This window comes from Blennius ocellaris, assembly GCF_963422515.1.
Source record: "Blennius ocellaris genome assembly, chromosome: 9".
NCBI classification, from domain to species: Eukaryota; Metazoa; Chordata; class Actinopteri; order Blenniiformes; family Blenniidae; genus Blennius; species Blennius ocellaris.
Genome location: NC_137658.1, coordinates 20,776,550 through 20,920,728, shown reverse-complemented (window position 1 = coordinate 20,920,728; position 144,179 = coordinate 20,776,550). Strand labels below are relative to the sequence as shown.

At 42.4% G+C, this 144,179-nt stretch overlaps 5 protein-coding genes across 7 annotated transcripts; 1 reads left to right on the top strand and 4 right to left on the bottom strand.

The window, feature by feature from the left end:
• Positions 1 to 35,547: 35,547 nt before the first annotated feature.
• slc7a11 (solute carrier family 7 member 11) lies at positions 35,548 to 51,566 on the bottom strand. The gene is made up of 12 exons (XM_080502340.1): positions 51,205 to 51,566; positions 48,416 to 48,542; positions 46,113 to 46,228; positions 45,092 to 45,217; positions 44,856 to 44,955; positions 44,576 to 44,620; positions 43,206 to 43,329; positions 41,493 to 41,596; positions 40,979 to 41,075; positions 39,110 to 39,259; positions 37,769 to 37,946; positions 35,548 to 36,011 (listed from the first exon to the last, which is right to left on the bottom strand). Exons 1-12 carry the CDS (start codon positions 51,482 to 51,484, stop codon positions 35,956 to 35,958), a joined length of 1,503 nt encoding a protein of 500 aa, XP_080358466.1. The 5' UTR covers positions 51,485 to 51,566; the 3' UTR covers positions 35,548 to 35,955.
• Positions 51,567 to 62,662: 11,096 nt separating this feature from the next.
• On the bottom strand, positions 62,663 to 79,776 carry trappc11 (trafficking protein particle complex subunit 11). 2 transcript variants are annotated; one of them, XM_080502806.1, is made up of 30 exons: positions 79,483 to 79,776; positions 77,934 to 78,162; positions 77,667 to 77,836; positions 77,121 to 77,191; positions 75,509 to 75,623; positions 75,313 to 75,412; positions 75,151 to 75,224; positions 74,262 to 74,358; positions 73,897 to 74,030; positions 73,669 to 73,810; positions 73,482 to 73,575; positions 73,297 to 73,376; positions 72,760 to 72,838; positions 72,599 to 72,653; positions 71,445 to 71,590; positions 71,275 to 71,336; positions 71,028 to 71,160; positions 70,800 to 70,930; positions 70,566 to 70,691; positions 70,278 to 70,471; positions 69,991 to 70,139; positions 66,950 to 67,071; positions 66,756 to 66,875; positions 66,607 to 66,672; positions 65,111 to 65,267; positions 64,922 to 65,033; positions 64,750 to 64,841; positions 64,177 to 64,310; positions 63,009 to 63,176; positions 62,663 to 62,918 (listed from the first exon to the last, which is right to left on the bottom strand). In XM_080502806.1, exons 2-30 carry the CDS (start codon positions 78,135 to 78,137, stop codon positions 62,874 to 62,876), a joined length of 3,372 nt encoding a protein of 1,123 aa, XP_080358932.1. In that variant the 5' UTR covers positions 78,138 to 78,162; positions 79,483 to 79,776; the 3' UTR covers positions 62,663 to 62,873. The 2 variants fall into 2 exon arrangements, with proteins under 2 accessions (XP_080358932.1, XP_080358931.1); XM_080502805.1 differs by having other exon boundaries at positions 73,482 to 73,810.
• Positions 79,777 to 82,991: 3,215 nt separating this feature from the next.
• Positions 82,992 to 97,536, top strand: rell2 (RELT like 2). The gene is made up of 6 exons (XM_080502259.1): positions 82,992 to 83,081; positions 88,926 to 89,135; positions 89,252 to 89,314; positions 90,993 to 91,056; positions 91,984 to 92,163; positions 92,790 to 97,536. Exons 2-6 carry the CDS (start codon positions 88,940 to 88,942, stop codon positions 94,393 to 94,395), a joined length of 2,109 nt encoding a protein of 702 aa, XP_080358385.1. The 5' UTR covers positions 82,992 to 83,081; positions 88,926 to 88,939; the 3' UTR covers positions 94,396 to 97,536.
• A 2,317-nt stretch (positions 97,537 to 99,853) lies between these two features.
• On the bottom strand, positions 99,854 to 112,599 carry LOC308134147 (F-BAR and double SH3 domains protein 1-like; the record flags this gene model as incomplete). Its single annotated transcript, XM_080501777.1, has 20 exons — positions 99,854 to 99,966; positions 100,664 to 100,784; positions 100,867 to 100,989; positions 101,923 to 102,020; positions 102,343 to 102,481; positions 102,548 to 102,631; positions 102,914 to 103,042; positions 104,465 to 104,620; positions 105,225 to 105,329; positions 105,711 to 105,827; positions 106,024 to 106,119; positions 107,849 to 107,971; positions 108,438 to 108,566; positions 108,667 to 108,724; positions 109,286 to 109,428; positions 110,201 to 110,357; positions 110,436 to 110,509; positions 111,590 to 111,635; positions 111,801 to 111,898; positions 112,579 to 112,599. 20 exons carry the CDS (start codon positions 112,597 to 112,599, stop codon positions 99,854 to 99,856), a joined length of 2,130 nt encoding a protein of 709 aa, XP_080357903.1.
• Positions 112,600 to 131,056: 18,457 nt separating this feature from the next.
• Positions 131,057 to 142,138, bottom strand: mmp17b (matrix metallopeptidase 17b). 2 transcript variants are annotated; one of them, XM_080502113.1, is made up of 12 exons: positions 142,117 to 142,138; positions 139,097 to 139,297; positions 138,183 to 138,315; positions 137,895 to 138,051; positions 136,972 to 137,080; positions 136,704 to 136,881; positions 136,222 to 136,398; positions 135,489 to 135,591; positions 135,024 to 135,097; positions 134,798 to 134,947; positions 133,823 to 134,083; positions 131,057 to 133,380 (listed from the first exon to the last, which is right to left on the bottom strand). In XM_080502113.1, the coding sequence occupies exons 2-12, from the start codon at positions 139,223 to 139,225 to the stop codon at positions 132,983 to 132,985; spliced, it is 1,869 nt and encodes a 622-aa protein (XP_080358239.1). In that variant the 5' UTR covers positions 139,226 to 139,297; positions 142,117 to 142,138; the 3' UTR covers positions 131,057 to 132,982. The 2 variants fall into 2 exon arrangements, with proteins under 2 accessions (XP_080358239.1, XP_080358240.1); XM_080502114.1 differs by having other exon boundaries at positions 137,934 to 138,051.
• Between the last annotated feature and the right edge of the window lie 2,041 nt (positions 142,139 to 144,179).

The window sequence follows — 144,179 nt, the reverse complement described above, 5'->3', positions numbered from 1 at the left end:
GAGACCTCTGTCCTGGATACACTGGTTGTGGGTCAACAAAGATCCCCTCTGGTCCTTTCCAGTCTGTCTCAGGTAGGAGTGGATGAGACCGTCTTCTACCGGCAGCAGAGCGCTCTCTCATCTGGATGGTTGTGGTTGCATGGTGAGTCATGTTTTCAGATTTCCCTAACCCGTTCAACACATCCAGCCACTTCTACTGAGGAAGAAGCTGCTCATCATGGGGGTCAGCATATCGACTGTCTCCTGGATGGTAGACTCAGACAGCTATTTGAGAACTATGTATATTTATTTATCCATTTATTTGTGTTTAGGAGTACAATACCAAGCCTGGGCACAAACTACAGAAAGTCTGTAGGTCAAATAAGGCTGAGGAGTTGTGATGTGCAGTCGGGTGGATTAGTGTTTAGCAACATTTCCTCCCTGCGGGAATAGTTCCACTTCAAGTCCTGTTTGGGTCCTCTGGTTCCACAGTTTGGTTGGTGGAACCAGAGGTCGGCGAGCACCAAGTCACCCCCAAGGACCAACTCACAAATGAGATGCCTCTAAAGTCTAATTTTATTCTGTTGCTATTCTTTTTTAATCACACTTGTATTTATAAGGGTTTAAAAAGGACAATATCTTAAAAAATATAGTAATTAAAAATATGTTTCTAAATACATGAAGTTGAGATCTCTGGTGCGCTGTGTGGAGGAACAAAAGTGATGAAGGTCCTTCACTTACTCATCACCTCCACAGACAGCGGCAATCATTCAACTTAATGTTAAATATACCGGATTGACACAACAAGTGAATGATCTTAGCCAGACAGCTTTCACTCATGGTTCTAAAAACCCTGAACTCTCACATATGTGCACAGATTAACTAATATTGTAGCGGGCGGCGGCGGCAGTGGACGGACAAGCCATAACACGGAGAGCGTGCTGGTCAATCCTGGGTGGGTCAGGAGCTTTTGGGTTGGTAAGGAGCCGCCACCCAGTGAGGAGGGGGTGCCTTTGTAGGAAGCCTTTTCAGCTATGACGTCACCGTTGCCTAGTGACGCTCACTGGCCCTACGTGGTGACGCAAGTTCGAGACCTAACCGGTTCACTGATTGATTCATATATGTTTAGTTTGTTTTAAGGATGCACTTTTGTTTACTCTTTATATTTTTGATCCGCCATGTCTTTGTATTTTTCCGTAGCATAGAGGGTAAAATCTATATCTGCAGTGTTCGCTTCATTTTTATGTCCAGAGGATTTTGTGGCTCCAGAGTGTCTGTTCAGTGGTAAACAGGTCCAAATGGCTCTGAGTGTTGAAGGTTGCTGACCCCCGTGCCAGTGAAAATGGGACGTTTTTGTCTATGAAATGTTGTTTTTGTTGTTTTTCATAGAAAAGGTGTCCCATTTTCACTAAACCAGGGGTTTTAATCTCAACAAAAACAACGAAAACAACTATGAAATGTTGTTTTCATTGTTTTTGCTGAGATTATTAGAAATAAAGTGTTGAATATTGATATTATCTGTTCTCTACCTCATTAAGTAATTGTTGATAATAATTGTGAGAAATCGTCAATGTGATCAGTGTCTTCAGATAGATGAGCATCATTTATGATAACACATAACTAAAGGCACACTGAGCAAATTTGTTTTTTCAGAGGAATGTGTCAAACTGGTAGGCCTTTGCATGACTCAGAGAGGGACTGTTTCATTCAATAACTCCATCAGTATTAATTTAAAAGTGTGTCTGATGAACAGGTCCTGCACAGAATAGATCACTGCTGGTATCTATGTACTTGTATGTTAACAGTCAACAAGGAAGTGCATGTGATCAGGCGCTCCTCGAACAAGCATTTATTATTCCTTTTGAAAGAATGAGTCAGGTTGCTCTGGTTGGAAGCCATCAAGATACTGTCTTTTGTGTTGATTACCACAATTTCACAGTTCATGTGAAAGTCATCTAAAAACCAATTAAAACAGGTTCACGCTACATTCCTCCCCATTTCCACAGATCACAGGGAACTGCCGGCAGAATTAAAAGGTAAGATCTGGTAATTACCTCCAAACCGGCCCAAAAATATCTGATCTATTATGTGATTCCTCCACTGGGCTTATCGCAGCCTTATCAGAGAGCAGGCTGACTACCCAGCGAAGCCGGCTGATGGAAAATAAGGGAGGAATAGCAAAACGGTGTGTAAAATAACAGAAAACCGCACACACATGCATGCCAGCCCCCCTGGGAATTGAGGTGATTGTGGATTCTGGATAAAATCTCCCGGGCTCCCTCCTCCTGGCAGCAACAGACGGACAGAGATGAAAGGACTCATGGAAGTGTGGTGAAATGAAAGAGGGAGGAATAGATGAAGGAGAGGAGGTCAAGTGTGAGAGATTGGGCGACAGGTTTTTTATTCTATCGGGTTTTTTCTTCTTTAAAAAAAAAAAAAAAGTGGGTAAATGGCCCATCACCTCACAGCCCTGATTAGCCTGGTTTACTCTGCTTATTGACGATAGGCGACAGCACATGGGTGACATGGTGCACATCTGGAGGCCACCAAAAGATAAAGGGATGGAGGAAGCTGCAGACTGAGATGAAGGGATGTGATCAGCGTTGCATAGACAAAAATGACAACAAATGTCTCTGCTTCAAAGGCTTATTGTGAGTCTAAGCTCCGTGCTGAGATGTGAGGCCATCCGTCCATCCATCTACTGTACCTTTGAAGCGATGTCAGACCCAACCAGGCCTCGTGTCAGGGAATCTGAATTACATTTAAAGAAAGACCGGAACAATCACTGTTTCACATGTATCACAATAATAATCCATAAGTAGTAGAAATGTTGCAGACACAAGACATTTACGTGCTCGTAAATGTCTTGTGTCTGCAACACTGAAAAAAACTGGGTGAAAAAAAAACATGATTTGTTACAAAAATAAAATCTTAATTTTAAGTTTAAGTTTGCGAGTTCAAATTGCAATGTGTTTAATTAAAAGAAAGCTGTGGCTCAAGCACAAACCTTAATATTTATAGCTGCTGACACATTCTATTTGTTTACCCTGAATGGTCGTTATATCTGGAAGCTTGTCTGATAATTTACCATGAGTAAACTCCATCACTTTTGTTTTCTTTTTATTCAAGACCAGCTTCAATTTGTGCAGGTGATATTGGACAACATTGAAAGTTTACTGTAAAAACTCAAACGCCCGAGCACGGATGAATAACAACAGTAAATACAGTATTTTCCACGTAGAGGTGGTATGACGCATTTGGAAGAGTACACATAGGTCATTTACATAAATGGGAAATAAAATGGGTACCAAGAGTGGGTCCTGTGGCACACCATGAGTGGCCTCTATAAAAGAGGAATTAGTGCCCCTCATTTGAATAGACCGCGATCTGATTGATGCCAGTCTTAGTGAGCAGCTGATGACGTCACTCTCTTGCACTGTTTGCTGAATGGTCTTTTGAAAATTAAAACGTAATCGTCATTTTCTTTTTCATTTGAATTAAGGCTCAGAATAAGCGGCCTTGTATGTGAAAATGAAAATGCAGTTTGGATGTTTGATCACTCTTTTTTATTTATGAGTAAGAACATGCAGTTTAATCTGAAAATGAAAAAGTATTTCTGTTAATACATTTCAAATTGAGTTTTGAGCCACATTTGCTTCCATAGCTACTCTGCTTCACTAAGTACAATTCTAATTATCTACGTACAGTACATATGAGAGACCTGAATTACCGTCACAGAAACATTTTTTGCAGTGTACAGACTCAATGGTTGGATGGACTTCCAGAAAGTTGTGAAAGTCAGAACACACAGATTGTCAAAGTTCCTTACAGGAAGTAATGAGGTTCCAATTATCTGAAGAATGGCTCGTCTGATAAGAAAAAATGAATCACAGTGACTGATACAGTGAAAGTGGAGATTAAGCAGCGAGGAAGACAGAGACCCAGCAAGAGATTTACAGAAGAATATTCCCAACATCTGTTGCGGAAGCCGAGGACAATAGTTCATTAGTCTATCATGAGGGAAGCATAGAGGAAATATCATGCAGCCAGAAAGAGAGGGGGGGAGAAAGCAAATACATGAGGCTCCATGTGAGTAAAGGAAAAGACAATGTGAGGTTCACATGTGTTTAGTTTGTTCAACAGAAAATGTTTTACCATTTTTAATGATAGGATCAACCTTTATTGATCCTTGTGGGCAAATAGACTTTGTGCAGCAAGTTATTATGGTATAAGTTTTGCTTAAAGTAATAATGAGGCAATAAAAGCAAAGTCAATAGCAAACCAAATATTACAGGCAAATGAAGTAATTGTATGGTATAAATAAAGCCTACTCTGTGTGCGCGCGCGTGTGTGTGTGTGTGTGTGTGTGTGTGTGTGTGTGTGTGTGTGTGTGTGTGTGTGTGTGTGTGTGTGTGTGTGTGTGTGTGCGTGTGTGTGTGCATGCGTGCGTGCGTGCGTGTGTGTGTGTGAGTGTTAGGGAGGGTGAGCTCTAAAAAGGTTTGGAAAGAGATAATAAAATCATAGTATATTATAAAATTATAAATTGATCCAACTATTGTCCTCACAGATACAGAGGACAAAGACGACCATGGGCCAAGTGGAAATAAGAAATTAGTACGGTAGTTGTTTTAAAATGCTATATGAATATAGGTAATTTGATTTATGCTTAATTTATGTGAGAATGTCTTTTGTGAAAATGTCATGTGGTGGGAGACAACAGACCCTTGTTAATGCTATATATACTATTTACAGTTATCATACCAATTCAAACATGTTCCAATCGTTGTTAGATGAAATGAAATGAAATGAAATAGAGCAGTACTATCTATATTTTAACGGGATTTTTGAGCGGGTACATGAATTAACCTGTGAGTGTTTTAAGTTTACATCTCTCTGTTCAAAATGCACACAGACTGAAAGACAACAAATTTTCCTCTCAATAATGATAATTTTATGAAAACATTTGCCCTAAAACTGGATTCTGAGGAGTTGTTTCCAAATTACGTTGATAAAATCCATCCTCTTCCCCCAGATGACATCACTAACTGCAGCTGCGTCCATCCGCGTTGCATCACTCACACAAAGAATTAAGTGGCCACTTATAACGCATGTCCTGGCTTTCCAAATAAAAGACCCAAACTCCTTCAAAATAAAAGTCCCTGCTTATCAAAAATTAGAGATGGGCAAATGAAGCTTCAAAGCAGATTCATGAACCACTTTGTATATTTTCTGACTCCACCAGGTGGCACTCTTGGTTTGAAGATAGAGGCTGAAAGACTGTCAATGAAGTGTGTTTTCAAACATTTATTGAACAGACAGTGCCATCTAGTGGCTTCAAAACATATAGAAAGTGGTTCATGAATCTGCTTTGAAGCTTCATTTGCCCATCTCTATCAAAAATCACAATGTTGACTTCAAAATAGATATCAAGTCTTTAGTTAGGCTAGGAGTGAGATGACTTTCAAAATAAAAGCCCTCCATTTTCGAAAAAAAGAGGTGCTTTGTTTTGTGTTTGTCTTGCTTGAGACCTTATTGCGGAGGTCTCCAACTCTGGTCCTGCTTCAGCAGACCTGAATCTAATGATGATGTCATCACCAAGGTTGTGAGAAAGTCCAATACCGAGCCCTTCATTGCCACCAGGTGTGCTCCATTGCCACCAGGCGGCGCTGCTCCCTACAGTGTGCAACAGGCGCAGTTTTACTTTGTCATTGTCTGTGTGCCTTCACTGTAAACTGTTGTTATAATTTAGTGTACATTCTGTTTAGTTGTTTGAATTATTGCTTTCCCAGCTTTCGTTTCTTCGTTTTCTCTGTATAATTTCATATTTCTGAATTTGCTTTGACTCTCTCCTATTTCTTATTTTTTATTCTTTTTTTACTGCCTATTGCTGGTTGTATTGACTGTTTGTCTTGTCTTTGTGCCTGCCAGGAGCTGTGGTTCCTTGGTGCGTGGCAGCCAGACCCACCGGTGGCGCTGTTTTCCTTTTCTTTTGCAGCGCAGTACTCGAGGTGTCCTTGGTTTGGTGTGTCACCTGGTGTTTTAGGTAGAGCCACTTTGTTCCTGCTGGCTGTCACAGTAAGACCAACCACATGCGTCCTTGACTGTCTTTTCTTTTCTCCCTCCCGGCAACAGTAAACCCCACCTGTTCACTGCATTACTTTTTAATGGTTTTATGGATTGCAGTGCCCATTTTAACTGGACTATTAACATAAAGTGTCTGTCTTTGGGAAATCGCATCTTCGTTTGTTATTTTAGAACTATGTCCTGGAGTGAAATTCCCCAGGTGGAGTCATCTGCAATGTTTATAATAAAAACATCCTACCACACTGCCACATAATGAGGGATTAGGGATTTGGAGCAGAGGAATGGGATTGTGATTGTAGAGCCTGCATTCTGCAGATGTTGGTAATGCCTTTGGTCGAAGAAATAGACTTGCAGGGTTGAAACAAGGTTTGGAAGTGAGGATAAATTACTGCGAGGGGAACCCTTCAAAACCAGATTAAAATCCCATATGTGCCAGGTATCAGTGGGATCAGTCCCTGAACTTTATTTGAAGTCCTCAATCTGTTATGACAGAAGACAGAGGAGCTGGAGTGAAGAACACACACTTTCTGATTCAGCTGTGCAGTCGATATAGCAAGGCACTCCTCAGCACGGGGAGAAGTTCATGCCCCAGCTTCCTATAAAATCCAGCTCAGCTTCAGAGCAGCACAAAGCTGGAGAGTTTGTCACAGGGGGAATTGCAGTGAACTGTGGAGTTTCAAACTGAGCTGAAGTCTGAGCCAGTCTTTCTCCACTGCCACGCAGACCTGGCGAGCAGGGAGAGGGAAACACAAGTTCCAAATCAATATGTCAGCTCCCTGGCCCTCACTATAATGGCTCCCAGAGGAGTGATAAGGAGCTTACTGTTTCCCAATGAGGGAGGTAAGTGTGGAGGAGAGGAGCGGAGTGGCAGTGTGTGAACTCATATGTAACATCCATCAAATCCTCCCACAACCAGCACCAGCAAACCAAGACATGTGTCCATCCCCACAGAATGTTCAACATAGACTCTCGGTGAAACCAGGTCACATGACCAGTCTTCTTACCTGAATTCAGGACAGGTGAATAACAGTCGCAGATGAACATGCTGTAGTACTGATTGGAGTCCACCATTTGTTGGGGGATGGGACTTCCTGCCATTCGGTCTTTTTATTAAAGAAAATTCCAAAAATAGTGTAACATCTCGGAAGTTGTGTTATCGTTGTAATGATTCAATGATGATGTTCTGTTGGTTCTTATTATTTTATGGTACTTGAACGCACCGTTAGAGTGAGGTGGCCTGTGATGAGCTGAGAATGGAGACAGACTGCCTGTGTGTGTGTGTGTGTGTGTGTGTGTGTGTGTGTGTGTGTGTGTGTGTGCGTGCGTGCGTGCGTGCGTGCGTGCGTGCGTGCGTGCGTGCGTGCGTGTGTGTGTGTGCGTGCGTATCTGTGTTTGTGTGCATGTGCAGGGATCAGAGTTGGCACACATTCTTTCAAGTTAATTTTAATAAATCACAATTTTGTTTGGGAAGTGGTGTGCATATCTTTTAGGTTCTGTTTTGGGTGTAAACAATGTATTTAAATGAGGCCCCTGAGCAGCCAGGTCAGTGAATGAATCCAGGATTAGTTCATTGCACTGGGCTGGAAGCAGGACACCTCCCTGCTGTCAGTTGTGTTGATTTGGTCTCTTGGTTGGGCACACTTACAGCGAGGCTTCAGTGCCTGCTTTGATTTCACAACAACGCTTCTGTGGTTTACTGGTGTCCTCTTTGTTTGTCAGAGGTTTTACAGTGCAATAAACATCTTCACCAAAACAATTACCAGTGTATGTTGCTTTCCTTGAACCCTCAAGAAGTTTGGTCTGCGATAAATCTTCATTTGCTTTTGTGTGTGTAGGGTTGCTTGTTGCAGCTCAGTCAGCAAGAGAGCTGCCAGACATCTGTAAGAAACCATTATGATGATGTTCTACAGGACCTATCAGACTTACACTTCCATGTCTGAATAAAACAAAATGGAATGTTTTCACCACTGTGACTGGAGAGCACCATTCCACTCGTGCGCTGGCGGAGCCGGGAGTGGCTTCCTGTTCCCAGGAAGAGGAAGAGGAGGGTGTGCATGTACCGAGGGTGGTGAAACCAACTCGCGTAGCGTGGAGGAGGATGGGCGCTCCAAGGCTCTGTGGTTAGGGTTAGGGTTCGGGAGGCTGCTGGCGAGTAATCACTACAACTTGGCTCACCTGTGTTTTTGAGTTGGAGCTCATTCATCTGATGATGTGCCTCTCAACTTAGATCACGTTTACACCTGCCTGGTTTGAACAAAAACGGATATTTCCTCTTCTACCCATACAGAAATCTTCATCGACAGACTGGCATATACACCAGGTTCAGAGCTACTATGAGCAGCCAAACCTGTAGGGGGCAGTTTAATGAGTAGTATGAAGCCATGACAGCCAATCAGAATCCTGGATAAAAACATGGTGTCACAAAATGTGGCGTAAATTTCCCCCTACCTCTCTAAAGCTGCAAATGGAGAAGTTGAGTTTTTCTGAATCTCCACTGTGGCCGGGGTTTTCAGGAATCATGGTTTGTGGTGACTTGCAGCTGCCTTTATGTGTAAATGCACACTTTTCTTTTTCCTTGACATTTTATGTTTATAAAGGTTTTTATTAGCACCACATGAGAAGAGAAACGAGACGTAATGTACAGTATTGTTTACACGATTGTGTTTAACCTGACAAAAGCATTGTGTATTTGGAAATCGAAGCTAACTGTCTCTGTGTCTGAGAAAATTGCACCCACACAATGAGAGTTTACGATTCACTGCCAATCCTTCTGTCTTTTTTATCTCACCATTTCCAATCAGGTTTTTCAGTATCCATCTTGCAGTGTATGCAAAGTTTATTGGTACATTTTTTTTCCACCTAAATCCCTCCAGTTCACACAACCAGTTTCATGAGCTAATCCCTGAGGGAAACTAATCACTCTTTCTTTCCAATACAGGATTTCACTGTCATGGTGCATCGCTTTTTGCCAGCGTAAGCATAATATTGTATCAATGATGGATTTGGTATCTAAACAAAAGCTTTGAAATAATGACATAATTGAGCTGGATTACCTGTGGTAATCCAATATGCAACCTGACAGCTGTGATGGAGGTTGGGGGTTGTAACGTGATCCGTGTGGTCTTGTTACTGTAATCATTCAATCAATTAAATATAGAAAATTGTCTACATTCTAATTCTAAATTCTAGTTGCTACTACTACTAATGACCCATTGAAAAAGCAGAGACAAAACCCCAAGAGAATCTACTGACAAAGTAAACGGTATCAAGCTCATTGAGAGACCAATAACTGCATCTTATGACTTACAGAAGCATATTTCTGGTCTGAAACCTTTGAACCTCTAATAGTTTCTCAGGGTTTCCTCAAAGCATTGCTCTTGACTTGTGTAAGTGTTGTAGGCTGTCCTCCATGAAGAAGTAATTCCTTTTCAAGGTGTTTCAAATGAAACCTCACCGTCTCTCACAGCTGATCCTTGTTCGTGTGCAGCACGTGGTGGCAGCAGGCCCGTCATGGATCCTGCAGCTGAAGCTTATTTCTCTGCATTCAGTGGAAGTGACTCACCAGAATTGAGGTTTCAGCAGAATGTCGACAATGTAAAATGTAAATGCAACCTCAAATCACACATTTTTTTACTCCGTGTCACTGTACTCCTCTTCATGTTTTTTTTTTCTTCTCATCGCCCAACATGTCAGCAACCCTCTCGCTACACCCTTGATCCTCTCCCTCCCTCCCCTCCTCCCCCGCCTCTGCCTTCCTCGCCTCATTCTGTTAAAACAACGGAAAGCAAGTCGATGGCAGTGACAGGTGATGCTCCAGATGAAAGTCCCTGACTGCAGCGGCTGTCACAGTGCTGAGCACAGACGACAGAGAACCGAGGGGAAGAAAGAATTTAGTTGGAAGGGAGCGGAGGAGGGGGGGGGCGAGGAAGGAGCGGAGGTGGAGACGTGAACTGAAGTTGTGGAGTGTCACCCCCGGGGCTCTGAGCTTCTAATTGACTGCACTGGGTTGACACGGGCTCTTTGTGACTGTCACTTCCAGCACGCGCACACACACACACACACACACACACACGGTTATCTCTGAGGGAGGCTTGTTACTTTCATTGCCTTGTAACACTGTAACACATCCCCTCATAGCAACTTGCCTGGGATTAACCCTTCTTAACTCTTGCCCACAACTTTTTGAAAGTCGACTTTCAGAAGTCCACACAGACATTTCCTGTTTCACGCAGAATTCATCAAAGTTGAAGGGAAAGGACACGCATTAAACATTAAAGGGGACCTGCAAGGCAGTGCTTTTCCATATTCTCTGTCACATGTACTTTATAACAATACGATATTGGCCGTTCATATTAAACATTGCCGGTGGCACAAAGAGATTGACCACATGGCTCAGGAACTTCTCTTTAGAGGAAGGTTTGAGCTTCTGACTGCTGTAACCATTCAGTGTAGTTATGCTAAAACAGGAAAGAGGAAAGATAAGACAGTGGTCTCCTCATGAGAAGTGACGGGCACATGAGGGAGAGAGAACCCACCATTATTTCATCTGTTTCACTAAAAAAAGAGATATGTCATTTTTTCCTTGATTCCTTGTTGTGCTTGTGACATTGTCACTTTGACACATCACCACCTTCCATCCATCCATCCATCCATCCATCTATCCTTCCATTCAACCATCCAAGACAGGATACACACACACCTTTGACCATGTTTTCTTGCCCCAACCAAAACTTCCAACTGTTGCACCTGCAGGCACACAGGTTTTCATCGACATGCATTAAATCCTCATCTCAGATGTAATAAAACCTGAAATGTAACAACGGTAACTGGTCAATAATGTAACAAGGTGATTAGCTCAAAATGTAAAACTTGTTATATTTTGTGTTCCTTATTACCAGGGATGGACATGCCTTTCAGACCTATGCTTTCAGTAGTTCTCAGTCTGAATCAATCCACTCAATAACTATCTTATGGCCATAAAAAAACACGTTATGATGCAGAAATGCAGTATAAAGAGCCGTTGCATCGCAGATAGATACTCGTACTGTAGCCAGAATAAATGCCTATACTTGAGAAATACAGTAAAACCTCTTATGTAGGGACGCCCTACAAGCTAAGGACCAGTTGATATTGAACAAACCAAACATTAAATATGTTAATGTTATTTAAAAGCATATAACAGAACCAATAAAAAGATGTATACATCCTCTATAGACACATGTATATAAGATGTATACAAAATAATTATAAAATAAGCTTTCATTTACTTCAGGGACCATATACAGTGCAGTTTCATCTTAAGTGGAACAGACTGGTATAAATATTGCTATAATAATCTTTAAATTTAAACTTCAAAGTTTTTCTTTGTTGTGGTCACAGTGTGCGTAATGGAATTGTCTGTATTTTTGCAAGATCGAACAGTTTGTACTGAAAATGATTACAATTTCAACATGAAGTCAATTTTAATGAAACATTCTGGTGCGAAATACCCCCCCCAATTTTTTTTTTAAATCTTAAACATCATAAATGATAATCATAAAAATAATCATAAACTTCCCTGCTTGGTGGGACTAGATTGGAGCCTCTTGGTCAGCTTACGTTCTCTGCTGTTAAGTGAAAGTGAAACATTTGTGAGCGCAGAGTACGCGTGACGTCAAAATCCCAAATTTTGGGACGTGCGAATCTGTGTGCGCCGACAGCGCATGCTCCAGAGCTACTGGACGCTTGTGTGGGGAGATCCTCCGACTCCCCGTCTGAACAATCACAATTTCAAAGCAAATAAAGAGCCAGACGGCGCAGAACTCCTGGAGTGAAACATAAACTGCTTGAGAAAAGGTGGAGAACACCGCTCAGCAGAAGTGGAGATAGCGTTGGGATTGTTACGTTATGTTATGCAACACTCACGGAATCATGTATCACCAGCGGCCCGCACACAGTTTACTGACATGCAATGCGGATATCATGGAGGGGTTGACGGAGAGGAGCTTCACAGCACAGCACTGTGCTGTGTGGAATCTCAAAATTAATATCTTGACACCACAATGTCTGAATATTCTAATAATCTGGTCCAGCCCAAGTATTTTGGCCACTTCAGTGTTGTAAAAAAAATTGATGCGGTCACATAAAACTGAGTTCTCATGTGGATGGGTCCTTGATATGCATGTTTGTGTATTGTCAATCATTCGTTATCAATCGTTATTATTGTTATTATTGTTGTTGTTCACCTGTAGCCAAATGAAAGCACATGTTTGAGGATGAATCGTCGTCACGTCTAGAGTGCCTTCTGCCTCAGTGCACAGTTTAGATAAGACGCCACATTATCTAATCACCTGCGAAAGTACAATAAAGTTTCCAAAGGAAAAGATTTCAGTGTAAATACAGGAGGTCTCAAACACCATAATATTCATTTTCTGCAGACACAAATTAACCCTCAGTTTACTTTTACTTGTTTGTGTATGACAGGGACACATACAGTACATACAACATGTGTGCACTGTGGTGAGTTGAGGATTATATTGCCCGTGGATTACTTGTGCATTTTTACTTAAAAATACCAAAATACTGTGTTTTACATCTCAAAACTTTCCAAATAAACACAAATAACATCAAATGAATCCGAGCTGGTCTTTTACTAACTTTGTATGATATAACCATTTTCTATGAACTTATTTATTCAATAAACATAAACTTTCAAACAAAATACACACTCTACATATATTAACTTAAACGTGCATAAGCTTAACTGTTTATATGTAAATGAGAAATAGGTGACAGATGCACAGGCTGAGGCTTTCCCAGTCTTTTATTAAAAAAAAAACAAAGCTCCATGGGGACTAAGTCTGAGGCACTGCTTTGTGAAAAAAAAAAAAAACATGTTGCTAATGGCCACATCACATAGAGCTGGGACAGCGGAGCAGAGGGGACCGAGGTCAGTGGTGGGGTAGAAGTATTTGGATGACTGGATGGGCGGATGAATAAATGGCTTGATGGAAAAATGGTATATGTATGTATATGTGTATGAGTGTCCAGGGAGAATGAGCAGTGGTCTTCACTGAGTTCCCCAGAGGTGCTTTTAAGACCAGATGGCATTAGCCTGAGGATCTGTGACCACACTGTGACAGTAGGGAAACTCACATGCACACCCCCAACGGAAAAGAAATGTAAACTAGTAAAAGTAGATCACAGGCCACATGCGGTGTGACTGAATAAGGTCAGGTTTGAACATGGCTTCACACGGCATCAGCATATCAATATAGTGAGGATTTGATCCACAAATCAAACATGAACTTAATCACAATTTCTTGTTCAATTCCATCTCCTTGTTTTCAGATGTGCTCAGTTTTAATTAGATCACTCTGCCAGATGTCCAGCAAAACATCGCAGTGGGTCTCCTGAAATCTGAAGAAGTGGTCCATTGGTCAAGACAGGGCTTCACAGTAAAAGTAAAACTTTCTTGTGAAATTGTGATCAAGCTGGAAGAGCAAGTCAGGTCAGGTTAAACCAGGTCATGTGTGGAAGCCGCCACAGCACTTTGCTGTGCTTGTTTTTCTCTTCAGCCTTATGGTCAGATAGCAGTCTCTCAAGCAAACTTGAGGATGATTGGCTCGTTTAATTTTCACTTGACAACTGAAACGGACGGGCCAGGTTCTGCTGTCCCACCCACCACCCCTACAGTGGATGCAGTAGATGCAGTGGACACAGTGGATTCAGTCAATGTAGTGGATGTAGTGGCTGCAGTGGGTTTTCCATGAGTGGGAGCCTCTCCGTTGCCCATCGCTCAGACACAGATGTCAGACTGTCCAGTTCTATGTCCACAACAGGACCTGCCTTCCTCACTATTTGCATTGTTGCATTGTTGTTATTGAAAATGTAATCTGATCGGATACCTTGGGAGCACCACCTATTTAACAGGACATGATGGCCAATTCAGTTATATCAATCTCATAAGATATACTGAACAGTTAATTTAGAATTTGAATGAATGGTTGAATGAATTACAATTACCAGAATGAACAGTAAAGCTTGAAGGATTTTGGAGTTCTTGACAAAGAAGAGGTCGAGATTTCATTCACCTTTGTGCTCATTAATAAAACACCAGAGAGAGAGAGTGGGACAGAGAGAGAGAGAGAGAGAGAGAGAGAGAGAGAGAGAGAGAGAGAGAGGGATAGGGATTTGCAGAGGTGTGTGCATAACGTGTGATTGAACTACAAAACAAGATGGCAGATCACAATAAACTGCATTCCAAATGGTGGTTATCAACAAGCAGGAAGTCTGTTGGAAAAATGTGGTTTCGCTGCAGTCCCATTGAGCTGTTTGTGCCAAGATGGGATAGGATGGGACAGGATGGGACAGGATGGGACAGGTTTTTTCGTGGCCCCACAAACAAAAGTTGTGGATAGTACCGAAAGAAAAACATAACCAAAGGTTACCATTTTTTATCACACGTCCGTTGAGGTACCTAACACAATGGAACAGGTCCCATAAGGAGGAGCGACAACACAGCTGTCTGCTGATTGGTAGTGACGATCGTCACTCTGGACAAACTGCAGTTTTTAAATATTTAATCGGCTGTAAACCATCCCATTGTTGCTTACATCTGCCGCTTTACGCACACTGGTTGTTTTGTTAACTCGTTTTATTGGAATGTCGGCACTCCAGATGAGGTTTCGTTGATTTCTGATTATTCTGGCCATGAAGGAAAGTTCTCTGCTTGAGACCAACTACTGGCTCATCTGTGGAATCTGCACTGAGGAATAGAAGCATTACTTATATTAGAGCCATTAGAGCCTCCTTTAAAGTGCTCTTGCACACTTTCATTAGATATTCCATATAAATAAATCAGTGCACACACCCTCAGACGCCACGTGGTCAAACACACAGCTGCACTCACTCACGCACTCACACACACAGAAACATGCAACACACACTGTCAACATCCTGGTTCCGTTGCCCTCTACACTGATTTCACTCCCATGAATAAATCATCAACTAAATACTTAAGTTGAATTATTAGGATGTTTAATTCATGAGCGTGCTGCGGATGTCTCCTCCCCCATGTTCAGATCGGCATGCTGTGTGCTGAGTGGTGGCGGGTTAGTGGGGGGGCCAGAGTGGGGTTGGCAGGGGGTAAAAGTCCTAAATGCTTGGGCACAGTGGAACATGATTTGGATTAATTAGTAATGTGAGGTACTGGAGATGTAACATTAAAGCAGACATGAAGGCGGAGAGTTGCTCTGCTTTCTCCGATCAGTGAGGATGAAGAGGACACGCAAGTCCAGGCTCATCTTCAGGTCAGTAGAACGCACACTGCTCAGACTCATGTCTCCATGACGGACACTCTGATCAGTAATAACCCAGACACTGAACAGAATGTCAGAAGTACAGTTTGAAAGATTCACAACACTGAAGAATTATCAGGATCTCAAAATATAAAATCTTTTGTACTTAGCTAAATACATTCAGTCCATCAGGAAGTGTGTTTTAATAGAGTCCAGGGAGGATTATTAGTATATAACTTATATAACTATACACAGGGGAGAGAAAATGTTGGCATGTCCTCTTAAAATAGAGTATTTATAACAACAAATATTTATTTCATATTCATCCACAAGCACTAAGAGATCTGTGTCATTGATGGTTTCTGTTGATGGAAAATGTTTTCTTGGACATTTGTCTGTGAAAAGTCTCCTGCATGAAGAAGCTGAGTGCCAACAAAATGAAAACACTGAACGCCAAAGACTGAAGACTGAAGAGTAAAGACTGAAGAGTAAAGAGTGAACACTAAACACAAACACTGAACTCTAAAGGCTAAAAACAGAACCCTAAAGACTGAACACCAAAAGCAGAATACTAAAGACTAAAGACTGAACATTAAATGCTAAAGACTGAACATTAAATGCTAAAGACTGAGTACTAAATGCTAAAGACTGAACTCTAACGACTAAAGACCAAAGGCTGAACACTGAACACTGAACACCAAACACTAAAGACTAAAGACTAAACACTAAAGACTAAACACGAAAGACTGAACACTAAAGACTGAACACCAAAGACTAAAGACAGAGTGAAAGAGAAAGCTCTCTGATCGCTCTGTAAGACCAACTCCTGCCAGACAGCTTTCATGACAATTAACAGGCCTTTTGTGTGAATGAAATACTAATTTAGTTACCTGACTAGTCTTTCTGGTGCAGACTGGAGATTAATTCACTGTTCAGCTGACTGATCATGTGCATCAATACAGGTGAGTTGATGTTTATTGACTGTGGGTCCCAATATATCCAATAAATTAAAACCATTTAATAACATCACAACTTTCCTGACATCATGACTTTTTTGTACTCCACTGCTAAGCGTAGCTTTGATGTTTACTTTAGTTGAATGTATTTACTTAAAATTGTGTGTGTGTGTGTGTGTCACTGACTGTAAGGCCTCAGGTGTCACTATGTCCAGCTGCCCTAATTATCCATTGCACAAAAAGCTACAATTAACAGATTAGCACAGAGTGTGACCACACACACACACACACACACACACACACACACACACACACACACACAATCTGTTGCACGTCTCACAACATGGGAAAGCACGCCTCCCCTGTGTTTGTGTGTACGAAGTTGTTGTCGGTCCAACAGATGGTTAAATCAGCACAGCATATGTTCGACCTTCATTCTTCCTGTAGGGGCAATTAAAACACATGACTATATTTACACCACAGCGACGCAGCTCACCTGGAGGTGTCCTATTTCCTCTCTGGCACATGCTGCACACTTCCGGTTATTGCAGTTTTTAATCACATTCCTCATCATCAGCTCTGGAGGGTATTGTTGCAAGACGTTGCATATTAAAGCTGCATTTCAGAGGAATTGAGAACACGATCGCAACTATTTGTTCAGTTGTTCACGGAATCCTGATCTGTGTGACTGTAAGACACAGCTCTCCATCTGGGGAGCAGGTCGGAATACGGCATCACACCATGATGAAAAATACAGAACAACTTCAACACCATCACAGAATATAAACAACGTGCACTCAGTGGAGCGCATACCTTTGCCAACGCCATATTTATTTCCGGAACCAACTTACAATCACGAGCATGTTAGCTGTTAGCCCATATCGAGGCGAACTAGCATGCCAGGTAGCAACATCACTGTGCGAAGCACTGAACATGGGCACACAGATAAACTAACTACCCGAATCAATGCGCTCACACCGGTGTTTCGAGATACTTGACGAACTGAGATATTGGCTGCGAGCTGCGAGCTCAGGTCAAACTCAAAGTTTATGTTGTGTTTTTTATGCTTGACACTTTTTTTTTAATGCCTGACACTGGATTGATGTCCTATAGAACACTTGTATGGAAGCAGACACACTCGCCTCTTCAGGAGCAAAAACTAAATTTAAAAGCTTAACAAAAAGTATCCTTTCATCCTTTTACTTGAGTCAATTGTCCTGTTTTTCAAAATTACCCCCTCAATTTTAGCAATTATAATTTCTACCCATTTCCCATCCTACATGGCCATCACACATTCTTATTTTGGTGCTGGCAGGATCAAACCAGACAGACAGAGGGGTCCATGTAGACAGAGGGGATATCGCAGAAGGGACTCCTGGCAGCTTATCAAGGCAGTTGCTCGGCAACTCGGCACATGGCCCTCCAGGCCTCCACCTGACAGTCAACACTCCCAGCTGGATTGACAGTTTGGCCACAACCCATAAGAAACTCGAGTGTTCCTGATCTGGCCAGGCGGGTGAGAGCTGCAGAGCCAGGCGGTGGCTGGAGAGCCAGGTGAGGGCTGCAGGGCCAGATGGGGGCTGCAGGACCAGGTGAGGGCTGCAGGGCCAGGTGGGGACTGCAGGACCAGGTGGTGGCTGCAGGGCCAGGTGGGGACTGCAGGACCAGGTGAGGGCTGCAGGGCCAGGCGGGGGCTGGAGAGCCAGGTGAGGGCTGCAGGGCCAGGTGGGGACTGCAGGACCAGGTGGTGGCTGCAGGGCCAGGTGGGGACTGCAGGACCAGGTGAGGGCTGCAGGGCCAGGCGGGGGCTGGAGAGCCAGGTGAGGGCTGCAGGGCCAGGTGGTGGCTGGAGAGCCAGGTGAGGGCTGCAGGGCCAGGTGGGGACTGCAGGACCAGGTGAGGGCTGCAGGGCCAGGCGGGGGCTGCAGGGCCAACTGGGGGTGTTCACCCGGAGCTGCTGTGGGCCTCCCCGGTGTGCATCTTGGGACGATTATGCTCTCTTAACATGTCTGTATGTCAAAACACTTGGTACCACATGATTGCCTGAATGTGTATTGCCATTGAAGCTGATTGAAAGCTGGTGAGGGTTTTATGGTGAAGCTAATCTTTTAGTTATAGAATGTTGATGAAAATGCAGCTGGAGACAATAATAAGAGAATATTATCTGGTTTAAAACTTTCTTCTTGATGTTTATTATGAATGAATTTGAGCATGTAGCAGCCTGACATTGCCACCATCCGGTCAGCACAAACACTTCTAAAACTATTGTTGGGTCTGCACTGTAGGGCCTCATGCTGCGCGTGTCTTTGTTATCTTAGCTCCCATTTCCAATTAGTTTCTCCTGACTGAAGCTCCAGACTGAGTTCTCTTGCTGAGTAGGGCTATAGTGCAGCCATGCTTCATTATGAATTACAACACCATCTCAATCTGCTTTCTCTTTGTACATAAATGGTCTTGGACCATTAATCAAGATAACTCTAGCTTTTGTAGATGTTCCTTTAAGCACATTTTTAAAGCTCTTTGCAGGCTCCTCATGCAGAGGCACGCTGGTTCCAGGCTGCACTCTTGATTTGATCACCATGGGGTGTCCACTTTGAACATATGACCACACTGCTGCTGGGCTCTGTCTTGCCATACATTTCATCATTATTATTTTGAAACTTTGAAATGACTATTTAGGAGTCCTAGTCCAGATTGCACCCCACCTGAATCTCCCCACTTGACAAACAGGAGAGGTCTCAACATGAAATAAGAAAAATAGAACTTGTAGTGCATCTTCTGTGAAGAGAGGAGTGTAGTAAGTTATGTCATAATGTCAGACCTGGCAGTTCAGCAGGCACCTGAGGAAAACAGTGAGCCTGCAGACACTGAAGCCTTGCTGCTTCTTTCATTTGGCTTTTTTCATTCCCAAGGACTGCAGCAAAATAATTCTGCACACAAACAAGTAAACAAACACAAAGAGGGACAGAAATATCTGCTGAGTGAAGATAGCTGTTTGAAAAGCTGCATTTCCCTCAACTGCTTCTTCATCATCTTCCTCACAAATAATCATTACTGCAGTCATCAGACTGACAGGTATGGCTGAGTGCTGCTGCTGCAGCTGCTGCTGCTGCACACACAGCTGTACTAGGAGTTCTCTTATAACCTGGATCAATTCAGGATGAGGCAAGTCAATTCATCTTCAGGCTCCCACAAACAATTTTCGGCCGCCTGAGATAAAAGATCGGCTTGTCAGAGAATCTTTAGTATAGTCTGTGGTCGTGGCTCAAATTGTTTGGGCTTTGTGCACCGTTGTAGGTCCGCCGAGGTATCAATCAGCAGCCTGTGACCACTGTGTGTCGGATATTTGGGGAGTCATAGCGGCAGCCGAGATCATGTCAGTTGCTGCGGCTGCTACCTGGAGCCTGCGCATAACAAAGTGTTTCATTTACATTGAGTGCTGGAAAAGTGTTGGAAAATGACCAGTATCTACAGAAGAAAGTCCTGCTCATAGTTATTGTACTTGTGGGGTGTGGCTTACTGTCCATGGGAGGAAGGGAGAGCATTATTCAGCAGCCAAAATCCATACGTGAAAACACTGCTGATGACACGGCTGTAAAAGTTCACCGGCAGCTGTTTCGGGATCCTGGTGTTGCTCATTTGCCTCAGATAGTAGAAGCGTGACTCTGATGGCCGTTTCCACTTTCTTCGCCCGACACACCCCCTTGTCGTTCACAACCCCGCCTACATTATACTTTCTGAGGTGGGACCGCATGACAAAGTTGGGTTTGGATGCGTACCGTAGCCTCCTGCTCCACCCTGCTCGGCACGTACTTCGTGGTGGAACAGCGGCTATATTTGTTCAACTATCAAAATCTTGTAGTCCTGCATCTGTTGTTGCTCTTTTGCTAATTTATGTACCGGTTTGATAAACAATTTATGTTAATATCTCGAGAGTGCTGGTCAGGTTGTTTTGATCTCACAACGATTGGAAAGTGTTTGGATCGGTATGGTAACTGTAAATACTATAGTTAACCTCAACAACGGTATTGTCTGTTTGGCTTCAAGCCCCACTTGGCATCAAAATCAAGTGAACTGAATGAACGGAGCCACAGCCTGAGCATGCGCACTTGCACTTTACTGCATGCAATACACACTGCATGGTGATGGACGGGCGAGCCGTCAGTATGGGTCAGAAGGAAACACAGCCTGAAGCAGCAGGAAGAGACCAATAACCATGAAAATAAAATCCTCACACACAAATGATGTGCAATTAAGGAGGACATTTTAATTTACACCTGCCCCAAATGACGGGTCACCCCTGCATCCAACCAAATGCCAGCAATGGTCACCATGTACCGGCCTGGCTATATTTCTTGTCTTCCTATGTTTGTTAAATTACCTTTACATTGCATCAGAAGATTTTATTGATGAAAACTCAACGACAACAAACAACAAGGTTCAAAGATATGAGGCAGGCTTTAGATTTCAAGTTTGTAGAATATTTGCTGTTGCACGTGTATGTGTGTGTGTGTGTGTGTGTGTGTGTGTGTGTGTGTGTGTGTGTGTGTGTGTGTGTGTGTGTGTGTGTGTGTGTGTGTGTGTGTGTGTGTGTGTGTGTGTGTGTGTGTGTGTGTGTGTGTGTGTGTGTGTGTGTTGCCCAGCTGAAGCCTGTGAAGCGGAGGACTGGGCTGATCCCATTGTCTGATCTGAGAAGGGCTCGCCATGTGAGATGATGCAAAGATGAAAATCAGAGAGAAATAGCAGGAGAGCCCTGTGGGAAGAGAGAGACAGCTACACTGCTCCAATACAGCCTGAACACTGCAGCAACTCACACTCCTAACAGCAGGTTTTCCATATTTTGCTTTCTTGACATTATAAAATTGCAGTTGTGTTATGTTTGTTTTTAATTTGAGATACTGGTTTTCTTTAACTTGTTTCATTGTTCCAACATCTAAAGGCGCGGTTCCACAACACTTTCTGTTGCGGAGCATAGCGGGGCGGGACGGGTTTTTGTGCGGTCCGCCTAAAAGTGGTGGATGGTCCGGAGAGAACCCATATATATAGTGTGTGCTATAGAAGTGTACTATGGAACAGTGATTTCTAGTTTTGAACACTAGTCTTATTAGGTGTCCAACTGTTGTGAAGATATGTGAAGATGCTTGTTTGTTTTCGTGTGTGTGTGTGTGTGTGTGTGTGTGTGTGTGTGTGTGTGTGTGTGTGTGTGTGTGTGTGTGTGTGTGTGTGTGTGTGTGTGTGTGTGTGTGTGTGTGTGTGTGTGTGTGTGTGTGTGTGTGTGTGTGTGTGTGTGTGTGTGTGCCAGAGCCCAGTGTCACTGAGGACTCTGGAGACACCAAAACCTTTCAAGGGCCAGAGTGCTACTGTTCAAAGATCTCCATTACCTCCCTCGCTCTCTGTGTTCCCATCACATGATGGTTTTCATCTTCAAGCATCCTCTTCTTGTTTGTTTTCTCTCCTGGGGTCTTGGTGCCCTTTCCCCCTTCATCACCAAACAACATTTGTCTGCCATCTCCCACAGGCTTGAACTTCAAGCACATTGCGTCCTTGACGGGCCACAGCAAGCAAACAACTATATTGCTGCTGTTGCTAAAGCATGGGAAGTGACGGAAATTACTGTCATCTCAGTGCTTCAGGCTAATGCTTCATTAACACATACACACACACACACACACGGGGGAGTGGACTTGTCCAGGGCATGGTGGCGGGGGCCTTCCCTGCTCTGTGGGATTGGGGGGGGACTATATTGCAGACTAACTCTGAGGATCATATTCAGCTCAGCGTGGAAGCCACTGCTCCGTCTGGTTCCGGCCTGGCAGCTTTGGTGAGGCATTTACCAAGTGAGCAAAAATAGCAAATCTACAAGTAAAGAATCAAAGGTGGTGCCTATAGGCCTGCTCTTTCTGCTTTTATTGTTTTTGTTTTGTTTTTTCAGTGCAAGTAATAATAAAAGGGTTCAAGTGGTTAAACTATTTTTCTACAGACACCCTGGAAACACACGACATCAATGAAGATTTTGTTTGTAAATGTGTAGGAGGGAAATATATTGTTTTTGTAAAAACCCAGGTACGTCTGGCCTGAGAGGGGAGGTGATTAGTCCCTGATGGGACAAAGACAATCTGGCAAATGAGGCAGTAGATGTGGAAGTTCTCAGTTCTCATTTTCATAATAACCACAGCTACTTAAAGACACAATGAACCTACACATCTATCTGAAGTCATAGATATTATTGACTTTTTTTTACAGAGCCGATAATGTATAGTCAATTGCACTGCAATGTCACAAAAATATGAGTTTTGTGACACAAATAAGTTGAAGTTACCACATAAAACTAGTTTAGCTGAGGTCAATACGTAAAAGAGAGGATCAAATTGGAAAAAGCGCTGATTGATCGTATAACTTTATATTTGTACACACATGAATGCTCTCTCCAACTGATGATAAGTGTGTCCCGCCAGAAAAACATCACAACTCTATTTCCATCACTCCAACATTCCTTCCACTTTTTTGTTGTCCATCCTACACTTCCCCCTACGCTCCCTCCCACAGCCAAATGTGTTTATCTCTAAGTGACTTAGAAACAGCAGTCCTGGCTTGATCGCAGCAGCAGAGACAACCAGCTGCCATTGTACCCCACTTGAAAGAAACACCATCTACTGAGAGCGGGTGTGTTTGTTTTTGTGTGTTTTTTGGGGCGATATGGGCTAGTGAGGTGCTAGGTGATGGAGAATGGAAAGTGGGTGGTAGTGTTGGTGGTTAAGGACAAGCAAGGGGGAATAAAACAGGATGAAAAAACTAAGTATTGACAGTAAGCATGTTGAGCCCATGGACCCTGCTGGAGTCCAGCTTTCATGGGATTTAAAGCTCTAGTAAATATATAAAAGGAGGCAGAAAAATTAAAAGAGAACAACAAAATTCCTAAAAACACACTCATGTAGCATACATTGAGTCACTGCACACTCCATTTTAGTTTTTGATGATGACTCTGATGATGGCTCTGATGTTGGCGCTCCAGGTCAGGTGGTCCTCCTGTACTCTGCCTCGTCTAACACCCATGGGTGCTCGTCCAGGAATGTTGAATTGTTTTCTCAAACCAGGTATGTTTGGGCAGTGTTGGCTTTGTGTAGTTCTTGGGTTGATCAGAGTGAGAGGATTTTTTTGAGTTCAACAGAGAGCAATGGCTCAGCTTAGTTCGCAGTAATTTCTGGTGGGTCCTTCATTAGAACTCCTTGACCACTGCAGGAAGGACGACTTGGTACAGGTAGCAGCACACTGTGGAATAATGCATCCTCAGCAAAGGAAAGGAAAGGAATGAAAGGCTCTGATTGTGGATGGAATGTGTGACAAGGAGATTATAACATTTAACCCTTGGATGCACAACCTACTAATGCCTACACTCTTCCACAAGTGGGGTCAAAAATTACCCCAATTCAAATCAATGTGTTTTGGCAATATACTGGGTTGTTATTCTCCAAAATCTTTAAAACAAAGAGTTGTAATATTTTCATATTCTAGGTATTCCTCATAAAACATGTTTGTGACATGGGACCATTTGAATTTGTATTTATTTCTTTAATAATTCTAAGAAATTGCAGTTTTTGTATCATGACCCCACTGTTCCACAAGTGGGGTCAACAGGGGGTGCCAAAGCTTTTATTTCCAGTCATTTATATTACAGTATTGTACAGGTTGAAGTGATGTGATTCAACGATCACATGAGCGCCTCTGCAGCCACAGTCCAGGAAGAGATCAATCATTGTGCCAAATACATCTTCGTCCAAATTGTTTGGAAGGATCTGGAGAAGTTAGCAGGAAGTTGGTGTGTGAACTGTGGCAGACTGTCCCAGAGGACGCTCTCTGGAATGTTTCTCCTCCAGAAGCTGAACCTGCTTTTTCAGACTCTTCATGTCTTCCATCCTCTGGCTTCTCTTTTGGGAAGAGAAAAAGGGAATAGGTTTGTTCCCAGTGCTTTGCTGTGTCATCACTTCTGCCTTATTTGAAACTTGACAACTTCATCACACGCACGTGAATTTTCTTCTCCATTCAGACATGCACAGCGAATCCTGCCGTGAGCGGCCGCGCTGCCGGCTATCAGCCTTCGACATCAAACGCCACGGAAAAGTCCAGCCCTTATTTCTTTTCAGATATTCCCTCAACCTGAAACCAAGAAAACAACAACTTCACTGGAGGCACCGACGCTTCTGAGGGAGCTCTGATCCTGCTGCCGAGTCCAAATGACAAAGATTTTAAGATGAAATATTTGGGGAAAAGAAAAATAAGTTCCAACTTTGCGGCGGTGTGAATATGCGAAGCCCCTCTAGGCAAAGCTCTTGACTGTTGTCAGCGGAATCCTCCGGTCTGCAGGCCTGTTTCAGCCAGAGGCCTATGCCTTCATGACGGGAGCCAATGAATCTTGAAAAGGCTTTTGGATGTGCCTCAGGCAGTGAGGGGAGTTTTAACATTTAATCCTCAGAGTTAGTCTGCAAGCGTGAAATCCAGGAGAGATCCCCGTGTTTAATGGCAGAGTGACAAGCAGACGTTTTAGCTGCTGATTTGACGACACAGGAGGTTCATTGTAAAAGTGAAAAAAACACGTTTTCCTGCACAGTGACTCTTGTTCTGCTGTCCACCTAGGATGTCACATTAAATTTAAAAAGACAGTGTGAATACAATCGTATAAGAGAAACTAAAATAAAAGGAAAAGACAAGTAAAACAAAACAAAACAATATATGTACAGTGTGTAAGCAAGAAGTTGTGCAGCTTATGACAGGAACGACTGATGTGCAAACAAACCAAAAGCAATCAGCAGCATGAGGGTGTCCCGATACCAGACCTGAAGTACAATGTTGAAATAATGAAATAAAATGTTGAAATAATGAAATAAAATGTTGAAACAATGCAATAAAATGCTGAAATAATTAAATACAGTATTAAAATACAATGCAGTACTAAGGTGCTCCTCAACATAAACGGACCGAGCACTTTCATTTGAGGATAGTAAACGGAGAGAAAAATGGACTGTGAACTCTGGATACAAACCAACATGGTGGGGTTTTATAAACTCCACTCACACAACAGAGGGGGTGACCTGCAGTGGAGGATTCTTCATGTTGCTATAGGTGTGAATACTTTCGTGGCCAAAATAAAGCCTGCGCTGTCAAGAATGTTCCTTGTTGCTGTGAAGCAGTAGAAACGATTTTTCAGGGTTCAAGAGAACTTGAGTGTTGTTCATCATTTTTATTCTACGTCTTTTTAAGGGGAAAATGGTATGGGTGGGCTTTTATATTTGATGCTGGATACGAGAGGAGAGACGCTACACTGTGGCTTCCATTGAACTTTTCTGGTGAGTAAAGCCAAGATGGCCTTCTATCTGAGCATTCAATGTACATTCATGTGAGACTTTACAGTGTTCAGATACAAGCCCCCAGTACCCAACTGTGTAACTCTTCATAATGTCAGCATCATCCTAAGTGAGTGTGCTTGTTGTTGTGTGTGGTCTGACGCTGAAGTGAAGCTGGATGATTCAGCGGATCAGTCCCAATGCTCCCACCGGATGGATGGCCAGACGGAAAATGGATGGATGGATGGACATTCAGTGTTTGACTTTATTACCATCCCCACTGTTTTTCATTACATTATTTCTATCTAGCTATCTATCTATCTATCTATCTATCTATCTATCTATCTATCTATCTATCTATCTATCTATCTATCTATCTATCTGAGGTCAGTACAACGTGCAGTTTAAGTCAGAAGAATATAAAAATAATGATTGATATTCGTACTCACGAGTATACAATAATAGTATTATTAAATTATTATTACTTCAATCACTTTTTGTTTGTTTCAGATGCTGGTCTGACACTAGAATTGGCTCTGCCCCGACTCCTCATGCAATATCACACTGAGATAAAGATTTCGTGTGAAAATGAAATGGTTATTTGGTGAGCTACTTCATTGACGACGACTCGTTTCTTTGAGGCAAACCGTTGATTTTTCCCTTCTTTATTGTCATTCTGTGTTCCGACCAGCAGGTGGCGATGGCCCAGTATGAACTTTTCACACCAAAAAAAAAGTCTTCTCATTTTCACTTAGTTTGAAAAACAAGTGTACAGTGTGTATAATTCATCACTCCCACTGTTCTGACAGTTTCCCACTTCACTTTCCTCTTGCTTTATTGGTATTTTGAACAGACTTACAAACTTTTAAACTAGTGTGTCATCATAAATTGTCACGTCAGTTGCCCTCCAGCTGACGGGCTCCGGAGATTTCGCGCTCAACATCCATCTTGTGATTGCACTTCAGCAGAAAGAAAAAAAACAGGAGCTGTCAGAAAAGAAAAAAAATGCAGAAAGAAACAATGTGCGATCATATTCTGAATGGTGATCATCAACCCTTCTGAGTTTACAGTAATACATTGTTGTTTTATAGAAATGGGTGTCCTCTAAGGACTGCAGGGTGTCTGCTCTTTAGCCTTAAAAAAACAAACAAACCAAAAAAACAACAGTTTTTGGCTCTCAAAACACTGCCTCGTGTGGATGATCGGCCAACAATGGTGCGAAATGGCATTCTCCTGTGAACCGCCCCTAAGCCTCATCAGACCTCACACTGCCTTGTGGGAATTGTTGTCCAGACAATGCAATCATTCTAATGTGTGAGGTACGCTGTAGGAAGCGCTGATGTGTGTGATCTGGACTGTAAGGCATGACACACGCAGTCAGCTGTAAGTCGTCACCGAGAATAACAGATGGGTGTAATGTACATTCACTCCAGTATGGAGGCCGTCATTACTCACAAAAAGCAGATTAATGCTTCTGTGTGCCAGTAGACTAAATGAACAGTGGGTGGAGAGGCATTCAAATCCTGAAACAAGGAGATGCAGCCCCAGGAGCTCGGAGTGAACTGACAAAGGGACTGAGAGAAATAGATGCCAGAGAATTCTATCAGCCGCCCTCGCTGATTTCCCTGAAAAACATCTTAGAGAAGCCTCCTCTGATTACCCAGCCAGAAAGTCTGAAACAATCACAAGCACTGATCCAGAGGCGAATGCGTTCCTTGAAGCTTCTTTTCTCCTTTCTCTCTAAAAGCCGACAACAGCGACAGTCAGGGCAGAGCAGCCACTGCAGTCATGTGGCAAATATTGAATATTGGCCGACGGCGTCAAAACGCCATCAAACTTGCGTGACGTCTGGAAGGCCGGGCATTTGTCAGGAAACCCAATCAGCCAAATCAAATGAGCCGGAAGTTTTGTGCAGATTTATCCCTCTAGTGTCACATTGCCGCCGAGCAGCACATTTGTTCTACAAAGCGCCGCCCACACACAGAAAGTGATACTGGCTGAGAAAACATCTGCACGTTGTTTGTCTCAACACTGAAAATTCCCCTGCCAATGTAGTGAAAGAGACGCAGGCCTCGCTCCCTCCTGCTCACTCAAGTCATTGTCTACTATTTACGCTGGCAGTTGCCATGGTGACACAAATTTACTTTCGCGAGAAGAGGAACAGCAGATGGTTTGACGAGTTTCTCCACTGTGGGTTTTATATGTGAAACTATGTGTTATTATTATTGTCTTCAGCTGCTGAATGCCTTTTTTCCAGATGTGATGCAGCTGAAAATTTCTTTTGCAAAGCAAATGCAACTTAGAGTCAGGAACAAAGTGGCTCCTTGGAGACTGGCAGAGCGCTGATTCCTATTGCGCATGTCCAGATGTGTAATTGGCGGGACTGGATGTGAATCTCAAAGTGGAGTCCTGATGGTTACCATACAAAGATGTGATTGAAAGTGTGATGAAGAATGGTTCTTCTGATTTAGAAATATCAAACCATCTGCAGTTCGAATGTGGATTAAGCATTTGCCGATTTTGCACCGAAAATAGTATAAGCAGACAGAAGATAGGTGATTCCAGACTGGAAGTTGAGATGGCAAAAGCAGTTAACGAGATGAGCCAAAGTCAAATGGATTATCATTATATTATATATTATATACAGTTAACTGAAATCATGTAGTGGAGACTGCTGGCAATCCTTGAACTGAAGAAAACTGAAATAAAAAATGAGTTAAAATCTTTTCCTGGACTGAAGAATTAAACTGAATTTGTTTTGACCCTGAAGCTTCATCAGCTGTTATTCCATCCATCCATCCATCCATTCATCCATCCATCCAGCCATCCAGCCATCCATCCAGCCATCCTGCTTATCCAGTTCAGGGTTGCAGGGTAATGGAGCTGATCTCAGGCTACTGTAGGCGATGGCAGGGTACATCCTGGACAGGTCACCTGTCTGTCTCAGCTGTTATTTGTTAAGGAAATGTCTTTCTGAGATGCTTGATGGATACTACAATATCCTAATGTTCTCCATCAAAAGGAGTTTGAACTTCCACATCACGGCAGGGCTCCACAGGAATTCAAGCCAGCAAAGTGCTCGAAGTGGAACATACCTGGAAGATGTGGGTGATTCTCTTAGTGTGCATGTCAGTTAACTTTAATCTTACTCTCTTGCTTCTAAACGCACAAAAGTCTCAATTTTGTCACTAAAAATCCCTGTGAGTGGAACACCATTAAAGAAACTTAAACAATTATTCAACAGCAGTCTCCAGACTCTCCCAACAGGGTAAAGCTCATGACATGGCAGCACATTCCTTGTTTATGTTGGAAACACAGAAACACAGAGAAAATGAAAACAACTCTGATGCGGAACTGTCTGTGGTGCTGAAACCACTCCTGTAGAGCTGTCTGTGCTTCTGAAACCACTCCTACAGTGCATCCCCACCCCCATCATATGAAAGTACAAACAATTTTCTGAGCTTTCCTTTGCTGAAAGTCTGGTATCTCAGGTGTTGGTCTCCCATCTTTTAAAAGCTGGTGTTTTTCCTCAAATCAAAGTTGTGAAAATGTCTTTATCATGTCTCGCACTGCCTGTTAACCTGCCAACTAGCTAGAGAACATAGCAGCGCTGTATCAATTCACTAATGCACTGTGAACGTGCGTTTAGCATTTAGAATAGCACAGTTATGTCCAAAAGCACAGTAGCAATCCACCTTTTTAAATAAAGGATTTTCATATTGGGGAAGTGACGAATGAGCAAACATCCATACCCTGGATATAACCGGCAAAGGCACAGCAGCAGTGTGCCTTCAGGAGGGTGTGTGGCCTTCAGGAGGGGTGTGATCTTTGGGAGAGGGTGTGGCCTTTAGGAGCAGGTGTGGCCTTTTGGGGGGGGGGGGAGGCTTTAGGAGCAGGTGTGTCCTTCAGGAGGGGGTGTGGCCTTTGGGACAGGGTGTGGCCTTCACAGTAAGACAGTGACACAACAATCAATGTCACACTATGGGCAATTATTAGATCACTATGTGTCTATTAAACTCATACTAAACTTGATATAGTGTCCACATTTTTCAAAAACACTTTAAATGGGATTGATCTTTCAATTTAACATGTTTGTCTTGTATGAATGCAGCCAAATATTGAATTAACAAAGATATCTTAAACTGTACTTTCTTAAAGACTTCAGGCTCAAACCAAACTTAACTATTGGGTAAATCAAAGTTGCCCAAGTTATCCAGGTTAGTTATACGAGGCCCCTATCAGTTATATTATCTAAACTAAACCTAAATCTACAATTTAGTATGTATGTGTGCATTCATATGCACATGTACATGAGTCTGGGGACACGCTTGCTCTGCTGCAAGAAGACTGGTATCCGTCGGGTTAAAATCTTGTGGTGTGAATGTGTGGAGCCGTTGTGTGATGGAGAGGCTTCGTCACAGACTTCAAGCAAGGTGAAACACATTTCCCCTATTCATGGATTAATTTAAAACTCCATATATGGAACTGTTTGAGAGGTCAGCCTTTGGATGTAATCCTGATTTCATACCTCTTCACGCTCTTTGTGATGAGAGCCTTTTGAAAATCTGTTTCCTGTACCTCCTCCTCTAACCATCAACTAAATAACACAATATCTGCGTTCAACAGTTGACCCGTGAAACAGCAGTTACAAAGCACTGCAGCACCCCCAAGTGTCCATCCAGGAAATCGCATGTGTGTGTGTTTTTTAATTTTTTTTTTGTGCGTGCGTGTGTTTTGGCCAATTCACTGAAGGTTTGTGCAGACGAGGGGAGGAAGGGGCACACTGGGGGTGAGGAGGTGAGAAAACAATGCAGTGGAGGTAGGGAGGAGATGAAGACATGCACCGGGGGTCCCTGAGCAAGACCCCCCCCCCCCCCCCCCCCCCCCCCGTGTGGCTGCTACCAATGGGTCAATTCAGGTAGGAAATTTCCCTCTGGTGATTAATACAGTGCTATAAAGTAAAATTTAAATATAAATGAAAATGATGAGGGGAGAGGACAAGAGGAGATGAGACAGAGACAAGGAGGCCATGAGGAGGAGTTTATATGAAATGCAAGAGCGAGAGAGAGAGAGAGAGGGAGAGAGGGAGAGAGAGAGAGAGAGAGAGAGAGAGAGAGAGAGAGAGAGAGAGCATTCACCCCACCTATGTCTCCTGTGCATGCTGGGAAAAGGCTTCCACAGTGTGAACAGTCTCAGGACCAAGGACTGCATAAATATTCCAGAAGAGTCCCTTTCCATCCACGACTCCTCGGAGGAGGCGACAATCATGTCCTCCACGGTGCTTAACGGAATCAGCTGAAATACATTTGCAGCACATATTTTAATATACAGACAAACTAATATTATAAACTGTACACACAACAGAAACTTTGAAAAATGTCTCTCATTTATTCGCTAACATTTAAAAAAAGGCAAAAAATAAATAAAAATAGGGGGTACCACAAGAAATGGAGGTGAAAAAATGATAAAATGGTATAAATAAACTGACATGACTAGAATTTCGAAAAGAAACATTTGTCAAAAAAAAAAAACCACACAAAACTTCAGAAAGAGCCGAAATGGTTAAAACAGATAAAATGTTGGAATTGCCTGCTAAAGGGAAAGTGTTCAAATCAGACACTACAACAAGTCAAATGTAATGAAAACTTCACTTTAATGAATTGTAATTGAAACTTCGTAAATGAAGCACGTTTATCGCAAGTATATATGAAACTTTAAAGCTGTGTCTGCCCCACATTAAAGGTTAAACATGTTCTCCAGTTACACTTAAGTTGGTGTAAAGTCACAGAAAAGGCTATTTTATCTGGAGATTGCAGACCCCTGGTGAAGGCCCTTACCCTGTTGCATCTCCTTCTTCTCCTCCTGTCCACGTCTGAAGGCGTCGACCACAACATTGCCATTCCTCTCATGTAAGCTCTCATCATTGTTCCTTCAAGCATTATGTGTTCCTGCAGGCAAAACCGGAATCATGCTAGTACAAAAAGTATGACCACATTTGTAACAACCCTTTTCTGCATTTCACCGGCCCTCACTCTTGTGTGATGACGTCACATGCCTGCGTCGTTACACGGCGCTCACCATCCCGCCATATTGGATTCCTCACCAGCTGCCTCTCGAAAAAATGATGTGAAAGATGGGCACTGATGCTCACCAAACACCAGCCACTTGGGCGACTGCTCTGTCTTTAAGCTTTCTCGTTTGCTTGTTCTTATACACGGACACATGTGAATGGATGCTCAGGTTCCGTAGAATGAGGCAAGATTGCATCTTATCTATTGGTTCAAAGCTGGTTTGAATGCATCTAAATAAAAGTTCCCTCTCAAGCAGGAGCGATGTCACCTCATGAAGCAGTGTGGCTACAGCTCGCAGCTCACAAGGCAGAGTTGAGGCCAGCACAATTTTTTTTTTTTTTTCATTTCGTTTTTTTTATGGCTCAATGCAAAAGGGAAAGCTCCCGGGCATTTTGTCTCCATCCTGCCATCCTCTCATCAGCAGTAAAAGCCCTCCATTTACAGGACACAGCTGAGAGGATGCTGCACTGTGCCATGGGGCTGCGGTTACAGACAGATTACCTGCAAATCCCACCCAGGGGGAATGGAGAGGAGCCTCATCAGCAGACTGCACACACCCACACACATAGAGTGAGACTATAGCCACACGGTGGCTGCTGATGCGGTCTGACTGGCAAATGTGAAATGAGCCAAGGGAACACAAAGTCCACATAAGGTCAGAAAAGTAATGGAAAATCATAATAATGACTGAGTCCCATTGCAAAGGTCCTGCTGCTGTTGTGGCTGGACCGTCTGCATTCTAATACCAAACGGGTAGAAGGGCACATGTCGTCAGGTTGCAGCCTGAATGAAGTCACAGTGAGCCACTCACATGAACTTCCACATTAATGAACATGCTTCAGCATGCGTTTTCCTGAGCGTTCATCTCCAAGCGACCTCTTCATCCAGTTCTTCAACCTCTGGTCCGCTCAACAGGACGAATCAGCTAATTGACTGTGACTACACCAACATGCTGTGTGTTCACTGTAATGTCTTAATAGTCACTGGTAGGTTTCTTGGTCTTTTATTGTTCCCCTCAAGATCCTAGCCAGATGTCTTTGCACTTGTATGAGACCACATGCATCAGTGAGCATTGGTCACGTGTAACCCTGTCGTCACCTCAGCTTCCCCCTGGTTTAGATTGATACTGGAAAAGCATCATGAGACCTGCAGATTCTAAGATGCTCTGATGCAGTCAGAGGGCAGTCAGGTGGCAGAGTCCAGGCCCGATGACCTCGTGTCCCCGGGTGTTGCGGTAGACCACCCCACATGTTCCAACCACAAACACGCTCTTGTATATAGCGTTCCCTGTTAGTAGGTTAGATCTCCGTTTGCTCCTTAGATGTGTTGATTCATAAAATGACTTCAGAATTATTTGTGAATTAATACATTTTTGTTAATAAACACTGTTATGGACAAAGTAGGTGCTATTGAAGAATTCTGTTCTTCTCTGTATCCTGCTAAAATGTTTTTATTTTTGTCTGTGTGACTCCGGCCTTACAGTCTTATTTACCGACTTAGCGGACATGTTTTCCCTTTTGTTTCAGTGCAGCTGCGTCAGGACGGTGAGAGCGAGAAAGGTTTCTCACCCACAGGCGTGGGAACCGCATGTAGGCTCTCACCCCTGTGTTTTCGACCTCTCCGTCCTGGTGTAACCAGGATCCTCAGCCCCGCCTCTCCACATCCCTTAAAATGTTAGCTCGAAGGCTGACTGGGGCACATGCCCAGACCAGATTGATCAATTGACTTGTGATGTCTGCATTGTGTACGTGTCTGCTGAAGCTTCAATAAATATTCCTGACAGAAGAACTCTAGAAATCTACAACACCTTTTAGCTGATTTGATCGATTCCTGGTGATTATTGTTGACATTCACTAGTTCGTAACAGTCTGCGCTCGGATCTCACGCCTTCCCTTTTGTTTGATTGTTATAATTTTACACAGAAATATCAACTAACTTACATAAACCCTTTTTGAAATTGAGACTGATGTTTAGGCAATTGGCTATTTCCAGATTCTCTCGTGGTGCCTTTTATCAATGAATAAATAATTAATTTATTAAAATTGATCATTATTAATTACTCATTGTTAATGAGAAAATGACAGTTGACTTCCATTAATCATTTACATTTTCCATAAGATTACTTCTAGTGAATTACCTTCAGTAATCTATTACTTCAAGTAATTTAATGCTGGTGACCAAACAAAGTGTCACAGTTCACACAGACTCCGGTGCGGACAGAAACAGGGCAATCAGAAATACTCAGAACACTTTATTAGTAAGAGACTAGGCAAAGAACTCAAACCAAATACACAGAAAAACAGAACTCCAACGAGACAGAACTAAAGACGAACCCAGGTACTTCAAACTAGAAAAACTAAACTCAGATACCAATACAGGCACACTACTCCAGCTAAGAACCAGCCAACAAAACTAGAAGGACCCAGCGGGAGACTAAAGGAGCACACTGCCTGGAACGAAGCAGCACATGCTGAATGGCGTGGACGGCGGTGGAGAACAAAGGAGGTGACGTATGCTGCAGCCTGAAGGAGGTTGTCAGGGAGTCTGGTTGTGCTGAAGCCGTTGTAGGGGGAAAAGAACAGAGTCAACAGGCAGGAGCTTGGTGCAGCAGGGTGGGTCCGGTACTGCAGCAGAGGAAAGACAGATTTAACACATCTGATGCCAGCTTTATAGAGAGAGAAGTGCATTGTTGAGTGAAGCCACACCCTGCCGCAGGTGAGTGCACTCAGGAAATCAGCGACTGCACTCCTCCACACCTCACACAGCATGCAGCACACGCCCACCTGGGAAAAGGAAAGGAGGGAGGGGGAAGAGGAAAATGTTGCCACTAGGCAGAGCCAGAGGTGGAGGTCATGACATAAAGCCCAACAAAGCTCTCAAAAAGCAGGCTCCAGTATGTTTGAGCCACAAAAGAATCATCACCTTTGGCTCGGAGTCGTATTTCAAGTGGCGGCTGATAACAATGTGATTTCCGGATGTGCGACTCCCAAGTTGGGAAACAACATTAGCTGAGAAGTGTGGTATTGTGTGGCAGTAGAACCCTCTTCTCCCTCAGGCAGCCCATGGACGCAGATGTTTTTTTCCTCCTGCTTCCGTCTTCCAGATCTGACAACTTTGCCTCTGCGGCTGTTAATGATTGAAACATCCATTTGTATTCGTGCTCTACTTTTTCTGCCTGCACCATTGTGCAGTGGGTTTGTTTCTTCCTAAAGCGATGATATATCTGTCTGCAAGGCATCCAAACATTGCTCAATGCATGCAAATCTCTCCTGGGAGATGGTCTCAGCCTTGAGAAATGTTTCTCCAGTGCTGTTAATGTGTTTAGCCATGTCCATTGTTGACGTGCTCTCATGAACAGGTTGTTGGTGTATTGTTCATGTGCCGTGGGCGACCGGAGGTGATTTACACGTTTTTAGAACTGCTGCTGTTAATTTTACAAACCGCTTCCGGTTTCTCATTTGCCAAAGTATCAGATCACACTTGTTCCAGGTATGAGTTGGGGGGGGGCACACTGCTTGCCCCTACACCGCCTTCAGAAGTGGCCCATAAAGTCTAAACTCTACAATATTTGTTGGTTTATTTCACATTTCCATGCTTTTCATTCCTCACATCCATTGATAGAAAGGTCTGTGACACTGCTCAACAATTATCAAGTACAACAGTTATAATTAAGTTACTCATAACTAAACTGTTTCTTAAAAAAAACAAACACTGAATCACACATCTAAAAGTTGAATTTGTAAAAATAGACACAAGATCATTTGCACTGTATTTTAGTTCTTTATTGTTTTGTTTTGTGTTTTTTTGTTTTGTTTTGGGTTTTTTTGTTTTGTTTTGTTTAATGAAATTCAAACAGAAATCAAAGCTTGTCTACAGACATACTCACTCTGTGATGACATAGTGGGACAAAGGCATCCAGAGAGGATGTGGCGATGAATTCACATTAGAGCTGATGGTGATTTAGTGATCCAGTGTAGCTGACAAGGTTTATCGTAATCTTTAATCTTTTTAACATCCTATTTAAAAAGTTCTCAAAAATGCAATGACAAATACACAGTTTAAAAACAGGAAACAAGTTGTGTGAGCTCACACTGAGCAGACACACGTACAATCTTTAAAAGATGGTGAAACCAGTCATTTCAGGCTCAAATCAGTGTGTGATTTGAACTGATTTCAAGACATTTCATTTCATTTTATTAAGATCCCCATGAGCTTCTGAAATCTCAGTCGGATGATGGAATGGTGTCTGTTACTGGTCCGCTGGGACGACCTCCAGAAGGATCTGCAGAGATCTGTTCATGGAATCTGAGGGCACACAGAAGAGCAGATAAAAATCTCTGGAACTCACGAATGAGACTGAACAGTAGGAAAAGGAGTCCATCCACGCAGAGCTTTTACAAAGCTGCACCCATGTGCACATTTTGAGCGTACAACCACATACATGAGATTCTATTAGCAAAAATGTTTCATTAGCATATTAGTAAAACCTTATTATTGATATAAAATGAGCATACTTTGCTGGCTATACTGCCATTACCTGTGCTTGATTCCCGTCATTATTATGTTTGAGTTTATATTTAGGGTGAAATGGAACCATTGAAAATATCCAGACCATACAATGAAAATGGAGTACTCTGATGTTCAAATGAGTGTGAACTACAGAGATGTAAAGCATCAGCATCCTACTCACAAGAAACCTGTACTCACAAATTGATCCATAGACCATAGACACAACATATCATGTCTATAGTAGCAGTATTTTGGTTGCTAAAGCCAGGTGATCGCAGAAGTTCCATTTCTCCTCAATAATAATAATAATAATAATTTGTTTTGAAGATTTGGTGTGCTTTGTGGCTCCAGTTGAATTGTATTTATTGAACTTTAGAATAATCATCATCCCTGGAATCCATGTGAAACAACTGCACTGACCAATCAGGAAAGGGCATCATGTCCTATTGGTGACACCTGGTGGGAACATAATTGTAATGTCTACAATAAAAACAAACAAAAAACCACACAAAAAAAACCGTGTCTCCTGAAGGATACCACAATAATAGGAAGACACAATAACACCATGCACTTCACTGCTCCCTGAACTGGTAAGGAATGGCGAGTTAGATCAGTAGTTCCCACTGCTGACGGATCGATGTATGGCCAAACAATGGCCGGCACACTTACAAAACAAAACATGAGCTATCAAGGACATCCGACAACGCTTCATATGGTTTCATGGTTGTCTGTGACATATGTAAATCTGATCCCCCCCTCCTCCGCATTTCGATTTAAATGTAGGTCTTTTGATTTTGTGCTTACCAATCGTTGCATTAAAATAAAGGAAAACATTGCGGGTTTGAATTATTTGAACAGTGTGACGATCTGTTCAGGCTGAATTGGGTCGTTTGTGGCCACTCAACTCAAATTGATGGCAATTCTCTTTGAAACGGTTCACACATACAAAACGGAGCACACAAACTTCATATTAGCTTGTTCTGAGGGAGCTGATGCAGCTATTAAATGAATTTAATCACATCTGCATTGAACTTTCCTCTTTTTGCATAATTATTGCATACAAATGACTTCACTTGGCATTCAATGGAATTAAAAACTCAAGAAAAAAAACCTTCAAATCATTAGATGTTCCATTTGAAAAGTCTTCAACTGATTATTATTTTAACTGATTGACATTCTTGATTGAGTGATCATTTATTTTGTAAAATGTCACAATGTAATTAAAACATGCCAATCACGAGCTACTACAGAGCCCATGTGACATTTCCAAATGTCAACGCCGTGCCACCTAATTATAAATAGAGCAGTTCGCCGTTAGTTGTTCTTCATTGTTTGAATAAACTAATCAACTTACAGAGAAAATAGTGCAATGCTAATGTGATGAGAGGCGGTGAGAGAGAAATGGTGCTGTGGTTATTTATCCCTACTGCAGCAGTCTCTCAGGCGAGTTGGCGTGTTCTCCCTGTGCCTCTGTGGGATTTACATTAAATGTATATCGGACACAGAGACAGTGAGTATAAAAGGACAGAGAGTTGCTGTTAGTGAGGATTTACCAAATATCCTCTGAATCCACTGTGGCCTGCGGTTGAAGTGAAGGAGGATGTAGTATGCTGGGAAGCCAGTCAGGGAAATGGCAAACCCAATTCCAGTGTTGAAGGGGTCGGAGTAGAGAGAGAGGAAGACCATGCAGAAACATGTCAGGCAGAATATGATAGGGATGAAGAGAGGAACCTGTGAATGACACACACACACACACACACACACACACACACACACACACACACACATCATGTTACCAGGTGCTCATTATGGAACTATCAGACCAGAGAGCACAAGAAGTTATTATATTCTGAAGGGTAGTGATTGGACACTAATCATAACCCGACTCGTCATTAAACTGCGTGAACTTTGGATCACGACTGAAAGAATGAGATGATCGCAGGCAAAATTTGCCAAAATGAGTTTTATTCCGCGTGATGATGAGATTCACATCAGATTGAGGTGTACTGAAGCTGGGAGAGCGCTAAAACGTGCAGAACACCGGTCCTCAAGGCACGGAATTCAAGACCCCTGCTTTAGAGGTTGACCAGCTACGTTCGTCGAGCAGAAGGGGCTGCGGTGGGTCTGAGACTCACTTGAGAGACTCTATCGCTGGTCTGCGAGAGGCTTGGGCTCCCAGATACATTTTTTGGGTGTTGGGATGACAAGTCAACATAAAATGTCTCCTCATGATGACATCAGGTCAATGTGACCGCAGCAATAAAAGCATGGACAGAGAACAAACGTGAATGACACAATGAGGCCTGTCATGGACGAGGAAACTTATCGAGTGTTTGTTCTTTTCCCAAGCGAATTAACTTACCACTGAGGTAAACCACTCACTTTAGTAAATGCACTGTTGTCTCATCACTCTTCACGACTTCGCTCTATTGTGAGGCAACTGGAGCGTGACATAAAAGGAATCTAAGCCTTTTGCTACTGGATACACAAGGACGGCCGTAAAAAAAAGTTGTTAATTCATATTGTATCGTTTTTTTATTCTGAGCGGCCTCCGTTCAGGGTGTGCTCTTTTTTTTTGCAGGCATTTCACAATCCCTTTGTGATCCACGTATCTAAATAATTATTTGTTTTAGTCTATTTATTTTGGGACAGTTTCTATCATATAATAACTTGAAGGTATGCACATGGTAACACACAGGAAGTGGAGCCTTCATGGTTTATAAAAACTGTGCAGACTGATACAATCACACACTCATGAGAAGGTCAAACCATTACACACTCTACCTTTTTCGAATTATTGATCACAAGTCATACAGAGGACATATATCATTGCAGAAATGCATCAATTACTGCACACCTGGCCAGGGTGGCACTGGTACAAAGGAGATACTGACCTTAAAGGGTCGAGGGAGGTCAGGTTTTTTATACCGGAGGTAGATTAGACCCAGAACCACCACACCGATGAAGAGCCAGCGCAGGAAGCTCATGAAGTTCAACAAGCTGTAGATGTCCCCCACAAACAGCTGGAGCATGGTCATAGGGTACTACACACACACACACACACACACACACACACACACACACACACACACACACACACACACACACACACACAGAGTTTTATTTACTTACAATGGCAAGAATTATGAACAGGTACCGCAATACATTCCTTTATTTATTGTGACACAACACAACCCAGGAGGCATAAAGTGTTTCTATAGCGCCCTCTGCTGTATACTGAAATTAAGTGACTCATGAGATTATAATTAAAATCAGTTTTCACAAGGTGATCATTAAACAGCGGGACTCTAGCAAAGCTGACAAGATATTTACAGATTTGAACTTCCAGCATCAATGACTCTTTGACAAAAACATCATCAACATGCAAACAATGCTGCTCTCCCATTGGTGTGAGGTAGGCAACATGCTCAAAGTGCATTTATGTCAAAAGAAGCAGCAGAAATAACATTGATCTCAGTGAGCAGCAGGCTGTGCTAAATGAAGAACAGCAGCAACAGTGAAGATAGAAATTACATACTATATATCAATATTAAATGAAAGTATGTAGTGTGATCAGCAGGAGACAAGTAAAGGCTGCAGTGAATACCAGTGATGTTAATAGACATTTTGAAGTGATCTAAATCTAAATCTTAATCTAAAAATCTTTAGTTATTCTACAGAGAGAAAACGAGTAACTGGGCTGTGTTGCAGACATCACAGCTTTTGATGAACACCAAAGGGAGGAAGTCATCTGTGTCCACTTAAGTTTGAAACTCCAGGTCTTTGGCTTGATTATTCTTGGTATGGTCTGTCTGAAGAAGACACTGTTGCTGGATGGATGGATGGATGATGGATGATAGATAGATAAATTCTGATATCACGAGTTATTTCTCCCTTTTAAGTACTGAAATGTCCACTTCGCCCCTCCTGGTACGTTTAAGGATTCATGTGTCTGTTCAGCTCTCTAACTGCCTCTTTCACTGAAACCATTACCTTTCTGAAGTGAGTTCCCATGTGAACAACACTGCTGTCCAAATACAACATTTGGATTCTTTTGTAACGTGGGAACTGGCCACACCTGAGAGTAACTTCATTTCTGAGTTAATTATCAAATTACCTGCACGTGGAAGCATGTCTGTAGATCCAAAATAAGCAACCCATTAATGCCATGTGTAGATGTACAGAAGTAGAAATTATACGTAATTTCTTTTGAGATTGACTGTGTGTTAATTATATAATGGAACAGCTATTTTTTTTTATTGATAAAACATGTTTTATGTATGACATAAACCATGAAACTAGAATTGATTGAAAAGGCACCCTGTTGATTATCTTGAAAAATAGCAAACAATGAGGAAAAAATGTAAAATCAGAAATTGAACCAAACTGCTGCTGTTGAATTAGACATGCTGTGTTTTCTTTTTAAGTGGAGCTTTTATCTTAATGTTCACAAAGTCTCTGGTAAAACTTGCACGTATTTAACAGTCAGCACTGAAATGCTGCATTCCATTAGTTCATCACATTAGGGCGTCATCAGATTGACCCCCATCAGCGCTCACAGCTCATCAGCTGCTAATACTAACACTACAAGGGAGACAGCGAAAAAGAAAAGCATGATATAACAGTTACTTTAGTAAAAAAAATTACTCGACCTTAAGAGCATCTCCTGATTCTTTGAAGGAGTAACATGTACAAGAAAAAAAATTCAATTCACTGAGCTAAAGAATGCTGAACACACAATGTTGTGAAGTGTTTGTACTGACCATGATGAGCACAGCAGCCAGAGGAGTGTTTCTGCGAATGTGGATCATTGACAAAACTCTGGGCAGCTGTCCTTCACGGGAAGCGACGTAGAACATCCTGTGAAGAGTCAATAATTATGCTCACACACATACACATACAAGCACAAGTAGATATTTAACACAGACTGGTTTTGTGGTTTCTTTTATAATTTTCAGCGATCATTAAAAGAACTTCAAATGTCCTGACCGCATGTGATTTTTTTTTTTCTTCCTTTGACTGAGGCACTGAGGCAACGTGACATTGAGAGTAGATGAAACTGCAAACACACTATACCCTCAGTTCGATCTCGTGATCTTTGAAAAACCTTAAATGGTGACACTTTGTGTCAGTAATATTTAGCTTTAATTAATAAATCCTGATGCCCAACATACTAAACCACCAGAATCAGGTTATTTGAAGTGTGGGCTGATGATTAAACTACATTTTTCATGCTTCTGCACTCTTGGTCTGTGACAGAAGAGAAAGGAATGTTACCTTGACAAGGCAAAGATGCAGCCATTCATGGAGCCAAAGCAGGACAAGGCTACAAACACTGGCACCACAATGGAAAACTTCCCCATAAGCTTCTCTGCAAATGTCTGGAAGGAGAGAGCAAAATTCAGTGTTGCAAAAATATTACAGGGGAAGTACTCCAGTAGTATTCTGTTTGCAGGCAGCTGGTTGGGACAGGACTGCACGGTGTCTGTCTGCTGCATCTTTATACACCGAGGTCCGGCGCATTCAGAGGGTTCAGAGCGGCTTTTCTTTCATTCACAGTCACCATTTTAAGAGCCACATCAAATCTTTGAATTTTGTTTTTCTTCTGAGGAAGCGAAACACGCCATGAATACAGAAATGCACCAAATGAACCAAGTTAAGAGGTGAGAGAATTTGGCTCCCAAATTGGGGGGGACACCCGCCACATCTAGTGACGCTGGTCAGTATGTGTCCATCCATTTTAGAGTGGTTGTGAATTACAAGCTGACCAAAATCAAGACAGCAAGAGGAGGGAAAGCACAGCTTTTAACATTTTGGCGGAGCTGCTTCCTCCGGCACGTATCGGTGACATCAGACATACGTCATTGACGAGGCAGTCGAATGTAGAAAAATATCCAAATTGGTACCACATACGATCGAGGCTTGACTCTGGTGTGGAAAAAAGCGGGTCACTTGCGGTCAAAGCGGCTGGCCGAGACCAATATGTTCAAGGTTCCAATCTTTAATCACAAGTCTACGTTTCTCATGTTCATTCCACTTGAGAGCAACTTGATGAGTGCCGTAGCTCTCGTGATGTGGCACGTCAACTCTTTCTGCCTCTTACTTTTCACAATCTCACCTTATGTGAACACACCTCTAACACAGGCAGGCTGAGATTGTTAATTAAGGCTGCCTCCTCAAGACATCAGTTAAACTCTGCAATTAACTTTAAGATATAGTCTAATAAGGTCTGGGAGCTGTTATTGGGGGATGTGATGTGATTAGCATTAACAGGGCTGAGCTACAACAATCACATTAACCGCTGCTGAGAAGCACAGCTGTCGGAGGCTCTAATAATGACATGATAAGTGCAGAAGCACCAGAAACCCCCCATCAGTCTGACTTCAGCTCGATGCTTCAAGCACTGAACCACTTCCTGTAGCAACCTGCTAATGACAGTGAATTTTGATTCCAAAATTAATTGTTCTTATATTTAATTTCACTGATTTTTTTTTTTAATTCAAGTAAATTAATAAACATGTTTCCCTTTCGAGGCCCTTAATTTTGTGAGCTCCATCAGACACACCAAGAAGGATCTAAAGTTTTTAATTATGTTGTAATAGAGTTTAGGTACTCTGATGTGTAATAAAATACACCATATGATTCTATGCTGTGATTTCACAATATTCTGAAAGGTCTGAAAAACACTTCTAAATATCTTCACTTTCAAACATTAATGCTGTCACGAAAACTTTTCAAGATACCTCAATTCTAATGAAAAGGTTTGACCTGATTTTGGCGCTAGAGGACAGGACAACTCACTCATAGGTTTCATTCGTGATTTATGTATTCAGCAAATAAAGTGTTTGACACAAAAAGGAAGCCAATTGACCGCAAGGCTAACGAGCTCGCCCCCGCTACCAGATGTGTCATCTCTTCGTTTTACACAAAAACGTAGACAAATTTAGGTGAAGCTGCATTTAAGGACAAAGGCTTTTTGTCTGCACTCACCACAGCGACAGCGTCTGAGTCCAGCAGCTCCTCAGCTGTCATCACAGTGTAATACGCCACGTTTGCCAGCACATAGCAGGCCGTCACGATGGCCATGGAGATACAGATCGCTAACGGGACGGTCCTGAGACAGCAGGTAACGGAAGAAACGGTCAGGCATTTTTCTTTCAACTGTCTTGAATCACCAGGACTACGGATCAAATCTATATCATCAAAATCCTTACAAAATCAACTCGAAAGCTTTCAATGTGTAAACCCTGATAATTGTTTCTGTTGTTTAACGATAATGAGAAAAAAGATGCGTCTCGGAGCACAAGAAGAGCTGCTGGTAAAACTGTTACTACAAACTTCAATGACATTGACAGGAAGCGTAAATAGATTCAGGATTATTTACAGGGTTCAGGTTCAGGTTAGGGTTGGAAACATAGGTGTGGACAACAGAAATTTAAAAAAAGATATAGACATGACTCTCATAAGACCAACATTTTCTCTTGCCTGTAACATAAACAACATATCAAGAGTGTGGTACTAGTTTTGTGTTTAGCCGAGTATTTGGCACCTGTGGCTGGGTTAGTAGAGCGGTTATTCAATTCCCCATGAGCCGCTTTTATTGGTGTGAGATCATGATTAATGGTGTAAAGCACTTTGGAGCTGCTCAGGCATAGATTCAGGTCGCTGTATACGGTCTTTACGCATCTCAATCCCCTATATGATCACATAATGAAGGCTGAGGAAAGACAGACTTATGTGCACAAACATACTTTGAACATTTTATTTGCAAGTGGGATGAATGGATGGATGGATGAATGGATGGATGGCATTTGCTGAAAGGATACATATTTTTATTGCGAAGAAACTCTATAATGTTTTTTTGACTGAACCAAAAAAAATTTAATTGTTTATTATTTACACATTTAATAAAATGTTCTCATGTAATAACAACTTTTTTTTTTCATTTTAGTTAGTTAATTCGTTCATTAGTTAGTCTTTAGATGCTTCAGTTTCCGTTGCAAATTTGTGTTTGTAATTAGCAAATTATTTCATTTAGTATTATTTACATGTATTTACAAGCACAGTCCAGAACAGGATTCTTAAACCATTCCAGGAGGAACCCGTCCTGCACCTTGAAGATGTCTCCCAGCTTGAACACATTGAAGATTTATCATCATGTTGTCAGCGAGCTCCTAAAAAAGCCCAATGATGAGTCCCCATTGCATTCAGGTGTGTTGCAGTAATGAAAGAGCCATAGATTAAAGAATGTAACGTAAGTGAGTAGTGGGGACTGAAAGGATTCCTACAGCCATATACTACGTAAACATAAGCATTAGCATTAGCTTGGCATTATGAGCCAACACAAGGAGTCAACTCACCTCTCTGGGTTCATCACCTCCTCTGTCACAAAGTTCAGGTAGAACCTGTAAAATGAAAATAATCAAACCATCAAGAACCGAAATGGAAACAAAACAAACGATACATGACCAACTTTCAATGCTGGAAGTGTGTGTGTGTGTGTGTGTGTGTGTGTGTGTGTGTGTGTGTGTGTGTGTGTGTGTGTGTGTGTGTGTGTGTGTGTGTGTGTGTGTGTGTGTGTGTGTGTGTGTGTGTGTGTGTGTGTGTGTGTGTGTGTGTGTGTGTGTGGACCATACCTACCACCCAGCATATGCATACATCCCTGAGTAGAAAGCTAAAGGCATGCCAGAGAGTTTCACATTGCTCATCACAAAGGCATTCTCAAAGTTTTGGGTCTCTCCTGTAAACACATACACACACACACACACACACACACACACACACACACACACACACACACACACACCCATGGTTGGAGATCTATTAGAGGGGATGTGGATGACGATGCTGATGATAATTCTGATGATGATGGTTACCTTTGAAGAGCTGGTACAGCCCAGGCACTATGATGAGGGCGATGGCCAGCAGCTTGCTGATGGTGAGGACAATTTGGATCCTGGCAGTCCAGGTCACACTCATACTGTTTAGGTACATAACTGAGGCTGCAAACAGTAACGACAGCAAGACATCCATTAATACACTGTGAGTGGTGAGGAGGAAAGGAGTAATCCACACACACAAAAATCGCATTCAGTTCCTGTACATAGTCTCTGTTAATATGATCACGACTTGAGGATCACTGTCTTCTCCCTGGTTAATTATGAGCTTTCTGTATCTACTTAAGTACTTCAGAGTTTTTGTCAATATTTTTTTATTCATTCCCTGCACATAAAGACATTAATGAATTTGATTATCTATTTGTTCATAGTTTTGATTAATCGATCTGTGGATGCTGGTGGGACACTGGCAGTGCATTTCGCAGCACCGTCTTCATTTTTGGGGGTGAATGCAACACCTGAGCTATGTGAAGTGGTGACGGGGTCTTGCATGCGTCTCCGGTGAGGCCTCGTTCACACCTGCACACGCCCATATCCAATCTGTTTTGCGGCTGTGTGAAAGCGCTAATTCCAATTTGTTTCTCACCAGACCGAGGCCTCGTTTCTATGCGGCACCCATTCAGATATTTTATCTATGACAGTGTAATGAATTCAAAATAATCAGTCTGGTGTCCTGTGCTGATAACATGAAAACCTAATGGATGCAGTTTTATTCCGTCTGACACTGCTTGGTGCTGAGGGGGATTTGATTTAAGCCTTGAAGCTGCAGTCTCTTCTACACATGTTTTCCACTATCCACTGTCCTGTATAGCTTGGCGCTTTTTTTTTTTTTTTTTTTTTTAACAACAAGACAGGTTTGATCAGGTACAGATCAGCTGCAAAGTTTGGCTCCTGTTGGCTCCAGCATACCTCCATCTCTGTCATTTCCAGAACACGTTAGCACAGGTCACAGACACACTGTCACACTAATGCAGTAGTAGAGCGGTAAGGTGGGGCGTACTTATCCCGATGGCGGTGGCGAGCTTGACAGCCATGGGAGGGATGTGACACGGCATGAACAGAGGCTCCAGGATGTACTGACCAAAGGCCAAGGAGATGACAGCCATCCCAGCAGGCCTGTAGGACCAAACACAACCACATCAATTTTCAATAATCACACACACACACTGCTGGTGAATGAGCAGATTAACGGTAAAAAATAAAACTCAATTCTGAACATGTTGAGGTCAAATTATGGCACCCCCCCCCAAAAAAAAACAAAAACAAACAAAAAAACCCTGTAATTATATACTATATATTGAATTCTATCAGAATATTTTACTCTATGTTTTACAAGTCCTTAAAGGCACAGTGATTCTAAATGAAGGCACTTATTCCGTACTAAGTGGTGTTGATTTACTGCAGGATTTACTGTTCCTCCTCAGTGTTTTTGTTTATTATCCAAATCACCATATTCTTCTTCTTGTCCTGTTGGAATAAAGACGGAAAAATGACCTGACAGACTGACGACACCATTGCTCGGCATGACTTTAGGACATATCCTGCTTTTAAACATGATGGCGATTAACTCATCACTGTTGATTTCTTGCATTTTAGTGATTGTGTGAGGTTTATATCATTTAGAAAAACATGCAGAATTATGCTTGACCCAAAAAGAATAAAGGTTTATATGGTAATAGATCGGTGTCGTTCAACAGTATTTATGTACGTAGGGCTTGACATTCCTCTGTGTGTGCGTGTGTGTGCGTGTGTGCGTGTGTGTGTGTGTGCGTGTGTGTGTGTGTGTGTGCGTGTGTGCGTGTGTGCGTGTGTGTGTGTGTGTGCCTGCGTGTTGGCCCAGAGGCTCATCTTATGGCTCATCAGTATTTTCTCTTCATTTCCCACAGCAGCGGGGGAAATCTCTCTTTGTGCCTCTCGCTCTTGTTTTCATTCTCTTCTTCTGTCTCTGTTCATTTCACACGGTCTCCCTTCAGGTCACTCACTGGAGCAAATGTTGTGTGGTTCGGTAGAACCACAGGACTGTTTGCACAGCTTTGTGTTGGCTGTGTACACATGCAGCTACATCTGGAGAATTTTCTCAGCTCACTGGTCAAAACTAAACAAAATTATCTTTCCAAGATCACAGCCAGACTGGTCAATTTCTGTGTTATTGTAGCAGCGATCCCTTTGATATTAACTGATCGAAAGGTTTTTAACACGGTCACACTTCGTGTCAGAAACAGGTAAGAAACTATTGTCTGTCACTGTGTTAGAGTTTTGTTCAATGGTTAATGTTTGAAGCTTTTTGTTTACTGGGGGAGTGCTTCTTATATCTAGAACTGACACCAACATGGAATGTCCATCATCCACAGTAGCTGTGGTTTCTTTACACCCTGAAGTGAGCATGAGCTTTGATTTCCAAAAGTTGCCTCCTGCTGTCTGCGTGGGAATATCGTATCTCAGTTGCTTTGTTACAGCTCCTAATCACTTTCAATAGGCTAAATATTATTTAGCTGATGAAGACCACAATACCGTGTGTACCACCTTCATCCCTTCACTGACTGATGTACCTTCAGCTGACATCCAGAGAATAGAACATCTTCCTCCCACTAACTGATGTAACCTCTGACATTCAGATCATAGAGCATCTTTGCACAATTTATTTAACAAATTCCCTACAGTCGAACACTGGTTTGATTATTTGTCCCTCTGAAGCTAAAAGCTAATGTTGGGCTAAAGGAGGTGTTCACTACAGGAAACCTCCAACCACTAATCTCCTAACTCCTTCCAGAGCGGGGATCCACACAATGAAGAGCTGGTGGTCATAATCGTGTGACTAATCACTGCATGATCATGTAGAACGACAAGGAACTTTTATGAAGGTCATCGAAAACTACCAAGATAATTAAACTAGACGTATAAAGCATCCAAACTAGTTTCTAAGTCGTAGAACTTTGAAGTCACACATTTCCACTGCAAAACTAACCAGTATACAGAAATGTGTTGGCTGTGGTGCTCTATGAATAAAGTTGAAATAATTAAAGTTAAAAACAGAAGAACTGTGTCTGCTCTCAGCTTCTTTGTAGTTTTACAATCACCAGTAACATGTTTAATATCAGATACAGTGAAATCATACAAAATAAAATGTTTAATATGCATGGTTTAGTATGTCGTATCTTTGATCATTTCTTATTTCTCTATGTACATGTGTGTTCTTGTCTATATGGACCTGTGTCTGCAATAAAGATTACATAAATGTTCCACTTTAACCCCTAATATATAGATCGTAGCACTTTTGAGCTAAAAGTCAGTGGCAGACATTACCGTATTGCGATGAGATCACTCCATAGTCTTATGAATGCCATCTGAGGTCCAAATGCCTCCATTATGTATGTGTAATGTCCCCCAGACTTCTTGATGCAGGTTCCCAGCTCGGCGTAGGACAGCGCTCCTGCAGAGAAGACACATGACATCTTAACACATCCGCCTGGGACCCACGAGCTTTACAATATGTGAACCACAGGAGCCGCTCTGGGGTCCAATCCATCACTTCAGAGAGCCAGATTTAGTATGGATGAATTTTAATTACAAGTTTAGGCAACGGGATTTAAGGAGGGTATGTAAGGATCTTGTGCTCAGAGGTTTCATTAAAGGAGCAAAACTAAAGGATTTAAGGATGTTAGCATGTTGTCCATCTTATACTACTGTAATGCAAAAGTACATTAAATGTAATATTCTTTTTTTCTATTTTTAACATTTTATTAACATTCTATCCATCCCTCATGTTTACCTAAGATTTGGAAAAGTTGTGAACCTTTGTTATGGTTTCAGACATGAACAGCTGTCAAACACAACCACAGCGGTTTAGTGTCAGCCCTGAGAAATGGGCCCTTTGTTGTTGGTACACTGATGGAGGAGCTGCCTTGACAGAGATAAAAGAAGAAAAAAAATGTAGGAAAGTAGCGGAAAACCATGTGAAAGTTGTTGACCAGGCGGACCTGAGGAGGATTGATTGTGCAGGGCTGCTTCACACACATTGGACCCACTCTGATCCTGTGCTCTCCCTGACTGTACGCTTACTTTTCTTAGTTACTTTTATTCATTATATCATAATGAATAGGAAAACTATTACTAACTATCATAACATTTCCTATATTCTTAGTCTATTTATGAAAAGCAGTTTGGCGTCAGCGCTTGTTTTAAATTGCTCTCTAAATAAAGTTGAGTAGAGTAAGATTTCTTATTTGTAGAAAAGGTCAAAACAACATCTAGGATGTTGTTTCTTTCTGGAGTGCTTCAAATTAGTGCGTTGTTTGTAATTGTATCTGTCAAGGTATATATATATATATATATATATATATATATATATATATATATATATATATAATGAAATATGTGTGATCACGTTGATATTTTACATTTACAAAGAATTTTCAAACGAAATGACAAAAAAGTATTTTACAGTCAATAAGTGTTTGTGCGTGTGTGTGTGTGTGTGTGTGTGTGTGTGTGTGTGTGTGTGTGTGTGTGTGTGTGTGTGTGTGTGTGCGCACTCGCCAAGTACCTGAACAGGTCTCCAGTCCATCACAGGACAAACACAATGAGACTGACGACCACAAATGTATTGATCCTGTTTGTTTACGTTGGTCCAGGACCGCTCGGACAGATCCATAGATCCAATAGAAGTAGCACGCAAAGTCACATGACTGCTGTAGACTGACAAGGGAGGCATCACGTGGAATAGCAACTGAAAAAAAAACTCCTCAAGTGTTCTTGCTGTTTACGTCCACCTGGTCCGGGTCGTGGGGAGAGTGTAGGACTGTACGGGATCTGGTCCTACAGAATCCAGTGTGTTTGCGGCTTGCTTTGTTGTGAGCTTGTTGGAGGCAGTTTCAGGTCTTTCATCCTGAGGCAGGATCACTCTATAAGTGCTCCCGATACTTCAACGATAGTTTCAGTTAAGACATGTTGGTTTTTCATTCAGACTATTCATGGGTCTGATTCCAGTGGGTCAGGTTTGTCTGCTTCCTCTGACATATACAGGCCACACTCATATTACCTGACTGGGAGTTTTTTCATATATGATGTGTCATGACATGAAATATGAGCAGCTGCCTGTGAATGAGGTCTTGCTGAAGGAATCAGTTTCTAATAATTTCTCTAATAGAGTCTAATGATTCAGACTAACACTTGTCAGGGTCAGTATGTCTGCTGTGCCAGCCCACACACACACACACACACACACACACACACACACACACACACACACACACACACACACACACACACACACACACACACACACACACAGACACACACACTTCCAAGCCAAAAGGGAACTGTCACACCTACCGGATCATGTTTTATCAAGTCCGTTCCTCTTGTTCTCTTTGTTTCATTTGATAGCTCCACAAGCTTTTATGAGCAGGATGAATCAAGCCCTGTCATGTTTAACAAGTCATTGGGAAAATGATGCAACACTGAGAGAAATGCAGAGATGTAACGTCACGTGTCGCAACTGTACTTCAGACACTGATTCAGGCTTATGATCATAACACAGCTAGAAATTCTCATCATTTTACAAAATTACTGAATATCTTGAATATCTTTATACTTTAAGACAGTATTGGAAAATATGAAGTCCCAAGTTATAACAATACAATTTTCTAAACTACAAAATAAAATAGACATGGTTGGAATAAAATAACAAAACTCCAAAGCATGTAACTGTCTCAGCTGGATTCCGTTAGCCTGTAGCTGAGAGGATCTGGGTCTAAATTCTGGACAAATAAAATAAATCGCGAGTCACTAAAAACTAACCAGTCCAGGTCAGGATAAATCCAACTGAGAGGACTTTATATTCACATATCAATGTTTTCAATAAAGATTAAAGAATCCTAGTACCAGACCAAAGTGTATCTATCTATACAGCACTACAGTCATAATTGGAATAAGAGCTTTAAGGAACCCCTGGTCTGCAGGAAGAACAGGACCAGAACCTTTGACCCTTTGAATGTGTTTGTAGACATGAAAACTTTGCATTCGCCACAGTGTCACCCTCCACCTCCACCTGCATCCCTCAGCAGAGAGACAGGTCTGCCAAACACACTCACCAAACAGTGACAGCACCCCACAGGCAATCCACACGATCAGGGACATTCCCACACTGCCTGAGTGTCTCAGGATCCCCTTCGGTGAGATGAAGATCCCAGCTCCGATTATGGTGCCAATGATGATGGAGATCCCTCTGAGCAGGGTCACCTTCTTCTTCAGCTCCACTTTCGGTTTCTCCGCCACGTCCTGCACTTTGTCACCATGATCAGCCGCACAGAGTTTGTGTCCCCTCGCTGCACTTGTTCCATTAGTTTGAGCTGAAGCAGACCTGTTGGTCATGTTTTAAAACTCAGTCAAACTCTTTCTCTCGCTCTTCTTATTTAGTTTTGTTAGAGTTTGAATGGAGTGTGTTTGATCTGGGATGAACCTACTGAACGCTGGAGTGGAGCAGGAAAAGTTCCAACCAGAGTAAACTGAAGTACGGAGAGGAAAGCCCTCCTCCTTGTGTGTGTGTGTGTCTGTGTGTGTGTGTGTCTCTCTCTCTCTCTCTCTCTCTCTCTCTCTCTCTCTCTCTCTCTCTCTCTCTCTCTCTCTCTCTCTCTCTCTCTCTCTTCCCCTGTCTCTTTCTCTGTGTGTATGGTGCCTCCATCCCCCCAGCAGACTAATTCTCACCCCTCTGGCATCACATTAGTTTCCTGCCACCTTCTTTCTGGTGTGATATTCTGTGTCATCCTGTATTTTGGGTGTCCCCCCCCCCCCCACAGAGGTGAGGTGTTGCACGCATTGCTGCGAGGTGATCATGTCACAACAACCTGTTTTCAGAGCCACCTTGCCTCCTCCCTTAGCCTGCTTCCTCCTCAGTAGTCACATTATTGGCCCCACCTGTGTAAATAAAAAAAAAGCAATTTTGCTTGTTCAAAGTTTGTTTCATCATGACGACAGAGAAATAAATGCTGTCACCATGAGAGAATAATGTGCTCGGAGGAGGATCGGCTCATCAGAAGGACCACATTTTAAAGGACACAATCTATGTGGGCTGCAGAATTCTGTCCACACACTGTTCACCCAACATAATGACAGGAAGTTACATCAAATGCAAAATCAACTGAAAGTGCTTGTCTAAACATATTGGCATGATATACAATGATCAAAAAAAAGACATTGGTACCACAAGGTAACACACTGATCACAAAAGAAGTGACAGAATTTAAATAGCTCGATAAGATTTGTATTTACATACATGGTTTATGGCATTTTAACCAAAAGACTGTTGCCAAATCTGAAGTTTCACAATCCGATCTTTCTTCTACCACCATTCTCTGCTTATTTCTCTCAAACAAAACTCGTAGCAATGCCAGGGTTATATCTGACAAGGAGGTGATGTATCCCTTCACATTAGCTTGGATGAAAGTCAAGGTGAACTTTTTTTTTCTTAATTTTTTGCCCTAAAAATTGTATTTCCATTTGCAAAATGACCCAGACCAGTCAGTCTTTGAGTGATCAAAAAACAAAACAAAAAACCTGTCAAATATCATTAAATACTCGGTAATGATGGAGACAAGCATCACAAAGACCTGGGTTTTGTGTGTCAGCTTGCTTACACACAACACGTAATCGTAAACAGACAGATAGATAGAATGACAGACAACAGATAAAAGTAGGGCAGCTTATTTTGTGCCATTTTAAACAGTTATTGCAGAGGGGATGAAAGATTTCTTGTAAATTTCTTGTGTTCTAGATGTTTCTTTAATGAGACGTTACTACTGCATCAGCAGCCCGATGTTCATTTGTTTGTGACTTTCATCTTCAAGTGATACAGAGCAGGAGATAGAACTGCTACTATATACAATAGTAAACACATAAAAGCAACTCTTGATGCTCCAGAGTAAATGCCATGATTTAAATATAGTTCACTAATATGAATAAATGCATTTTGAACACAAGTCCTGGAGTGAAATATTGCTGAGCTCCTCTCAGGTTTCACCGTTTCAGTTTATATATTCCGAAAACTTTGTTTGTATTGCAAAGCAGCAGTGAGGCAGTTACTAGAGCAACAACCAGCAGGATACTGGGACTCCTCAGGGCTGTGTACTTTCCCCCTGGCTCTTCTCCCTGTATACAAACTGCTGCACCTCCAGTCACCAGTCCGTTAAACTGATCAAGTTTGCGGACGACACCACCCTCATCGGGCTCATCTCTGACGGTGATGAGTCCACCTACAGGAGAGAGGTGGACCGGCTGGCGTCCTGGTGCAGCCACAACAACCTGGAGCTGAACGCTCAGAAGACAGTGGAGATGGTCGTGGACTTCAGGAAAGACACAGCCCCTCCGTCCCCCCTCACCCTGACAGACTCCCCCACCCCCATCTCCATTGTGGACTCCTTCCGTTTCCTGGGTACCACCATCACCCAGGACCTCAAATGGGAGCCAACCATCAGCTCCCTCATCAAGAAGGCCCAGCAGAGGATGTTCTTCCTGCGGCAGCTGAGGAAACTTAAGCTGCCGACCAAGATGCTGGTGCAGTTCTACACGGCCATCATCGAGTCCATCCTCACCTCCTCCATCACAGTGTGGTGCCCCGGAGCCACAGACCGGGACAAGTACCGACTGCAGCGCATTGTGCGTGCTGCTGAGAAGGTGATTGGCTGTCAGCTCCCATCTCTCCAAGTCCTGTTCATCTCCAGGACCCGGAGGCGTGTGGGTCGGATCACTGCTGACCCTTCTCACCCTGGACACGGACTATTCACCCCTCTCCCCTCAGGCAGGAGGCTGCGGTCTATCAAGACCCAGAGATCCCGCCACTTGAACAGTTTTTTCCCCACCGCCGTCAGACTCATGAACAATACAGAGACTTAATGACTCAGTACAGACTGTAACCTGCTCTATTGCACTTAGATCCACTGCACCACTTATCACTGTATCACTTTTTATCACTCCATCACCTTATGCACCGTAAGTAATTCCATCCTGTTGTTCCTGCTGTTCTATGTCCATTGTTGTCATGTACCATATTTTACCTCTTATTTTTAGCTTATTTATTTTATATTCCTTTTTATATTCCTAAAGCCTTATAGCTTAAAGTTTTTAGCTATTTTTATCTAAACCATGTGTATATGTTTTTATGTTTAATGTTGCACATCTCACCAAGAAAAATTCCTAGTTTGTGAACCTGTTTACAAGCAATGGCAATAAAAACTATTCTGATTCTGATTCTGATTCTGAAAACATCTGTAGTTGTTCTCATCGGGGTATATGGCTCCTCTCAATCTCATCCAATGGATTCTAACAGTTTGTTTAAAGGAACTTTAATTTAAATATGATATTGAAGTTGTATTATTCCATATCAGTTAGCTCAGCATCATGAACCGGCTAACACCAGTCTGCTTGGTCAGTTAGCTGGAGTAATATTCAGAATATGATGCGGGACTGTTGTAGGTAGAGTTAAGTTAGTTAGTCCACAGCAGACTAACAGTGGGTGAAAGATAAAACTTCACAGTGAGTGGTGGTCTATACAGCAGAGTCCAGCAGGGCTGTGGCTGCATTCAGAGCCCCAGTTGTTTGTTTGTGCAATGATGTTTCCGGTGTCTACAGTCCCTTTTAACTTCTGAACTGCTTTATTCTAGGGCCCATGTCTAGTGTCAAATGTATCTGCACACTACACTGTTGCTTCCAACATGCCTGCTCAATGGTTGCTGATTTGGGGTTATGTTAGAACTGGTTAGGCCGAGGCTTTGGTGGTGGAAACAACAAAGAACTGATGCTGAGTCCAGCCCCAAACTCGCCCTGCAAACCGCTTGGTGAAAAATCCTATCGGTACACAACCAGGTATGTTGTCAGGACGCGGAGCTTTACGGAGGTTGATCCTGCTGAGGGCTCTGCACACTGGGGACAGTGTCAGCACCTGTCCACGAGGATGGAATGTGGACTTATGTGCAAGGGTGTTATTGTTTACCTGAAAGAAGCCAAAGAAGTCATTGAGCTCATTAAGCAGAGGAGTGGTGCTATCAAGGGTTAGCTGTGGGGGCCTGAAGTCAGAGATGGTTTGTATGGAATGTTGCTGAAGTGATGAGCTTCAGTATTTTCTTGGAGTGCTGCCTCTTGGCTACTACGATGCTGCGGGACAGTTTGGTTCTAGCTTTTCTCAGGCCCGCCTCACCTCCAGCTCTGAAGGCAGTGTTTTCGACCTTCTTGAGCCTGTGGTCCTCTCCAGTCATTCACGGCTTATGATTAGCACAACCCATGATGGTCTCAGTCACCATTACATCATCAGTACACTTGGTGATGTAGGCAGTGACCATTTCTGTGTACTCCTGGAGGTCTGCAATGTTGTTGTAGGGTCAGTCTGTGGTGATAAAACAGTCCTGACGGACCTCTGAGGACCCTTCTGGCCGCATTTGTACCTGTTTCTGAACTGGTTTGCTGACTTTAACCAGTGGTCTGTGTGCTGGAATGAGCATAACAATGATGTGTTCCGAGGCACCGAGACGCCCTGTGAGCTCCTCTCTGGGTAGTGGAGACAAGATCCAGTATGTTGCTTCCTCGAGCAGGACAATCTATGTGTCAGTGCTCCCCTGAGAAAGTAATCCAGTTGCTATACAGATTACTAATTTTCAAAAGTACTTTTAGTTACTTTTCAAAAACATGATGCACCGCCTGAATATGCTACACTATATAGAATTACTGTATTTTAATTTGCAAAAGTAATCCCTTAATATCCCTTAATATACCCGTTATTTGAAAAAAAGATTACAGTAATGGGTTACTGCCTATCAGTGGTCAGAAGTTAATGGACAAAAACCTTGCAGAAAGAAAACCATAAAAAAAAACAATTCCAACAAAGCAGAATGAAACTGGAATCGTCTCCATTTTGAGGCACAGCCATTTAAATGAACAACCACATTCCTTCTGGATCGTTTACAAATTGTCAAAAAGAAAAAAGAAAGAGGAAGGAAAAGAGCAAAGACAAGTTGAGTTGAAAACGTGCTTTTTTTTCTTCAAATCATCATAAAATGGGTTTATCTGTCATGGTCAAGGTTTTGCTTCGGAGGATACATTTGGCTCAGCAATATTTCCACGAATTAAACTGAATGGGACGTGTTTATAACTTTGTGTATGGTGAGCATTTCTTTTAGTGAGCAATTGTTTTTCACAATGTCAATAAGCACAACACAACCCAATAAAGTTTGTCAGACAGTTTTTGTGCCGCAGGAGAAAAGTTCACGAAAAAAGCACAAAGGTGAACCCAAACCCTAACCCAGAAGTTCAAAAAAGCAAAATGCCATGAAAAAAACGATTTAATTAAAGGAGAAAGCACACTGCTTCGATAGATATAGAAGTTACAGAAGATAATATTGGTAATATATATCCCTTTAAGAATAGTAAAATAAAATGTGCAACTTCAAGTTTGTATTTCTGCTGTGGTCTTGTGAATCAAAACAAACAAGTGGAGTAAAGCAAGGAGAAAGACACTACTTTCACTTCCCACAGCATAAATATAGGAGCATGTCAGGCAGGAGATGTGTTGACTTCACTACAACTGGTATGTCCACATTTCACAGCTGACACCTTTGAAACCTCCCTTTCACTGTGGAAAGATTACAGACAGACTCGCATATCAAAACAAAAGAAAAGTACAATGATTTGAAATACCTCACACACGTTTGTCAAGCGGGAGTACCGGTAAATAGCTTTAATTGGCCCTTTGGCTATCTTTGAAAGGAAACAACTTCTCGCAGTACTCTTCACATCCTCCAGACAAAATAGTTTCCGTCTCTGCATAGCCTGGAATCAACATAGAGATTCCAGGCCAGAAAATCCACAAAAATGTCCGTAGCTCGCTCGCTGGTCCACGTAGCAACAAAAATCATATCTCATTTCAATGCTGAGGAAAAGCTCTATCCCTTGGAAACCTCATGGGAAAAGGATTGGGAGAGGGAAAAGAAAGGTTTTCCCTCCCGTGATTGTTCATTTCTCTGGACGTGGACGTGACTCAGTTTATGGCCTATAATACTGTTGTAATTCAGCTCTGAGAGGGACACATAAGTTTCAGTCCTACACTTCAACTGGAAGTGTAAGTAACGAGCAAGACACTTGATAACTAACTTTTAAGTGCAGCTTTGCAGAAACGGGCCATCAGCAGGGCCAGTACGGTTCGTCAGTCGGGATCAAAGCTCCAAATATATACCAGCAGAGTGAGTCTGCCTTGTTATAACAGAAGCAGCGTGCAGAACCTGTCGGGTCACCGCTGGATTCACCAGACAACTGTAGCCTGCGGCAGCTTCAGTCTACACATCGTGTTCGTGTATGAACGATTAGATCTGTCACAGCGTGGTTCCTCCTGGGATGTTTGATCATATCTCTTCGTGTTTCCACAGCTTACAGGTAACAGGCAGGTTCACTCCGACATGGAGAATCTTTGATAGTGTAATCAGACTCGTGGTGCGTCAGCATTCGTCTCACTGCTCGAGTCTCCAACTGCCAAAACAATGATTAAAGCGCTTCTTGTGTGAGTAATGACACAGCAAAACAATTTTATTGCTCCTGTGCCAGACCACAAGATGTGCTGACTCAATGAAGCACAAGGTCGTGACAGAGTCGTTCCTACACACACATTTATTGCCATTTGTTGAAATAGGTGCTGTTGTATCGATGTCAAATGATACCAGTGCAATAGGATCAAAACGTAATTTGAGTTTCTCTCCCGTTTTCTCCTGCCAAACAAAAGTTTCAATTATATATGAATGATGCTTAAAAATGAATGAGATTTGTTTGATTTTATACAATTGAACAAAAAAATGTACTCACCAAGAAGCCATCCACATCACAATGTTAGTTAATTGCATTTGTGCATCACAAATGGTCTATTCATTGATCAAATGAAAATGTTTCCCGTTAGATCCACGGACAAATTCATCACGTGGCGGTGCTTTATAATGTATGCGCAGTTAAAAAAAAATGCAAATTGTGCTTTTATATTGACCAGTTCATCACCAGCGGCCTCATCTATAAAGCTTGCTTGTCCACAAAACTGAAAAGATGGAGAAAACATAGAGTGACAGGCTGATCTTTACAATTACTGGTGTTTTTTTACCCGATGATGTAGTTGTAATATGTTGTTGCACTATTTATCTATTTGCAATGTGTTTTCTATGCTACCTTATAGTTGCCCCCTGGGGACAAATAAAGTCTGTGATTAATTTATTGAAAAAAGGAGAGGCTTCCTGCCAATATATCTTTTTACTCAGGAAAATTACAAAAATCGTGTACCGTCTCTGCAGTTGTGTTATTCTTTACTTGACTTCCTTCCCATCAGTAACGCACGGCGACTTGGAGGAGTAACTTTAATCTGATTACTGGTTTAGAAATAGTAACGCGTTGGATTACCCGCTAGTGGAAAAAAGTGGTCGTATGAGAGTGACGCGTTCATCACTGGTCACTGGTCACCAGACAGTTGGCCACCAAAAAAAAAAAAAAAAAAAGTCCTTTCGTCATGGTTATATTGAAAGAAGGAGCATATACATACTGTCCAAATATCCCGTTTCAAGTTGACCTCTGTTCTGCGGGGACAGGAACAGCCGCCACTGAGGTAAAAACAGCCCACAGTTTACCACACCAAGTTTGAGATAAAGACACTGGAGCGAATTCAAGGCCAAAGTCGTGTATCTCTGTTTAAAGACACACTGGAGACTCCAGCAACGGTGATAAATACAGACTCCATTACACTGCACAGTATTCAGCTATTTTCTGTGAAATGATGTAGAGTTCGCTTGTAAAAACCACTCTGGGGAAATGCTCTGGTGTAAATATTTGTCATACATTTTGTTCAGGTTTGTGTGGCTGTAAAAGATAAGGGTGATGAATGTTTCTTCCCGTGTGCCAGTGTCACTGATTAAACCCTCAGCTTTTCTTGTGGTATGCTGCAATTTCCTCGTGACCAAGGTTCTTTAGTCAAAGCAGCAGGAGCCAGACTTCAACCAGCGGTCTTATCTTTCAGCGGCGGTTTTAGGAGTGTGATACTATGAAACGAATCGAAGGATTTTGCTCACTAAACAGATGGATGTATTTCTTGAGACCCGTCATCACTCTCTATTCACACAGAGAGCAATTGTAAAGCTTAGGACATTTTCTTTTAGGTACTTTGTGTGGAGATCCAACCAGAAAATCCACCAGAGAGCAATCACGGGTCAGAAAGAGAAGGTACAGTAATGTTGACATATATGATGAATATCCAGTTTAATCCAAGGCTTACCGGCCACTTTATTTATGATAACATCATTGACCACAGACATGAGGGTTGAGCCTCCTTGTTCTTTCTATCCATCTTTCAAACACCACTGGCCGAATGCAAAGACATGTTACGTCGTCAGGGTGCCTCTGCAAACATAAGAAACTTCCACTGGCAAAATTTAAATAAAGTTTATTTAAAAAAAAGAAAAAAGAAAGAAAGAAGCTGCCAGTGGAGGTCCTGGTCCTCCCGATTAGCCCAATTAGGCTGCGTCCAGATTACGGCCTGGACGGATGGACAAGCCTTGAACGTCTATGGACGTTGCTTGCTCAGTGGGGCTCTGCATAGATGGGGACACAGACAGCTTAGTCCATTTAAAAAATGGGGCATAAAATACTTTTCTATGTTAATTAAGTTCACCAACTCACAAATAGGGCACATAATATGATGATCTTCTAGATACTGCGTCACCGATCAGTGAACAACAGTTTCTTTCCTGCACACTCTGCATTTATAGACAAACAGAATCAATGCCCTCATGTGTTAAACAACATCTCTGTGTCTGAAAACAGAGGTGTCAAACCTCACCATGCGTATGTGAGCCCTCAGAGACATGCTGGTCGATCTGCATGTGACATGTGAGGCACCGTCTTACAGGATTCCGAGTGTTTGTTTGTAGGTGACAGCCACTCAGTTGAGATGTTTTTGTCCTCCTGGGGTCTGAAGAGAGCTCGACCCTGCAGACTGCTTGGTGTGTTTTCACACAGGGGATCAGGCATTCGCCTAGAATGTGCACCAACTAAGAAAACAATGTCATGGTGACTTAAACCGGGCCTCAGCACACATGTGCACTGATAAAAGGAAAAACACGAGAAGGCTCTGTAAATTCTGACCTTTTGCATTCATCCAGCACGAGTTATTTTTCCTGAATGAATTTTGCTGAATGAGTGTTTATGGTCCCAGAAGAGCTGAGTGTCATCCTGACACCCATTCAGGGCAGAGGCAAAAGCTGCTTATTATGTCTACATGTGGCTTTCTTCTACCCTCAGCCAACTCGATACATTTACAGGAACAGTGCAGCTGTGGCTATGTACGTAGTTTACCACCATCGAGTATGGCATGAATGAATAATGCAATGTAAATCGTCTTTGAGTGCCAAGAAAAGCATATAAAAACCAATGCATTATTATTATAATAACTTTACAACTGGGGGCCACACTTCCACCCTCTTCTGTTTGTGACCCAGAACGGGCATCCACGACTCCCAACGTTGACGAGGCCGAGGAAGTCGAGGGTGCGGGCGAATCGTCCAGGTCAGCACTTTCGACACCAGACAGTAGAGTAGTAGTGGCCCGGTGAACGGCCCCACAACTGCTGGCAGAGTTCAAAATACAGCAGTCCCACTCTGCCGTGTCCACTCTTACACCCAGTGTCAAATGCTGCTTGGTATTTCCTTCTGACCGCCTTCAGTTTCATTGTCAGGATGGTCGTCCGACTCGCATCCACCTGTCAATGAAGGGAATCCTCTGAGGTCTCTGCCGAGTGCTGCTGCCCGAGCATCACTAATATGTTGCCACAGTTTGAATGGCACGACTCCCAGTCGACACCTTGTTGAGCTTTGCTCGTTTTATCGTGCAATGCCACGTTTGAAAAGGAGTTCTGCTTCACTGTCACTTACAAACAAATGAACCGTGTGCCAAAGATCAGGAAACAACCCGCGCCATTCCGGACGTGTATTTTGCAGGACTCCGAGCACTCTCTCAAACTCTTCTTCTTTACTAAAGTCTTCAGCTACCGCTGAACAGTGTGACATGTCAGAAACTATTTCTGTTTCTTTGCTTCTCTGCGTCCGACGCTGTGTTTTCAGCCTGGCTACTGGTACTACCGGTAACATTGTCGCCATTTCAGCTCGGAGCGCTGGACAGCCGTTGTATGTGGATGGCAGCTGAAACGTTGGGCCACAAGTGTGTCCGATTGGCCGCCGTGCTCGCCCTTCCAAGGCTGTGAATGTGATTTCAATTTGTTTAAAGCAGATGACATCGGACCCCGTTGTGAATCTCAGCATCTCCCGGAGGCTTATGCCATTCAACCCCCTCATGTACCGATATGAATAGAGCAATCTTTAGTTCTCTGCAGAAGTGGTGTGAGTGGCAGTGATCGGCTTTAAAGAGAAAGAACGAAAGGTTGAATCCTAATTGCACTTCACATCTTTGACCCGAGCCTATGGCTCATTTTTGATGAATCAACAGCCAAGAGCCAGGTGGTTGTAAGGACTCAGTTTAGCTGTACTTTATCTCACTGCCCAAAGTCTGCACTTATTTGCTCTGGTGGCGCCGGTCAGTAGCATTGAGTGTATTCGGCAGGGAGGGACTTCCTGTGGGTGGCAGTAGATTTTGCACAGCAAATATACAGCAGGGAGTTTGTAGGTGAGATGCGTTGATTATGGCCGTTTCATCCTCTTTATCGTTTGAGGGAGATTCTCCCGTTTTTATACGCACATCGATTCTCTCCTCCTATAAATTGTCTGGCGTATTGAATTCACAGAGCTCTTGTTCAGTGTTTCAGATCAGATCGTTGCAGCTCCATGGGCAATAAAAAAAAGATAAAGCTCAAACTAGATAGTGTGGCGATGGATGAGCCAATACTCAAACCTGCCGAGATCACCACACAAAGAATTGAGTCAGTAATCACAGCTGAATGAAGCTGAAATTGTCCGTCCCCAGTCTCATCCTTCTCAGCTGACCCCTGGCTTACCTCCAGAACAAACACACACAATAACACATACATTCATGAATCATGAGCACACACTTTGGCACAGTCGCACTGTGTAAGTAAAATTCTGAAAAGAAAATGGGGCAAAAGGCAATTTATAGGAAGAGATGGCTAAAATAAGACACGGTTGAGAACGAACACACACACACACACACACACAGTAGGAGTCTGACACACTGTGGGTCGCTGAAGGCAGAGAGGATACACAGAGAAAGGAGCTGACTTTTTATTAAAGGAAAACAATGCTCTGGGTAGGAGACCATTCTAATCTGCACTGTCAAATAAAAGAGATTAACGCTCGAAGAAAACCACCACTCAACTGTGGTTAGCTGGGAAAAGAGATCTTTGGTCATTTAGCCAGAGACACCAGGAGATTAGTGACCAGGGGCGGCAGGTTCCCAGAAGAGTTCAGGTCGAGACCACACACAAACCAAGTGATCAACACTGGCGATTGAACTCCGTCAGCATAGGATGTGTTTGGATGCAGAACACACGAGCGGACGCGAAAAGGTTTACATCACTTCAATTTAATTAAACCTTCATCACATTCAGTTCTAGCCAGGCCTGTGCAGAGCTGTTAGATGACCATCAGTGTCAACAGAAGCGTTCATGATGTGGTGTTTATACAGAACAATGAGAAAACAATAGTGTTAATATCTCTGAATCATACATCTAGAGCAGTTCCCCCGCTGCCTTCTGCTGCTATGTACAGGAAACTCCTTCAACTGCTCCTCAAGCTGCGGCGATGGAGGCGTCGTCCAGCTGTCGTCCCTGAGGCTGGGGGGAGGAGACGGAAGGATGCTGGTGACAAACTCCAGGGTGGACCAGGGTGGCTGCTGGCTGTGTGTGTGTGTGTGTGTGCGTTACCTTTACGAAGATCCGCTGGGGCAGGAAGCGTCTCAGTGCCTGTGTGTTGGAGGTTTGGCAGCGCGGCAGACTGATGTTGAGCTGTGGTAGTGTTTGGTAGCCGGCCATCAACGGGTAATAGTTATACAGCATCTGCTGCTCTGAACCAGGGAGGATACGGAGACGGACCTGCACACACACACACACACACACACACACACGCACAGTGGAGAGTGGTTAAAACTACTTCCTGGCGGAGTTGAACCTGACAAACTCTGAAGAGGAAGAGTTGTGAGACCTGAGGGATCTTCTCAAGCCTTCAGATCCACACTGAAGATGTGGCTATAGTGCCATGATAACCTTTAAATCAAAGTTTTTCTTTGTTGTAGCAGAGTTTACATGATGACATTGTCCAGATTCTTTTTCTCATTTCACAAGGCCAAAACAATTACTTCAGAAAACGACTTCAAACTCAACATGAAGCCACGTTTAAGGGACCCTTCTGGTGAAAAGTACAATGAAATGTCAAAAAGCTTTTCCTATAGCTGTTGCATTGTGGGTGTTTTTAAAAACGCCATCGCTGACAGCATGGCTTCGAAGCTAGTTTGATAGCAACAAGGTCGCTAGCTTACATGGCAGCATCACTGAATATCTCAGCTCAGGTCTCAGTATTATGTTGTGTCGTTACTCTTAAGAAATTTGTTAAATAAATGAATGTTTTTCTTTTAAATTTAAAGTATTTCTTGGTTCCTCTGCCTTATTTTGACACCCTTGATCAATACGTTTTACACTCTGAGCCAGAGTTAACCATCATGTTTGACACGACTGTCTTAGAAAGCAGGTTTGTGCCTTTCAGTCCAGCTGAAGGCTCCTGGTACACAGATGTGAAGCAGGGGCGTCAAACATGTGGCCTGTGGGCCTGGAAGAGTTCAACCCTGCCTGAACCTAGAGCACATCATCTGCCTTCTTTCTATCAATCTACCTGCTGTTCCCATTTTGTCCACCGGGGGTCTGTTTCACTGTTTCAGGAGGAGTGGAGGTCATAAAGCAGCTCCGAGATGAACTGACCAAGAAGAAGCGAGCGAAACTCCAACAGAGAAGCCTTTTCACATTGGATTCCAGAGCCTCTGTCGGCCGTGATGCAGGATTTTACCGAAGTGGATCCTGAAACCAATCAGTGAGTTTGTACCTGTTTGAGTCCAGAGAACATGAAGGCATCAGACGGTTCCACGGCCATTTCCACCTCCTGCACCAGAGCCGTCCTGTTCTCGATGCGGTAGCGCACTGGAAGAGACTCTCTGACTCTCCCGAATGACGGCAAGTCTGCACCACAACAACAACAAGCGACAACAATTCAGAGCGCATATGAAAACATGCAACACCATTAACTGTAAGAACAGAAGCGACAACTGCTGTATATCCCCGACTATGAAGCGCACCTGGATAGAAGCTGCACCGCAAAATTTAAAAAGAAAAAAAAAGTATGTATATAGGTCACACTTATATATATATATATATATATATATATATATAGGAGGGAGAGAGAGAGAGAGAGAGAAAGTACACAATCAGAGAGTTTTATCTCTAATAAAGTATTTCATCAGTTATTCGCCGATTGTGATTCTGAGCAGGACGAGTCCAGCGGGGCGGCTTTACGTGATGCACCTGAACGGAGGTGCATCACGCGGTGCAAAGAATTTAATCCTCATTGTTCATCTTGAGCTGGTAATTTGACACCAGCCTCAGTGACGTGAGCACTGACCAGCGTGGATGTAGACGGGGACGGGCTCCAGGATGACGTGAGGTAGAGTGACGGTGGTCTGGATGAGCGGACTGTCTGGACTGGAGGACTGCCTGCATGAGGAGAGTTCACATGTTTAGAGCCAACCGTCACTCTGCAGCTTCCTGCTCGCCCATTAGAGAGAGAAAAGTACCTCCTCCAGGAGATCAGGTACTGTCCTGTAGCCACCGTGTTATTGCTGTTGGTCTGGGGGGGGCAGCGCAGGCTGAAGCACTCGCTGGCACACTCGCCTGTCTCCAGAACCACTGAACACACACAGGACACCTGAGAATCCACACGTCAACATGGAGGACATCTGCAGTGAGTGGAAGCGGTCTGGTACCTTCCTGGATCTGGGACTGCAGCTCTGCTGTGGTGCTGGTCATCGCAAGCAGCGTCAGGGAGGAGGAGGTGAGAAGCAGAGGCCACGGAGACGACGACAGGATGTCCGTCATGAGGAGGAAGGGGATGTCCAGAGCCACACGCTCCAGAGGCTCAAACTGCACAGGAACAAACACAGAGCGGAGATAAGATGCAGGATTATGATCCGAGAGGTTGAACTGTCACGGTCCCCACTTCAGTCGGGTGAGGAGTGAAGGGAACAAACACACACAGGTATGATAAAAGGTCTGAAATTGTACAGTTAAAAGCACTTTATCGTTTAGCGTGTCAGCCATCTTGGATGAGGACCTGCTCCTCCTCCATCCCTGTTATACACAGGAAAGAATCTGCAATTTATTTTCACACATTCTACCAAGCTTTTTGGAGCTTGAGAAGTGATTCAATATAATATTAGAGTATAATATGGAGTATGTATAATTGAATTCTTTCAATCATGACATTAAGTGAAAAATATAGATTGAACCACTCGGGGCATATTTTAGTCGGTGTTATGCGGTGATGGCCAAATTAAGCTTCAATTCAATTTAATTCAATGGACGAACCCCGTACTGTATTTTATGACTCCACCAGATGGCACTCTTGGTCTGAACATAAGAGGCTGAAAGACTGGGGATGAAGTGTGCTTTCAAACGTTTGTTGAACAGACAGTGCCATCTAGTGGCTTCAGAAAATAAAGAGAGTGTTCATGAAGCTTCATTTGGCCATCACTAATATTATGTGGTGAATCAGGATTATTACTACACAGATGTAGAAATGTGTCCAAGTTATTCTGGTGGTAATCTCAACTAGCTGCCTATATTTTTGGCCAAATGCATCATGCTTTTTAAGATGTAAATAGTGTAACAAAATCTTGTAAAGCTGATGGTGAACTGAGACATGTTATTACTGAAAGTGGAGTTTCTAAATGACATGTTAATACTTTGTTGCACAAAAACGAAGAGAAATTTGGGCAAACTACTGCTTAGGATGATGACAGCAAACATAAGATCCAGCTCCTTTATAAAAAAAAAACAAAATGGAAAAAAGTTTGTACTCAAGTCATTCACTGATGAGCTCAACAGTAAAAACATATACTGACAATAAATACTGAACAAGTTGAATCTTGTGTGTTTTGACCTAAATAACTGATATAAAAGTACCATTGTTACGTGTGTACGTGTAAACATGGCCTGAGTCTAATTATATTCTGCTTTTGGAGGGAACCTATCAAACATATACTAGTTTCAGGGTCGGCACATTGAGCAGCTGCACAATTTAACTGGAGCTGAATTGATGCTCTTACTGCCTATGAGGTGCAGTACTTTAACTCAGCTACTAGTGCAGCAACATGCTGTCTTTCTCAGGGAGTGACCCAGTTTGGTTTTTTTTAAGTATGTGATATCTTTAAAAAGCTCTGAAGGCTTTGTGACAGAGTAAAACACACCGTCAGCTACACACCTTGGTGGATACAAACTTGACGGACACCTCGAATGGGACCACCGTCTCTATGGCAACCGTCTCATCCTGGAAGGGGAAGGAAACCAGTGAGATTAAAAAAGACAACTGAGATTTGACATCTGCGGGCCGGGTTGAGTGAATTTCTCCACCTTGTGGCACCTGCAGACGATCTGCCGTCCCTCCACGCTGGTGTCGATGCTGTAGGCCACGTGGAACAGGAAGACCCTGGGCCCGGTCGACACACACGTCACGTACACGCACTTCTCCAGCTGCAGGTGAACGCATGAAACACAAAGTGAAGGGTGATGGTTTCACACAGAGGGAGAGACGGTAGTGGACGTACCTTCTGGCCGGGGTTCAGGTCTCCCAGAGGGATGTCGGGTATCAGAGCGGGGCTGCTGTCGTCACACGCTGCCGAGCCGTCCAGGGTCACCTGGGTGGTCTGGCTCAGATTGGCGTCCTGACCTGAAGGGAGCACGAAGACAAGCGCACACACACACACACACACACACACACACACACCTGTGAAGCAACCGTGCTGCGTTCTTTTCTACTCTAAACTTCAGAACAAGTCTTCAAAACAAGTGCTTGGTTCATTTCTGTGACAAGAACAGTAGACAAAAAAAAAAAAAAGTCTACATCAGGGCGTCAAACATAAGGCCCGGGGGCCAAAAGCGGCCCACAAGCGGCTGCAATCTGGCCCGCCACAACCACCAAGCACATTTTTTTTTAAATAAGGTTTGTTAGAGTAGTGGACACAACACAACACAGACCGGCGCTGCCATAAAAGCCAACGACCTTGTTGCTCTCAAACCAGCCTCAAAGCAGCACTGTCAGGAGGAGTTTGTAAAAACACCCATAATGCAACAGCTTATAGGAGAAGTTTTCTGGACATTTTACTGTATTGTACACCTTTCTATTAAAGATGGCTTTATGTTGAGATTGAGGACATGTTTTGTCATTTCCTTGTTTTTGTGATAATATCGATATTTTCGTATACACTCAACGCCACAACAAAGAAAAAGTTTAAAGGTTAAATAAAAAGGTTATTATGGCACTATTTTACTGGTCCACCCCACTGAAGACAAAACTCGGCCCCTGAACTAACGACATTCCTAAATGTAGAACAAGAATAAAACTCAATGAAATTTACAACAACAATAACACTGAATGGACTTAAGATGAATTAAAGGACTTGATCCAGATGAACATTCAGGGCGGTCAGCAGATGTTAACCTGTTGCTAAGCAACCATACATTTACAACTTTATAATTTTAAATGTTGAGCAACTTCAGATCAGGTAGTTTTTATGAATGGATGGATGGGTGCAGAAGAGAAGATGTTTCAAGTGGATCAGGAAACTCGAGTCTGTTCAGAGGTTTGCTATTGCTGCTACTGTATGTATGTTACTGTTAAAAGCCATTAATAGTTATACAGTGGGCAGATTGACGTTGTCTGAAGGAAAACTCATTATTGCCCCTATTATGCCATTCATCGTCTCTCGTGACCTCAGACGCGGTTTCAGCTGGTTCTCTTCCACCCTGGAATACTTTTGTAGCCCAGGCTCTAAAATAGCACATAGAATAATAATTATCCCCTAAAACGATGCATTAGGAAAGCAGTCAAACGCTTAAAACATTTGATATTATTTTGAAATGAATAACCAATCCATACAAGTAGCTTTACATGCAGGTAAAAAGAGATAAAATGTGATTAAAGAATATATATTGTGTAAATAGCATTGGATTAAAGCTCAATTTAAATCCTGACATTATTATGATTAAGTATAGTTGGAAAGTACTTTGCCAAAAGATTAAGTAAAACCTCATGCATCTTCTTGTGAAGGGCCAGATTCGACAATCCTCTGAGATAAACTCTGTGTCCCTCCTTCCACTAATACTCCTGATTAGGGAAAAGATGTGAATGCTGCCTCGTGTTGATCTGGATGCCCGGTAAAAGTTGAGAAGGCGTGTAATCCACAACCATCTGCCGGGCCAGAGATGAATATGAACTTGAGGGTGAAGTTATAATGATTGATGAAAGTATTTAATCGTTGCTGATCATCATATTGTTAAATCAAACTCTGTGGAGCAGCATGAGTGGCTGGATGACATCCACTGGTTGAACGAGGTGAACCAATCACATCAGTCCTGTGCAAATGCATGGAGAGAGTGGTGAGTGACTTAACGTCACACATGTTGACCAATAAACCGGATCCTCTCCAGTTTATCAAGCAAAATTAGGTGTAGACGATGCAAGCCTGACTCTTTTCAACACAGCATCGGAAAACATGGACTCTGCATGGACAGTATGGCGGCTCCCATCCAGTGCCAACTGGCAGTCAATGACTTGGCCACAACCTTCAGGGGGGGAAAAAAAATCGCTGGATCTAAATATCCAAAAGACAAAAGGAGCTGTGCTGTGTGGGCAGGGACAGAGCAGCAATTACACCTCAGCTTTTTAAACTTCTGATTATCCAGGAAGAACAGGTTGAACAGGTGGACTGTTTTAAGTATCAAGAGACACAGATAGACACCCGCCTGTCCTTCCAAACACACTCCGATACCATTTACAGTAAAGCACTCCAGCATCTCTATCTTCTCAGGAAGATAAAGCTCTTCAACATCAGTAAAAAGATCCTAAGTCACTCATAGAATCCATTCTCCCCTTCAATATCACATCTTGGTACAACTTCCTCACCAGCAAACAGAAAATAAAACTATCACGTATCACCGACAAAGCCAATAAAATAATTGGCTCTAAAAAAAACTCCACTGTCCCACATGTGATCAGGGAAGCCATCCTGATTACAGTGCAACCTTCACATCCCCTCCATCACTCATTGACCCTCCTCCCATCAGGCAGAAGATACAAAGTCCCTCTGGCCAGAAAAAACAAAAATCATTCACTCCATCTGCAGTCACAGCCCTCAACAGCAGAGGAAACATGATTCCAGGAAGTGACCAACTTGCAGCCGGTCCTTTCCCTTCGCCCATTATTTTTAGGTATTAATGTTGAAATATTGTCTTTTATTATGAGTATTGTTCTTAATGCCTTCTATGTAGGCGTGTGTTATGCAATTTGAAGGCCTGTCAAAGATACATTTCCAACACCCTTTGGGTCAGGCAATAAAATTCTAGCTTGCTAATACAGAGCCGAAGCACTCGCACCTTGGCTCAGCGGGGCGCGAGACACAGCAAAGCCTGTAAACTTGAATGTATTTACATCTCAATACAAACCCTTGTTTACTAGTAAACCGATACCCGTTTCACTCATCAACCGTTAGTTGTGATATAATTCAGCTTAAAAGAAAAAAACAGCACATAGATTTTGTGCGTGTGTGTGTGTGTGTGTGTGTGTGTGTGCGTGCGTGCGTGTGTGTACCTGGTTTGAGTCCAGCGGTCAGCTTCACGTCCTTGGCTGTGGCCTCCTCTTGAGACTGCACGGTGATGCTGATGCAGTACATCTCGTTGGTGAGGGCCGGCGGCTGGTGGCTCAGCTGGACTGAGATCTTTGGGATTCTGGAGATGATCCTGAACACAAACACACATCTGGATGTCTACACGGAGCAGAATGGAGACTAACTGACAAAACAGTCTGGACGGGAGGAATGATATTGGCACAGTTTGTTTGATGATTCTAGCAGGAGCCCGACTCTAGAGAGGACATACATGGTGCTGTGCTGCATGGCCAGACTATCCCAGTTCAGCTCCTGTCGGGCTTCCAGGCCCCGCCCCCATCGCCGTGACGATCGGCTGGCCTGCAGCGCTTCATGAGCAGAGGCGGCGTCTCCTCCGGCTCCTCTCCAGCTCAGAAACACACAGCGGCCGCTGTCGCTGCCCAGCATCAGCTCCACACCAGTCATCTGTGCGCACACACACACACACACACACACACGCACACACATCTATAGAAACCCATCAAGTTAAACACTAGAAGGCGGAGAGCATCATCCTCACCTCGATCTTCTTCCCCACGTCTTCAGTTTTGGCCACGAAGCTGAACTTGTAGCTCTGGGTTTGTCCGGGTAAAAGCATCATGCTCTCTGAACCCGACGACTCGGCCACACACCACTGGTTGTATTCCTGTACACAACACAACACACATCTGGGCCAACGTTTCAACTTAGCCATGTTAAATTTCCTCTGTCCTCGGACAGTTAAACAACGCAGCGTCCACGTGTGCGTGCGTACCTGGTTGCTGAGGCTGACAGCCAGCTTGTTGAACGATACAGGGTGCGGGCAGTCGGCTCGGAGGGAGACCTGCAGCATGATGGGCTGATCCACGTGGAAACTGGGCGACTGGAATTTGCCTTTACACTGGACTGAAGCCAACAAGCAGACATGTTCCAGTTCTGTTTACTGCTGGATGAACTCAGCTCGTGGCTCCAAGTGTGTGTGTGTGTGTGTATTTGTACTGACTGAATGGGATGTAGTCCTGGACCTCCACACTGAGCTCATTGGATCCAGACAGAGCCATGCGGTCGTTCCACAGCGACCTGGCCGCACTGACAGAAGCCGGATCACAATCCGGCTCGGCTTCAGGGACCTCATTCTGGGAGAGGACGTCATATGGATGAACAACACGAAAACCTCTTTCGCTGGGATGACTTTCATTTTCTCTTCAAACGGCTCCAGGCTATTTGTGTGTCTCTCTCTCTCTACTCACCTTCAGAACTCTCATCAGGTTCTTCTCAATTCTTGATTTCTGCTCCTCCTTCAAGGTCGAAGCTGCAGAATAACACAGTCCGACTCATAATCCACCTCCAGTGACGGTGACTAGAACTGCGGCGGACATTTTGAAAGGTCGCACGTTGCTTCTGATGACGGGTTTCTCACCTCTGCCCAGCAGCTCCATGCAATAAGTGATGTAGTCCTTCAAGCTGGCCATGAGATAAGCGCAGCGCAGCGCGGTGGTCAGGATGGCTGTGAGCAGAGCCCACCACCTCTCTGTGCGGTAGTCACACATCACATAGTCCAACAGCCTGAAGACACACACACACACACAAGGAAACTGATGAAATCTGTCAGTTTAAACAAATTATGACATTATGAGTGTTGGAACGACAACTTATACGACTCCTAAATTTCCTTTAGTCTAAATGTTCTTCGAGCAAGTTCCTTATTTTTATTATTATTATATTTGTTTATTTTGTGCAGTTGTGTGTTTGACATTTCCGTTGTTTATCATTTTAAGGATGAGTGTCTACAGAGTGGGTGAGTTTTACGTTGTGTCTGTGCTGGAAACAGTGAGTCCGATCTGGCAACTCTGGAGAAGACACGGCTTTCCAGTGCCACGCACCAATGTCTACGGTGGATTTATTGCTATGGCTCATATAAATGCTACTTTCTAACCAGTTTGAAGCAGAAGGAGAGGCTCCTGAAGAAGTTCAGACTCTGTGGCTGCAGCAGGATGTGTCAGAATCATTAGCGTCATTACAGTTGCTACCATGTAGCTAAACCAAGCCACATTCACTAAAGAGTGGAGCAAGTGAAGGAGATGACAGACTTTTTTTTCACTTCTGGATCCTCGTGCACAGGCGACACCGACACTGGTTTAGTTAGAAAACCATTAGAAAGTAAATTTTGCATTATGTGGGAACTTTAAAATAAAATATCACTGGAATATAACAACTTTTGGTGGTTGCATTGCATGAAAACCCTAATAAAACTGCTCTCTCTGTCCTGTGTCAGCTGTTAGCATTAGCTTTTCCTGAGGCTGCTGTGTGATGGAGGAGTGCCTCATTAATCCTGAAGGAGCTCAGTCCTCCTCATGAAAGATGTATGGCTGAGAGTAACATTAGCATTAGTGTCCTGTGTCCTGTTGTGCTGCTGCTTCAGGTCATGGAGGTGTTCCTCTGAACGCATGTACTGCTTCTATTAATGAAGGTGGCAGCCATTTAATCCTCAGTAAGAAGATGAGAGACATAATCTTACAGATTGTGAATGGTTTCCTCTGTGAATGCCTTCACCAGAGTGTGGGAGTGGCTTACTTTAGAGCTTTGGTGTAGTCCTTTGCATGGTAGTACTCCTCTCCCATCTGCACCACTGCACAGTAAACACAGAGCGAGATAAAGACTCAACACCACATGAATCAAATGGAGCGTCTTCATGTGGAAGGGGAGCAGGCAGCGATGAAGACACGAGGACGTACTGAGGTGACTCTTCATCCGAGGACACTTGTACTTCTTGAACTGGGCCACAGCGTTACTGAGAAGAGCAATAATCAGCTCCTGCAGGGACACAAACATCAGGCTGCTCTAGAAAAGATTCTTAATATTCATGATGCAAAGTATGAAATCATCTCAGAGCTTCATCGGGGCTGCACGTCAGCGAAACATGGGGAATGATTTATTATTGGAGACTATTGCAAGAAATCATAAGCAGAATCACAGCCTACGACCTTGTGACTTGTGGCATCTATGGGTTTGGAGAGAAACAAAAAAAAATAGGAGGAGAATATGGACGCGGTCGTGGCTCAGAAAGAGAAGCCAACTTAGGATGCCACTTTCATAAAGGGAGCTTGAACTCAGTACTTTTACGTTAGCATTTAATTTTATGGTCTTTCCTTTTCTAACAAGATGCACGACATGTAAATGTAACAAACAGGCTGCAGGTCACAGCAGGTGGTCCTTGGTCACAAGATGAAGAAATGACATGGTGTGCAGTGGCATTAAAGTTGTGTTCTTACAGAATGAGGAACTTCTCTCTCCTTCATCTGCAGGGCCATAATCCCCGTCTTCTCCTTCTCTGCGTCTGGAGGGTCGATACCTGAGATTACAAGTACAGATTTAGTTTACGATCACTAAGGTGCTAATCTGAGCGGGAGCAGAAAGAAGAATTATCAGGGGGAAAAAAATGTCCATAGAAATCTACTCTGATGTCCTTGTCTCCAGTGTCTCTGTCCATAGAAGTCCAGTCCTCCGCTCTGGGTGTCCAGGGGGTCGGGGGAGGGGTAGCTCGCTCCAGCCTGGAGAAAAAAAAAAAAAAACCATCGTATGAAACCAGGAAGTGAGGACTGATGCAAACACACACAGACGATGTTGAGTGTGAGGTGGCCGACCTGACAGAGCGCCTGAGCCTGCTGCTTCCTCTCCTGGCTGTAGCAGGCCGCCTGCTGGTAGTAGAACCCGGGGTTCTGGGTCTGGATGGCCGTCAGGCCCAGCTTTATTGCTTCGTCGAAGAGCTCGCCGAACGACTGGAACCTGAGGCCGCACGGAGGAGGGAGAGGAGCGAGAGGCTGAGCGTCTGGGGCTGTGACGCGAGGACGAGAACAGGGGGAACGTCTTACTGTTTGGACATCCACGCCGCGTGCTCGAAGGCCAGCTCGGCACTGCCGATCTTCTTCTTACACTGGTCGATGTGCTTCCTGAACTGAGCGATGGCGTCCAGGGGAGTGTTGTGCTGGAAACACAGGCGACAGATCTACACAAACACACACACACAGACACACGTACACACACACCGTCAGGATCACAAGCATCTGGTTCATATGTTCCGTATTTGTAGATATTTCGGTTGTACGTTTTTTTATACCGATTTGTATACTCTTATCTTTCACAGAGGAGTCACTGTACACACACACACACACACACACACACACACACACACACACACACACACACACACACACACACACACACACACACAACACACCTTATAGTTGATAAATCCAGCCAGAGTTTTGATCTCCAGCATGTTGGTCTCATGTGCTCTCAGCTCGTGTACAAGACTATAGGCAGTTCTGTAGTACCTACACACACGCACACACAGGCAGAACAAACCAAATGAGTAAATAATGAATCAAATAAGTTATTATTTTGTCCTTTATACAAGGAGTTTTTACACAGTTGTGATTAAATGTTGATCTTTCTTGTTCACAGTAAAATAAAATGTTCAATAGTGACTGTTTAGGAGGTGTTTTTCTGGACATTTCAGTGAATTTTGCACAGACGGTTTCATTAAAATTCGCTTCATTTTGAGATTGGAGGGGGACTAACTGTTAAATATTTTTGCAAAAATATACTTTGTCAAAACATACACTCGGCGCCACAACAAAGAAAACCTTTAAAGTTTAAATCTAAGGGTAATTGTGGCACCATTTTACCAGTCCAGCCCACTTAAGATGAGACTGGGCTGTGTGTGGCTCTTGAACTGAAATGTGTTCAAAGTAAAAGAAAAAAAGCCTGAAAAAAGAAAAAACAGCAAATGCTCGAGGTTCATTCAAACTATTTGAGTTTCCTGATCTCATGCAGTCTGAGTGAGAATGTCAGGAGCGTCAGCATTTCACAATTTCAAAAAAACTGGTATTTTCACCGTTTCTTCCTCTCTTTCTTCACAGGAACAATATATTTGTGACACAGTGGTTACGCGGGCTGAAATCTTTGTTTTGTTGGTAATTTCTTCACTTGTAACATATGAATGTTGTTTTGAGCATCTTAAGGTTTTCGAACCTTGACATTTTTAATTTCATGGAAGTGACGTGATAAAGACTGAAATGAAAAGGCTTCAAAAATCCGTGTAGTAACTGTGGGCTGAGACTTACTTGAGAGCGTTCTGCGTGTCCTGTTTGAGCTCGCTGAAGAAGCCGATCTTAAACTGATGTCTCACAAACAGCAGCTGGAGAGGCGACACAGAGACTCACACCGAGGGCAACAGCTGGGGAAAACCGCTGAATGCTGACGAGGGAGAGGAGCTCCGGTCTTACCTGATGTGTGGTCTTGTTGAGGAATTCTTTGTGTGATTTGACTCGACGGATTTCGGTGTAATAATACGTCTGAGCGTGTTCGTAGAAAGCGTTCTCCAGCCTGGAAGATCACAGAGTGAGAAAACGGCTCAGCGGGGTGGGGGGGGGGTGGGGGTCCTGGCTGAGCGTCGGGCTCTGCTCGGTGAGAAGTACGTACCGGATGATGTAGCCAACCAGGTGGTCTGTGTGAGGCAGGACGAACAGGCTCTTCCCTGACAGGTCGCAGGCGCTACAAAGAGCTGAAGCTCTCTCTGAAGCCACGAGGTCTTCTCCTGAGGAACAGTAGGAGCAGAAACACTGGTCAACATGTGTAGAGGCACTGCAGCATTTTTTTCCCTCCACTTTCCATCAAATAAAATCCATCTGGAGCCACACATACGTAGTTACATACTTTTTTTTTTTTTTGACGCAAATACAAACACCATATTATATTGCCTTTGTGATGTTTAATAAAAATGCATTTTTGTTAGATTTTTGTCTGCTCAGCTGTTTTGCTTGTTTGTTTGTTGTTGTGTTTTGATCATTCCTTTTTAGTGGCTTGACTAGCTATTTTAGCAGTTTTAGAAGTCGTTTTGACTCTTTACCATTTTCCTTTGGTTTTGTGTGCAAATAAAATAAAAGTAGGATTCATAAAAATGATTAAATCTTATTAAAGCTGCAGGAAGCCACTGCAGAGGGACAAAAGGGCCACATGTGGCTCCAGAGCTGCGGGTTGAAGGTCACCGATTTAGACCAAGAGCGTCATTTTAGCCACTCAACCTGTGCTGCCAATACATTTTAATTCAGAAGCCATATGCAGCACAATTTCATCTTAAGTGGGCCAAACCAGTGAAATTGTGCCATAATGACCTTTAAACTTAAACTTTAATGTTTTTCTTTTGTTGTGATGCACAGTATACATGGTGAAAATGTCCAGATTTTCACAAAACCAAACTGAAAGTGAAACATAAAGCCAATTTTAGTGAAACCACCCGGTGCAAAATACAGTGAAACGTCAAAAAGCCTTCTCCTATAGCTGTTGCATTGTGGCAGTTTTCACAAACGGCCCCTGACAGCATGGCTTTGAGGCAAGTTCGATAGCAACAAGGTATTTAGCGTTCAGGGTCGCATCTCTGAATATCACAGCTCAGGTCTCAGTGTGACGACGTGTCAAAAACTCTGCAGAAATGTCTTTTAAAAAAACAAACCACATCATTATTTTCTTCGAAAATATTAACATTTTGTTGGTAGTTTGGGTGGATTGGAGCCCGTTTGATCTTAGCTGGGTTAAATAATCACCGACAGTAGAAATAGATCCTCATAACATGTTTCACTAAAACACACAAGTACATTCTGGAAAAGTTCACATTGAAGTAAACTTTTTTTTTTAAACTAATTCAATCCATGAAATTAGTCTTAAAGAGTGAGTTGGGATTAATGGCTGGCTTTAGCGTTCATGTTTTCACCCTCTGTTATGTTTCACTGTCATCAAGGTGCAGTTAATTACAAACTGTAAAGAAAGACAATCAGGTTTATTCTTCTTTTCAAGAAAAACAATAATAATCGCAGTCATTTCTCATCAAACTTAGTGAAACTTCACAGTTCAGGAAGAAATTTGTGCAGCTCTTCTGCTGTCTTGTACAATAAACAGTGAAACATATCCATGAATTCCTGCCCTCTCTCACCCTTAATGGTGAAAAGTGACCACAGCTCTCTCATGAATTAAAGACTAAAATATTTAACAGCTTCACTCAGGACGTTTTCACACAATCCATGGAGAACATCTTCACCTGGAGGCAGAGGAGTTTTCTTCTGGATTAAAACCACGGCCACTTTGGTGTTCCTGCCCTGGAGACTGGTCCTGGAAGGAAACAGCGGCGGTACAGAGTGTGTCACATCAACAGCTTCTAGAACACACACATTCTCATGGGAGCTGTACTGAGCTGCCACCTCCTGTTGTACACCATACATTCCTTTTAGGTTCCGTTAAAATCCCTTGATTGATGCTTCTTTTGGGAAATATCAGAAAATGTGCATATTTTAATTGCAGTATTTATAAAATAGGTTCAATCAGACAGGTTGGAGCCCTCTTGTCTTTTGTTTCATCTGTCTTTTTCATCGTAAATGACACCTTACATTATACCAGATGGGATGACTTCTTACAGGAACAGAGAGGTATTCACAATTTAGAGACATTTTGAAGCTATATACATAATGAAATATGTGTGATCACGGGGATATTTTACATTTACAAAGGATTTTCAAACGAAATAACAAAAAATTATTTTACAGTCAATAAGTGTCGATGTGTATGTGTGTGTGTTTGTGTTACTCACCGTACAATCTCCACCTTGGTTGCACACTCGGACTGCTTCTCCTTCCACTGAGGGTCATCCCAGTCCAGCTCGTAGAAGAGAACCACCAGAGCAGGAACCAGGTTCAGATGTTTGTTCATCCAGCCGGTTTTCAGAATTCCTTTGGGGATGTACCATTCGTACGAAGTCCGCTACGCACACACACACACACACACACACACGCGCGCACACACACGTATGAGACGAGGTCAGAATCCTCACCACACCGAGCTGTGTTGCTCTGCCCACCTTTGTGCGACACTTGGGGTACTCGTGGTCTCCCGGCAGCACTTTGAAGGAGATGGGGACCCGGTCTGCGCGGCGGTTGGCACAGAAGGCGTCCCAGATGGCCCGGTGCACCGCATTGTACACCACGTCCAGACCGGTCAGGGCCACGAAGGCCATGGGCCGGCAGCACAGCTCCGGCGGAAGCTCCCACTGGGAAGCTGCCATGGTCGAGGTTCAAGAGCTGAGGGGTCTGCAAGGGGAGGGGGGGTTATTGGTTATTATCTGTTGGATTCAATCGGATTCTATCATTTTAGTTCATCTTTATTCCACTTAAAAATGATGTCCAACAATGTGTTTCAACAGAATAATTCTTAGTTTTTGGTCTACAACTCAGTTCTTTCAATCAGAATTCCGTCTCAACCTCCTGAACATCAGATGTTTACAACCAACTCATACAGAATGGTTTTTTTTAAATCTTTTTTATGTGTTCTCAAAGCAACTACATTGATTATATATGAGGAGTAAGATCCAAATGAATAGTTATAAGTAAAATGTGTTGGTATTCATATAGAAAGTAATAAATAATAACTGAGGGTCAGATGGCGCCAGTCAATCTATTACAATGAACACGATGTACAGCACAACATGGCATCTGATGAGATAAAGATGTCAGTATGATGCATGATGTAAATAATCGGGAGAAATGCTTATTAAATCCCTGCCTGTGTTAAGCTTGTTTTCAAGTTAAGGCCTTCTTTATTTTTTTCTCACATGACGATGAGGTTGTGATTGGTCTGAGTGGTCCTGGTCCCACAGTAATAGATCAGTCAGAGGCTTTTATCTTGCAAATGTTCCCCACATGATCCAAAACAGTGTTCTAAGTCATGGCCCTGGAGGGTTGCTCGAATGGCAAAACTGATTAAATTTAACATCTATAAAATGCTCTTTTATTTCACAATATTATTCCCAATGGCAAAGAATGTCAGTATTTCTACTCAGTGCTACACAGGCATGATAAGAGGAGGCCTACACTAACTTTTACCTGAAGGATTTTTTTCTAGTTATTGTCAGCAGATTATATGCATAATCTCTAATGCACTTAAAGGGACTGTGAGTGTGAAGCATTAACAGACAAACGGGGATATCACTTGAGCCAATAGGAATGGAAAAGAATAGAAAAATCCTGTCTAAAGTCCTTCCGTGTCATTAAAGAGACAGTGGTAGGGAGTGTGGAGCATTAACACACTGAGAACCAACTGCAGGTCACAAGACCTGAAGACCTGAAGCTCGCCGAGCGAGCAGCTGCTAACTGTTGTTTACATCTGTCACACAAACCTCCACCGCCATTCCACTCCTCACCGCACACTGACGGCTCTCCTACACACATATAAACCAGTACCGGGGATAAGAAGTCACTGACACAGTCTGCAGTTGTTCTCATTCGGACAAAAAGCCGCCGACTCGAAAGCGGAACTGAAACCCGGCTAACGCACCTCACCACTGCAGCCCTGCTGTTAGCAGCCTTAAAGGCGGATTTACACAAATAATAAGTGATTAAATGAGATAATACCTGGATGGCATCACTTCGGAGGGCTGTGCGGGGACTTGAGTGCGGGGAGAGGGGAGAGCTGTCCGGACTCAGCTAGCAGCTCTCCATGTCCTGTCAGTGAGGCTAACGGCGAGGCTAATAGCTAGCATCAGCTAATGGGCGAGGTTAAACTTTTACCTGTTTTAACTGTCAAAAAAAACTCTCCTGTCTCTAGGGTCGTCTATGTCAACTTCCTCCTGTTGTCACCATCGGACAGCTAGTTACTGACAGGTTAACCAGTCCAGGCTGAAGATGACAGCTAGTTTGGCAGCTAAAGGAGCAACAACTGCAGCTTATCAGCTGCCTCAGACCGGAAACGCGTTACACACACTTCCGGGGTCACCTTTCGAAATACAGTGACAATGTTATACATGTAAAAAAAAAAAGTTGTTGTTATTCTTATTCTTGTTCTTGTTCTTATTCTTATTCTTATTCTTATTCTTATTCTTATTCTTATTCTTATTCTTATTCTTATTCTTGTTCTTATTCTTATTATTAAGATTCTGGGGTTTTGTAAAAGCGGATTTTCAGCTGTCAGGTGCCTCTCATATGGAACCAGCACCCAGTTTCAGTCAGGGAAGTTCTACTTTGATGGTCAAGCCTCAGAGTCTATTTAATAAATGATCTATGATAGTGGAACTTGAAGTTCCTTGTCTGAGCCTCCTGCCCCCAGCTTGCCTTCAGCAAGTGAACTTGTGCTGTTAGCTTGCATCTTTGTCTCCATTTGTAACAGCGGAAAGTCTTCACCTCGGAGTTTGGTTCTGAATGTTTCTCCCTGCTTACAGATTTTTTTTCCTTTCCTCTGTCTCCTTTTCTTGCTCATGGAGGATTGTTGTTTTTTTCTGTAAAAGAGCATTGAAATGATCGTACTTTCCGCCATCAACCAGAGGCGCCACTGGAAATATGGTTCAGCAGTAAAGGTGGAGAACGAGAGAAAGTGTGGTGGCTAATTTTGTTGTGCATGTTCAAGGGGGCATTATTTAACGTCCAGATATAATGTTCAACAGGCATGAACTATTCCTGAGGGATAAAGTTCATTTGAGCCCTCAGGGACATCCTCTCTTTTTGAGCAACATTGCCCTCTGTCCGAGAGACCAGATACATGTCACCAGATCCATCCATGTGACGTAAGAAAGGGCATGAGATAAGCCCAAAAAAGCTATAAGGAAAGGCTGGAGAGAAAACTGCAGCATAGTAACACAAAGGAAGTGTGGAGGGGCATGAGAGCCATCTTTGGCTATAAGGAGAAGGAAAGTGTCTTACCAGGCAATACTGACAAAGCTAACAATCGAGGCTCCCGAAGGATGTGTGAAGAGCGGGCCGTGCCTCTGCACATGCTCTTCAATACCGTTCGGCCTCTGATCCTTAGATGCAAACTGGAGAATCTGGACCTTGAGCCTGCTTTCATTGAATGGATCACTAGTTACCTGACGGAGCAGCCAGGGGAGCACAGGAGGGTCATCTCTGACTGGAACAAGAACAATGGGCTCATACTCAATGTGGCAAAAGCCAAGAAGATATTCATGCGCTGCGAGGACGTAACAAACAGGAGACTTCTCGTGGAGTCTAACAACTTTTTATTACCCCTAACTTGCATGTTCTCTTCTCTATCTTACCTGTGCCCACATACATGAATACATCAGTTCCAACCATCACCACATCTCCCCCTTTTAGTCAATTATCAGTCTTTCTTGAAAATTGTTGTTCTGAAATTAATTTGTTCTCACCAACAAACATGGATAATACTGAGCACTGTATTTTCACTTATTAACTGTTACTCCGTTTCTTATGAAGGAATAGCACTTAAACTCATAAATTTATGAAGAAAAAGCGAAATACCAAATACCAAACAAAACATCCTCTCTTCTGATTGGCTGCAGGACAAAATCATCTCTCATGATTGGCTGTGAGATCCGTCAATCTCAAATAAGCACCGCCTTGTTCTTCCATTGACTGAATACAGGTCTTTTTTTTTTTTTTCTTTCTTTTTTTTTTACCAGATATTGAGGGGGCATTGGAGGGGAGCCACGATGGATTTGTGATTTATCGATGAAGAAAACAATCTGTGACTTGTGTGGAAGAACTTCACATAGCTACAGGTGCACAAATGTGTTTTTCACCACATTTACTGCAACAATTGGAGGAAAAATATCAGCATGACAGTTTTTTTAATCTGTCACTTGTAACACGGGATATGTAACACCTGTAATTAAGAAGTTGTGACTTTGTAAGTGTAGTGTCGGGTGTGTAGAGAGAAAACAATTCTACTGGCACACAAAACAATTCTACAGGTACATTGTACTCTATAGGTACACAAAATAATTCTACAGGAGCACAAAAAACAATTCTACACAAAACTATTCTACAGGTGGACAAAACGATTCTACAGGTACACAAAACAATTCTACAGGTACATAGAATAACTCTATAGGTACATAAAATAATTCTATAGGGACACAAAAAACAATTCTACAGGTGGAAAAAACAATTCTACAGGTGCCCAACTCAGGGTACACAACTACAAATTCATTTTTACAAGTACACAAAACCTTTTCACCAATACTACCTGCAGAACTTTGATGGTACTGCACTAAATTAGAGTTTTTGCTCGATTGGTAGAGGATTTTACCAGAGAGAGCACACCATGAGCACATCATGAACACATCATGACCACGTCAATAGCACTTCATGAGCATGTCATGTGAGTCCGTACAGGTAAAAAGAAAGTATATATGTATGTTGGTGACCATAAAAGAGAGAAAAATCCAATATACTTGCTGTGTGCAGATTATTTCAAGTTTTAGGAACTGATATAGAACAGTGGTATCAAACATAAGCCAGCGATGTTCCAATCCAGCTCACCAAACCAACAAACAAATTGTAAAGGTTTCTATATTATACTATTCTGCACCGCAACAGTTTGAATTCAAAGGTTATCACTTCAATATTTTATCAATCCAATCAACCCAAGAGAAAATTGGGTTGCTTATGATTTATGAACTGAAATGTTTTAAACCCCTGGATTAAAGAGTGAGTTATCTTTATTTTGCATTTTATATTATTCATTATTATAGCTTAAAGGGTGTGTGACCTTAGTAGGGAGGTTACACATGGCAGAGCCAGTCGAGTGACGCCTGACTGCTTCTATAGAAATAGAATTTGTCAAAGTCCGGGAAAAATAAATGTGTCCAGTTTGGTTTAAAGTTCTATATTTTAATAAAATCATGTGGAATGATTGTCCTGTGAGTGCAGACACAAGGGCCCCGGACCCTTCACCCCCCCCCCCCCGCCCATGCAGTGACACACAGACGATCAAGTTAATCCTGAGGCGCACGCCTCGCCTCGACCCAGCTCGGATCGGCTCAGCTCGGCCAGGCTCGGCTCGGCTCGGCTGCTGCCCCGCAGCTTCCTGTCCTGCCCCGCTCACACTGCAGCATCTCCCCGCTCAGAGGACACAGGGACGCGGCTGCAGCATGGACCGCCCCCGGACTCGACCACCGGATAGGACCACCTCGGCCGGAGCAGACAGGATACCCCGGTTACTTTGACCTTCAGGGGCCCCGTGAGCAGCGTGAGTCCGGGTAAGAGCGCTGTCCTCCGGGTGGATGTGACTCTTGTGCAGGTGGGTGCGGAGATCCTGTGTCATGCAGGAATCCGTTCACAAAGAGCGCAATTCAAACTGTTCTCTCATGCTTAGAGACGACGCTGCACTCTGAAACACACTGGACATCATTTTAAGATTTACTGTAGTCAGATAATGAATTCGGCTTCGTTTTTATTTAGTAATATCTTTTGATTTTAACGTGAATTCTGAAGTTCGGTGCAGGTTATCCAATGACACCCATGCAAAACAAACCAATGGATAGATAGAGCAAAGATACATTGTTCTTCAGATACACGAAGTTTACAGGAGCGGTGTAGAATCAGAGGTTTGTGCAGAATGAAGGCGATGTGGAGAAGGTTACTGGATCTCTACAGTTTGTCCAGCTCTGTGGCTTCATGATGTTCCCAGGAAAGCTGTGAAATATTTATCAAATGCCTCTTATTGTTGGAGATGCAGGGCAGATCATCAGACTGATGGTCAGAAGATGCAGAACCTGAGTGGTTAATGCTTTGATGGTGTGTGTGAGAGCTTCACTTTGATTCAAGAAGCAGTGTTTCTAAAAATAGAACAGAAGATGGGGATTATGAGAAATATACTGAGCTTCTTCAGGGGAGCGAAAAGCTGAAATTATTTGAACTTGAACTCTTCAAAGGGCACAGACATATGTAAATGAAAGATTATAACACAGGTCCTTCAGCATGAACTGACCTTGCACTGTGTAAAATGGACACATTAAAGTTGCTTTTGAGAATATCTTAAAACCGCAGTGTGATGGTAATTTGGTGAAAACTTGCACACAGTTCACTTCATTATACTTCTTTTAAACTTGTTCACATTTCTGAAATATCTAAATAATATGAAGCAGGTCTGACACAACAAATTTTGTTTAATCGATATAAATTCACCTTTGCATGTCAAAACTGATGAAACTCACTTATTTCACTTTTTCTTCTTCTGTTCTTCATTAAGAGTTCACTTCTATACTAATGATACTTTAAAGTGAAAAATGAAATAAAACTTCATTTAAATTCAACATTTTTAAATGACTTCCACTTTAATTCCAGATGTTACGAGATTAAAATGATCAAATCCACCGAGCTGCTGATGTAAATATGTGAAGTTTCATTAACATTCTCTTTTTTATTTGAGTTTTGATCTTTAGAAACCAGATGAGGATTTTGATTAGAATTGAGAAGAAGGGACGGTTTCAGGACATCCTGCAGACACTGGTGGTGTGGAGGTGATGAAAATGCTGAGTCATGTTACAGAAGGGGGGTGGAGCCTGACTCAGCACATTTCTACATCCATCACATCCAGCTGAGGAGACTGATTCACATTTAACGGCTGTAGAAATCCATAAATACCTTGATTTCATCTTCAGGTTGAATAGTGCCTCGTCCAAATATTGAATAATGTTTCATATCAGTACGACCTGTATCTATACTTTTACACACGCAGGGTGATCTGTGCGGAGTTCAGCTGGAAAGAAACACTCAGTTGTGACAACCATCTCTTATATTATCATGTCTTATACGAAAAGAAATTCAGTTATTGTGTGACATGTTTTTTCCCCCCTCTGGAAACAAGTGTTGTATAAACTTAAAACAAAAAACAGCCTTGTTTTACTGAGGATTGATTCGTCGTTTGTTCATGCCAGACTGACTGTTGTTATCTTACTTTATTTCGTTGTTCGAGATTGACATCTAGTGGTCACAGATAATACTTACTGTACATTTTTATCAATACATTAGTGCTAATACTGTGCTAACAGGTTCTGGTGTCGTTTTGGGGTGAATGTTTTGGACGGATCACGTGTGGTTGTATGAGCTGGTGAATCTGCTCAGTGGATTGATGTGGCAGGTGGAGGAGTTTTCATCGCTTAGCTACTCATTTAAAGTTTTGTACAAAATCAGAAGTTTGTCATGTATGAGGCAGGGCGTGCTGCAGCGGAGGCTTTCTGGGAGTTTTAATATTTGAGAGCAGTTTCTTTCCCTCGCATGCCACTGAAGTTTAAACCATCTCTCCGACACGAGTGGATCTCTCTCCTCTGGGGTGACGTGTCCCCAGAGATTAAAAAAACAAAAAAACAAAAAGCCTCAGGCTGGAGTATTTTCACATGATCTTTACCATCTTTACTTTAAGTCCAGTCAGTTTTTAATGTGATGGTAAATAACACAAGTAGCAAACGAAGCATTCTTCTGAGAACCTGTTAGCTCTTAGGAAGCTAATATTTTACAAGGCCAACTTTCAGTAAAACTGTTCCTTTAACTCAAGCCCCTTGTTTGACTTTTTGAGACGATGTAAGAGACATTAAATGAATTAAAACATAACAAGCATACAAACGGTATCGAAGCATAAACGCAACATGGGAAATGAGCATTTATTGGTAAATTGATGGAAGAAATCTGAGGTGGTGAAACTGAAGAAGGCAAAGAGTGCGCTGACGCCGACTTTTTGTTCGAAAGGTTATAGCAATTCAATCAAGGGTAGGTGAAGGTCTGTTTATATTTAGAAAGCTTGTCGTCATGAGGCTATCTGGAACGTTCTCTTTCATTATTCATCATCAAAATTCCATTTATAGTCTTTTCTTTCGCGTGGCAGCGTTGTTTTCTTCCCATAATAGAAAGAATCAACACGGCAGCAACATCAGTTAGATAAGACAAACAGATAGAAGCAAGAGGGACTCGGTCATTCGTTCCGTGGTGTTTCTCTTGCGTCCCCGGGGTTTCCATTGTCAAACACTCGTGTTCACTGGGTTTACGTGCAGGCAGAGGATGAGGGACGAGCTCGGCGCTGAGGAGGGGCTTCGGAAAGCAGCTGCGGTTTGCTTCATGTGGGAAAAACAAGATAAGAACTCAGAGGAAACAGATCCGGAACGCCAGGAGAACACGCAATATGCTGAATGCAGAACTCTACGAAGTCAGAACTCATACTGCACGCACCCACATCATGGGCAGTTCTCTCTGCTGGAGGAGGAACCGCAGCCTGAGTGCATTTATACTTTTACTCTTCCTGTTTTTTTTAGACACTTTTTAAAAGCCTAGATTTTGAGCCTTGCGTAAAAACATTTTGTTCTTGTATGCGGCTACGAGCGTATGTATTGAATGAAAATAAAGCATTATCTATCTATACAGACAGGAGATAGTTTTGTTTGTTGTTTATTTAGGTTTTTTTGTTTATTGGTTTCTTGTTTCTTTCATCTTCTTTTCTTCTTTGTTTTTCGTATTTTTTTAACTCCTAAATATATGAGCTAACAGCGATCATGCTAGTGACGCTAAGTCAGTTCCACAAACAAATGTGCCGTTGGCGAAGGTCCACCGAGTGCCCATTCTAGTCTTTCATTATTTACACAAATTCTACTGATCCAACACAAGCAACTCTAATTGTAAATTGTATTTTTGGTGTTTTCTGTGATGGTCATGATGTGAGCAAGGTCAGAAATGTGAAACAGAAAGATGTTAGAGGTTAAAGTTCAATCAGAAAATAGACGACTGTGGCGATACGATACGAGCTATCAACATGTAACCGCCTCAAAACACATCTCACGGCGACGTGTGTGTGTGTCTGTGTGTGTGTGTGTGTGTGTGCGCGCGCTGATAAGCTCACTGGAGTTAGACACAGATAAGTCAGTATATGTTCACCCACAGTTTACACTGTTTGCACATTAAACCTTTATAAAGCTTTATAATGACCAAACTCTACATGACCCTTTTCAAATGCCACAAAATTAATGGATTGTTATTTTTATGGGTCAATATTTTCTTATTGATTCTATGGAAAATGTATGAAACATAATGATATAATGTTTTGATACTGACAATTCTTAATTTGTGTCACATTAAACAAAAAAAAAGAAGCACCTATTAATTGAGAATAAATTGTGATTTTTTTTTTTAGGTAAAATGAGGAAAAAGCATCATAGTTTGTGTGGATTTTTGAGGAATTGAAAGCAGAACTGTCACATTTTGTCCTTTTGTCCAAATGTTTTCTAAATCTTACGCAAGCAGCTCTGAATTACTTTTTAAGTTTTCACTGTTAGAAATTATAGTGAAGGTGTGTTTTCATTGTGTGCCCCCCCCCCCCCATTGAGGGGCCCCATCAGCTCTCCATTTCTTATCCTGTGCACACGTTTGTCTTAAACTTTAAGACGTAACAAGCTCTTCCTCTCTCTCTCTCTCTCTCTCTCTCTCTCTCTCGCTCGCTCTCTCTCGCGCTCTCTCTCTTGCTGTTCACAGACAGGAAAAAGGTAAGACACGTTTACTTGGTCAAAGTGGGAAAAGAACAAAACACTGTTGTTCGTACGTTAACCTGAGTGGATATGGGACCGTCTGTCCAGATAAAATGTGTGTTAAATTTGTGGTAAATAGATTCCCGTCAGTTTCAGTGTGTTTTGTGGATGTTTGCTGATAATGACACCATGAATGAGCATTTTTCCGAGGCGCCTATATTTCTTTTGAGGTTTTCTACCCTAGAAAGACAGCCCGTCGAGCTGCTACTGGAGGAAGTTACTGCATTTAATACAGAAAAAGAAATGCCTGATTAAAAAGCTCGAAGATAAAAGTGGTGTGGGTCCTGTTGAAGAAACAATTCTCTGCAGCTTCTGAGCTGATTCACACCTTTTGAAACATTTTCAAAGCAGATGCACTCCCACTAATACATTGCATGTCATTAATAGATTGACTCCCAAGTTCAAGCATTTACAAGTTGAGATGACAGAATCCTGTGAAAAGTACAAAAAGGAGATATTTGTACAGCGTGAGAGTGAGATGGCTTCTTTCACATCTGGAAGTGAGGGCCTGTTGTCGTCAGTGGTGGACCGCTCATCCTCCACATGTTCTCCACCTCCATCACAAACACATTTCACTTCACAATGTACTGAAGGCTTGACACAATTGGTTTGAAATGCAGACGATGTCCCAACTTTTCAACTCTTGCTTGAGATCTTTTTCACCAATGTGACTCCCTGGGGCTTCCATAGATTATAGTTGATGGCCAGACTACAATTGGATGATTTGACTAAACGGTAAAATAGTGAGTCTGGTCATTTTATGTCATTAGTCATTTGTTCGTGAAGCTGTGCTTGAGCCGATGTTACTGAAAGAAGATTTCACTCTTTAGTTACTTCCTTGGAGAGTAACGGAGTCCAAGTTACTGCAAAGGAAAACAACTAATGATTTATGAAAGTGAAATTCTCTCCATCATTCATGTTTTAATTATAGGCACTTCTAGTTAACTTTAATTATTGCAACTGAGCTGTGAGGAAGATGCTCTATAAGCTGGACATTAGTGGAGGAAGATGCTCTATAATCTGGATGCTAGCTGAGGTCACATCAGTTAGTAGGAGGAAGATCGCAATCATTCACAAAAGACTTTGAAACTTTCACTCAGTAACTCTTTTTATTATAATAAATAACCAATAACCGATGCCACTGAAAGTAATGGATTACATTATAATGCACAACACGGACTGATCCAATATATTGTATCAAATCCGTTTTAAAATCAAACATGTTGCAGAAGTTCACTTGTTTTTCCCGTCAAGCACAGATGAAAGAGTTCGGACACAAAATGATTTCTTTGTCTCATACATGTTTTTCTAAATACAACACAGAGTTCTGGATAACCTTTTTCAATAACTCATGAAGAAGAGGTGGGATTTAATGAGTTTGTACTTCCTCCCACTTTTTAAAAAATATATTTGATGTTTCAGGTGTAAAGATGAAGAACGTTCCTTCCTTCATTGCCTTTATTAAAGAACCGGTTGTTTGTCTGGTCTGTGTCCTGATATCCTCCTGCTTGTCTTCTCTGTGTCCTGATGCAGGTTAAGGTCTTGTCATGTCTGAACTGGAGGCCTCGGGGGCCGGGGAGCCCCCCCCTTCCTACATTATCTTCGTGGTGGTCTTCCTCTTCTTCATCACGGGGCTGCTGGGCTTCCTCGTCTGTCACCTGCTGAAGAAGAAAGGTTACCGCTGCAGAGCTGGAGACATGGACGAGGAGGAGGAGGAGGAGGAGAAGCTGGGAGCTGAAGACGGTGAGTCCGATTTGAGGAATAGATTCTTTTAAAAGCGAAAAGTGAAACATCCGCCGGTCCATCACTGGGTTCAGGTCATCAGACCCCCGAGACTCAGAGCGGTTGTTGTGTTGCAGATGAGTATGAAGAGAACCAGGACACGGTGGAGCAGATCCTCAAGTGCATCATCGAAAATGAAGGTGAGAAAGATTCATCACGTTGCTGTCAAGTTCTAATCTGCAAGTCGATCGGACCTCATTACAAAACCTCTTAACTTTAGATTTCTTCTACCTGGAAATGTCATGGATGATTGTATGTTCAATTAAAATTCATAGCATCAGTTCTCTTCGGTGTGAGTGTTTCCTGAAAGCCAAAAATACATAGTGTCCTGAATAAACTCATGACATATTCCAGTTTCTAATACTCCACTGACAATAAGAAATGCGGTTTATTTTACCATACACACAAAAATAAGAAACATGTTCACTACAAAAGTTAAACCAAAGGATTTTGTGATTTTGTTTTTTTTATCTTTGTTATAGAAGCAAATAAAAAGTGGTACTTTGAATGGGAAGAAGAATAGAGTTAAATTATGTTTTATTTCATTTAGGCTTTTGATCATTTTGCCCATTTCAAATATAAGGGAGCACAATAATATCATAACCTTCACAATGTCACGTAGATAATAAATCTGATGTCACAAATCTGCCCTTATTAAATCTAATAAACCCCGATAGTAGTTTTAGCTATTTTGAATCTAATAATCCCCAATAATGTAATAATTTTGCCATTTTCAATCTAATAAAGCCAATAATTCGATAATGTTATGCCAATAACTCAATAAGTTACTGCATGACGGAATTAGCATTGAAAATAAATGAATACTATGACAACTGCAGTCGTGAAGGTAATTATTTTAGCCTATTTAAATCTAATGACGCCAAAGAACTTTATCATTTTGGCCAATATAAAACCAATAATTTCATAATTTTGGCACAAGGATTTCAAATAATAATAATAATAATTAATTATTATTCCAAATAACCTAAATAGTTTTTCACTTTAGACCTAATAAATCCAGTAATAGAATAACATTTGTTTAACTATTTAAACAACTATTCAAAAATACAACTGCATTCACTAATGAAGTAATTCATAAGTAAGACTACATTTGTTAAAAATAAAATACTTTTCACTGTTTTTGTGCAGTTTTCTTCTCATACATTTGTATAGTGGATTGTCATATTCCTCCATAGAGTATATATGCTGCACAGATCCTTTTATATATTTATCTTAATTACATTGAAATGCACAATTATTACATTGATGGTTGCAGCACTGGCGGGGTTTTTTTGGTGTGTGTTTTCCTTTTCCTGGAAGTCTACTCTATATATTCCCACATAAATAGTGAACATTTAGTGTGAAAAAGGACGTCACCTTCGTACTTTGATGCAAAGTCACCTCAGCGGGTTTCTGCACAGTGATTGTAAGCAGTGCTTCCTTTTCACTGGCTGCTGAATTATCTGTCGATGCTGTGTTGATTGTATTGAATAATCACTGAATACAAATAAATATAGCTGTATTATTTTCACTGGCAATCAAAAAGAAATTCTAACAAAGTCTGTCAGGATGCTTCAGGTATTTAGTACAAAATGAGAAGTTTAAATTCATAATACACATCCATCAGGTTTGTATAAAAACGGAAAAAAAAATGTCTTGGGCATGTTGTTCATCTTCACCAAAAACTGTCCTTAAACTAATTTCAGATATCATCCAGATTATAGAGCATCTTTCATCACTAATTGTAACTATAATTACGATCTTCTGGTTCCCACATATCACATGTGATGTTTTTTTCCCCTGTGATGTCACCTTCAGCGAACATGGAGGCGTTCAACGAGATGCTGGGAAACCGCAACCTGTGTGTTCGCCATGACCCCAGGTGAGCTCGGCTGTGACGCACGGTGACAAACTGCTGAGCGACCGTTTCGAAAGGCTCGGGGAGAAAACGCTGAATGAGAGCGTTTGTCCTTGGCACATCAGCAGAAGCATTTCTGACCGGCGGAGAAGGACAATTCAGCTCAGTTCAACCTTGTAATCTCATCATCTCATGGCAGCTCTATCTGCATCAGTGTGTGAATCAGTGTGGAGGGGACTCCCGCTCAACGCAGAGCAGCTGCAGGAAACACTGGGGCATGTTTGTCAATGTTTGGGAATTATTTGTGATTAAATAAGTAAAAATTTTTAACGGTAAAACTACATTCTTGTAATAGAATCCAACGTCGGAGTAACAGGAGCAAATTAAAATGCTAAACAAATTAGCATTAAAACAATGGAAGAGTAAAAGTGCTGAATTCAACTTAAGAAATAATTAAATATGTCATTAATTATACCAAATGGGAAATAAATCCACAAGTGTGTCATGAATTCATTAAAATTCAAATACATTTTGTGTAATAAAAAAAAAATCATTATTTGACTATTTAAACTCTGCAGACCAAAGCAATGGATTGGACTAGATTAGCATTAGCCCCGCCTCCTGACCTTGATGGTCGAGGTGTAGTACAGGCTGTATGTGGGGAGACAGTATATATCCACTTATTTTTGAGTCAGCATTGTTCACACTTACTTCCAAATCCCCCATGATGCACCACTCAGCAGTATTTACTCATTTTGACTGGCTGCATTCACTGATTTGACTGGTTTATGTCTGTTGACCGTTGTAGCATTGGGGCTGACGAGCCAACCAGAGGCAGAGTAGGGCAGCTCAAGACAAGGCAAATGTTCATAACTGTTAAGTCATACCGAACATACAGAAGTTGTGACATGTTGAACTGAACTTCAAATGCTTGCCGATGTTGATCTCCAGGGTGCGTAAGGAGTCTCTCGCTGGCGTTCCTCCCCATCACCACACGGTGCACTCAGGCATGGACCATAACAACAGCTGCCACCTCTGTGCTCAAGTTCGAACTAAGAAGGGCCGCAGACCCAGCAGAACGCCTCGCTTCAAGCAGCGACCCGGAGAGCAGACCGTCTTTGCTGTCGGCAGGTAACAACTCCACGAGCAGTTCGTGTCACACAGTCCAGATAGAATCTTGGCATTGTCAGCAGTAGACCCTTTTCACGTGCTGTCACTCACATTGCTCATGAAGCAGGGTACGCTCCATCTGGTTAAACTCACTTACTGTGGCAATACGGACATCAGACAGCGTTCGACAAGCCGAAATATATCAATGGAGAAAATGGAAATAACGTTACGCTTGCAATCATATCAGTGCCTTTTTTGTCTGGTTGGTGAGCGGCTCATCAAGTACATTGAGAGAATATTAGGTGGTGAAATTCCTACTGATGCACGCTCCCACTACGCCGCTAACTGCAACACACCGTATTCAGCTAAAATTGCTGCTTATTAGCCTGCAGGTTAGCATGACATCAGATTATTTTCCCCAAGTGTAGCACAGCTGCAAAATGATAGTGATTGCTACCGGTGCCTTTACAAGTTAAGTTTAGGTTTGGTGAATGTTGTCTGACACCCATATTTACACATAAAATAGGTTCGACCAGATGGAGTGTACCCCGCTTCGTGAGAAAGTGGAGGTAGAGTGATGTCATATGAAAAGGTCTGTGGGGAAGAAAAGACTTCATGCATCCTCTGTTTCTCACTGTCCTTCCCAGATTCCGGGTGATACACACAGATAAGAAGCCCCAAGGGAGTCCAAATCCATTGGCTATTTCAGGGGATCAGCTGGACCAATCCCAAGATAGTGAGGAACGAAAAGATGGCGGGTACAACCTGAGAAGCATGTTTAAGGATGTTAAGCCACCTTCAGAAAATGCCAATGGAGTGGCCCCTAATGTTGGCAAACGGAGGAAGAGTCTGACCATATTTGGAATGAGGCGGGGAAGTGACCCTGTCGGTCTTAAGGTCATAGAGGGACCGGGTAGGGAGACAGGAGGTGTTAAGTTTGCTATCCAACAGCAGCCTGTAGTGCTGGAGGAACCACTGCAGACAGAGAATATTGGAACTCAAATAGAGCCTGCTTCCAAACCTAAAAGTGAGAGTCCACAGGGAAAAATGACTCTACGTGAGGCTAAAACTCCAGATTCTGTTCATTCTTCCTCTTCCCAAGGAACAAAACAGGCCCGTGATTCAAGCTCTGGTCTGGGGGAAGCTGCTGAAAGTGGGTCAAGTCCTACAAAAGTCATGACCACAACTTCCACTGCAATTACAACAGGGTCTGCCCCCAATTCCCTTCCCATTCTGTCTGGGAAGAGTATAGATATTGGTGATAAGGTGTTAAAAACTGAAGGGGCATATGATCCTGGACCACTACAAACGTCCACACCTATTGCACCCATGCCAGAGTCCATTACCGGCATCACTCCATTCATGCCTGCAGGTCAGTCTGATTCTTATTCGGATGCAGGTTTTCCAGTTACCCAAACTCCCCCTGACCCAAGCAGTCCCCATCAAGAACCAGGAGCCAATCTAGTTTTGATAAGCTTAGGTTCATCCCCTCCATCTTCCTACCTGAGCAAGACCCTATCTTCAGTTTCTTCATTGGTGGAAACGCCAAGCCCCAAAGTAAGCTCAAGAAATTTGCCTTCAGAAGCTTCAACAACAGCTTTTTCCCCTGCCATCACTCCAAGCCCCAAACTTCCAGCAAGTCGACGGACGTCCCACCAGTCTCTCATTTCACCATCATCCTTTGGACAAACGGAGCAAGAGCAAGAGAGGGCAATGATCCCAAAGACTGAAACCAAGAGGCCTGGCATACTCAAAAAGGCTAAACTTTCACCAGTTGCACTTGACAAATCCCAAGCTTTTGTCGCATCTTCTCCCTCTGAACAGCTTTCCACAGACAGACTCGGCACTTTACTTTTGTCACCGTCCTCACCTCAGGAGAGCAAAACAAGTGTGACCATTGTTAGAGCCAGTCCGGACAGCAAGAGGGAGTTCTCTGTTGTCACTATGCCAGAAAACCTATCTCCAGCTGCAATAAAAGACCAGAAAGGAGAGACCTGTCAACCAAGGGTTGAGGGAGAGAAAGGAGAAATGATTACTTCAGTCGTTCAGGGAGGAGAAGCTTCTGTTCCATGTGATGAACAGCCTGAGAGTCCAAAAAGACAGAGGTCTGGAGTAAAGGGTCAAGAAAAGGATGACATGATGGAGATGGAGGATATTAAAGACTGCAAGGTGACACAAGTGGCAGGAGCAGAGATGGAGGAGGAGAAGGAAGAAGAAGGAAATGTGGCGAAGACTCAGTCCAAACAGGACTGAGAGATTATGTCTCAAATTCAAAAGTGGCACCACTCAGTGCTTGATAAAGACGACAGTCTATAAAATGAAGTAATTGTGAAGGAACGGCAGTAAAAATGCTGCAGGGTGACTGGAGTGGGAGGTTTTACAGTCACTTCAAGAATACAATCCGATGCATCCCAGATCGTCAATATTTCACTACCAACTGCTTGTTCACACGTCACAGATGAGGCCATGTTTTAAAATCAGTCAAACCACCACCGTGGTCTCGATTAGTATTGTTCCCAGTGATAACTTCGGAGCTCTGAGACGAGGCCTTGTGACTAATTTGGTAAACAGGTGAACAAGTTGCGGCCTCAACTGCAATAATTGCTCGACAGCAGCGAGGATTGCCCAAGTACATAATTTCTTTCTCATGTTGTTTGATGGATGAATCTGACAGCCCAGTTTACCAAATCAATGACAGAACTATGATGGTAGCAAATGGCCTGCGACAGGCTCTATCTCAGGCTCTGTTACTTTGCCACACAATTGACCTTTGGCTAACCCCCACCCCATTAGCTACCGTTGCTAACTTGGACAAGCCGTCGCAGGTTAACATGTTAACATGGCAGCTGTCAGTGTAGCAACTGGAGTGAGACAGCTTAGCCACGGAGCTTACTGGATTGGCTCGCGACATTGATACCAGTGGGTTACATCAGCGATGACCAGATAAGCTAGGTGGCTCGCTCCAGGAAGCTAGTGAAGTGTGATTGATATGATACGACTCGATTAACCCTTAGATGCACACGTGGGGTCAAAAATGACCCCACAGGTTGTTATTCTTCAACATCTTTAAAATGAAAAGTTGAATCAATCGGATGTGAGATTGCTGACATCAGATGTGTAAGTGGGACCGTCAGAGTTGCTAAGAATTATAGTTTCATAGAAGATTCCATAGGAACTGCTTGTGGAACAGTGGGGTCATGATACAAAAACTGCAATTTCTTAAAATTAATGAAAAAATAAATAAAAATGCAAATGGTCTCAAGTCACAAACATGTTTTCTGAGTAATACTTAAAATATGAAAATATTGCAACTCTTTAAAAATCTTTAAAACAAATATTGCAACTCTTTGTTTTAAAGATTTTGAAGAATAACCCAGTGAAAACGCATTGATTTGAATTGGGGTCATTTTTGACCCCACGTGTGGAAGAGTGTAGGTATTGGTTGGTTGTGCATCCAAGGGTTAAGATTAGAAGATTATACAAGACGTCGCCTTACTCTGGAACAAATTTAGACATCCTTGTTTGTAGTTGTGACGTTGAGTTTGTGTGGTCTGTCCTACAGCTTCATCCACACAAAAGAATTGTCCATGTTTTGTTTGAGTGAGGGAAATCTTGTATCGCTGTTGCCTGAGCCCCAGGAACATTGTTTGACCTTTTTTGCATCTTAAATGACTCAAATAGCCCAGAAAACAACAAAAATGTCTCCAGCTCGAATGCTTTTCTGCGGGGCTGAGAATGTTTGCCCAAGTCTGGGCAGTTGGTAGTTGAATACAATTGGTTCCTATGTGTTTTTGGGGGCGGGGCTTAGTCAAAGGTCATTTGTTAGACAAACTGCAAAATCTGGGTTAAAATTGGGAGCTCATATACATTTCTTACAACATTCATTGGCCTGGCCTTTGTGATTTGAACACTCACCATATAAAATGATGGTTTCTATATCGATAGAATTTTGGTTCCTGCAGCAGTTTCACATTTGATTCACAAATATGTTAGGGTCACCAGACAATTGAGAAATCTTGGCCATACGAATACAGTTTCTTCTCAGTCCTGCCTTCATTTGGTGGTCTGGCGTTACAGATGGAGACCAGACTAATCTGCTGAAAGCTTATTTTTAATTTCTGATGTTTTCTAATTTGTGGAAATGAAATAGAAAAATGACGGGCTGAGATATCTGCTATGACTGCTTTGCAAAGAAGAAAATAGTTGCACATTTACTTGCAAGGTTGTGCAAAGTTTCAATCTCTGCAAATGTTTGGCGATATATTGGAACCTCCTTTGCAGATTGGATGCAGCTGGTTGTGACAGTGATTTTTAAAGCAATGCTGACTGTTATTTGAGACGTTGAACCCTTCCTCTTTTGGTTTATTGTACAGACATGAAAAGCCAGGGGAGTAATGTTGGGTGGATTTCTTTTGACTGTGTGATTTATGTGTTCCTGCTGATTGGCTCTCTGATTGATTAGGTAAAAGCTCCATATTAGATTGGATTGAATCCAGACTGATTGTTTTCAATTCTTCCAAAAGAGGTCTGACTTTAATTTATTGATTTGACAACTGTCATCATTAATACCACTGATGCATTGGGAGGGTTTTGGCTGACAGTCTTTAATTGCATATATTGATCACTGAGTCCCAGCACATGCTTGTGTCGAGCCACAGAGGCTTTCAGCAAGACATGGATTATATTCCAATGCATTACTCTGGTTGGTTCAGGCAGAGCAGTGTGTTTCCACTTGTGTCCAATTCTTTGCGTGTCTGTCCTCATCCTTCAAACAGTTTGCGTGTTCCTCCTCTTTTATAAGAGAATGGCCGTCCTGGCTCCAAGCCCAGTGTGTATTTGTGGCTGTGGCCCAGGAGACTCCTTCATCCTTCATCGGAGACTGAAGGAGTTTACCAGACGCGGGTCAGAGGACACATGTCAGAGGTCGCTGTGATTTCCCCGCCTTTCTGGGAACCCTGCTGGGAGGTCTGCAGTCCCCCGGCCCCTCTTTCTCCCCCCTTTTTCCCATGAAATCACTTCATCCATTCTTGGCTGACAGAAGCTCTTAATCTGGAGGAGAAAAGATGTTGTGATGTCTTATTTTGTGTGAACACATGCACTTTTACAGTCTTTTTCCATCACTACAGTAGCTGCTGCCTCACCATCTGTGTATTTATGTCTTCCATTGTTCACGTGTGAACTTTTTCGAAGTTGGACAATATAATCATATAAATTGATATTCTCAATCTACTACTACTATTTATTGGTAAGCCCTTGTTTTCTGTTACCTTTAGCATTATATGAAGGTATTTTACAGCCATATTAACTGACGGACAGACTGAAGGATGTACAGCATGTTGGAGTCCACTGCAAACAGAGACGTGCACAGAGAAATGTGTGAGGTGTCTTAACAGATCTCTGTATTTTCTCTCCTCTAATAAACAGAAGTTTATTGTTAAATGCTACAGTTGCATTTGTTGTTTGTGTTTTTTGGTTCTGTCATCCAAAATGTATTCAGCCTCCAACCAACATGAGACCGGCCGAGCCGTAAGAATGGCGATTTCTAAAGAGAAACAGGAGCTATTTCAGTTTCTGGGGCAGAAGTGACGAATGGACAGGAAGCAGCTTGACTTACAAAAATGCCTTAGATCTGGACGTGGAGATCCATGTTGACTGGTTATGAGCTAGTTTTTAATTAAAAAAAAATTGAAACAACAACAAATATCCAAGAACATTTGAAATTAATTGCCAAGTTTACAGTTTAAGATGCACTTCGGCTCGTCTACAATTGCTGTTGATCATGGACCTGATGTTTCACTACGGTCACATACATAAGAGATGTTTCGTGGCTCACTCATCATTTGTGACACAACAAATTTATTGTTATAGGCAAATCCTGCACACTTTACACATAAATACCGCTGTAATGGTATTTTCACATTAAACCAGCAGAGGTCATTATTTGTCAAGTTCATAGCTGTTCCCTGAATTCCACTTCCACCTTGTGGCGCCTGGGTGAAGCTCTGGTACACCCTGTATGGGTCACCACGGGACAAAGAGACACACACACACACACGCACACACACACACACACACACACACACACACACACACACACCCCAGAGGTGGAGAGTCTCTGCAGAACCAGGTTCAGAGGCTCAGACTTTCTGCTGTTCCAGTTGGAGATCCTGCAGGAAGGTAGAGAGACAGCACAGACTGCAGGAGAGAGAGAGATAATAGCAGTGACATGTAATAGTAAAACATGGGGCATGAGGGAGGAAGGAAGCTAGATTTGTTAAAGCAGTTACTGCAGCTTCAATGGAATATTGGTATCTAGTCAAGTCCTTTATTTGTCACAAACAGTTATACACAGTGTAATGTTCTTAGTACTTGTTCCACACTGACCTGTCATTTTTATCAATAAGAGTAGAAAAACAATGAAAGCACACAATAATGTTGATAATACTTGACAATACTACACAACTTTATAATCAATAAATACTCCATAACTGTAATTACAACTTGAACTTGAAAATAGAATAAAGAATAAGAAAACTGATAGGATATGTGGATAATGTTTTGAAATCTTCATTTGTTTTCCCCAAATGTGTTTTTCCCCCAAAAGGTGCTACTCAATTGTGACCAAAATAAACCAAACATACATTTAAATTTTTTCTCTGTTTCCTCTAACAGTCTGGGCTTATTTATACAAGGTTGACTAAATATACCTCATAAGTAATGTTTTGTTCTTAAATATAAAATGTCTGCTTTGAACAACCACTTCACCTTTAAAATGACTTGTTCTGTCAGTGACGCTCCCCAGAATGAGTTCAATATAAGCACTATTTCCATTTTTGTCGCGTTCCTTCAGGAGATCCAGAAAGAATGGCTTTTCTGGAAGGGAATGAGATCTGCTGCCCCTGGTGGGCAGAATCAGTCACTGTTTACTTTCATTAATTCTGGATTTTCTGAATCACTTCCAAGGGATTTGACAAAAAACTAAATTATCCTCAGATGTGTGTGCAGACTACATGGATTGTGTGTGTGTGTGTGTACCAGTAGACCACCAGCAGGCCACATAAGAATGTTCACCTACAGGAGAGCTGATGATGAATTGATTTGAACCTCTGAATAGGCGATGGGCACCCTTCCAGTAGCATTCTGAGATGTTAGTAAAGATTCTCTGGGCACTTTACACATTTGATTTGTAACTAACTAGTACATAATGATATGATGTGCCGTTTCTTCAGGAATGTCCCATTTCTTCATTTCAAGGCTTCGGTGAAGACTTCTGTGTTGGTGGGGGCGGTGGGGCTCGACACTGAAACAATACAGAAGGAGGAAGTTCAGCTGCGCTCAGGATCACTCAGATATGAGCTGTATTTATACAGATCAGGAGTAATCAGATTAAACCCCAATCTGATGAAAGGTCCCGATTTCAAGGGAAAAGGCATAATTGTTTTCCGTCTGTGTTAAAGAAGTTTTGCGTCTTCACAGTAAGGTTTTGAAAACAAACTGTTCACATGGGAATGGGAGAAATGCTGAAAACAACATAGTTTTCATGTTCGGCCACTAGGGGGCACTGTGGGTCGTTTTTGTAACCAAATACACTGATGCACAACCGCATCATGTAAAAACACAAAACGATTCTGATTCTTTCTGATCAAATATTGAACAAAGAGAAACTGTTTTTATGTTTCACTCTCTAAAGAAAAGCATCCAGCTCCATTAGTCAGGACAATGTGATCTTCTCAATTGCCGGAGTTGGAGCTGTGAGCTGGTTGTTGGCACGTACCGGTCTGAGTCGACAGCCGGGGAAGTCGGGAGACGTGTTGATTGCAGCTTCTGGAGGTTCCACAGAAACAGACAAACGCTTGAATAAAACACTCTCAGGGAGGAAACAGGCTAAGTCTCCTGCAACCTTCATGAGTAAAAGAGACGATTTTTGAAGCTTTCAACCAAATAAAATTTGCCTGGAGCTGCAAAACATGCGAATTATCTGTACCGGTAATATGGGGGGGGGGGGGGGGGGGGGTACAGGTACAATTTTGGTATATTTTATGACATTTTTAGCTGTTTTAAAGGTTTATTTTCCCAATGGAATTTTCCATTTAGCCCTTATTATTCACCTTATCCCCTTTAGCTATTTATAGCCACTGTGCCCAGTGGTTAGAGCAGTTTTAGCTGAATGAGCCAATTTTTTTTATAATTTTTGTCCTTTTGTTTTATGTCTGTTCATTTTTTCTATTATTCACCTTTCTTCATCTTTTATCATTTTTCCCCATTCTTCTCTTCAACAACCCCTCAACCCCCACCCCACCTTGTTTTTCCGTGTCCTTAAAGCTCTGAATTCTTCCACTGTTTTACCTTATTTCTCTGTTTCTATTTACAAATCAGTGTTAAATACAAATAAAATAAAAATAAAACAACTAAAGGTTTATTTCCATGAAATATTGCGATGAAAGCTTCATGGACCCACGACAGAGGAGCTGAAGAGCCACATGAAGCTCCAGCGCCGCAGGTTGAAGCCCCGGTGGTCTACCTGATCGAGACACGTCCAAGTCCACCACACCAGCAGGGGGCGTCGAGGCCGAGTGGCAGCCAGGAGGTGATGGGGCGAGGAGGGGGGATGTGAGGGGAGACATGGTGGGGGTTTGGAGAAGCTGGAGAGAAAAAGTACAGTGTACAGAAACACGTGACAGGATCAGGAGATGCAGAGGGAGAGAGAGAGAGAGAGAGAGTCACCTCCTCCTCTTCCTCCTGCTCCTCCTCTTCTTCATCTCCTCCATCATGGATCGGCTCAACCACCAGAGACGGGAAGACACCGATACGTCCGTTCAGCTCGCCCTCCCAGAAACCGTCGTCCACCTGAAGAAACCACAACTCAATTCAGTTTGTATGATCATCAACCCGCGAGTCCGAATAGCTCAAATCGAGTGCTTATATGTGTTCAAACAGACTGAAAGAACACTAAAGACATGTTATTAATTTTATTTACTTTTTTGATACAACATAAATTCTTCAAATTGTTTTTGATGAAGTTGGATAATCGCTGCTTCATTTCAGTGCACGTTTCAATTCACATATAAGGACATTTGCACAAAGAAAAACATAAATATTAGTCTGCTCTACTATTTCTTTGACACATTAGTTTGTATCTAGATGACTTGTACATGTTCCAAACAAAAAAAGGGGAAAAAAAGGATTTTCTCCTGAAGATCTGACTTTATAACCGAATATCTCCTTTTCAGTTTACAACAAATATATTCAAATGAGCTGTACATTTCTATTATTGTGCTTGAAATACTTCTATATTATTGTCGTCAAAGTTTATTCCACAGTTTAACACCACAAACAGAAATACCTTTAAAAGAAGAATAGACAAGATATAGGCAAGATGAGTTTTCAGATTCAAGAAGAGAATAATTTTGTTTCTTTGTTTTTATTCTGTTGTTTTCTGCATTCAAGACAATTATATTGTATTGCTTCAATAACAACAGAGATTTGAGGTCATATCACAAAAAATATTAATACAAGTTTCAGTTTCTCTCTTTATTTGACCACAAAGCTACAAAAGATGAGCTCTAAAAAGATTAACTATCAGCATTCGTAAGAATATTTTTGAAATATATTTTAACTGTTTTATATATATATATGTATATAGCCCAATATTTTAGACACAAAAGATGTGTCTAAGGATGTATGAACCAAAAACACTTTAGAACCGTATCTGAGACAATGCAGAGTTAAAGATAAAGGGAGAGAACTCTTTGAACTTTAAGAAGGAAAAAGTGTTTTTACGTCTCCATGTCGACAGCGAATCAGGTGGATAAGCGCCCCCTCCTGGAAAGAGAGCTCCTCTGCACTCTGAGCCTGGTAGGAGTACAGAGCCCTGACCACTGGGACACACACACACACACACACACACACACACACACACACACACACACACACACACACACACACACACACACAGTAATTTAATTGTTTAGTATTTTTGTCTTCAAATCTGAAAGGAGTGCATTTTTGTTCATTTCACACCGCTAAATCTGATTAATTTTCTATTAATAGAATCTTTATTCACTTTAAAGTTTCACTGTATTGATTAAAAACTTGTCCTACATAAAGTTAAACCACGAACTCTAAGCAGTGTTTCCGACCTTTCTGTGTCCGAGATGAAACAAAGTAAAGAACCAATGTAAATGTCGCTGAGCTGCTGACCTCTGCTGACCGTCGTCTCTCGCTCTCCTGTGGGCGAGCCGAAGGATGCGTCCAGCTGAGCGGCGTCCTCTGCAGGCAGACACAGGAGCTGCACGTAGCGCTCGGGAACGTAGCCCACCTGACCGCACGAGTTGCACACCTGCAGAGACCAGACCAACATGTCTGCAAAAATATTCACGTTTTGAAACCAAGTCAGCTTTGTTACCTTGAGCCAGTCCTCCACGTCTCCGTCCTCGATCACCTGAAGCTCCTCCCCCTCCATCACTGACAGCTCATCTGATTGGCTGGCCTGCATGTCAGAGGTGACAACTTAGGGGGAAAAAAACAACAACAACTCTCCAGGAACAGGAAATAAGAAACATTGGCTTTAAAGGTGCAGCTTGTCACATTTTGAGTCCAGAATATTAAAGAACAACAAGCCAACACGCTGCAGAGAAATCGACTTCAACGTTCAAAAGTAAAGCAGCTGCTCTGTCTTATAAAACCAGTTTGTACCCCCAGGTAGGCAGTGAGAAACTTAACGTTTAACAAAAGTGACGGCTTGGAGACATTTCTCCTTTTAAAGCTGTACCTGGTAGCTGTACATGACTCTGCAGGCTGCAGGATAAACACACACTCCGGTGACGGACACCGGGTCTGAGAAGATGTCTCCGTTCTCCTCGTCGTAGTCCTCGAAGTCCGTCAGCTCCAACTCATCCTCCTGGAAGTCAACATCAACATTAAAGAGCCCATGTTGCACCCCCCCTAACAATTTTACATCGGTGTCAGAGGTGCAACAACATTGTATTTAAAGTGTTAGTCCTGAATTTCAGTCTAAAAGTCCCTCTTGCGAGCTCTACTGAGAACAGGCTGTTTCTGTGTCTGTCCAGGGATACTCCAGGCCCGACTCAGGAGATAAGCTTTCCGGTGTTTCAAATTAAGTGGTTTCTCTGTTCACAGGCGGCCCTTTAGCATCCTTTGTTGCTGCCAATAACAGACGTTAAAAATCCGACATAAACCCGTAGCCGACCTGATGAACACTATTGAACAGCTTTTACAATGAAGTTTCCAAGTGTCGTATCTTCTGTGAGTCTTATTTTAATATATAAGAGAAGCTCCTGTAGATAGTGAGTTAAAACATTGTGTGTCTAAATGTGTCACTCAGTTTGGTCGTTACAGTTGCTACCAAGTAGCTAACGCTAGCTCCTGCTAAGGCTAACTGTTACAGTTTTTCCTATTAAACAGAATTTACTCAGCATGCCACTAATCTTTGTAAGTTTTCATTGATCAGTGGGAGGCTCAGCGTGAGTATCCACTACCAGAGGGAGTGGTTATTTCCCCACATGATGTCATGAAAGGAAAATCTGTGAATCTCCTGTATGAGCAAACATTGACGAAAAAGTGGAGTGAGCGAGGGAGATGACAGCCTTTCTTCACTTCTCATACAGGCTGTGAGGACACATATTTCACTTGGAAAGACAGTAGAAAGTGAAATATTATTTGCATAATATGTGAACTTTAATACTGCAGCGGGGGAAATGAAACTCCTCTTTGGTCTTGTTTGAAATTCTATTTCTGTTTGAGAAGATAAATGAGAAGGTTGTGAGTTTGCATGTTCTACAGTTTTAAATATCTACATTTTATAGTGTGATAACTGATATATACTGTTATGCACACTCAATAACGTGAGGACGCAGCTTTTTTGAGTGAAACACACACAAAATCTCAACCATAATGATAATTATAATTATAGTATATATAACAGTTATTCCGTATATACTGTATATATATATACTAACCTTAACCCTAACTGTTATATATACTATAATTATAATTATCATTATGGTTGAGATTTTGTGTGTGTTTCACTCAAAAAAGCTGCGTCCTCACGTTATTGAGTGTGCATATTCCTATTACGTAAGGCTTTTTGGAGAGATATGCACGTGACTGACATTTGCTCTCCTGAAACAGGGTTTAGAAGTAAAATAAGATTTATTGTTGAGTTAGATTGTAAGGTTTACTTTCCACGGAATGTTAACTGAGCTTGGATGCTCATGTTTGAAATGAAAAGCGTTGTCTTGTATTGCTGCCCTGTGTGCGGCCACTGTCATCATGGCGCCATGTTGTAGGAAAATGTGCGTACAGAGAAGTCCTCCGTCGACCTCCTCTGCTCGCTCAGCCTCCGCTCCCTCTCCAGCTCCTCCTCCGCCTGCCTCATGGCGTCGTGGAGCCAGCGCTGGATCCCCGGGACGCTCTCCGAGAGCACGGCCAGGCGAGCCTCGGCCTTCACCCTGCTGAGCTGAGGACACACACACACACACACACACACACACACACACACACACACACACACACACACACACACACACACACACACACACACACACACACACACACACACACAGGTGCTTATAAAATGTATTCATTATTAAACAAGGAAATCCTGTGTAAATTCAGATGCACAAAAGCAGTAAAAAGCAACCCTATATAGTGAGAATTAAGTGATTTAATGTGATGCTTCGACATCCACGGGCAAATGATGAGGGATGGACAGACGTCTCCACTTTGTATGGAAAAAAAAAAAAATGCACGTTTTTTTTTCTCTGTGAAAAAAATATCTAAAAAATGTTTCTGCAGCACATCAGGTTTGTTTGTTTTTTTAAACTCCGGATGTTTTTTTTTCTTTTTTTCTTTAGTGGCCCTGATACTTTTCCACAACATTCAATGCTAACAGTAGAAAAAAGTTTCTCCAAACATCCACCAAACTTCCAACAATGCTGAAAACACTTAATATTATATTTACTCTCGTAAATATAATAATAAATACTCTAGAAAACTCTAGTAAAAACTCTACTCTGTGAGGAGCAGAGTTCACTTCATGTTTGTTTTTGTGTTTTGGTTACCTTTGCTTTCCTGACGTTGTCCTGAACCTCGGTGATCTTCTGCTCCACACTGAGCCCCGTCTCTCCTGACAGCAGCTTCAGACGACTCTCCAACATCTGCAGAGCCTGATGGGCCAACCCAGCACGTAACACATCCAAATGCACTTCAACTATTCACATTATCAGCTATTATTAGCAATAAATTGAAACACAATAAATAATCTGATGAATAATTGGCCTATATCACCAAGTTGGGCCATTTTTTTGCCCTTTCGTTAAACAGATGATGCAGTTGGGGGCTTTTCCACCAAAAAGAACCAGGTGCTAGCTCGGGGCCCTCATGGAGCTAAAGAGACTTGGGAACAAGTCAACAACATCAGAGACGTCCATAAAGGCCTCAGTGACAAGGATTTATTTCATCATGTCAAAAAGATCATTCTATAAATTCTAAAACTGTGCTGTATTTGGTGCTTCGTAACTAAAGTTGAAAGCCTCCTCATGCCTTACCCTCTCTCCATGTGTCACAATCTTGTAGTCTTTGGCGGCCTTGGAAGCCCATTTCTTAGCCTCTCTCATAAGACAGCCCTCTCCTTCTGCAGCACAAACATCCTGCAGGGCAGAAATCTGTGCAGAGGACAGAACACCAATGGTCTTTTGTCATTGAAGGGAAGCGACACAGCGAAGCGCCAACCTGCTACAATCTGAAATGGCTTTGTTTATGATTGAGCTCTTGAGGCCGCTTGGCCTCACCTCTTGCACACGGCTCAATTCATTCTTACCTCCACCCTTCAAACCATCCAGCCACTACAGATTCACGCACCTTGTCCTGTGGAGCCGACTGGAAGGTAAACTCTGCTGTTTTGCTGAAGGAAACAGATTCTTGCAGAAACTGCTGCACATTTTTCTCTCTGGTCACCTGACAACATAAAAAAAAAACAAACAACAACAGATTACCAACATTTCCCCCTGAATCCCTGGAAAAGGCTCCATTGTCACTAAAATCACTGAAGATCTGTGCAGGGATCAGCACAGAGGCTTGAAATACCTTTGACCAGTGAAGAAGAAACACTCCGTCTTTCACTGAGACTTTGGATCACGACCAGAAGCTCAAACATGTTCAGTCGCTGGCAGTTTGCAGGAAACTGGAGACGCTCATGCCCAGATCACACCCTGCTGCTACATCACACATTTCCATTGAATCTATCTCGTAGAACGCCTGTTTCTCCTAACTTGCACCCGTTGTTCCTCTTACTCATTGAAAATGTCCCAAAGCATTCTCTGTATGACCTGATGCATCGTATTTAATCCTTGGGCCTTTATCTTTTCTTCTCTCCCGCAGGCTTTACGTCTTACCACATGTATTCTGTGGCCTGACTGCGTCGCTCCGAAGAGAAGGTTGAGGAATGTCTCGCGTTGAGTTTCAGAGACGAGTGTGGCATCCCAGACAGAGAAAAACTGAATCGAGTCAGAAATCAAATCGCAAAGAAATCACAGGAATTTATCTAGTGTTAACTGAAATCACAAAGATCTGAAATTGTGTTAATACAGGTGAAGCATGACACAAACAGCAGATCGGAACAGACTTTCTGTCTTGAAATCTGCCCTGATTCACTCTCTTTGTGATGTCAGCTGATAGATGTATTGGTCCTGTACCAATAAGTCCAGAGCTATCCTGGCCATATTAAAAGAAGAAAAAAGGAGATATATTCAGTACTGTACATTGTATTGATCTTGTCTGTCTGCAGTGATCCAGGACTATTCCGGCCAGATTTATAGCACAATGACCATTTGGAGCAACGAACACAGTCGTCGTCGTCACATGACTGCACACAAAGTCACTCTTCAGTCATTGGCTGACCTGAAGAAGTGGCACCTCTTTTTTGACGACTCTGTAATTCATCCAACTTTAATAGTTATAGAACAATATGTTTTCTTTCTTTTACTTTAACTTTTGCTGAGGATTCCCCGCCATTTTAGAAAGCTACTATTGAAAACCACGTGGGCTGGAATAGAACCCACAATGGTCCTCTCCTCTCTGTTTGCATGGACCAGGCCCCGAGCCCCGAGGAGAGTGCAGGACCATACGGGGTGATTGTGTCCGTTTCGACAGAATCCACTACTTTATGTAAATGGATTTCTCAACAGTCGGGTAATGTCAAGGGTGGTAGCTCGGGAGTCAATTTGCCATGTTAACTCGCTAAGCTGAGACAAAGTTACAAGCAATCTCGGGTCAATGAGTCGCTCTGAAATCCATGTGTTTAGACTGCCAGAAGCAACTGAGACCTCAAATCAGCAGAGACATTCAGTCACTATGAGGCACGATTTCCCACCACGACGCCACTGATTGACCTCCTTTGACCATCCTTTCTAATATCTAAGACCTTTAAAGTTTGTCAATAGATCCCCTGCAGAGATTCTTCAGAATCATTTCTCCAACTCAGTCGACCAGATTAGAGACATTTCCACTGGCCTCCACTCCACTTGGCTTCGAGGGTCATGTACCTGCCACCTGGGGGCTTTTTCAGTGTCTGTTAAATCTGTCAGCAAGTCTCTTTGCAGCGAATCACTTTTTAATTGTATCATTCCAAGATTTTTCAGTTTGATGTTTCATCTGCATGAAAACCTGTTGAATGAAATGTCCAGACCTTGGTCACACACTCCCAGATCCTGCTGTGCTGTTTGTGTGTGTTCAGGCACGTTTCCATCTCAGTGCCACAGAGCAGGGTGAAGTGATGCCTCAGGTCCTCGTAAACGTCTCCGTCCATCAGCTGTGGAGGAGAGAAGATCAAAACTCTACTGGCTTTAAGTTTTCCACATCTAGAAAAGAAAGAAACCCAAGCTAGAAAACAAGCTTGGAAGCAATTTAGCTCATTTTAACCTTCTGATCCTTTTTTACTTTGTTCTCGTAATTTCGCCTGTTTTAGATTTTTCTTTTAGAGGCATTGAGACTTTATCCATTTTGTTTACAAAAACTGTTTCAGCTGTTTTACATGTTTGTCCGGTCCAGCCAAATAGACAAGAATCTTTTTAAAAATCAGTTTTGTGTGCAACTGACAATAAAAAAATGTGTTGTAGTTAAAAAGTAAAGGATGATAAAGGAAAAGATAAGGCAGAGTGTGTGTGTGTGTGTGTGTGTGTGTGTGTGTGTGTGTGTGTGTGTGTGTGTGTGTGTGTGTGTGTGTGTGTGTGTGTGTGTGTGTGTGTGTGTGTGTGTGTGTGTGTGTGTGTGTGTACCTCCATTACTCCCGGTAAGTCGTTGACATAATAGTGTTGCTGATGTGCGTTGACGGCCGCCAACGTCAGCAGATACTCATTTCGTACTTCAGTCAGTCGGTCGTCGCACTCCTTCAGCCGGGCGCTGAGCTGAAAATGTGATCGAAGCAACTTTGATCTTCTAAACAAGTGGAGTTGGTCAAACAGCAAAGGACATTACAGAAATAAGACAAAATAAAACAGTTTATACCTTCGCAGTCAGTTTATGAATTCCAGTTTTGAAGTGGAAAATTCCATGTTCGCTCTTTCTGGCTCTGCGGCAGAAAAATATCATATTTCAATGACAGAATGTGGAACAAGCACTTTATCCAAATATATATTTTAGGTTAACACAATTATTATCTATCACATTGCAGGTGCTACCCGGTAGATTCCCCCCAAACAAAGAAAACGTGAGGCACTGCAGTCAAGAGAAAACAAGAAACTGAGAACATTTAATATAAACATGAAGTACCACCAGAACATGGCTCCACCTCGACTATTTAAAATACAATTAAATGATATGACTTGATACGAAACTGCTGAAACCTTAAAGACCAAGATTATAAACATTTGCTCATTATATTCTGACGTTTGTTTTTCTTAACTTTTGATCCTTAAATCAACATCAGAAGTTTGTTAGAAAGTTTACAACTGGACAAACGTTTGTGAAGAATGTGAACATGAAGGAGGTGTTTGGGGGTGACTACATTCCACTTTGGCTTGTCTTCATCCATCAGTGGAGGCACTCAGGTGGAGGCGATTATTGAGTGTAAATCCTTCCTGAGGTGAACAGTGAACCTCATGTTCCCGTGCTTCCTGCTCGCCACACCGACCTGCTCTGAGCGTCAGCAGCTTTCTCTCGGGCCACGCCGGTGATGTGGTTCAGCTGGAGGTAACTCTTCTTCACCCTGTGCAGCTCCCTGAGAGAGTCCAGCAGCTCCGCCTGCAGCCGCTGCAGCTGCTCCAGACCCTGACACACACACACACACACACACAAATGTTCTCTACTTATGCAGATGATGGTGTAATAAACACCCTGAATCCTTCATTATTTCAGTTTCCTGTACGGTGCCTCAAAGAAATCCTTCCTTCACAGTTCAAAGGTTCCTAACCTGCATACCTCCTCTTCTGTCACCTCTTTTGCACCACTGTCTGCAAAGCCATGCTTCTCGTAGCCGTAACTCTGGATACTAATACCACTCTTGTGTAAAAAAAAAAAAAAAAAAAAAAAGGCCAAAAGTTTACCATTTTTACTTTCAAATTCCTAATTATATCTAAAGCAGTTTCTTCGCCTCAAACATTCCAGTTTGATAACAGGGTGCATTCTATAAATGTTAACAAGCAACTCCAACGACAAAGCAAATCAACCAATATTAATATTAAACTCTGCTCTGGATCCAGTTTAATATTGGCCAAAGACTGAGGCCCAGTTCACTCAATGTTTTCAGGAGAAAATGGAAAATATTCATAGCATTTGGGTGGAGGGCCAGAAAACGCTAACTCTATTGCCAAAATGCTCTGACTCCATCTCCATGGAAATGGGGAAACACAAACTTTTCAGAAACTCTACTATTGGTCCTGAGAAACACGGCCGTAGTAAAATTTGTAGTCACCACTCCCAGTCCATGTTCTCCTCACCAGTCAGTTTCACCAGGATCCCCTCTTTCTTCACATTTGAAAGGTTTCTCCTGGTTCCTGGTGCGTTAACTCTAACCCCGAGCGCATGTTGAGCTCACACTCACCCTCTTCCCTCGGACGTCTTTTGCATTGCGCAGACTTCTGGAAGCCTGACCGATCAGCCGGCGGTACTCCTCTGAGGCGGCGAGCCGGGACGCAGCCGTCTGAGCCGTGGCGTCCACCAGAGACCTCCACACGGCGAACACACTCACACACCAGCACCTACGGAGAGGAGGGTCACATGACTGCCCTGATGTTCCCAAACACTGACAAACAATACCATCAGATGTGTGTCGTTACCCAGAGGTGATGGCGTCTGCGTTTCCCCTCTGCCAGTCTCTCTTCTGGTACTGGGTGGCCAACCGCTGAAGAGCCTGAAAGTCACTTTGTTCCCATTAAAACACCAACAATAATCCGCCAGTGGCTCTTCTCAAGCATTCTGAGTATCCGACACTCTTTGGACCCTCCAGGCACTTCTCGAATGTGTTTGTATTTTTTGAAATTTTGAACACTGAAAAAATAGGTTGTTGGTGTTTCTAGGTATTTTCTGATCCAGCTGAAATGAAAAGTTTGCAGCTTTAAGTATTCATGTGTCAGAAATACTATGCACTACGTACTATTTTAGTCACAGACTGCTTTACATCATTATTAACAACCTTCATTGAGAGTAACCAAGGTTCAGTGCCTTGCTCATGGACAGGTTCAGATGGAAATTGAGCTTGCACCTTTAAATATCATCCACTTTACCCATTACATTGAGGCAGCCCAGATAGATAGATTATCTGGAAAGAAAGAAATGCACACATAATAAATGAAGGAATGAATGAATGAATGAATATATAAATAAATAATTGGGACCTTGCGATAAACAGATGTGTTTGTTGTCTTTCATATCAGCATGTCTTTCCAGCTTTAGAAAGACTACAAACAAGACATGAAATCTTTATGATGGTCTTCCATTTATTTATTCCATTTTTTTTATACCCCACTTCAATTTTTAACCCTTTGACCACTGGCTTTAAATTGATTATTCCTGCACATACTTAAGAAAAATGCTCATGTGTGTTATGGCGGTTGTCTGGTCTTTCTATCCCTGTTGTGTAAGTTGATTACACACACACACACACACACACACACACACACACACACACACACACACACACACACACACACACACACACACACACACACACACACACACATGCTCACATATGTGGCACATTCTCCACCGCTATGTAAAACCACATAAAGCTCAAGCTTTATGGAACTTGAGAGAAAATAAAACCCGCAGTCATAGCACGAGGGTGAAAGTATGAGGTGTGAACTGTGATGTGACACAGAGCGCTGGAGGAATCACACCAGTGAAGAATAAACAGCCCCAGATCAATAAATTAGGAGTCTTTCCGGTCACAGTGGAAGGTTCCAGAAACAACAGGAATAGATGTGTGACCCACCTGAGCGTACTCTTTCTCTATGGCGGCCCGCTGCTTACTGAAGGACCTACGAGACAAAGCACAGCACATCACACACACACGCACACACGCACGCACGCACGCACACACACACACACTCACACACACACACACACACACACACACACACACACACACACACACACACACACACACACACACACACACACAGCCTGTTTCACATGTGGTCGACCTGATCTCCTCCAGCAGCTCAGAGTCTTGATGCTGTTTGTTCTGTAGTTTACTGATCTGCTCCGAGAACACCTGCTTCACCTGCTGGCTCTCCTTTACCTGCGCACGCACACGCACGCACACACACACACACACACGCACACACACACACAAACATTTTAATGAGCTTTTCAGTAAAAATAGATTTTATAGCAGTTTCATCATCAACTAAAATGATCTTTACTGTAGAGTTGATAGAAACAAAAATGGAATGCAATGTGAAAGCTTAGTGCAGTTGTGTTGTTGGTAGAAAATGACGTGCCCAGTGCACCTGATCACAAATATTTTTAGTAGCAGTATTTATTAGTTTGTTATATTTAAAAAGACATAAGACAGATTTAGAGGACTCCAGCACATGTGTGTCCAGAAGTTAAACAATGCACATCAGCATGATCAACAAATAGTTATGTTTCTATAAAAAAGGCTTTTGTGCCTATGAATTAGTAGTAGTAGTAGTAGTAGTAGTAGTAGTAGTAGTAGTAGTAGTAGTTGTAGTAGTAGTAATTGATCATAGTAATTATTAAATTCATATTTGCAGTTCAAACTCGTCTCATTTAAACATTAGTCATTACAAAAATGTTAATTTAGAAGCTTTTGGAGACTTCCAGAGCATTCCAATGAGTTTGAATTAACGTCCATTGCGAAATAAATGCATTAAACTTTAACTTTAAAAAGATGTACATGCAAGAAACCTGGAAGTCTGGCAGTGGAAGAGACACAAGTAAACACAGCATGTTTACCTTTCTAGGAGGAGGCTGCATGTCTGGAGGCTGAGAGACCGTTTCTGGTTCTGAGCTGCTTTGATGCAACTGTGGACACACTGCTCTCTCTCTCTCTCTCTCTCTCTCTCTCTCTCTCTCTCTCTCTCTCTCTCTGGTGGATCATCTCACATCAAAGTTGAAAACCATCATAGATGAACAGACGGTTGCATTCAAGGGAAGAAGTCGAATGTCCTCCACCTCTTGCTCCTCCTCGTGGCGGCACCTATTCCTCTTTTTACATCTCCTATCTCCTTTCCTTTCCTCATCACCTGTCCACCATGCATCTTCCTTACAGGGCAGCAGTTTTTGTGATTAGTTATCAATGGCGACTGGTCAATAGAGGGCGCCAGGGCGCCTTTTTAATCGCCCATTGCCAGACCTGCTTGGTGAATGGCTTAAAGTCCGTTCAGCTTTGTTCTTGCGTGTTGCTATGAGATGTTGAAATGAAGAGTGGTGAGTCTCCGATTATTAACTCTGTTTCATATCTTCTAATTTACTCTTTGAAAGGACAAATTTGGCTGAAAAGCTGCAGGTCAGGTTCAACTTTCTCCAGTACAGTTAGCCCCCAAAACACATTCATTTTCTAAAAGGGACTAAAGAGGCCTCTGCTTGGATTTGTTTACAAATTTTGGTTTATAATGTGCATTATTGCAGGAATGTTCCCCTTTCTATTGTTTTCAATTAATTTATACAATTTTAAGTAAAGTTTTATTTATTCTGTTGTACCTTAAATGAGACGGAGTTCTGTTAAAGAAAGATGTAGGAAGCAAGACGGGTTTCTGTTAAGGAAAAATACTGATTTTATTCTGCTAATTTTGGTATTCTGCAAAAAATATAAATTGTGATAATAAAATAAAATGTGTTCATATAAAAAACAATATGCATCTACTAAAATTCAGGTTCAAGTCAGGGAGTTAGCAACCCTATTTAAAAACGCACTGTTTAAATGACGTTAACACGGGCTGAAATTGACACTAAAGCTCTCATTAAGTGATACACAATATTTTGTACCTTCAAAAATAAGAGCCATGTGAATGTGATACAGGTTTATAACTTATAGTCACTCAATATTAAAGAGAGGCATGGACATCCACCTTCATTTGTATCGCCTCAATTGTTGGTTTAATTGTATATATGTTCTGTATCTGTCCCAGTTATGATGCTAAACAGGACTCTTGGTTCTTTTCTTTTTTTGACAATAAAACTGGAAAACCCAAATATCTTCATATCAGTTCTACTTCTTTCGTTTTTTTGTTTTTTCTTTAATAAAAAAACAATTAAAACCAAAGCTGGCCCCATTGATAACAATAAAAAAAAGTAGTATTTCTCCAAGTTTTCTCTCCAAGTAAAGTCACTTGAAGTTGGGAGTAGCATGTAGAAAACATATTTCTAGTACCGGTAAGTGGGAAGATTCCAATTTGACAGCATTTGTATCCCTATCAGGATAGTGATATTTCCCAGTTGCTCCTGAACATATCATAATAGTTTATTCATACCACGGTGAATAAATTCTGGAAATTACAAGCTTTTAAGTTTATGAAGAATTATTATATATCTTAAAGGTAAATAATATCTATTTACATCACTGGTTGAGGCCTGTGATGGGCACCAAGGGTTTAACTCCTACCACGTATGCTTAATTAAATATCTAGTGGGCTGTAAGAATAAACAAAGCAGCATAAAAAAAAAATTGTATGTGCACATTTTGCAAATCATTTCCTCTGTTTTCGTGCAAAAGTAACCAAATAAATGATGAAAAAGTTTACATTTGATTAAATATTTTTCTTTTACATATAGTCAGTTTACTCCTTTAGACTTGATATAGTATTTTAATTTAAAGAACACAAAAAAACAGGTGATTAAATACCAACGGAGACACTGAGTGAGAGTGAGCATAACTTTAACAAGAACAAAGAATCACTTTACACACGTCTTGGAAAGCATTTCAATTGGTAATAAATAAATACATTCAACACAGTAAATGACATTAACTATCATGTTCAAGTTGGATTCCATGAAAGCGCTGGTTCACAACCTGAGGCCGGAAGACTTCACTGACAGGTTGTTGGGTTTTTTTTAAATATCATGTAAATATAACTTAATTAAAAAAAAAAATGTTATCATACTGATCACTTCTTTTTCACGAAAACTGTGTGTAACTCCTCTTGGATCCGACGTGAAGTGGGGAGCTTGTTTTTACTGAGCGCGTAAGGCGGCCTTGTACTCCTCCACCAGGGATCGCATCGTCTTCTGGAAATTTTTTGGAGATATGAGACCTTTACTGGGCACAGTCAGATGGCAGAAAGCCTCTTTTCCCTGAAAGCAGAAAGAAGAATGAACATTAACATCACCAGATGGGAAACACAGGTAGTTATGACTTATACATGCAAGATAGATAACTTTTCATGTGAAGGGTAAAGGGATTTATTCTTAAAAGGACGTCTAAATTGGGTTTTTCATTATAATAAGCAATAGTTTGAACTAAAGAAAGGGAAGCGATAAAGTTCCAGAAGGTTAATAGTGATAATACACCACAATGTGGTGAAGGTGGAAAGCTTTTGTAGCATTCAGGGGGTCAGAGCCACTGGAACTTTTTGAAAATGCTCTGACTCATCTCCATGGAAACGGGGAGCTTTTCTGAAATGTTTCTGGTCGACTGTAGTTGTTCTGCAAATGCTCAGTAGATGGACCATAAGAACAAGGCTTCCTCCAGAGTGTCATGACTCCCAGTCCATATTCTGCTGGACTTGGTAGTTTAATAGTTGACAGTCCCCGTAATAACAATCCAACTTGGTCATCTGTTTATACGAACGTTTGTGAACTTCTGTTGTTAATGTTTATAGTTTATTGTTCTCTGAGTGCATGTGTGTGTGGTTTCGTTACAAAGATAACTAGTGGCCGCATTGAAAGGCGAAACTTTACTGAAATTATATGAAAATTCTAAAAACTATGTTCGCCGTCCGATGCCAAATACACATGTGCTCCCAGTTGAGAACACCAGGGGGCGCAGTTAATCTTTCTTTAAAACATAAAAACAGGAGATGTGTTTGAGAAGTTTTAGAAACGCGGAGAGACAGAGACTCAGTGCTGCCCCCGATGGCCAGATGAGGTATGACTTAATCCATAAAAACTGTTTAAAACTGTCGGCTAGAAAACCTCCTCCCTGAAAACTACAATAACTAAAAACAACACTCAAGGAAAAGGTGAAAGAAGATTAAATATTACCCATAACAGATTATATAATGAAAATAGCATTAAAAGCAGGCAATAATCTAAGACACCTAAAATGGACGGCATTTCTTGGAAACAAAAGGTTTGTGCAGTTTGCCCATAAGAAATACATCAAGTGGACGTATGACACGTATCATTCATGGAGGATTCACACTGCGCAGTCGTGATGTTCTCACCTTGCAGTCTACGGAAAAATGCCTCAGCCTGGTGATCAGCAAGGGCACATTGAACTTATTCGACAGTCTGAGGCGCAGAGCGTTGAGTCCTGAGAGGAGGAAGTCCCGAGGGCGGCAGTCCTGCACAGACTACAGGAGATTAAATCAACAACAACAGAGATTTACATGTGGCTCTACAGCGTTTACCACCAAAACACTGGTTTTGTCGGTTATTTCATCTAACATGAAGAGAACAACAGCTGGTGAAGTGTGAACCAGGTGTATTTCAGGAAACTTATCAGTTTAACATTTTTCATCAGTTTCTACAGATGTTGTCTTTTTTCGTCTTTCTGGCAGTTTCACCATCTAACCTGTTCAAGCAGTTTAAGCATTTTACATCACTTCAGCTTTTCAGCAAGTTTGAGCCATTTGAGCTCGTTGCTGCTTTTAGTCATTTCAATAGTTTCACTAATTTTCTATCTATTTTAGTGGTTTTACATGTTCTAATGGATTTTTTTTTCAAACATCATTGCTGTTTTCCACTATTATACACAATTTCCGCTCTTTACGACGTTTAGCTGCATTACCTTAATAGTTTTTATGAAGTTACATTACAAAGTTTTCAGCTGTTTGAAATCTATTTTCCTCTTTTTTAATATGTAACTACACTTTGAACACATTCAGACAGTTATTCTGACTTTTGGCTGTTTCTAACAAAAAAGAAATACAGTCGTCCACCAACCAACTGTGACTCATAACACCACCTTGTGGTACAAAGTGACATTGCAAGGCTACATCGGCAAAGTGTTTTGGGATTCAGTTCAATTTGATAGTATGTAATAACTGAGTAAATGTTTTAGAGTTTGGGAAAAGAAGGAGTTGAAAATACTTTCAGAGACTTACTTGTGACTCGCTGAGGTTGAAACACTGACATACTGTATCCTGAGGAGATAACAAAGAGGATGTTTTAAAAAAAAAAAAAGGGTCTCGTCAGCTTTTTTGTCCATTATAAGTAAAAAAAATACATTTTAGGTTTAAAAAAAGACAAAATCTCTCAGTATTGAATTCACAGGTCTCCAAATAAAAAAGGAAAAGCCTCCTGCAGCAGACAAAGCTGCGAACGATTAACAGAAAACGGTCGTGTTGAGATAACAGTGACGTTCAGAGGAAGTGGTAACGACTCATTCAGCTCACTCACTCTCTGACACTCATCACTTCATATCAGCTTTTTATTGTTGGACCGCTCTTCAACCAATTTCTTCAATATTTACAAGCGGAGGAAAGGTAAAAAAATAAATTTTTGAAATTCACTATTTACTTCTGCTTATTCATTTTCACAACAAAACCCTTCATCATAATGCAGGGAATTTAATCAGCTTGTATTTGATTATTTCTCTGAGCGAGAAACCACGATGTAAACATTGACAAAGAGAACGTGGTGTGAGAAGTAGAGCAAAGAGAAAATTGTACTCACAGTGATGTTGAGCGAGCTGCAGTTCATTGAGCAGGTCTGTCAAAGCAGATGTAGAAACACAGTGAGAGAAATCACACATCAGAAAAGCATTTGTGTAGATCCATGGTGTCCACAGGAGCAAATCCAAACTGCTCCATGTAATTTAGACACCACTGAGATCTTAATGCGCAAGAAGGCACTCTTCTTCAGGTAAACAGGAGTTTAGTTTAACTATAACAGTTCATAACAGTTTCAGAGAGGCACAGCAGCTCTATGCAGGATGAAAGCTATGAAATCCCTAAAGATGAATTCATTATGACTTTTATTGCCTCTTTTTTAACAGTTACCATATAAAGCTGTGGTGCTACTTTACTGTCAAATCCCGAACCTAAAAGAAATCTCACTCAAGAATTTAGAAACTAAATATTCTAACATTTTAATGTTGTTAAAGGATATTTAAAGAGCTAGTTTGTTGTGTTTCTGATATTCTAGCCTTTTGTTCAGTGATTTATCTGTAAAACGGACTAAAATGAGTGTATATCCTTGAAAAGCCCTGAAAAATGCTGTTAGTTAGTTAGTTAGTTAGTTAGTTAGTTAGCTAGTTATATTTCATTTACACACAAAAAAAACTAATAAAACAAAACTTGGAAAGAATAATAAATGTATGCAAACTTTGTATCTGGTCTACACCATCTTTGTAAACTGTTGCATCATTCTAATAACTCACTTGGCAAATGAATCCATAGCACACTATTCACGCTGCTTCGTATTTGTCCTATTTTCCTATTAAAACGTTCCTTTCCCTTTATTTTGCACTATTTTTTGTTTACGTATTGCACATAGTCTTGAACCAATCGTTCCTTTGATGAGCTGTTTTCCTGCTGGCTGAGTTCTCTGACGTGAACGTGAAAATAACAATGATGACAATAAACTTGAACTTGAAGCTAATAAAAAAAAACCCAGGATGCCCCGAATGTCTGTGAAACTGTCCCCTGGAGAAATGAAGAAGAGCTGCTCTTACGTCCACAGTGCGTCCCAGGTGGTCGATGTCGATGTTGAGCTGGGAAAAGCTGGAGATGCAGGGTCGAGGAGTTGTGCTTGCAGGTTTGTGCAGAGTTGCACATGACGAGTGGTGGACACAGAAGAGGAGAGGCAGCAGCAGAACGAGCAGCTTGCATGTGCAGGAAGAGGCCCAGGACGTGGTCATGGCTGACGTGAAGAGGGGATTCTCTGCTTTGGGCTCTGGGAGAGTTCAGTCTGTTTGCCGGGGCTGTGATGGCGCATTGGCAGCAGGTACACGACTTTTAAGAGCAACTTGTGGCATTTATCAAGATTTGGGGAATCCCTGCTTTTCTCCTCCATAGTTTGATGTTTTCCACCGTCACAGAGCTCCCACACACCGAGACTTACTCAGCAGGACGGTGACACGGTGGCAGGGCTGATGATATCAGAGAGATCTGACTGCTTTGACTGTGGCGGTGTTTCCTGTCATCAGCGCTGTCCAGGAATACCAGAGAGTTCAGCGCTCCCTCGCCCAGCCTGCCACGACTGCTCGGACTGTCCAAGAGCGCGTCCTCTCAACGTGTCCCCCAAAGACGAGGAGTTCCATTCATATAGCCATTATAAATCTCTGCTTTCTTTAGTTTGTGTCAAGTAGAGGAATGATTGAGAAATATCTCTAAATGGACGTCATCAGACCTTCGTCGAATCACCTTGATGTACGAACACACGTATTGTGTTATGAACATGCCACTTTGTTTAAGAGAGACTGAGTGGATTTCCTGTTGTTCACCTTGTCTTTCTTTGTTTGGATGTTGTTGTTTATGCTTTGTTTTTATGTCTGCTGTTGGAACAACAGCAAAAATCCCATTGAAGAATGAACACGTAAACTGAAAAACAATAAAAAGATGTTGTAGGGAAGGAATTTGTTTTTTTCTTTTTCGAGTAGTGCACCTTAAAAACTTGCAACATGTTCATTTCTAATGTTTGGGACTGAACAGGAATAGTTTCAAACTGAGAGATCATGGCCACATTTACACGTACCTGGGTATTTGAACAAACTGTGATATTTCTCTGCATTTGAGCCGTGCATTTACTCTGTGAGTCTGCCCTTGGAGCCATTCTCATGTGTCCTGACACATCAGATTTTCCTGTTTGCATGAAGACTGAATAAAGTGACTAGGTTTATTCGCACCAAAACCATTATACCTTCAGGTTCAGTCAATGGATCAATCCCATAATGCTTCATGACATGATCACATGACTTACGTCCAGCTGTAGCAGGGCATATTGGAGATGATTAGTCAGCTGGTCTTAAAACATTCTCTTTTTTCAGAGTCCGATCAGGTAAAGAGATCAGCATGGCTTCTCAATCCTCCAGTCCAACTTTGACACAAGTTGACGCTACATAACAGACCTGAACAGTGAAGAGAATCTGATTCCAGCCATGGAGACTGGATCAGAACCAGTGTGGACTGGACTCTGTTCAGAAGAAAGGTGTACAGGAACCAGAACTCTGGTTCTTTCTGAATGGACCAGATCTGATCAGCAGTGATAATGTGTTGCTCTTCCAACAAAAAGAACAGACTTCGATTTGTATTAATTGGAAGAAAGCTATTATCTATTATTGTCCAGGACACAATGAAGGCCTCAATAAAACTTCTCAGCATCAACATCTCTGCCAATCAGATTTAGTAGATTTAAACTACAATCACTGTTTTAAAACAATGTAGCAGGACGTCACTCTATGGAGGATACATCCTGTATCACTCATCAAAATGATGATCCTACTCGAAATGAATGATATCTTCTCAATTATCCCAACCAAACCTCCGAAAACCGTATAAGTTAGAGCATAAACTGTGGGGGAATTGGTCAAATGTCTGTATTTCTCAGCAGGATGTGGCAATTCAAAGGTTCTGTTAAAACTTCATTATGTGCATCAGCCCATTTTTTGTTTGTTAGTTTGAGCACATTAAAAAGCTTCAACATGCCGTCAAGGGGTCATAGAATTCACCAAGAATCACCAAGAAACATTTACTTATGAGTTCAACTGATAAACAGGTCACGTTCCCTGCCCTGGTGACCTTTGTTTGCTGATGTGAAAGCAGAACATTGACTCCAGGACCATGTTCATCCATCAACTGTCAGTCAATCTGTGAGCAAACAAACAAAACTAAAAGGTCAGTGATTTTTTTTCTCAAGCAGATAATGATGAAATTGACCAAACAGAGAGGTCTTCCCCAAGCTTCCACATCAAACAGTGTACACAAGGATTTCCCCTCACACTGTCAGTGACTATAGGAAGCCAAGGTTCTGATGCAGGAGACGATAAGCTACTGTGATGTTCTTCGAATGTTAAACTACCTTTTCCACGTGTCACAATCAGGCTATAGTTCAGCAGACAGAAATATAGAGTTCAAACCTGAACGGTATAGACCAGGACCAGGTGAATGTCATTTTAAACACAATATATTGTGCGTAGGCAGATCAATTAGAAGCCTTTAATCACAATATTCAACAGCTTTGTTGGATTTCACAGGCTGCTGAAGTTAGAGGTTAGCTGTTGGCATTTAGCATTGTTCATGCTCCTTACAGTATATTTAGACTCTTCCAGTAACGTCCTGAAGCCTTTAAAGCAGGGGAGTCAAAAAGCCTTTTAGTTTAGGAGCCACATTCAGCACAATTTCATCTTGACTGGGTGTCCTTATAACCTTTAAATTAAACTAGTGCTGTCAAACAATTAACATTTTCAATCAGATTAATCATAGGGTTGCTGTGGATTGATTTAGATCAATCAAATTTAAATGCACTTTTTTTTTTTTTTATTGACTGATCCTATGCACCTCTTGCTAATGGGTTAATTGCATTCAAATTTTAAATAAAAAGTATCATGATAATGGATTAATTTGCATTAACGCGTTGATTTTTACACCTCTACAGAAAATGGCTACAGTGTCAATATGAAGCCAGTGAAACCTTCTGGTGCAAAACACTGTGAAATGTCCAAACTTGTCCTTTAGCTGTTGCATTCTGACTGTTTTTACAAACTCCCAGAATGCTAGTCTGGTAGCAACTAGGTTGCTAGCATTAAGTTGCTAGTATTGAATCTCAGAGTTGTTTTGTTTGGCTGTGCTGTGCTGTGCTGTGCTGTGCTGTGCTGTGCTGTGCTGTGCTGTGTCTGCTACTCTTAAAGGAGTTCATCACCCAGAAATTACATTTCTCCTTGTGAAAATACACATATTAGTTCTGGACCTCAGTGGAAACTTGCCTGAATATCTGGAGTTGTTTAGTTGAGCGTGCCCCCCAAAACAGGAGATTTAGATTGTACTTTATGACCTTTATGACTTTTGATATGAGCCTGTGTTGATGTCAACACAGGCTCGTATCATAAGTCCACCTCTGTTCCACCACCACGGCGCCGCGTTAATGAGGAGTTGTGAAAAAGTTGCTGGTCTCCCAAATCAACAGGAAAGTCTTTTCAGTGACACTGCATCAGTTGACCAAACCACCAGGGACCAGTGGATTAAATTCATCTACAACAACAATGTTCCTGCGACTCTTCCAGCCACTCTTCACGTCAGTGTTTTACATTTTGTGCCTGAATGTTTCATTAATTTGGGACAATACCTGGCGAAAATGCATTAACCTGCATTTCAAAGATTCCAACTTACAGCCTGCAGTGCAATCACTAAATCTGGCCCCCTGTGTAAAGCTATGATTTATTGTGTAAGAGACCCAGATGCTACTGGAGACGGATAGCAGCTAACTGGTAAATGGGCTAGCACTGGTATCAATGACTGACAGTCCCTGACTAACAGTCCCTGCTGCCAATCAACACAGGCCTAACATCCATCCCATTCAAAATGTCACATGTACTCTTGTAAGAGAAAGTTACAGAATGAACGACCTCTATTGATTTTTCCCCCTAATAAATCTTGTGAATTTAATTGAAATTATGATTTAAAGACAAATTAAGGGAAGACTGGGTATGTGAGAATACCAGGTGTTGAATCTTGGTTGAATCAATGTATACTTAGAACTTTGAATTATTTACAATTTCCTTGGTGGATTGGAGCCTCTTGTGCCCCAGTTGTAATACATTGGCCTTATGTTTGACACCCCTGCTCTAAAGTTTTAATAAGTGAAGTGAAATTCAGTACAGACTCCTCTGATTTGTCAGTATACAAACACAGACACAAGTAATTCAATACAAACACACACTGGTATCAGTGGTTCGGCTTCATGACAACAGGATATCAAATCTGCAGGAACTGGGTGATGTTATCATGTCAGTATGGAACGAAATCCCTTTTGGATCTACACCAAGAATTACGACAATTCTGATTTTAAAAGAGGGTCCAACCAGGTGTAGTAGCGTAGTCTGAGGTATTACAGTGTTTACTGACCAGGTGAGCGAATACTGTACACCAAATAACAAAACAACTCATGATGTAAAGATATTAAAAAAATCCCGTCTGGTTGCATTAAAACCAAAGAGTTCACCAGGTTGACTCACAGGGGATTGAAAAATAACAATCTAAAGAAGTTTTTGTCTGTCATTATGAGAATAACATAACCATGGATCTTCCAAATCACCTTTGATCCTGAAGGCTTTAATCAAACTAACCACAAATTCCATTTCTAAAGAATATTTGTGTGATTCCTTGTATCTGAATGTTTTTAGTTTGTGGTGGTGTGGGGTGGACCTTTTGGCCTCTGTGATGCTGCTGATACAAGAAAGGTCATCAGGAAGAAACTCCTATAAAAGATTAAACAGTCCCTCCATCAAACACATGCTATGTGATTTTTAACCACTCGAAATGAGTCAAAATATAAAGTCAGTTTCATTTTTCTAAAAGTTCAGCAGAGAACCGAGATGTGAGCTGATTAAGAAGTTGAGCCTGAGTGTGACGAACAGGAAGTGAACACAAATCATGGAGATGTCGACAGAAAGTCGGAAACCCCTCGCATGGAGACACAAAGACATCCCGGTTGGCCTCAATTAGATAGACTAATGTGTTCCCAGATTCTAATATTTGTTCTTTTTCAGCAGCTCAAGTTTCTTCCGTCATGCTCCCTCAAAATATCTCCATCATCAATATCAATTTTATCATAACTTTGACATTCCTTTTGTGATTCCTACCACAAATGTATTTTTTCCCCTCACAATAAATGTCTGTGTTCTCCCTCAATAATATTTACAGTAACTTACAAAAGTATTGACACCACTTGACCTTTTTCACATTTTGTCTCAGTACAAACACAAATGTAAATGTATTATATTTGGATTGTATGTGATAGACCAACAGGAAGGAACAGTGGAGGACTTGGCTGCTTTTCCGCCCTGGGCGAATGGATGGAGAGTGTCTGTGGGCCTCAGATTTTATAGAGTGCCACAGAGCTAACACTGCTTTAAAGGTTGCTAACTCCTCCTAATGTCATCACCAGTAGAGCTAAATCACAATAAAATCAAGACATCTTCATGAAATGGTTAGGGTTAGGGTAAAGCAGTTCTATGCATAGCATATTTGTTTAACTTGCAAATGCCCAGTCGTTACCACGTCTGTTAGTGTCTTTGAAGAAGGAATTGGTTTGTCTTCCAAGCCGAGAGAAGCTGAGGTTCCTCTGTTGGCAGTTAGCACCTCCATGCTAACTCTGGTTGGGTTGCATTGTGCAGGTGAAGAAGAAGAGGAACAACTGTTGTGATTCAGGTCCCGTTTACGCGACAATGAATACAAGTGTATCCGCAAAACTTTCTTCAATTTAAGGGCTTCCGTTTACATGACATCAGTGTATGGGTCCACTGTATCCGGTGCAAAGATTCTTTCACGTTGGGGATTCTCTCCTGCAGAGACTGGCGGAAGCTATGGAGCCTGTTACTGCACAGAGCACATAGGACAGCTCTGGTCAAAGCTACTAATGATCTTCTCATGGCTTCAGACAAAGGACTGGTCTCTGTTCTGGTCCTGTTTGATCTCAGTGCTGCTTTTGATACTATTGATCATAACATCCTATTTACAGAGGCGAGAACACATTATCGGGCTTAAAGGTACAGCACTAAACTGGTTCCGATCATATTTATCAGACAGGTTCCATTTTGTTCATGTTCACAATAACTCCTCAGTCCAGACTGAGGTTAAACATGGAGTTCCACAGGGTTCTGTCTTAGGTCCTATACTCTTTATTTTATACATGCTTCCTGTAGGGAATATTATTAAAAAACACTCCATTAACTTCCATTGTTATGCAGATGTCAAACAAATCTATTTATCTATGAAACCTGATGATATTAACCAACTTTCTGAACTAGAAGCTTGTCTTAAAGATATAAAGGATTGGATGAGCCATAATTCCCTGCTCCTGAACTCAGATAAAACTGAAGTTATTATATTTTGCCCAAAACATCTGAGAGACAAATTATCTAAAGATATATTCACACTGAATGGTATTGCTTTGACCTCCAGTACCACTGTGAGGAACCTGGGAGTTATTTTTGACCAGGATTTATCCTTTAACTCACACATTAAACAAATCTGTAGGACTGCCTTCTTTCACCTATGCAATATTTACAAAATTAGAAATGTGCTGACTCAGAGTGATGCAGAAAAACTCATCCACGCATGTATTATTTCGAGAGTAGACAATTGTAACTCCCTATTATCAAGGTGTCCATATAACTCCTTACAAAGTCTTCAATTAATTCAAAATGCTGCAGCGAGAGTCCTGACAAGGACCAGTATCCCTGTTGAATCAAGAATATAATATAAAATCCTCCTTCTAACTTATGAAGCTCTTAACAACCAGGCCCCATCATATTTTAAAGAACTGATAGTCCCATATCTCCTCAGAAAAAACATTTGGTTCTCAGAGTGCTGGCTTACTGGAGGTTTCTAGGTTTTCTAAAAGTAGAATAGGAGGCAGAGCCTTCAGCTCTCAAGTTCCCCTCTTGTGGAACCAGATCCCAGTTTCAGTTCGGGAGGCTGAAACAGTCTTTTACTCTACTTTTAAGGCCAGACTCAAAACTTTTCTATTTACTAAAGCTTACAGTTAGGGCTGGTTCAAACAACTGTGACGGTGCTGGCTGGTGCCTTTTTGCCATTACCGGAAGTCAGCGCCTATTTGCGATTTATTTATTTATTTATAATTCTAAGTTCTATAGGTCTACGGCCTCACTCTTCCTGCTGCTGGCATCATTAGCTTCTGCAGCTCCACCATAGCTTGTGGTTGCCATTGTTGTGGCTATTAGTAGTGATGGCCAAATGAAGCTTCAATGAAGCTTCGCGAACCACCGTCTATATTTCCTGATTCCACCAGATGGTGCTCTTGGTTTGACTATGTAAGTTGAAAGACTGTCAATGAAGTGTGTTTTCAAACATTTGTTGAACAGACACGCCATCTTGTGGCTTCAGAAAATAAAGACAGCGGTTCATGAAGCTTTATTGAAGCTTAATTTGACCGTCACTATCTCTACCAATGATGATAATGTTCCCTCTTAACAATATTGATGTTTCCTCACATTAACTTCATTATGTTTTCATGATAACTTTTAATATTTCTCTCTCTAGAGTTCATCCCAATGGCCTTGGTCTTTACTAATCTGTCATTATTATAAGAATTTGAATTTGAATGTTATGTTATTGTATGGATTATACCTCACTTTGTTTTGGTTGTTTGGACGGTCACTCAACTTATATTTATAAGCGACTTGTGTATCAAAATATAGCATAAAATACCATCTATAACCGCAAGATGTCACTGTATGACAACAAAAAGCTGCGACAGTAACACACAAAAAACTTAATTACTATGATATTAGACTGACAGAACAAGAAGAATGTGAAGCAAAACAAAAGAAATTTCAACAACTTGTAACATTTTGTTGTTTTTTTACAATAACATTTCCACCCTCCCGTCAACATTAATGTATAATAGTTTCTTTCCCGCCTTCACATTATTTTCCTCTTGCACTCAGAAGGGGCAGGTAAAGCGTCTCTCACTTTGCTTTACTTTTCTTCTCATCCATGTTGTAAAACTCTGTAGGTTCATGAAAACACTGCAGACATACAAAGAGTGAATAAAACACCACAATGTCCAATTAGAACCTGGACATTAACTATGTTCAATGTTCTGTGTATGAAATGACTGTGTTTCCTATTTATAGTCACAAAACATGAAGCACACATTAAACCAAACACATCAACTTCTAATAGAAGAATCAGAATTTATTCCAAAAAAATCAACACACACCAGAAGCACCTTGTTTTTGATCATTTCTGAATGACGTTGTTTTTTCCCTCTTGTTGTCTCTTCCCAGCCGCCCCGTGTCTCTTTATTCCAGGAACTCACTCCTCAGGCTGCCCTCGCTGTCTGAGAAGTTGATAATCTCCTCCACCTCGTCGCCCTCTTCGTCCTCGCCGTCCTCCTCGGCCTCCCCGGACATGGTCCCCTCGCCGTGCCCTCCGCCCTTCCCCCCAAGCTCCAAGTAGCCTTTGGCGGTTTGACTGACTGCGCCGCCGCCACGCTTGGTTCTTCCTCCTCCTGTTCCTCCCCCACCACCGCTGCCTCCGCCTCCGTCAGCTTTGCTTTTCGCTGGCTGGACCATCAGAATTCCATCATCCAAAATGGGGGTCCCTGTGGGGCTGACCCCTTCTGCCGCCACCCTGCTGGCTCGGTCGGTGCTCAGGGTGTGAGCGCTGGGGTCCAGGGTCACGGCAGATTTGCCGGTGCAAAGGCCCATTTTCTCAAAGTGCCTCCTTTTCAAGATTTTCTGCGGTGGTTTCAGTTGGCCGAAAGAAGCTGTGTTTGCAGGTTATAGGAGGGAGTCAGGTCTTTCCATGAGAGAGGAAACAAAAGGAAGAATTCTTGAGGCACGGTCTTAGTCTCTTCAGGTAACTGATGAATTAGAATCCAGAACAATGGGAAGTTTTCAGGGGCTTTGTTGATGCTGGCTCTGGTGAGTTATCTCAGAGTCCAGAGCCTTTGTGTGGATGTTTCCATCAGCCTCGTCGGACCGAATCTGCTCCTCTCCCTTGAAACGACCAGGCTCGCTCTGCTGTCGCAGCCACACTGCTCTCCACCTGCCTGCAGTCCACAGATCGGCTCGCTTTTTTAATACGGGATTCCCTCCCGATCCTCTCTGAACTCTAAATAGAACCATTCACATCGAGAGGGTGTTTCCTCTTCATCTTCAAGCGGGCTTTCCTTCAGCTAAACGCACCAATCACCTGCTTGAGTTGACCTCGTCTTGTCTCGTCTTTGAATTAAAGCTGCCAAGTGTGTGTTTAGCCAGCATTTTCAAAATCTCTTGAAAATGGTTTTCCAGCTCTGTCCATGTAAGGCTGTGAGTACTTTGCCACATACGGTTTTAACAGCCCCCATTATTCGTGCTGTCTCAGCTGGTCTTTTGAGGGTCCTTGACTGTAGCCCTCAGAGCTTCTGCAGAGTTAGGAAGCAACGGATCTGTTTGTGGCAGGTCCACCCCACAATATGAGGAGACAACACAACACGACAGGCCTTGATAATGATGATCCCACTCTTCATCGCCCCCGACAAAGCAGCACAGCCACAGAAACGGTATTTTTAAACGACAAAGGTGATGCCAGCAGTTGAAAATCCATCTATTCGTACTTAGTTATCCACTTTAGTGTTATAAGGAGTTGTTTTCTCCCGTCCACATGATAACAGAGTGGGAGCATTTTTGAAACATTCCACTTCGAGAGCATCTCTAAAAATGTTTTGTTTTCAGTGGCTCCGGGCATCGTTGCCACATAAACGCAACCCCAAAACACAACAAAGGTTTTGCATTTTCACTTGAAATTGTTGCAGCGTAAACAGGCCCAATTTTATAAAGGTAGACGAGTCCCTGAGAATGGAGGCTGGAAAATAGACATCATACAGTCCAGGTTCCTGGATGACTGTAGCCGTACATGGCTCAATGTGGCCCTGTCTCAAAAAACGTGACTGCAAGGAGTGATTCGTGATTTCACACCCAGACCCCGTTTATTCAACGTTTTCAAGTGAAAACACTGAACGTTGGGTTATGTGCTGTTTTTGGGGGCGTGGGAGTTGCTGAAAGCAATACTTTTTGAACAGCTTCTAGATCAGATGTGGGAACATGCTATTTAGACTTTTCATTGGTCTTGGTGTGTGAATCTTTGTTGCTTATTAGCCCGGCTAATACCTCACAATGCAGTGATTTCTGTTTTCTCTCTATCCTGCTGGAAAAACCCTTCAAGAAACAAGGCAGTTAATTGAATAAAATCCATTGAGTGTGGTCCTAAAACGGCATCTTCCTAGCCACTGGAGGCATTATTGGGGGTTCATCATCATTGAATACAAGGAGAGGTGGGTTTATGAACCATCAACCCTGCGATCAAAAGGAAAGCTCTTATGCGATCAGTCAGTCATATAATTGAAGAGGTGGACACGGTTTACCATCAGGAGTTATCGACGTGCCATTGCTGAGCAAAGCCCCTGTGCGTTTCTGAGTCCCTGTCAGAGGTCGTTGTATGATTCTGATAGCGTGCAGGCTGAAGCCTGCATATATAGATAAGAGCTGACTGAGAGGAAACAAGGAATCAGATAAAGCTGCAGTGTCTGCTGCAATGCCTGCATTTCCTGTACAAACTGGATCACATTATTATTATTATTATTATCATTATTATTATTATCATCATTATCATCATCATCATCATCATCATTATTATTATTATTATTATTATTATTATTATTATTATTATTATTATTATTATTATTATTATTATTATTATTGACCCCTGGCAGCCACGTTTGAGCACACAGCCCCTTAATTAAAGTTTACTATTTTATGACTCACTGGAAATAGTATTTCTGTTTTCTGGAAGTTTGACCTACATGAAAGACATTTTTCTGTCAATAACGAAACCCAGATGCTCATCTCAGAATTGCTAACTAGTGAGAAGGTTCTGATGTGACGTGACTCAGCACAATAGTCGAGATAAGCCGAGTGAATTCTCTGATTTGTTTCAGCTCTCATGTGGAAAAGGTCCGTTTTGAATAAGAATTCTTATTGAACACGTTTGCATCATATTTTCCTTCTGTTACTCTAAGTAGCCTCCCACAAATTTCCAGATAGAGTACTGTTGTATTGTAATCATTTACTGTCAGGATGTTCGGATCTGCTAAAGAGGAGCACATGCGAGCGACTGCAGCTTATCTCACCACAGCGAATTCTGTGAGTGCAATGGAGCCACCACAACAACCCTGCTGGTAAATTTGCGTCATCTTACTCGGTCAGCGAGTTAGAGACCGTGTGTTCCCCTGAAGCCAAACAGAGGGAGTGAGGGAATTCAGTATAGCACAGAAAAACGTAAAATATATGCAATTTGGTAGCAACTGTAACGACACGAATGATTCTCAAATATCCTGCTGCAGCCACAGAGTCTGAACTAGTCTCTCATTCAGGATCAGGTTCTAAACGTAAACATTAGCGCATTGTACCGGAAAGTTGCATCTTCTCCAGAGTTGCCAGACCAGCCCCGATCAACCTCTGCACAAACTCGTATGTGAAGAATACACCATAAACACATACCAGCACATCCAGACAGAAACAACCTGTTCTCAGTAGAGTCACGAGAGGGTTAGGGTTAGACTTTGAATACAATGTTGTTGGACCTCTGACACTGAAGTGAAAATGCTGAAAAAACTGTATATGGGACCTATATATATATATATATATATATATATATATATATATATATATATATATATATATATATATATATATATATATATATATATATATATACGCACTATATATGCACTCATATATATATATATATATATATATATACGCACTATATATGCACTCATATATATATATATATATATATATATATATATATATATATATATATATATATACGCACTATATATGCACTCATATATATATATATATATATACGCACTATATATGCACTCATATATATATATATATATCCTGCCTCTCTCTCTCTCTCTCTCTCTCTCTCTCTCTCTCGCTCTCTCTCTCTCTCTCTCTTTCTCTCTCTCTCTCATCTTCCACCACTCCCGTATCTCCTGCGTCACCCTCGTCTTTCTCTCCAGCCTCTAACTCCTCCCTTGTTCTTGCCTCTCCCTCCTCTTCCTTCTGTCTCTCCCCTCTTTCCATCCACTCCCTCACCTGCCTCTTTAGGATCTCATGTGTCTCCCTCCTCTGTCTCTCCCTTTTTTCCCCTCCACACTCTTTCAATCCACTCTTTTGCCTGCCTCTTTAGTCCCTCCTCTTTCTCCCCCAGCAGCACCTCTCTCCACTCCTGTGTTTCCTGCATCTTCCTCCTCTCTACCTCTCTTTCCATCAATTCCCTCACCTGCCTCTTTAGGATCGCATGCGTCTCCCTCCTCTGTCTCTCCCTTTTGTTCACTTCATGGAGACGGTATATAGTTATAAAGTTCTTTATTGGTCACATACAGTGAAATCCATCCTCAGGGCCCACTGCAGTGCTGGTCTGTGGTCACATTAGAACCATATTCAAAACCAGATTAAAAACATTGTACAATGAGTATGATACGTTGCCAATCAAACTTACGTTTACATTTTTGAGAAATATATCATAGCATATTTGAGAATGACGTGCACATGATTCTGAAATCTGAAAGGAAACATCTTCACAATCACATGAAGTGGTTTAAACGTCAATATAGTCCATGTAACTGATTACAGTACAGAGTGATTGAACGACGTAAAGCAGCGACTATGTGGAAAGATGTCTTGTCAGTTTGTTGTCTTTCGGAATGGTGCAGAAGCTCCCTGTCAGAAGGAATTAAGTCCGTCCGCAGCAGTAGTGTAGATGGGGTGGTGACTGGAGCGTAGGCAATATGTAGAACTCTTCACTCTGCTCCTGATAGCTACAGAACATCTGTCAACAACTGATTAACTTGTTGCCTTCGGTGACAAAATGCAGCCGTCGTGAATAGTTGTTCTGCACATGCTCCGTAAATGGACAAGAAGTACCATGTTTCCTCCAGAGTGTCATGGCTCTCAGTCCAGATTCTCCTGGGAGTTGGTAGTTTTATAGTTTGACAGTCTCCGAAATAACAATCCAACTTGATCGTTTGTCCATACAAATGTCTGTGTACTCCGATTGTTAATGTTTGTACATATTTTTCTCCGTGTGTGGTTTCATCACAAAAACCACCAACATCGCCCTCTAGTGGCCCAATATGAACACGGCATCATTCTCACCATGAACGGATATTGTTTTCAAAATGCGACAGTGTAAATGTAAAATGTGTCGCTTGAAATGTTGTCTTGTATGCAAAATCCACACATACTGGAAAATCTGGACTCGAACCAGGGACATTGCGATGAGATGTGCAAACCGCTACATAACTGTTATATATTCTATTCTGAGGGGACTATTATTTCCTATTAACTGCAAAGACCAGAGGACAATGCTGCAACTTTTCTCTTATTGAGGTAACTTCAGGGTTAACCCTGGGTTTATCGTACTGCGACGCTGGTTCACTTCTTCCCTGGCAAATCACCAGGTAACTGACTGAAGCCCTGACCTGCTCCAAAGCCAATTATGTTCTGGACAAGAGACCAACGAGCATAAAAGCTCCACCTCATGACCAACCAATCAGATCTCTTGAAAAACGAGGGAGAGATGCATTCATTTTAACATGATAGAATAAATCTTTGTTACTGAGTGCACTGAAAGATGATTTTGTTCTTATTCTCAAGTACGTTTATCTCCACGAGGAGGATTAACCTGGAATTATGACATTAATGGTCACGCCTGGTAGAACTGTAGAAACATACATTTATGGAAAGCACAACTACTTGTACCGTCACGGCGAGGAATTAATATTCCAACATAAAAGAACTCAAATGAAAATATATATTAAAGTAAGAGTAGAGCAGTGAGGGAGCTCTGCCTGAAACAATTGCGGCATAACAAAGTGAAATTGAGTGATCACTGTACCGTGCCTGTATATTGTCCAGTGAATAAATGTTGTGAAATCTGGCAAAGTTATGAATTGAGTCTGGAATTCTTTGCAGCTTAGCTTCCTGCTGCAATAGTGCTGCTTTTGTCCTGGTTGATGTGGTTGAACTTTTCATATGTTTGGAGAATAATTGTCTGCTACTCCACTGTATAAGCTGCTCTGCAGGATTTGTCATTGGTCAGATGCTGCAAACTCCGCCCCTTTTGTGAATGCGCACCCATCCTGATGGAAAACTTGGCTGAACTACCAAGTTGATAACCTGCTTCATAGTAACACTATCAAAGATTGCGCATGTCAGGGTTTGTCAGTCCAGATAATGGAGAAATATCCCGGGTATGTTTATCCCGCCTTGTAGAACAGGCCTCTAGTTTTATCACTACCCACAGTACACTGGTGAACCACTAGGGGGCAGCTTTTTGTTCAAATCATGCTCACAAACATCCCCATGTGCATCAGTTAGTAGAAGTACAACCATGAATGAAGTCAGTAATATAAAACTGGAAGTATTTTCACAGTGTCTGGTTGTGTCTGTTGGACGTCACAGAGCGCACAGTGTCCACACACCCAGCAGCACAGCAGCGGCCACAGACGTCGTCGTCCAGCTGGCCGGAGCTCGGTTCTGACAGCTGCACCGTGTCCAGGTGTGGACGCCTCCGTCCTGTCTGTGTTTGTCTCTGTTTCTGTCCCTCCGCCTTCCTCCTGCTACCTCCTCCTCATCCTCCTCCTCCCTGTCATCCCTCCACCTCTCCCTCAGCTCCTGCCTCCCCGCAGGCGGCGAGGCAGAAAGAGAGAGGCTGTCTACACTAGAGGAGGACGAGGACGAGGAGGTGCAGTCCAGCCAGTCTACAGCAGTGGATCGCGGGTAGCCGTCCTGCGGAGACGAGCCCGGAAACGAGAACTTCCAGTAGGAGTCGCCTTTGAAGAGGTAGATGGAGCCTGGAGAGGAGTGAGGAGAGAGGGAGTCATGACGTGCCGGCTCTTCATAGGATGAGGGGTCAGACATGACAGAAGGTCTGCTCTGTCCCTTAAAACCCCATTTTATACTATGTTTAAACAGAAAAATCATAGTTTTTGTGAAAAGTTTTGCGTGTACACGTCAATGTTTTGACGTGGGGGGTGGGGGGAGTGCAAAATTCAAAGTGGAACAAGTGGATGGTAAATGAAGACTTTAACTTTTTTGGCACCAGGGACCCTTGTTAAAAACTGTACCAAGTTATTTTCAGTCTAGCTCTTTTTGTTTTTTTGTTTTTTCCTGCGTTCAATTAAACATATATTAAAAAGAATTGAATACTGTACCTATAAGAAAGTTCGACTCACCTTGAGTGTGTTTGTGAGTGTTTATTTGAACATTGGACACAAATACCAATTAGAGCCTCACCATCGCTGTCCGTGGTGATCCCGCTGACGCCGTCCTTCAGCAGCTGAGTCCAGACGTCCTCCTTGTCTTCCAGGGCCTCTAACTCCCCCCACACAGGACCCTCCTCTGGGTCCCAGACCAGGCCCCACTGTCCTGGTGCTCCTCCATCATCATCCTCATCGGTGTCCTCTCCAGCCAAGCTCATCCCCATCCTGAGGGCGGACAGGGTCTGAGGGTAGCCCTCCTGCAGCGACAGGTCTCTGAACAGCCAGAACTGGGAATCTGCAGGAGGGGACAATGTGGACAGCTTAGGCCCTCGTTTACACAACTTCTCAAGTGAATATGCATTGTTTTAGAGTTTTTACTTCAGAAAAGTTTCACATTGACACGGAAAAGGCAGAAAGAATTATGTAGTTAGCATATTGGAACACTAGTGGATACTCTTGTTTGTGTTTTGAAAAGTAACCACCCACATGGAGAGAACAATACACTATAAACTATAACAATAGGAGTACACTGACACTCGTAATAGCAGTCGACCAAGTTGGATCGTTGTTACATTGACTATCAACTATAGAACTACCAAGTCCCAGAGGAACATGGACTGGGAGTCATGACACTCTAGAGGTTCCATAGGTTGCCATTGTCCATCGACTGTGCACAACACCTAGTTACTACGGCTGCGATGCGCATGTGAAGTAACAGCGTTTCCACAATCTACAAGGAGACAGAAGCCCAGCACACAAAAAGTAGCACTTCCCCACATTTCCACCAACACTGGGTTGGACTGTCCGCTTTCGGTCCGGACCAATTAATGTGCCAGGTTTCTAACAGTTGGATGATATGCGCAATAGAGGGAAAGGATCTCAACAGTGTCAAGTAAAGACTACTCACATTTTAAGTAAGAAAAAAATACATGGCTCATGCTTTACTACTTACTGCATTACTATCACCATACTGCGACCTTAATGTGGAGCTATACATACTGTAACGTACCACTGATGAAGATGATGGCATGGTCTGACTGTCTCTCCACCACAGCGTGAAGCCGAGGCAGGTCAGAAGGTAGACCCCCCCACAGCCTCCGGACAGAGGCCCCCCGTCCCGACACCAGACCCCCACCGGTCACTCGCCACATGCTCAGACCTGGAGAACAGAGACCTGTCAGAACCACAACTGGACAGATTTTACTCTGCTGCTGCACGTTCGGACGCCTCCAGACCTTTGAAGAAGAAGGTCTCCCCTCGGATCTTCGCCACGGCGTCGAAACTGGTGTTACATCGATCTGCGGAGGGTCTGAAGCAGAGGGACAGATTGAAAGATTCATGTACAGAGTGTGTTGATTTATTCAAGAAAAACTTGACATGGACATAGAGATGTGAATGGCTATTGGAGATATTGTATCAGTGGAGGTGCCATATTGGTTGAGGACCCGGACTCCATTGTCATCTTGTTTTTCTTAAGGTTGATCAAATATGATCAAAAGGGGATGAGATGAGATGAGATGAGATGAGATGAGATGAGATGAGATGAGATGAGATGAGATGAGATGAGATGAGATGAGATGAGATGAGATGAGATGAGATGAGATGAGATGGGATGTGTTGAGCACATTTTCCACAACAATGAACAAATAAGGAAAATTAAACTGAAAACTTGTATTATTTGTGCAGAATAACTGACGAACCCGTGGTGTCCGTGTCTGTGATGGAGGCGGTGCTGCTGGTGTCGTCTGTGGAGCTCTGGAATGAGGCGAGGAGCGTCTGTAGCCAGCAGCTGGTTACTTTTACCTGCCGCAAAGTTAAAGTATCAAATCATAACTCAAATCATGAATCCTAGCGTCACTAAATAGCCATGTGTGTCTGTAGCTTTAAAGGTTGTTGAAATCAAGCTTATGATACATTTTCTGTAGTTCCATCATTAAAGATTAGATTAAACTATGCTGATAATGAATTTAGACCTTTATAACATGATAACGTTTCTCATCAGAGCCAATTTAGGTGTGTTAAAGTGAGAGCGCTAACTACTGCTCCACCGTGCCACAAAATGCCTCAGCATTAAAATGAAATTCCTGCATCTCCATGTAACCAAGAGGAAATATAAAAAAAGAAGAATTAATAGGGTCAAAAATAAAAGTAATTGTGCTTTGAGCCTTTTGGTTCTTCACAATGAGTCTTTCACATATGCGCCTGTGGAGGATGAAGACTTCATCTGGACTTCATGAGCTACTCATTTTTTTCTTCTCAGGCTCATTTTTTATGCATTTCGCAGTCACACACATGGTAGTCAGAATAATGAAGCCATTATCTCCTATTAGGTCTCCCTGGTGATGATATACTTTGATTCCTACAGCACATGAGTTCTCACAGATCAGATTTCCAGGCTAAATCCTCATGGAGGTCACTGGAAGTGCTCGTTACCATAGAGCTGGGTGATGTGCTCCAGATCCTGAGCTGCCAGGCGGTACAGGAGGGGGTCTCCAGCAGGACCCTGGTAGTACGGGCGCATCACAGAGTGTCGGGATGAGGAGTGGGCCAAACCCAGAGCGTGTCCAAATTCATGGACCAACACCGTGAAGAGGTCCGTGCCCTCAGAGGCTGAAATGCCCCCCAAAAAAGAGTTTCAATGGATTATTTTCTGTTGGATTTTGGGCCAAATATGGTAGATGGCAAGGTGTTAGAGGATGTTTTAAAGGCAGGCTACTACGGTGGCTCCTATATATAACAGGACAAAGAGGATCTTAAATTCCTTCAGTACGGTGTGACTCTCCTGTTAAAATTCAATGGTCTTATTGAATTACATGAGTCCTCAGTCCAAGAGCAAATAAATCAAAGTGACTCACCTGACTGTCTGAAGGCTCACCTGGCTGTCTGAATGCTCACCTGACTGTATGAATGCTCACCTGGCTGTCTGAAGGCCCACTCCTCCTCTGCATCCAGATGGACTCCTCCTGCACGTGCAGGGTCCGAAGGGAAGAAAGCATGACCCACCGCTCCGCCTGCTCCATCAAAAGGGTAGCCATCACCATGGTAACCGTGCAAGAAGTCTACCTGCAGGTCAGCTGCCTCCGGACTGCCTACCTGGATGCAGACCACAGGATGAATGAAGAGTGAATGAATGAAGAGTGTCTGAGTATGACGAAGCTGCCTGTCAATCAGAAAATGACCGACCTCGTGAAACTCCAGGGGCGTTGGCTCCGCCCACACTCTCAGAGCGTAGAAGACCAGCGAGCGTACCGTCTCCCGGGACAGATGAGAGGATGAAGGATGTGACCGCAGCCTGAGGATTTCACCAGGAGCATGCAGGAGTGAAAGAGTTACTCTGTTTCTGATCTGTACATGAATCCATGTTCGCTGCAACCTGCAGCCATTTGTGGCTCTAGAGCTCCTCTGTAGTGACTGTAGTGACTCTGTAGTGGCTCTACAGCTCCTCTGTAGTGACTATAGTGACTCTGTAGTGACTGTAGTGACTCTGTAGTGGCTCTGTAGTGGCTCTACAGCTCCTCTGTATGACTGGAGTGACTCTGTAGTGGCTCTACAGCTCCTCTGTAGTGACTGGAGTGACTCTGTAGTGGCTCTACTGCTCCTCTGTGGTGACTATAGTGACTCTGTAGTGGCTCTACAGCTCCTCTGCAGTGACTATAGTGACTCTGTAGTGACTGTAGTGACTCTGTAGTGGCTCTGTAGTGGCTCTACAGCTCCTCTGTAGTGACTATAGTGACTGTAGTGACTCTGTAGTGGCTCTGTAGTGGCTCTACAGCTCCTCTGTAGTGACTGGAGTGACTCTGTAGTGGCTCTACAGCTCCTCTGTAGTGACTATAGTGACTCTGTAGTGACTGTAGTGACTCTGTAGTGGCTCTGTAGTGGCTCTACAGCTCCTCTGTAGTGACTGGAGTGACTCTGTAGTGGCTCTGTAGTGGCTCTACAGCTCCTCTGTAGTGACTGGAGTGACTCTGTAGTGGCTCTACAGCTCCTCTGCAATGACTGTAATGACTCTACAGTAAGTCTCCAGCTCCTCTATAGTGATTCTACAGTTCCTCTGAAGTGACTCTACAGCCTGATGCCACATTAACTGATGACAGAACTCCTCCAACCTCCAGTTGATGTTCCTGCGTGTCCACATGGACACAGACCTCCTCCTCCTCTTCCTCCTCATCTTCCTCCCATCCTGGCCATCTGCAGGTCTGGAAGTTTCTACTTGGTCAGGCAGGGAGCAGCGAGGGCTGTTCATCAACGCCACCGTCTCGTTATCTGAGCATAGCAAAGACTCTTTGAAAAGGAGCGTGTGTGTGTGTGTGTGTGTGTGTGTGTGTGTGTGTGTGTGTGCGTGTGCGTGTGCGAGTGCGTGTGCGTGCATGCGTGTGTGTGAGTGAGACGGTCACCTGCCACTCCGGTCTCCCTGAGGCCTGCGAACCTCTGCATGGCCTTCATAGCGTCAGTGACGGCGGTCCAGGCCTGCAGCTGGCCAGTGGAGGGGTCTGCAGGGGGCAGGTAGCCATACCTCGTCAACCAGTCCTGCAGGACGCCAAAGAGAAGACGTGCTCCATGAAAGAAGGCTTTGCTTGGGTGCATTCCCTGTTCACACAACAAATGCTTTCACGTGAAAAAGCAAACATTTTGTCACGTTTTGGCCGTCTGTTTACACGACAACAGAGCCCTTAGCCCCTGAAAATGTAGCTTTCCATCAAAGCTGAAATTAATTGTTTGACATGAGACCTGATCGCCTCCTCTCCTTCCAAATCCAAACACACGCAAACCTTTTCGAAAAATGCCCCGACCTCGTGGAAATGGTGGAAAACTACTTTTTTTTTTGAAACACTGCAACTACACCCACACCAAGGCCCCAGTAAATAATTCTCCTATGCATCTGTGAGTGGACGAACAACAACAATGTTTTCCTCCAGCGTGTCATAACCCCCAGTCTCTAGTTTTTTGCCAATTTACGGTATGTCTACTCCCATTGTTAATGTTTACGGCGTGTTGTTTTCCGCTTGTATTTAAGTGCTTTCATTCAAAAAGGCTACTAGTGTCCCCACATGAAAACTACTTTCAGTGTTTCTGACGTTTCTGTGTAAACAGATGCCGTTTTCAAAACGTTGTCATGTAAATGCAAAACTTTTCTTCAACAAAAAAAAGCACAAACAATGCGTTTTTCACTTAACATGTTGTCGTGTAAATCGGGCAATAGTTGAAATGTCAAATTTCTGCATTTCTAAAACACTTGAGCACTTTGCACCAAACCTAAAATGCGCCGGCACTGCACAGACTGGACACAACACAGTGAGGGGGAGTTTACCACCAGGCGGACGCTCTGGTCCTCGGTGGGCACCGCCGCGCCAAACGGCGCCGTCGGGGTCACGCTGGGAGAAGAAGCAGCTGGCATCCATCCACTGCTCAGACAGAGCACAATGATACACAGCCTCATCGTGGCCACATGGCGTTACGTGAAACGTTCACTTGACAGAGATCTGGCGAAGCCCGTGCTGGTTCTCCATCTCTGGAAACGAAGATCGGCAGAAAGTTATCGTCAGGATTTACTGTAACGGATGAATGGATGAGGTCTTCTCATTGCCAGTATTTCTAAGTACAAAAGCTCAGGAGAAGCCAGCTTCACGAAAAATCATTTAAAATAAATTCACATCGGTAAACGCGATTAAGATGAGGCGCCCTCTCGCGGCTGTTGTAATGAAGGTGTGGTCATTGTTTGGTATTACGCATAAAAAATTATTTTGTAAAATTTTTTTAATGTACAGTTTTGATGCATCAGTATAAGTAAACTGTATAAGTGTTTTTTGTCCTGGAGAAGCATGAGTCACACTTTCCATTGATGAAGTGGGCGCTGATCAGGATTCACAGTGTGTGAATTTCAGGTGTAAGCTGAGGACTCTGCAGCACCACCTGCTGGGTGCTTGAGGGCGTGCATGTCTACTTCAAACAGAAAATTGCAACAAAACGGTTTCATTCTTTAGTAGTAATCAACATCCATTGACATTCCAGAGCACACACTTGTATGATGGTGATTAATAATTAGATAATTGACTACTACTGTAAAACAAGAAATTTATATATATATATATATATATATATATATATATATATATATATATATATATATATATATATATAAAGGTAGTTTCTACAATAATATGTAGAAATATTGTTTCATTTCAGACCAGCGTTGGAACCTTCTCGCTGTGCAGGAGCACTGACCACAGCCCCACCATACCGCCACTCAATACATGAGCACTTTCCCGAAATGGGAAGCAACCGATTATTTTTTGCAGCGTGTGTTTGAGCGCCACATTTTTCTTTGATAACTTGTTCCAGTCTCCAGTTAGTTTGTGGTTTTTATCTACAGATTTATACGACATGTCAGATCAGCTACTGTACTATAAGAAGCAGCGTGTTGCACAGACGTGTTCTCTGATAATATCTGGTTTCAGTGACATTTTTTGACAATCTGCTGCCTTGGCTTTTGCCCTCTGCTGTGGTTTCTGCTTTAATCTCATTACTTTAACACGGAGCTTCGTCGTGCAGACCCCCGCCCACCCATACCCCACCCCGTCCTTTAACTGACACAGTATCCCCTCTAACCTAATTAAATGGAGCATCCTCTGACACACACACACACACAGTTGTAGTGTGCCGTGTCCTCCCCTCTGTGTTTTATGGTAATGCCGCTCCATCTTCTGATTGCCCTGGGAGATGATCTTCCCGCTGGGAATTGAGTCTGGACGTTTCCCGTCAGCTTCTTTTACTGACGGCTGTAAGTCATGCCTGACCTTGGATGTCACCGAGCTCCTCTGGATATTTGGAGGTGAGTGTGAGGCCAATCAAACATCTGAACCACCTCCTCGCTTCTTTCCACCAAACCTTCCACCGAGCAGCCATGGTGAGTTTTACTACTGGACCTTCTCACAAGCCATGGCATTTGGACCTGGATGCTCCCGATCCTCCACAGCAGGGGGCCTGTATGAATGGATGGCCGGCTATGTAAAGCCTGTTTAAACTGCTCCATTGGTAAAATGACTCCATAAATAAAGTCCCCTTAATTCTTTTAATCTCATGCCAGGCTTTCATTTTGGGTCAGTGTGCATTTATTTGCGTTCAATATCATTCTGCAGCGTATGGATTTATTTGTGTTGAAGCAAATAGAGACTCCCTGCCCCCACCCCAAACCACGGTTTGAATCCCAACCTATATTCCACGTGTGGTTCTGCAGGTTTCTACCTGGTAATGTTTCTCATTTCCACTGTCTCCTCTACTGGCTCACATTGAATTGCTGGTTATTCTCCGTAAAACTGAGATGACTGTGATGTATTTGTAGCGATAGGTATAAAACTGAATTCATTCCAATCATATAATAATGGATAAATGTGTGAGAAAGTTATCAGGGGAGCAGTTTCTGGATTCAGATTCTGTGTCATGTTGGATAAAACGGTGGAGACGAACCACACACATGCACACCAGTCAAGAGAATTCTGGCATGCACATGGGAAACATGCAAACTCCACACATCGAACTCAAACCCACAACTTTCTCACAACGAGTGCTGACCACGACACCAGCGACTGCCACTTTTTGATAAATTCTGATTTTAATCATCCTTTTTCTAGATACTTTTCACAAAATAGAGAAAATGTTACATTTGATATAATAAGGATAAAGCAAACTATCATGATTCAAATGTAAATGATCTGTTTATTGGATTTATTGAACTACAAGACAACTTTCAAAGCGTACTGCAATTTTTTTTGCAGCAGAAAGCGTAAATCTTATAATTCATCTCTTTTCTTTTTCCTCGTGACCCAAGGTCACAGCATCGTGGAGTAGCAATAGTTCGGTAAACTTTGACCAAGTTTTAATAAACAGTCATATAAGCATGTTGAGGTTTGCAGTCTAAACGCAGAATTGATCTGCTTTAGCACCAATAAATCAATACCACACTCTACGTTGGCTTCCGTGTGGTATTGCTCCGATATAAAATGCATGAATCTTGTTATAGTTGATGAGCAACATCACATCCCATATCTCCAGTGTGATTACATTGTTTTGTTAGAACTATCTATTGAAGAATTCAAATTATGAACGTTTCAAGTCAGTCTGAATCAGAGTAAAAGTAAACAAGTCTTAAATCAGTGAAAACTGATCAGGATTGCGTGATAACAGGACGTCATCCAGATCAGCCGCACAGTAATTGTCCTCACTAAAGCGTGCAATGCATCCACCATCTGCTGCTGCCGTCTCATAAACCTGGAAACCTTCACTCTGACACACGCTCGCACACAAAACGCAGAAATTCTAGAAGTTTCTCACCTCCCCGTGCAACTCCTCTTGCTCCTCTCTCTTTATGAGCCACCGAAAGAACAGATGGGTCCTTTCTATTCTCCTGCTTCTTCTGTCAAAGCCTCGCTCCTCCTCACCACACACACACCCACACACACACCCTAACACACCATGACAAACAGAGGTTTGCACAAATAGCCTCCTTCTCTCTCCCTCTCTCTCTCTCTCATATAAGAAGATTTGATCTGAGATTACTCCGTCTTTTTCCATCTGTCTTCTTTATCTTCACAACATTCAACACACAAACATGCAACTCAAACAGAATGCTTTTTATCCTGGACGTCTGAAATTAAAACTATTAATGCCAGAACTGCACTCACCCAATCTGGAATCCCGTGTTTAACCCAGGGGAGGATTAACCAGTGTGTGTGTGTGTGTGTGTGTGTGTGTGTGTGTGTGTGTGTGTGTGTGTGTGTGTGTGTGTGTGTGTGTGTGTGTCACATCTGCACATGCATGTGGATCTTGTCTCGTGATAACATGAACATTTTTCACAATCCTCTTAACGCCGGGATTAAAACAAAACTCAAACGAAGACAAGCAGATTTGTGCGCTTCCCTCTCTTCCTCCCAGATTCTTCTTCTTCTTCTTCTTCTTCTTCTTCTTCTTCACTCCCTTGTATGCGGATCCTGCCTCTAACCTGAAGACATTTATTCCGGAGGAGATCTGGGAAACGAGGGTCACCTGTTGGAAACTGTGACAGAACAAAACGCCATTTGTCCAGTTTAGATTTCATTTCAGACATCGATACTAACATTATTTCTGGGCTATGAGGACCCCCCACTATTTACTCCTGTAGCATCCCACTGGGAACATTAAATAACCTCTAATCTGATGGACAGAGTGCGATGGACAGTCTGATATATGGAGTCTGGTGATAGAACCCCATGAAGAGCTCCTGTTTATGTTTTTGGGGTAACTTGAGTCCTGGACTCTATGTTTCTGTCGATCCATAGAGGAACTGAAGCTCTTCACACTGCACCAGGTGCTTCTCCTCACATTTCCTCCTCCTTGAATCGATTCGCCACATGTTTTCCGACATGGTGTTCAGTTTCTGAGATAAGCTTTTGGTTGAGACATCAGATATTCAGTGCTGATTTACGTCCAGAGCTGGAACGTCATGAGGACTTCAGCTTCTGCTCTGTAATTATAAGAGAGGCCACTCGACTGGTTTTCCTTCATGAACATACAAAATGGAGTTTATGTTTGAGATCGATACTTCTAGATTGTTGAAATGTGGTTTTTGGGTGATTACAACTCAACAGATTGAGGATTAAAGTGAAAGCGACATGTTAATTTATGGTGAAAACAACTTCCAGCTGCTTCAAACAGGAGCTAGAAAACACAGGCTGAACATTCAGGGGGGTAAATACAGATTAAATATTTCCTCTGTCACCGTGACAACCAGACACTTCCCCATGAATCTGGCTGCTGGGGCACTGGGGCAGGTCAGGGGTCACCGAGGGGGTTGGGGGGGGTGATAGATGGTCCTGGTGAATAAGTGAATGGAGCTGTGTGTCTGCGGCTAATCGCAGTGTTAGCCATAGCAACAAAAGTGCTTTATTTTTAACTCCACTGCAAGACCCTCTCTGAGGACACCCCCCCCACCCCACCCCCCACCCACACCACACACACCCCATACACACTGTGGACCATAGGAACATCAGCATACTCTCTTTCTTCAAATCATCATGTAAAAAAAAAAAAGATGTATAATAATTGAAACATAAAGGAAACTGGCTCATGCCTTTTTCTCTCTCTAGCCAGCAGGAGGTGCCCAATGCATGCGATTATCTCCAGTGGCTTAGATTATTGTGATGACCTGCTTTCTGGTCTTCCCCAGAAAACTATCAGCAGCCTGCAGCTGCTCCAGCATTCAGCAGCAATTGAATTGAAGAAGTAACAGAAGCTGTCTGAGGTTGCAGGACTGTGTGAACCCCTCTCACTCTCCGATTTAAGACCAGACTCGCTGACTGGCTGAAGTCGCAGGTTCTGTTCTCACTTGAAGGGGGCAGAGTTTGAAGATTGTCCTGTAA

What these genes read in the sequence shown, in the direction of transcription:
- slc7a11 (XM_080502340.1), bottom strand. Translation starts at nt 51,484, where the DNA reads ATGACCAACAGGTCTGCTTCAGCTCAAACTAATGGAACAAGTGCAGCG. An exon ending in GAGGTGATGAACCCAGAGAG is followed by an intron (nt 43,330 to 44,575) that starts GTGAGTTGACTC and finishes CTGCTGTCTCAG; the next exon opens with GACCGTCCCGTTAGCGATCT. An exon ending in ACTCAGACGCTGTCGCTGTG is followed by an intron (nt 41,597 to 43,205) that starts GTGAGTGCAGAC and finishes CTCTCCTTCCAG; the next exon opens with ACATTTGCAGAGAAGCTTAT.
- trappc11 (XM_080502805.1), bottom strand. Translation starts at nt 78,137, where the DNA reads ATGGCAGCTTCCCAGTGGGAGCTTCCGCCGGAGCTGTGCTGCCGGCCC. An exon ending in GACACGCAGAACGCTCTCAA is followed by an intron (nt 74,359 to 75,150) that starts GTAAGTCTCAGC and finishes GCGTGTGTGTAG; the next exon opens with GTACTACAGAACTGCCTATA. An exon ending in GACTACACCAAAGCTCTAAA is followed by an intron (nt 71,591 to 72,598) that starts GTAAGCCACTCC and finishes GTGTGTCTTCAG; the next exon opens with GCTGTTGGACTATGTGATGT.
- rell2 (XM_080502259.1), top strand. Translation starts at nt 88,940, where the DNA reads ATGTCTGAACTGGAGGCCTCGGGGGCCGGGGAGCCCCCCCCTTCCTAC. An exon ending in TGTGTTCGCCATGACCCCAG is followed by an intron (nt 91,057 to 91,983) that starts GTGAGCTCGGCT and finishes GTTGATCTCCAG; the next exon opens with GGTGCGTAAGGAGTCTCTCG. An exon ending in ACCGTCTTTGCTGTCGGCAG is followed by an intron (nt 92,164 to 92,789) that starts GTAACAACTCCA and finishes TGTCCTTCCCAG; the next exon opens with ATTCCGGGTGATACACACAG.
- mmp17b (XM_080502113.1), bottom strand. Translation starts at nt 139,225, where the DNA reads ATGAGGCTGTGTATCATTGTGCTCTGTCTGAGCAGTGGATGGATGCCA. An exon ending in CGCCCCTGGAGTTTCACGAG is followed by an intron (nt 136,882 to 136,971) that starts GTCGGTCATTTT and finishes GTCTGCATCCAG; the next exon opens with GTAGGCAGTCCGGAGGCAGC. An exon ending in TGCCATCATCTTCATCAGTG is followed by an intron (nt 134,084 to 134,797) that starts GTACGTTACAGT and finishes CCCCTCCTGCAG; the next exon opens with ATTCCCAGTTCTGGCTGTTC.